General features: G+C 37.4%; 3 protein-coding genes and 2 pseudogenes across 4 annotated transcripts in view; 2 read left to right on the top strand and 3 right to left on the bottom strand.

Annotated features, from left to right (window-relative positions):
• Nucleotides 1-9,185: 9,185 nt before the first annotated feature.
• LOC138146590 (large ribosomal subunit protein uL13m pseudogene) lies at nt 9,186-9,913 on the bottom strand (annotated as a pseudogene).
• A 17,007-nt stretch (nt 9,914-26,920) lies between these two features.
• Nucleotides 26,921-28,112, bottom strand: LOC138146589 (U6 snRNA-associated Sm-like protein LSm4 pseudogene; annotated as a pseudogene).
• A 4,058-nt stretch (nt 28,113-32,170) lies between these two features.
• GPR155 (G protein-coupled receptor 155) lies at nt 32,171-92,954 on the top strand. The gene is made up of 17 exons (XM_069068433.1): nt 32,171-32,372; nt 32,958-33,128; nt 39,617-40,114; nt 49,479-49,878; nt 52,578-52,743; nt 54,003-54,158; nt 56,656-56,739; nt 57,890-58,007; nt 60,087-60,171; nt 60,274-60,364; nt 61,408-61,621; nt 72,516-72,620; nt 80,833-80,966; nt 81,864-81,959; nt 84,309-84,373; nt 88,763-88,900; nt 90,866-92,954. The coding sequence occupies exons 3-17, from the start codon at nt 39,649-39,651 to the stop codon at nt 91,164-91,166; spliced, it is 2,619 nt and encodes an 872-aa protein (XP_068924534.1). The 5' UTR covers nt 32,171-32,372; nt 32,958-33,128; nt 39,617-39,648; the 3' UTR covers nt 91,167-92,954.
• A 6,516-nt stretch (nt 92,955-99,470) lies between these two features.
• On the bottom strand, nt 99,471-126,275 carry SCRN3 (secernin 3). Of its 2 annotated transcripts, XR_011164504.1 has the most exons (9): nt 126,137-126,275; nt 121,657-121,828; nt 117,136-117,317; nt 116,054-116,250; nt 113,921-114,133; nt 107,726-107,888; nt 107,043-107,223; nt 103,944-104,173; nt 99,471-102,970 (listed from the first exon to the last, which is right to left on the bottom strand). XR_011164504.1 is itself a non-coding variant. In XM_069068432.1 (8 exons), the coding sequence occupies exons 2-8, from the start codon at nt 121,810-121,812 to the stop codon at nt 104,000-104,002; spliced, it is 1,266 nt and encodes a 421-aa protein (XP_068924533.1). In that variant the 5' UTR covers nt 121,813-121,828; nt 126,137-126,275; the 3' UTR covers nt 103,041-103,999. The 2 variants fall into 2 exon arrangements, 1 of the variants encoding a protein (XP_068924533.1); XM_069068432.1 differs by lacking the exon at nt 99,471-102,970 and having other exon boundaries at nt 103,041-104,173.
• A 40-nt stretch (nt 126,276-126,315) lies between these two features.
• The window catches only part of CIR1 (corepressor interacting with RBPJ, CIR1), a 41,449-nt gene continuing 36,999 nt past the window's right edge, over nt 126,316-130,765 (top strand). Inside the window, exons 1-2 of the mRNA XM_069068431.1 lie at nt 126,316-126,451; nt 129,792-129,886. Coding sequence (XP_068924532.1) covers nt 126,380-126,451; nt 129,792-129,886 — 167 coding nt within the window. The 5' untranslated portion in view covers nt 126,316-126,379. The remainder of the gene's footprint in view (nt 126,452-129,791; nt 129,887-130,765) is intronic.

Here is a 130,765-nt window from a genome sequence, read left to right as displayed (position 1 = left end):
ATATATATATATATATATATATATATATATATATATATATATATATAAACAGAGTAGATGGAAGATTAAGAGAAGTGAATTAGTGGTTGAAGGGACTGGGGAAAGCCTCTAGTTGAAAGCAGGATTTTATCTGAGTCTCATAGGAAATAAGAGAAACTATGGGGCTGAGGTGAAGGGAGAGAGTGCTCCTAGCATGGGGCACAGCCAGTATAAAGACAGAAATTATAAGTAGGGACTAGCAAGGAGGACAGTTCCATGGATTGTAGAGTTCCTGGGGAGGAGTAAAGTGTAAGCAAACTGAAAAGCTAAGAAGGGGTCAGTTTATGAAGAGTTTTAAATGACGAACAGAAGAACTTCTATTTGATCCAAATCTTAAAACTTACTGAGAAGGAGGAGTGACATGATCAGACTTGTGCTTTAGAAAAATCATCTTGGAGGGGTGGGGGGACAGGGGAGGGCAGTTAGGTGGTGCAGTGGATAGAGCACCAGCCCTGGAGTCAGGAAGATTTGAGGTTCAAATCTGGCCTCAGACACTTATTAACTATGTCACCCTGGGCAAGTCTCTTAACCCAGACTGCTTTTTAAAAAAATCATCTTGGCAGCTGAATGGAGGATGGATCAGAGTGACACAAATCTTAGGGCAGGAAGGAAGACCAATCAGAAGGCTATTGCCATAGAGTAGGCATGAGATGATGCAGTCCTACCCAAAGGTAGTGGTTGTTGGAATGGAGACATAGAGGAGAGATGTTTTGAAGGTAAAATGACAAAATTTGACAATGCATTATTACATGACATACTATTTTTTAAAGGGTTTCATACAAATACTTCAAACTAACACACTTAACAGAGTATCGTAGAAATAACTCATAACCAGTGGTCACCCAACAAATGTTTGTTGAAGGAAGATTATGATGATGAAATGGGGAAGTTAGGAAGAGTAGTTATTTGGAGGTAGAAGATAATGTGTGTGGTTTTGTATGTGATGACTGAAATGATGGTAGGACACATGAGTAGTAATTTCCTATAGGCTGCTGCAAATAGAGAATTGAGGGTTGATGGAAAGATATTGATTAGAAATACAGAATCACTTCTCTAGAAGTAAAAAAAAAACTTTAAGGTATTGGTTTTATTTGTTCATTAAGTGAAATTGGTTATACCATTTCTCTCTTATTCTCCCCCCCTCTTTTTGAGAGCACTCTTTCATAATCCATGTATCATTAGGTAAACTCTTACATTCAGCCTCTATCCCAATACTCATTGACTATTAATATTGACTTAGCACCATATGAGATACAGATGCCATAAGAGATAAAATACTAGAGTCTTAAATTACAATTTTGTCCTTGGTTTGTCAAGGTCTTTATGACTAAATATGTACCGGATCCAATTTAGTATTTAGCCTGGCTTTCCCTAAATAATTCTGACATTTCTTTTTGGTCTTAAATTTCTCTAAAGGCAAAGATGCTATTTTCAAAGAAAGCACTAGGTGGCACCTGTGAATTATTAAAAGGATAAAAAAAAACCTTTACAGGGTAAAAGATTGCTATCTTAAAATATGTTTATGTAACTGTATGAATGGTACCTTTAGTCAATGTCTACTAACTGAAAAGACAAATATGTAGATATGTAAATAAAGAATAGGATATGAAAATCCTAAATTACTAAAGCAATAAATTAGAGGATATTTGATTTACAAAAATAAGACACCATAGGTTTCCTTTAAATTGCTAGCTCTAGAAGGTACATTTAAAACACGAATCAATTTATCATTATTTAATTCATATGCAGTTTTTAAGAGACACATTTATTGGCTAAAGAAGGAGAAAATTGGGGCGGCTAGGTGGTGCAGTGAATAAAGCACCGGCCTTGGAGTCAGGAGTTCAAATCCGACCTCGGACACTTAACACAAAACTAGCCCTTTCACCTTGATCAAGTTACCTAACCCCAATTGCCCTCCCCTCCCCCTTTGAAAAGCCAAAAAAACAAAAAAAAAAAAAGGAGAAAATTATTTTATTACTAAACATGGCCACTTTACTAAACAATTTTGCATATTTCTATTACCTGTTTTTTTTTGGGGGGGGTTGGGGGGAGGTGATGAACAGGAAAATTTACATCTGTAGTTTCTGCCTTTTTGATGGCAAAATAAAGAGTTGTAGATAAATGTTTGATTTTAAGAAATTTTTTCTCTTTTCTCTCATTGAATTAATGTGACTTTGGATATGTTACTTAACCCTTCCTCTCAGTTTTACCCTCTGGAAGAAGGAATGAAAGACTTTTTACATGAATATTTATTGAAAAGTACTGACAAAGAATGAAATTTTATTGTTAACCATAAATCCATGTATTCCTGGAGTTGGAAAGGGCCTTAGGGATCTTAAAGTGCAAATTGTCTCATCTTGCAGGTAAGGAAACTGAATCCAGAGAAGTTAAGGAATTTGCCCAAGGTCCCACAGCAAACAAATAGCCATCACAACCTAAACCTAGGCTTTCTGATGCCTAATCTGATGCCTAATTCCCACTCTGAGAAGATTTGAGGTTCAAATCTGGCCTCAGACACTTAACTGTGTCACCTATATACCAGTTACTACAACCTCAATTCTTCCATCCCTCCTTGGTGGACACGGTGAGAATGCAGCCCCTTTGAACAACACTATTTCCATCTCTGTTTACACAGCTAGACCATTGTTTCATTTTATTAGTCTTTATTGACCTATCTCTATTCAATAAATTGCTTCTAGTATATCTGAATTTCTATGGGGGTCTCATTTGTCATTCAAATATAAAGGAAAGCTCTTTCCACAGGAGGCTGGGTGATCTCAAACCTGCTCTTTACTGTTCATTATGGACCAATATTCTGATATGTAGACCATCATGGGTAGGGTTGTGGGGCTAAACATTCTACCCTGATCTTCATGGACATTGCATCATTGGTCTATAGTGTAGAGATGCTTCTTGATGCTAAATCTTTTATCATATCCTTCTTAACTCTACTTTTAAGTATTTATGAAAAACTGACATTTTGAAAGCAATTTTCCCACATGTTCATAAACTTAGCATATCACAACTTGAAGCTAAATATGCTAAACAACACAATTATTGGGAGATCACAAACGGAAAGGAAAAGAAAAAAGTATAGATTATAAATGACCATATTACATAATAAATTCCAAAAGGGCAGGGACTGTGTCTATAAAATTTACTTTGTGCAGAACCTGGCCAAATGAAACATATAAGCAGGTAAATGCTTTCTAAAAATTATTATTAACAAAATCACCATCAAAAAAGACAAACATACAGAATAATTTATGACACTTTACACTTAACAAAGTAGAAATGAATCAATTAACAAGAAACAAAAATATGTTGCTTTCTTTCTCTTTCCAAGTCCCACTGAAATTCCAGTACTTTCAACTATTTCAAAAATATAGCCAAAGTCAAAATGTAGAGCCTTTTGATTTTGTTGATCTCATATCACATCACTTCATGTGTCTTCCCATATTTTTTTCTGCTTCATATTTATCATTTTATTATACTATAGTCCATTAAAATAACATAATGTAATTTATTCAACTATTCTCCAATCATTGATCACACAGATTACTTCCAGCTTTGGGCTATTATTAAGTGACTGTGAATATTTTTGTACATATAGGTCCTTTCTTCCTTCTGATTTTTTCTTTAGACACAGTCCTAGTAACAAGTCAAGAGTTACAATTAGTTTACTCTTATTATGTTCTATCATATTGTTTTCCAAAATGTTTTCATCACTCAATAGTCTTACCAGTAATATAGAACGCCTGTTTCTACATTGCCCTGCTAACACAAGATTTAATCTTTTTTTTCCTGCTAATTTTTGTCTTACTAAAGGATACAAGATAGTTCATAAAATTATCTTGATTTTCATTTTGTTAGTGGGGAATTTTCAACATCTTTTAATGAGGTTATCAGCAGCATGTATTTCCTGCTTTCAAAATTATCCATGTTCTTTGACTGTTGTCCATTTGAGAAATATGTTTTATTCTTATTTTTTTTTTTTGTTTTGGTCTTTTTGAAGGGGGGAAGGCAGGGCAATTGGGGTTAAGTGACTTTTCCAAGGTCACACAGCTAGTAAGTGTTAAGTGTCTGAGGTTGGATTTGAACTCAGGTCCTCCTGACTCCAGGGCCAGTGCTCTACTCACTGCACCACCTACCTGCCCCAATATGTTTTATTCTTTAAGCCGGGGCTTTTTAAAATTTTTCCACTTTTCGCCCTTTTATCCCTTTTCACCCAAGAAAATTTTACACAACCCCAGGTATACAGGTATATATAGATTGGTATACAAATCAAACATTTATATATAATAGATCATAAAGAAACTTATTTTAAAATAATTCTTTAGTATACATATAATTTTGCCATTTATTAAAGATGAAAGTAATTTTGCATACTAATGAGATGGATTGCTTGTTTATTTTTATATAAAGAATTAAGTCTTGGCAGAATATTTGGTGCTGCAGGATGTAGAGCATCTTCAACATTTTTTAGAGTTGATTGAAATTTTGATTTTATAATTGTCAATGCTGAGAATGCCACACTTCACATAAATATATAGTACAAAATGGCAGTAGTATGGTTAGGGCCATTTCAGAAATTGTTGGAAATTCTGTCCTAATCCCAAACCAAAATTCATTTAACAATTTTTTCTTTTTTGCTTTTTGGAGGGCAATTGGGGTTGTGACTTGCCCAAGGTCACACAGCTAGTTTTTGTGTTAAGTGTCTGAGGCCAGATCTGAACCCAGGTCCTTCTGACTCCAGAGCCGGTGCTCCATTCACTGTGCCACCTAGCTGCCCCCAAGGGAGGTTATTTTCAATTGTAAAATCATCTGTAGCTATAAACATTGCTAAAGAATCATTTCCACCCTATTCTTTTACATGTTAACTTTTTTAGTCAAATTTTCACTTTTATCATTTAATGTAAATATGTTACAATTTTTTCCTTGAAGCAACATGTTTAAATTATTGAACTTTATGAAAATATCCAACAAATAAAATAGTTTTCAAGGCCATAAGTCATTATGAAAAAAATGAACAAAATTGGATTTCTGCTCAAAAATATAACTTCATCTTTTAATTTCAATAGTCTGTTTAAACTTTACCCTCTTTAGAGCCATCCTTACCTCTGCATGTAGTAATGAACTTTTATAATCAGAGTTCATATCTTTCCAAAGGTTTGAAAACAAGAAACTGTTAAGGGAATGGCTTTTTTAAAAGTTAATGATTTTCATAGTATCACAAAACACAGCATCTAACTCTGGTGATTTTTTTTTTGGCTATGAGTACCTCCCAATGGATCATGTAATAAGTAAAAGTGATATGTTCATTGCTGCTAAAAATCCAACATTCTCACCCATCATTGCTCCAGCACCATCTCTACAGACTCCAAACAGTTTTTCCACTGTAAACCTTCTTTTGTGAAAAAAAAAAATATATATATATATATATATCTTTAAGATATATATCTTCCCCTCATGTATACTTCCAAAGGGCGACAAACAATATTTACTTATGTATGCTTCCTTCATAAACATATTTCACATAAAGTAACAACTGTGTCATGTTAGAAATGTCAGTTATTTCATCTAACTCAATTGCAAACTTTGGGCTGCCCTTAAGCCTAGTAATAAGCTGCTGGAATTAGTCATTACTAATTTCAGAAAAAATTTTGGAAATAGAATCATTAGATAAAGGAATTTCATCTCCACACTTTTTCCCATAAAATATTTCTGACATTTTAATAGCAGCGGGTAACACAAGATCTTCTCCTACTTCATAGGGCTTTTTGGTTTTTGCAATTAAATAAGAAGTTTCATAAGATACAAGTAAATGCTTTTCATTAACAATAACAAATTTCTCAAAATATTGTTTTTCTTTATTTGAAGATGTTAAAAGATGTTCAAAATATTCCTTTGGTTTATTGCAGTACACTGTATGCTTAGTATTAAGATGTTGTTTTGGTTTGGCTGGTTTCGTGCTCTCTGCATCCAAAACTTCATTACAAATTAAGGAAAGAGGTTTTTTCACACTATCATAATTATTAGAAGTAAATCCGTATTGCAAAAATGATTCAACATATTTTCTTTTTCTTTTCAATTTAGGTGTACTACAACCTGGTAGCAAAGACTCTGCCACACTGTCATCAGTATTTTTACTTCTTCTGTCTAAATTTAGCCACTTATCCACAGTCAAAAATATTTTTGTCCTAAAATATAAATGAATATTGCTAATAATTTCTCAAATAAATGCTAGCTTAGTGTATGAAATTACATTTATTTGTGCTTAATTTTTAAAAACTGATGCTCACACTTACACACACATACAGTGGTGATGGTGGAGAAATATTATTAAAGGGTTTTTGTCTTGCTGCAGTTAAACACTTATGTTTCTGTAAAAGGAGGAGATAACAGCCATTTTAAAAATCAAACATTCTAACACAATACAACCCAAAGATATACTAATTTGATACATGCTGAAGAATGATGGTAGAAAAATATTAAAAAGTCTTTATTTTCCATAATTAAAGCACTAAATTTCTGTGAGAGCAGAAAACTTCGTATGTATAGTAAAAATACTGCAATTCATAACATAGAACAGTCTCAAATGAGCCAGCCAAGGTGTTTCTGGCAGCATTCATTGGCATTGCATGATGTGACAGTATGCACAGTGCAAAGAGTACATGTTGTGTGTTCAGAACCAAGGTTGCAGTGAAGTTGCAACACCGGCAAGCACTACCAGAAACACCTTGCATTCATTATGCATTTGATTTTTAATCAATTTTTGGTTAGTGTGTATTCAGAAATCTTTTACTGTTGCCAAATTTTTTGCAACCCCAACATTTAGTTGTGCATCCCCATATATGGCCTCAACCACAGTTTAAGAAGCAGTGCTTTAAGCATCAGTCCTGATAGATGTTGGATGTCAAATCTTTATCATATATGTATATATATAAATATACAAATATATATATATATACACTCCAGGTAGAGCATACCTGTTGGTTGGATTCAAAACTAGGTCAAGAACTCAGACCAGGAGGACAAAAATCAGAAACAACTTCCTCTTGGATCAGACTAGTTTGAGAGTTCTGAAAGTTTATAGGTCTCCAGCTCAAGCTATCTCTGACATCCTAGAATTTCTCAGCATTCAATATCACAAGAAATTGGCAGAAGAATTAGCTCAGACACTCCTTTCTGAAGTGTACTGAGCCTGATCAAAAAATAAAACCTGAAGTCAGGAAGTAGGCTAGAATAATGAAAAACAACAAAAAAAAGATCCCACAATAAAAAGCTATTACAGTGAAAGGGATACTTAAAACATAAGCCCAAAAGAAAAAAATTATTTCAAAACCTTTATAAGCAAAGTCTGAAAAGCAAAAACAAACAAATACCCCACCGCTTAGGTACAAACTCAATTAGAATTCCTGAAAAAGATAAACCCAATTTTTTAAGAGTTAAAAATGTTTTTTATATTTGAAGTGACAGTGTGAGAGGAAAAATTTTTTGGAAAAAAGACATTTGGAATTTTGAAAGAAAGAATTGGAAAGAGAATTACCAGCTTGGCACAAGAGGTACTAAGCTTTGTCCAAGCAACAAACTACCTGAAGATTAAAATGGATTGATTAGAAAACAAAGACTCTATAAGACAATAAGAAATATTAAAACAAAGTCAAAAGACTGAAAAAAAAATGGAAGAAAATGCAAGGTATCTCATAGAAAAACAAAAACAAAAAAGTGACCTGGAAAGGACATCAAGAAGAGTAAAGAATCACCAGACTGCCTGGATGCCATGACATTATATTTCAAGAAAGCATAAAAGAAAGCTGCACAAATCTCTTAGATCCAAAGGGCAAAGTGGAAACAAGCTCCAGTCACCTCCTGAAAGAAACTCCCAAATGAAAACTCCAATGAATATTATCCAAAGTCTCCAGATCAACGGGAAAAAGGGGCAGGGGGAGGTTGGAGAGAATGAACCTTTAATGAAACATAGGACTTCAGTTCATTCCTGATGAAAAGACCAGAATTACATAGAAACTTTAAAGTGGAAACACAAGAATCACAAGAAACACCAAAAGGTAAACATAAGCAACTAAACAAGAATAAACTTTATATCCTAATCTTTTTACACATGTCCCCTCAGAACTTTATAATTATGGGGGGGGGGGGGAGGGCATCGTGGACAGGGTGTGATTAGATAAAAGGCCTGGGAGTGATTTCATTAAGTCTTGACGGTTTTAAAAGTAGAATAAAAAGGAGCGACAAAAGAATACATTATGGGCGGAAAAGTGAAAGGAAGGAAGGGGGAAATTATCTTCCATTATCAGGAGATACAATAACAGTTTATACAAGCAAAGAGGAAGGGTTGGGGGGAAACAGTTAAAACTTTAACTTCACTTTTTTTTTTAACTTGCATTTTGTGTGTTTATTTGGAAAATAATGCAATCACTAAGATTTTAACTCTGTTACACAGGAGTTGAAAACATGTACAAATGTTTTTAAAATATCTTCTCTTCTTTCTTTATGCTTCCACTGCCCCCTTCATTTTTATTTTTATTATTTTTTATTTTTATTCAACACCCCATTGCTCCCCTTTCCCCCATACTCCAGCACCTCCCAGAAGTCGCTATCACCCACTCTGGGAACCTCTGCTGTAGAGAATATAAACATTATTTCATTTGAATGTGCAAATACTAAACTGTTCCATAGCTGGTGGGAATGTGAATGTCTGAGCACATACATGATACAGGTGACTATATCTAACAAACTCAGACCAGAATGTTAGAGTTAAAAATACGAAGTAGATCAGTGTGAAAAACCAGGCCTTCCAGCTTGGTATTCTATTCTGATGGCATGAACACTAGTGGAGATGAGAATCATGCTCTAGTGACAGAACTCTTAACTACTTGGGTTGTGGATGCTTACTGGCAGTGGTTTACACCTTTGTTGTGAAGTGTTGATGGATACCAGTTAAAATTGAGAACCCATGCTTCTTTCTTCATTAAAGGACAATCTTAGTAGCTGATTATAGGATTTTATTCTGATCATTTTACATGGTCACTGAACAATCTATACAATAAATTATTTTCTTGTACCTTCCTATTGATACTCTTCTGGTTTTTTCCCTTAATTTTCAGAATTTTCCCAGAATTTTCTGCACCCATATTTAATAGACTGCCTTCTCCACACAGCAGCTGGGTTCTCTTGAATTTTCAGGTTGGGAGAAAGGTATCAGGGAAAAATCAGAACTCTCAAAAGTCTCAGAAGTTTCTCTGTTGTTTCTTACAACTTTCCTCCAATTACATCCGAAAATCCTCAGGTGGAGTCCATAATCTTGGAAAAGTATCAATTTCTTCTTGGTTGTATTCATCTAACTTTCTAGGTATTTTTTGTGGCCTGAGGAAGCTCTTCTACTATATTCTCAAGTATGTCTTCTGGAATCTCTTCATCTGGAAAAAGATGTAGCCTTTGCATCATGGTTCTTCTGTGGAGGTTCTTTGGTAACATTCCATAAACAGCTGGTTTTACAATTGCTACTGGATCCCGCTGGTGAAGCTGAGCTGCTGTAACTTGTCTGAAACCACCTGGGTATCCAGTGTGAGAAGAGTATACTTTTTGTTCCCACTTTTTTCCAGAAAATGCAATATGCCTTGTGTTCTTTATGACAACATGATCCCCACACTCACTCAATTCATGGTATACAGGTTTATGGAGCCCTTGAAGTCTGACTGAAGCTATTGCTGCAAGTTTGCCTGGAGGTTGCATTTTTCCATCTAAGAGATACCATACTCGGCCAAAAGTAGCCCATTGCTGTTGCGCCCTGGAAAAACTTGGCATTGTGCACCCTCCTGAAACCTGCCCATTCTGGGCTACTAGAGGACAAGAAGGGTCCAGGTCCCACTGCCTTTAACTTCACTTTCATCTGAACTAGTCAAAGGAGGGGAAAATATACACACAATTGGGTTCAGAAATATAATTTTTTCAACAGGAAAATAGGAGACAAAGAGAAGAAAGAAGAGGAAAGGGGATAAGAAGGAATGCAAATTAAGGGAGGAATTAGTCCTAAGCAAAACTAACCATGTACAAAAATATTTGTAGCAATTCTTTTTACAGTGGCAAAGAATTAGAAACCGAAGCGGTACTCATCAATTGAGGAAGGGCTGAACTTATTTGGCTGAATTTATACGGTATATAAATGTGATGGAATACCATTGTGCTATAAGAAATAAGGAAGAAAATGGTTTCAGAGAAATCTGGGAAGAATATGAATTGATGCAAAATGAAATGGGCAGAACCAAGAGAACTGATTATACAATGACAACAATATTGTGTTATATAAGCAACTTTGAAAGACATAGGAACTCTGATCAATGCAATGCAAAAACCACAATTCAAGAGGACTCATAATAAAACATGCTACCTACTTCCTAATATGGAGGTGATGGACTCAGAATATAGATTGAGATATATTTTTTTGGACATGAGCAATACAGAAATTTGTTTTTCTTGAATATACATCCTTGTTATAGAAGTTTTGTTTTTCTTACTTTCTCAGTTGGGGGGAAATAGGGAAGTTGACCCCAAAAATTAACTAAAAAAGGAGAAACAAATTATGTTTCATGTTGCTGCCTATAAAGAATGGAATAGGAATATACACACTCTCCACCAGCCAAGTTCTTTATCCAATCATCTACTTGGAGGATGATGACTATGTTTTTCTTATTTATATGGTCCTATAACGGTACATTTTCATAAAATTAAAAATAAAATGAAAAGTACTTCCTACTGTGAACTTCACAATGCTGTGAAATCAACAAAATAGTCACAAAGGAGCTATTAGTCAACAAGTCAATACCAAAGGGACTCTAGAACACTTCAGAAAGCTGACATTTGAGACCTAATCATCTCTATCACACAATTCTGATCCTTTATGTCCTGATTTTTATATTAAGGCTATTTAAGGAAACACTGAGGAAGCTAAAGTCCTGGGATGATACAGATATTCCAAATCTGGTACACAATTATTAATCCCCTTTGCCAAAATTATTTTTTTCTGATAAAATAAGAAAGACTGTCAGCTACTAGAATAAATACATATGTTAAGCTGGGGGTGGAACTATTGAAATAGTGAATGTTTATGTTTATGGAATAAACACTTTTTTTTTGCTTTTTGGAGGGCAATTGGGGTTAAGTGACTTGCCCAAAGTCACACGACTAGTGAGTGTGTCAAGTATCTGAGGCTGGACTTGAACTCAGGTCCTTCTGACTCTAGGGCTGGTGCTCTATTCACTTGCACCACCTAGCCGCCCCTGGAATAAACTCTTTAATTCTATATTTAAGTTAACTTTATTTATTCACTCATATGAGCAACTGTATTCATGCTGTTGATAAAGTAGGTATTAAGGAATATGTACCTGGTCCTAAAGGAAGGGCTATAGAGCAGGAAGAAACAAAAGGAATATAAGATCAGGTCTATGATCCCAAGGGATGTTCTATCTAACAGAGTGAACAAGACTTATGTATATGAAACAATTAGAGAGCTTCATGATAGAGAATGAAGTCCCTTAATGCCTCAATGACAATAAGTACTATAGATCAGGAAGGGGAGAATCAGTAGAGAACAAAATAACTGGGGAGGGCTCCATGGAAAAGATGAGAACTGGGAGGAGTTTTATGTAACGAACGGGATATGGAAGGTTGGAGAAAAGTTGAGGAGAACTGAGTTACTCAAGAAAAAAAAAAGCATTGACATGGAAATGAACATGTCATAGGAGGAAAGGATTTAGGAGGATCAAAGGGTTTGTGTTTAGGAGGAGGGAGAGAAAAGGATCAGGAAGAAGTATTTAATCAATGCTTACTATGTACCAGGCATTGTGCTGAACACTACAAATATTAACTTCTTTGAGATAGTAATGAGAATTATGGTTGACTAAGGTGGAGCCTTTAGTAATGGCAGGATGAGGACTTTGAACTTGGTTGTTTAAATAATGGGAAGCCACTGTAGGTTCTTAAGTAGTTGTATAACATTTTGAGAATGACATTTTAGAAAGATTATGTGGTGGTGGAGTCTAGGGGCCAAATAGGAGCCTAGAGGCCAAGAGATTAGCTAGGAGGCTATATATAAAATAGTGTTGAATTCCAAAAAGAATGGGGAAGAGTCTGAGATACAAGAGTAAGAAAGAGGGGCGGCCAGGTAGCACAGCAAGTAAGAGCACCGGCTCCAGTGTTGAGAAGACCGGGAGATCAAATCCCGGGCTCAGACACTTAGCACCCACCCAAAAACACCTGGCCATGTAACCTTGAGCAAGTTATTTAACCCCAATTGCTTAGGGGCGGCCAAGTGGCTCAGTGAGTAAGAGCACCGGCTCCAGAGTCGGGATGACCTGGATCAAATCCGGGCTCGGATACTCAGCACCACACCCAGAAATAACTGGCCATGTAACCTTGAGCAAGTTACTTAACCCCAATTGCCTTAAAAAATAATAAAAAATAAAATAAAATAAAGAGTAAGAAAGAATTAGCATGTAAGGACATTAAATATCAATGTGATAGGTTTTCCCATGCTAAAAGGAGCTAGTGGTGGTTGTGCTGACATCTGGACAACAAAGTTCCTTCACAATTGTGTCCATCATGTTAGGAATAAAGTGAGAGGTGGCCTCTATCTCACATGTCCTTGTCAACCTGTCCCCCCCAGTCTAGCTTCATTTCCTGATCCTTCATTTGTCTTCTCAAGAACAGTGGCAGAAACCTTGCTGCTCAGATTGCTTCATCCAGTTCTCATACTCCTTGATATAACATCACTAGAGTTTCCCAGTCCAGCATTGGGCAACTCCCATACTTTGTCATCGGCTATTTGGGTGACAAGCTATTCATACTGCTTGTTCCTATACCACAGCAACAAGAGTCAAAGAGTAAAATCAGTGAGGCCATGGGCTCAGATGGAGATCCATGAGTGAAAAAACAACTAGAAGGAGATCTTATTTGGTATTATCCACCATGAGAGACTGATTACAAGGTATCACACTCTCCAGATCACACAAGGCTATGAGTTTCAGGATGCCAGAAACACCAGGAAAGACCATTTTTTATAGCTATTATAGACTTACTCACCTTCTACCTGGAGTTCCTTGTCTATACAGAAACTAAGTTCAAGGTCTAGAGAGTCAAGGAAACCAGGGAAAGGGGAAAGATCCAAAGCAAGATTCAAAAGGACTATGTACAAAGATATTGTACTAAACATTTCAAAAGTCATATGATACTGATAATGTATACCCTACCTGGAATTGTCATTCCAACCACTGAAACCATGTCTACTGGTGTCATGGCTAGAGTCATTAAAGGGGCCATTATTTTCATCTTCATTTCTGTTGATATATCTTGAAGTGATTAGTCACCTCTAGAGTAACCAGGACTTCTAAAAGCAGTGGGAAGGCTTCAGACAGTCCTCTGTTCTCAAACAATGGAGTGTATTGGAAAATTTTTGGGCATGGGAATAAGGAATCATTTAATATCAATGATGAGCTCATCTGCATAGACTTGTATATAGGGTGTGCCCAGGAACACACTAATGCCTCTAAAAAAATTGGTATTTTGTGTTTTGCTTTTAAAGTTTGTATTTTTAGGTGTTTTTTTTAATTCCACTTAGCTAAATTTTAGTTTCTTTAGATTGATGAATAAAAATTATATCCATTATGATTAAATATTCAATAAATTCAATAAATGTTTTTAAAATGCAATTCATTGGGTATATATCCTACTGAAATGTTCTGTGTATGCCTGTAATCACCAGATTGTTCCCTTTCCACTGGAAATTCTGATACTTCAGACTGAGAGAAATGTCACATTGACCTTGCTACACCAATATTCCAGATGAAATGAAAGATTAGTTAATTCCCCAAATTCCTCAAGGTTCTTTCCACCTAGCACTCCCATTCTTCTTTAGTAACATGTAACATGAGTCTAAGTCCTAACCAGAAGAAAGTTTCTACAGTAAAAAGGGGTAGGGATGGTTTCGTTTATTACTTTGTTATTGCCCCAGCACCAAACACAATGCTTCACACAGAGGAAGAATTTAACAAATGTTTGTTTAATTGAATTGATGGGAAAATAAATGAAAATTGCAATTCATCCAAAGAGTAATAGAAAGGTTTAGGGGAATAGGGGCTTAAATAAACTGCGGTATAATACCAGTGAAGAATTATATTGCAGAAGTGATTGAGAAGATACCATCAATAGAAGTATAATTGGAAGAAGAGGGCTAGTGAGATCAAGGGTTGACAGAATGACTTTCACGCTCCTCTGAAAGTCACACAAAGTCAAGCTGTCTAGAGTAAGGCTCTGTGCATTCTGGGTCACTTCCCTGATAGAGGATTGAGGGGATAATGGTTGCACAAGATGAGATAGTGTGCCTTCAGCATTACTATCTGCTGCTGCTGTTACAGCTGTTACTGCCTTGCCATCTTTAGAGATGTCCCCCAAATCAGTAAGGTCATTTAGAAGTCTCCATGTTTTATGTTCCTTTCTATTTTCTTCTAAATCACCCTCATTCTTCTAACAACTCCTAGTTGGTGGTTTCTGCCATATACCTTTTGACCATGGCATTCTGGGAAAGTGCTTTTTTTCTTCCAGTCATCTATCTGCAGCAATACCCATATGCATATAGGGACAGGAAGAAGGAAGAAAGTCTCTACTATACTCCAGCTTTTGTTCAGGCTTACTACAGACACCAGGGCAAAATCTGGCCTATCCATCTGTTATGCCTCCCTCATACGTGACATCACCTGACTTTCTCTTTTTTTTTTCTTTTTTTTGGTCTTGTACAGTTATTTGGTGATGTTGGTTATATCTCTTTTCGCCTGGAAGCCATTGTCAGTAAAAAGCTGTCACCAATTTGCACCTACCTCATATCTTTTCATAGTTTTCTGGGTTATCTCAAATTTGTAAATTCTTCTAACATTATTATATTCCATGAGCCATAGCCACATAGCATCATGGAGAGGTTATTGGTAGGAAAAAGCTGGGCTTTTATGGTAGAGAACAGATTGTTGTATAACAAACTGTTCATTACATAACAAACTATTGCTTAAAACTAACAGTAACCCTGGGTGCTAGAGGGAACACAACTGAATAAAGGGTAAGGGGAGCAACTGGTCTAGGAATGTGCCATAGTGATATGCTTTTGAATCCAACTGGCCAGGATTAGGGGAAGGAATGTACAAACCACAATTATGAAAAGTTTGCAGAGCTTTGCTAAGAGGAAGAACAAAGAATTGTTATCCTAGGAATAAAGACTCTTAAAGATAGCAAAAAGAATATAAATATGTGCAAGAATAAGAACAGACTCAGGATGGTAAAGCACACCAGAGAATAGAGGAGGGAGAAACAAAAGAGTAAAAATTTGAGGTTGTTGTCTGGATTTCCGTCCCTGTTTTGGGGTGACTGGGTCACAGAGAAGGGCAGAGCCCCTGCACTTTATACAGGCCCTTTGCCTTGAGAACCAGCTGGAAGAGTATTTCTCTTTAAAGTCAGTAGCACTTTGTTTGAATCCGGGTTCTGTCATTTACTACCTTCAGGACTTTGGGTAAGTAACTTAATCTCTCTGGACCTTATTTTTTTTTCACCTGTAAAATGAGGGAATTGGATTAGATTCAATTCAATTTAATTTGACAAACATTGAGCACCTAGTTGTGTAAAGCACTGACTTCAAAAGTCCTAAAAAAATATGATCTGGCAATCTTACAACCTTATCTGACCTGCTAATACAATCAACATGTTCTCAGACATAAACAATAAAGATGTTTGGCAGGGAAAGTGGGCTATTTCTTTTCCTAGGAGAATCAGAGAAGCCACATCCAACCCTGCTTCTTTAAAACCAGATAGTTCTACCCAGGGGAAGGGCAACTGGGTAACCCTAAACTGGCTAGGATATAAGGCCTCAGTCTACACACCCTCTTTATGGAACCATCCAATCTCCATGATTTTTATTGAGTGCATCAAGACTCTTCAATGAAGCTCTCCCTCCAGGCCTATCAGGCTGTTGACCCTGGATCCCTGCCCCATCCATAGCTTATCTCTTATAGATACAGCCCTCAAAAAGGCAGCATGAAGAAGTAAATGGCAAGAGTAATCTACCTGAAGTCAGAGAGCCTACGTCACTATCTCTGTGACCTTGGGCAGATTACTTTATTCTTCTATTTCAATTTCCTCAGTTGTAAAATAAGACAGTTTGACTAAATGACATATTGTTTTTCCCCTTCCCCCCCCCCCCCCCCCCCCAAATCCTTTCCTCTTCCTTACTTTCCTATTACTGCTGAGGGCAAGACCTGCCCAGTCATCTGGGCTCATAACCTAGGTGTCATGCTTGGCTCCTCATTCTCACCCAACTCCCCATTCAAAGTGTTGCCAAGAACTGTCATTTCTACCCTGGCAGCACCTCTCTCTCACACACACACACTCTTTTGTCCTCTGACTCTGCCTCCACCCTGGTAGGGGCCCTCATCACCTCATGCCCAGCATATTACAATATCTTCCTGGTTGGTTTCTCAGCCTCAGATCTCTCCCCACTCCAGCCCATCTTCCATCAGTCACCAAAGTGATCTTCCTAAAGCACAGGTATGATCATGTTACCTCCTCCCCCATTCAATAAGCTCCCTATTACCTATCAAATATAAAATTCTCTGTTGGGTTTTTAAAGACTTTTATGATCTGGCTCCTTCCTTTACAAGCTTCTTACACATTACTCTCCTACATGTATTTAGTATGATCCAATGATACTGGCCTCCTTTCTGTTCTTCATACAGGATACTGCATCTCTCAACTCTGGGTATTTTCACAACTGTCTCTCTTTCCTGACATTCTCTCCTTCCTTGTCTCTGTCTCCTGGCTTCTCTGGATTCTTTCAAGTCTCAGCTAAAATCCCAACTTCTGCAAGAAGTGTCATTTCTCTGAGATGACCTATCATTTATCCTGAATATAAATATATATGCATAGGTGTAAATATATATGCACATACAGATACATACATACATGTAACTATAGATACACACATAGATATATACAAACATATATGTGTATAGGCCTATGTGTTTATATAAGCATATATGTATGCATATATCTACATAGACATATAAATGTATGTATATAATCTATATTTCTATCTATATCTTGTTGGTTCATAGTTGTTTGCATACTGCCTCCTGAATTAGATGGTGAACCTCTTGAAGGCAGGAATTGTTCTTGCCTTTCTCTGCATCCCCTGAACTTATCACGGTGCTGGTATATAGTAGGTGGTTCATAAATGCTTATTGACTTGCACAAGGTTCCTATCAGGTCTGTAGCTGGTGATAGACCTTTGCTGCCTAACCCAGTGCTCCCTTGGTCTAGTCTATTAGCATGAGATAAGCCACCTCACCCCTGCTCCTAATTAGATATGTGAGTGCTGTAGGGGAATAAAAGGGTGATAAGGTGGAGGGTGGTTGAACTATCCTTTCTAATTGTAAGATTCTCTTATTATGATATAGGACTGTCATTTTTTAAAAAGTCAGATAGAGCAAAAAGAATCTTTATGATACAAAATAAGCAGGATATAGCATAATATGCTGTTCAGACCCTTTCTAGAATGGGGGTTCTTAACCTGGTGTCTGTGAAATTGTTTGTTTTATATTTTGATGACTATTCCAATATAGTTGGTTTCCTTTGTAATTCTATGTACTTTATTTTATGCTCTTAAAAACATTATTCTGGGAAAGGGACTATAGGCTTCACTGGCCTGCCAAAGGGGTCTATTACACCAAAAAAAAAAGTTAAGGTTCTAGAGAATTGAAATAATGATTATGATGACTAGAGCTCACATTTGGGTAGCTAGGTGGCACAGTGGACAGAGTACCAGGTCTAGAGTCAAGAAGACCTGAGTTCAAATCCAACCTCAGACACTTACTGGCTCTGTGAGCCTGGATGAGTAACTTAACCCTATCTGCTTCAATTTCCTTATCTGTAAAATGAGCTGAAGAAGGAAATGGCAAACAACTCTAGTATCTCTGTCAAGAAAACCCCAAATGGGGTCATGAAGAGTAGTATATTACTGAAATGACTCAACAACAACAAAGCTCACATTTATATTGCACTTTAGATTTAGAAAGTCATTTGTAACACTAATATCAACTGATAATGTATTGAGTACCTGCTCTGAACTAGGCACTATACTAATCACTGGGGATGCAAGTAAAAAGATAGTACAAGTATTATCATTCCCATTTAAAGAGGTGGAAACAGGTTCAGAGATATATAAATGACATGTCCAGTATTACATAAAACAACAAAAAACAAGTTACATTTTGGAAATATATATCTTTGATGTTAGTATTCTGTAGAATACTGTTAAGAAGTCAAAGGAATCTGGGTCCAAACCCTGACTCAAATGCTGATTACTCGTGTGACCTTAGACAAGTCATTTCTTATCTCTGGGCTTCAGTTTCCTTCTCTGTAAAATAAAGATTTGGACCAGATGGTTTCTGAGGCAGTAGTGTACTGAGGGCAAGGCAGTGGGAAAGGTCTGTCCCCAATGCAGGCAACAAGGGATTGAATTGAGGAGGTCATCCCAGAGGAAAGAAGAGAGTATTTGGATAAGGAATGGCTTTTCCATCTGCTCTCTGGTGTAAGCTGTAGGAAGGAATTGAGATTGGAGTAAGGGTAAACCCTGTGTGTCTCTATCCTAGAAAAAGATCTCAATATACAACGTGTCTCTGCAGCAGGAGCTATAGCAGGATTCCAGCAGTGGCTACAAAGCCAAAGCCTCTCCCCCGAAACTGGGAGGAGAGAGACTTGGGGCAGTCAGGACCAGTCACTACCTAAGATCCTGCCATAACAATATCTAAGATGGACAATGTTCCACAGCTAAGAAGGAGTTTCTTTGTTGAGGGAGAGGAAAAGAAACCTGAGACATTATTATGTAATTGAAGAGTTTTAATACATTACTTTTTTTTTCTGGTTTTGTTTTTGTTTTTCCTGTGACATTTACTTTTATTTATATTTCACTGACATTATTATATATGCAAAGTCCAATAAGACAAAAAAATTTCACTGCGTTTCTTTTCTGGTCAGTATTATTATTTGTTTCATTTCGTAGTATTTACTAAAAAGAATTTTATTGAATAGAGGAAGTGTTAGAAAAACAATTTGTTCCAGCAGTCAAATAAACTAGGCAAGACTTGGCCATAGACAAGTTTAAATTCCCCTGGGGCTGGTAGTGAGATCCGTGGTGGACCCTGAGGTAGACCCTGAGCTCCAAGAAGCTACTGAGAGGCTGGGGGCTAGGGAGTAAATCCCACTGTCCTGGGGGGTGGGGGGAGTGGGGGGGGGTGAAAGAGCAGGGGTTGTGTGGGTTGGTGAGTGGGTGGTTTTCCAAGTGGCCACCATGGGGGCAGGGGTGGTGCCCAATTCATGCTTCAGTCAGCTAAGATTGCAATGTCCTGGGGTCCTTTTCAGAGGAAAAATGGGATTTTAATGGTTCTGGATCTGGGTTCTGGTTTTGGGTTCCATTGAGTGGAAGAGTGGAGAGTAGTATTGTCTCAGCTAAATGGAGGGATGGGTGGTTCCCTGTTCTGTGTCATATAGGATCCAAGTCAAAGGGTAGACTGGGCTTCGAGTTGCTGTGACAGGATGGGGATGGTATATAACCGGGTAGAGTTCCCAGGGTGTAATGGGAATGCAGATTTGGAAGATCTTCCCTGCCCCTAGGCTAAAGTGCACCTGAAGCCTGGGGTGGGAGGTTTGTTTTTCAGTAGATACTTTTTGATTGGCCAGTGGGTCCAAAAGGTTATTACATTCTCTGAGCCAGGAGAAGGCTATATAAGCCCTGATGTGTAGCTTTGTTTTGGGGGCTCACTTTGAGAAGTGTTCTGTGATTTGATCTGTATTCTGTAAAGCCGTTGTCCAGAGCCCCCCCTGGCTTTGAAAAACCCAGATGGGTATGGATGTAATGGTTGGACAGTTTGGAAATCTGTCTACTTGATCTGTTTCTGTCTTGATAATTCTGCCTGTATATTCTGAAGTTCGGGGTGCTGACCTTTTCCCCTGAACAAGGTAAACGATATATGTCTGACTGATAAAAGTAAGCTTGTTGACCCATTTTGAGTTGCTTTCCTTTAACAAAGCAGATCCAAGAACCTGTATGGGCAGCAAACCCTGAGGACTCGCTTGGGGTGCTTGCTGCTACACAGGGGCTGAATGGAGTGGAGAGAACGGGGGACCTTGGAGGTCGTGGGGTCTGTTTAAGGGGTGTGTGTGGGGGGAGGGGGAGGTGACCAGAAGAATTCTTACTAATTTTATCTGCATCAGGTGTGTTTTTTTGGATTAGGCAGTGCTCCAAGGAAGAGGATGTGAATAGGGAGTGGGAGTGGGCAGAGGTGGGAGAGCCTCATGAAGTGCCAGGGGACCAGTGTAGTCTGGCAGGATTCTATATATAGTTAAATAAAATGATATTTTCATTGTCAGTATTTCTTATTAGCCATTATCATTATTCATTTAATTTCACGATTATTTCTAAAAATAATTTTGCTGTATAGAGGAGAGGAGGGTTGTTTAAAAGTGATATACTCCAGGTGTCAAATTTGCTAGGCAACCCACTACTCTGAAGTCCCTTCCCACTTTAGATCTAAAATATTATTTAGGATGAACAGCAAGATGAGTTAATAAGTGTTTCCCCTGAAGAAAATCTCAAGGAATTACTAATGACTGCACTAGAGCTCCCTAGTGACATGGCCTACTTACTATTCATTAAGTAGAGCATGAACCTTAACCAAAGTGGTTTACTTATCAGTTGTACTGGAAGGACCTCAGTTTCTCCCATTACATCCAGTCTAAGAATGAATTGACTTCTAAGAATAGAATTATGGTGAGGGTGTAGTGTATCTATGAGATGATAACCCACTATGCTCCATCTACACAATGGCAAAAAACAGAATTTCATCTTAGGAAAGATGCTGCTGAAATGAAATTCTGTTCAATTTAATCAACACATTTATTAAGTGTGTACTCCATGTTAAGTACCATGTAAGATACTGGGGATACAAAAACAAAAACTTTCAGGAAATTTACCTTCTAGAAGGGGGATACCCACATAAGCCAATAAAAGATAATAGAAGAGATAGAGAACACAAACAGCTACCCAAATCTGCAAAGGCTTAGGGAAAGGTGGTACCTCAGTTAGCCTTAAAGAGTGCTGAGCAACACAAGCAGTGCCAAGACAAGAGATGAGTGCATTCTAAGCACATGCTGAAGCCTATCTGAATGCACAGAGATGGAAAATGGAGTGTTAAGACTTAGTTAGCCGTCCAATTTGGCTAAAATACTTAGTTTGTGAAAGGAAGAATGATGAAATTTTTTCTTTCAAGTTAGTCATTCCTTATGATATTCTTCCCAAACTCTAAATGGCATTAGCCATAAATAAATAAATCTTTCTACTCCTAGGCCAGATTTTAAATCTGGGGACTTTCCTTACTTCCTCTTTCCATTGCTTCATGGGTGAGCTAATTACTAACAGTTTACCTCCTCAGGCAAATTATTCAAACAGGAAAATGGTCTGTGGATATGTTTCAAGTTTTCTTTAAGACTTAACTATTAAGTGGCTTGTTGAGGAGCGGATTTATTGACATCAATAAGCTATAGTTGGCCTCTATTGGAAGTAAAACCTCATCTTTTCCTTTTCGTGTTTACATTCTAGATCTCTTCCTCTTTTATAAATTTAAGTTGTGGTTAGAGCTAAACCACATGGCTCAAAATGGTAAATGTCTTTCATCACATTTGATTTCAATGTCATGTTGCTATTTCTTATCTAATTCACTGATTTAATTTTTAAGTTTTAAATTCTAATTTTAGCTTCATTGTTTTCTTGTCTCCCATCCTTAATAATGTACTTTTCTGTACTTGGAATAGAGTTAGCATATTAAGTAGTGAATTTACTGGGTATTTTATAGAACAGATGAAAAAAACCTCTGCCTACTGCATCTGTTTTATGCCTACATATGACTTAATTATTTGGCAAAGGTGAATATGTCTTAAAGTTAAGAAATTCATCCTCTTTTTTTTTTTGGTCATTTGTACCCTTTGCCATGTGAAGAGCCTGCCGTAGTAAATTCAAAATAACTACAAGGAACAAATTATCTTGACAATTCAGAAAATAAGTTGCTAAGATTACATGTATAATACAACATAAAGCCAGAAGCTGAAGGTGGGGGCAGTGGCGGGGCAGAGGGTTGTGGGAGGAAACAGAAGAATAAACCTAGACAAACTGAAAACAGCTAGAAAAATATGAAATACAAGTACTTTTAAAAGGCATAGTGGCCCATACCAAAGACCTCTCACATTACTGTGATAGTAATGGCAATTAAAGATTCCCCTGTATTGGCTTGGTTTTCAAATTGATTGTGTTAAAACCCAGAGTTTGTTAATCCCACCTGTGGGATGGGCTTGTTGATGTGAAAAGAAAGTCCTGAACTGGGAGGAGCTGGTGATGTAGATTTGGAGAGACATTAGAGAGAGGCGGAAGATCTTTTTGGAAGCAGCACCTCGTGGAGAGAGAGAGACTAAGAGAATTGCTGGTGGCCGCTTTGAATTGCCCTGGACTTTTGAGACCTGCCCCCTGAGCTGCCAAGGACTGAGGAGACATGGCTGTTTTGCTGGTACTTTGTCTGTCTGTTTTGATGTTATTTTGCCAGATTTGTCCACTGGTGAAAGACTGTCCTGTTGAAGAAGTCCTGGAACCTGGCATTTGGTTAAGAAGCCCTGAGACTGTCCTGCAGACAGAGAGTGAATACTGTCCACTGATGAGGGACAGTACTGTTGTTGCAGGGGTCTGGAGACTGTCCTGCAGACAGAGTGAATACTGTCCACTGGTGAAGGACAGTGCTGTTGTTGCAGGGGTCTGGGAACCTTTCTGTTGGTTCGGAAGCCCTGAAGAAGGATTTTCTTGTTGTATGTTTACAGAAATCCTGGGAGAGGGCTTTGCTAATGTGTTCAGGGGTTCTAGGACTGTTCTACAGACAGAGGATAAATTCATGAAGGGACTGGCAATGTATCTTATGGCCTTGCTAAGCCTTGTCTCCCCAGGAACTAAGATTGCTGAGAACTTGCCTCGTGTCAAGATGAAGAAAAGACCTCCATTTGGGTATTAAGTGCTGAGTTTAAACTTGATGTAACTCTGGGGTAGATTCAATTGTGATCCAGGGGTGGGGAACTTTTGACCTTTTTGTGTTCTGTGGTTGAACAAATGAATGTAGTTTACTTATGTTTGGAAACTAATCTCCATTTGAGAAGAGGGGCTTTGTGGTGGACTTAATTAAGGTATAGCCTGGGGTGGAGAAGTATTTGGAACAGGGACTTTGTAATTGATTGAATGATTGGAAGATCCTGGGGTGGGGTAGTACTTGGAGATTATTTAATCACGCTTAGTAAATGCTGTATTTTGAATGATGTCATGTTTTGATCTTCTCTGTTCTGGGTTTGTCACTGAATAAAATAGAGAGCACCTATGCTGGTATTTTGAACCTGGGAAGTTGCCTTTCCTTGGCATTACATTACAATTACAAATGCATATATTCCACAGCATCTCAAGGAACCTAAGTAACCATCTAGTCTCACTAAATGAAACCCCACTATAATTTACCTGACTAGTAGTGGTACAGTCTTTCCTTGGAGACCATCATTGAGATGGGACCCAAAGCACTTTTGGACAACTCCAAGTGTTTTTCTTGACATCGAGTCTAAATCTGCCTCTTTGAAACCTAGCTTCCTTTCACCCTTTGTTCCTGGTTCTGCCCTCTAGGGCTAAACAGAACATACTGAATATTTCTTCCATATATCAGTCCTTCAAATACTTGAACACAGCTATCATGCTTCTCCTGAGACTTCTCTCCTCCAGGTTAACTAAACACAGTCCTTAAATGTATTCTTATATGATGGTATTATTCATGGGTCTTCATTATCTTAGATGTCTTTCTAATTGCAGCAAGATAGCACAGTGAGTAGAGTGCTGGGCCTGGAGTCAGGAAGACTTGAGTTCAAATCCAGCCTCAGACACTTACTAGCTCTGACCCTTCTGTTTGCCTCAGCTTCAACAACTGTGAAAAGGGGATAATAATAGCTCCTACCTCCCAGCGTTGTTGTGAGGACCAAATGAGAGAATAATTGTAAACTGCTTAGCACAGTGTCTGGCACATAGTAAACACTATATACACATTAGCTATTATTATTATCACTTCTCTGAATACTCTCTATTTTGTCAATGTACCTCCTAAACTGTGGTGCCTAGAACTGAACACAGTATTCCAGAGGTGGGCTGATGAGGGGAGAGCACAGTAATGGGAAGCACAGAAGTAGTTCACGCCTTGTTTTAATTCAAGTTTCTTTTGAGTTGTATTAAGTCTGTTAAGAAACAGAACATGTGAACCCCGCAACTTGTGAACCCTAGAACTCATGAATTCCTGCAACAGGAAGGGGATAAGGAGAGGCCCAGGCTAGAGACAACAGAACTGAGAAGAGGACTCTTGTGTTGTCAGAGTCAAGAAGGAGAAAACTCGTGGTATCCTGGCACTCTGTTTGTCTTCCCTATTTGTGTTGGTGTTTGTTTGTGATACTTTGTACAGAAGCCCTGGGATCTTACTGGAAGCCCTGAAAGAGGATTTTCTGGTTGTATGTTTACAGAAGTCCTGGAGGAGGGTTTTGGATGTGCCGGGACTTTAATGATGATTTGTGCTGACCTTTTGGACCTTGTTGGTGGGTCTGTGTTATCTTCTATGTTGATGATTTGTGTTGAGTTCTCAGATCTTGGTGGGTCTGAGTTGATTTCACAGGCAGATCGTGAATTGATGATGGTGCCAGCAATGTTTATGAATATTATTGTGGCTCTGTAAAGCTTTGTCTTCCCAGAAACTGGAACTTTGAAGGACTTAAGGTGGACTGGACACTGTGAACTTCAATATGGAACAGGAACTTGATGAAGAACTGGACAAGGAGCTAGACAAGGAACTGGGAGCTGCCTGCCTTTGAACCCAGGTGACAGTTGGAGCTGGGACTATGGAAGAGGAACCATGGAAGCTGAGAGAAGCTGAGTCAAGCTGAAAGAAGACTTTACTTGGATACTGTGTACTGACTGAGAAGATTATGATTTACTGTGACCTAGGGGTGAGAACTTTGACTTTTGTCCTTTGTGATTGAATTAAGGATTTTGTGATTGACTAAATGAATGTACTTTGTTTCAAACTATGTGACCACTTTGGTGAAAACTATGTGGCTATTTTGTGATAAGTTGTTGAGTTGTGACATGGTGAATGCTGTATTTTGATTTTCTGTGATGAGTTGTAACATTCTGAATGCTGTACCTTGATTTTCTCTAAATGTTTTGCTCTGATTTGCTATTGAATAGAGAGTTCACTGTGTAAGCAGAACCTTGAAAGCTGTTCACAGCAGCAGTCCTCTGGAAAGCTGCTTGTGCATGGCTTTACAAGCACAGAAGCTATGCCTCTTTCAATGCTGCCAAAATTCAGATAAGGGGTTGGGGTTGGGGTTGTTGTTCTTTTTGACTTGTATAACCTAATGCAGAGTCAGATTTGAGCTACTACATCCAAATTTCCAGGTCTTTTTCAAACAAACTGTTATCTAACTATGTCTCCCCCAGACTTGTACTTGTGAAATTTTTTTTTTGAACCAGACGTGAGACTTATTTACTCTTACTGAATTTGATCTTATTAGATATAATACAATGTGCCTATTAAGAGCTTTTTGTTACCTACTGTTATCAGTCCTTCACAGCTTTGTGTAATCTACATGTTTGATAAGCACTCCATCTATGCTTTTAGCCAAGCCGCTGATAAAAATGTCAAATAAAACATGGCCAACCACACATCCCTGGTACCTCTCATTAGAGGCCACTTGCCATCAGTAGCTGCTTTTTGAGGCCAACTAGTTACCCTGTTCTGAATCCACCTAACACTCCAGCATTATGTATCAGTCCACAAACACTGAAGTAAGCCCTCACTATGTGCTAAGCACTTTGCCAAGTTATGGGGCTACAAAGAGGGGGAGGGAGGGAGAAAGAGTCCCTGCCTCCAGGGAGCTCACATTCTAATGGGAGAAAAAACGCAAACAACTCTGAACAAGCAAGATATACACAGGATAAGTTGCAGAAAATCAACAGAGGAAATGCACTAGCATTAAGAGGGATAAGAATTCTTATAAAAGGTGGAATTTTAGCAGCAGAGGAGCATTTAAATATTATCTTTCAAAAGGTAAACTACATTACTTATGTGCTCTTCAGTCTTATGTGATTACTCATGATTCATTTTTCTGTTTTATTTAGAGACTATTCCCAACCTACCTGATTGAGTAGTACATTTTTGTTCTTGTTCAGTGGTTCTAGTCATGTCCGAGTCTTCCTGACACCATTTTGGATTTTCTTGGCAGAGAAACTGGAGTGATTTGCCATTTCCTTCACTGGCTCATTTTACAGATGTGGAAATGGAGGTAAACAGGGTTAGGTTACTTGGCCAGGGTCACATAGTAAGTGTCTGATGCCACATTTGAACTCAGGTCTTCCTTGACTCCAGGCCCCAGGACATTATCACTATGTCAACTAGTAGTATTTTGGCAAGTATATTTATTGCTTACAGTACCTTTAGAACTAATGTGCCTTCAGTATTCTCTAAAGAGGCTTTCTGACAGTAATTTTTGTTATTCTAGGTGCCTGAAAACTTTTACTTTCGTTTTCCTTTTTACTGCTTTTGAAGAAAAAATATGTATATTGTACTCTGCATTTTATCACGTCTGACAGAAACAATTTGGTTTAACATTATTCCATATCAAGTGCTTTGTGAACCTTAAAGTTCTATCTAAATGCTAGTTATTTTTTTTATGGTTGTATTATTTTTATTTCAGTCACACAAACTAAAGTGGTTTCCTCAAAACAAACATTAGGAGAAGAAGGGAAAACAACTCTAATAATTATTCTCTGAAACAAGTTCCAACCTCTATTTTTAGTTAAAAAAAAAAAAAGAAGAAGAAGCAAGGTTGGGGAACAGACTTAAAAGGAAACACCTCCCTGACGGTTTCGGGGCTTGTAACTCTGAAGGAAAAAACCTGCCATGTGTCAGAAATGCCCAAATCTTAAAGCAAACATCACAATACAGACGGCAGCACAAGAAAACCACTCTGGAAATGCCTGAAATACCCTTAAAACAGGAACAAAGACCACCATGTTTGGCTACATTTTAAAAAAGGGTTCAGAATCTTTCAAATGAAATAGCATTGAACTTTTCCTAGGAATCAAGTCCCCAGGAACCAAGGATGTCAAAAAACTGAAAAGCCCCTGCATGTTTTTCAGTCTGGAATGGCAGATAAAACAAGTGAGCCAATGACTATTCTAACTTTACCTAAAGAAGAGGATTTCAAAGGATTACAAAAGACATGATTCATGGGATTCTTCCCCAACACCTGCCCAGCCCCCAACTTTCTTTTTTTAAAAACAGATTCATTAACTGAAAGTTAGAAGTAAGACACCAAATTTCGAGGCCAGTACAAGGCAGCAGCACAGGGGTCTTCCCAGCAAAGTCTCTGGCAAGGCCAGGCCAAGGCCAAGGCCATGCCTCCACTGCTTTCCGGCCTGTCGACCTGGCTTTTTCTCTTGTCCTCTTCCGCTGCCAGGAATCCCTCCTCCGCCTCGACCTCCAAACACACCTCGGCCAGCTCCGCCTGCACCACGCCCCTTCTGCTGCTTCTGCTGCTGCTGCACGCCACCTCGGCCCCTGCCCTGGGACACCACCTCTTCTTTCACCATGTCAATAATCTCATCAGGAATCCGCAAGTACTTAATGGTACTGCCTCGGATGTAACACTCAGGCATTCGCCAGAACTTGTCGCCATCCCTGGATGTACAGATGACTTCTCTCAAATTGATGTTCATCCAGTTATCACAGCTTACAAGGTGCCCATTGTAGGTTTCACCATTTTTTAGTTCTACCAACATGGGATGATTCTGGGCTGTCTTCAATAAGGATAAGGGCAGCATGGTGCCGGCCCGAGCCGGGGCAGGGACAGGACCACTAAATGCTAGTTATTATTATTATTTCTATATCAAAAACATTTCTTGCCTAGAGAAAGAAAGATATCCCAAATGGCAGAGTTTCTCTATGCTCTTGGAAATAAATCCATCCTTAGATAGTTTAAGGTAACAGGAATCTTGAAAAGACCATTATATCTTGAAATTCAGTTTTGGGTTAATATTCCTAAACAACAGTCTGAACTGAAGAGTCACAACTCAGTTCCCTCCACTTCTGCAAGGACCCAGAAAGATTTCCTCCATGCAAATTAATATCTTAACCTTGAATGCAAAGAGACTGCTTCCCTTAGATAGGTCATCACCCCAGTCACTTCACAGCAGGTAGGGAAGTAATGGTATTTATTATCTAGACTACAGCTAAATTTTGTTACCATCATTCATCCATTTCCCTAAAAAAGATCTTAGCTTATTTTCTATCCACTTTCCTAAAGGAAAAAGTCTGGAAAGGGTTTTAGACCAGAAAAAAATTTGTTTTACTAGAAAAGATGTTTAAAATATGTTTCCACTGTTTTTTTCTTTCTTTCTTAAATTATACGGATGCTGGAACTATTTTGTTCTAATAGCCAAACAATAGTATTTTATATAGTGCTTTAAAGGGTATAAAAAGCTTTACAAATATTATCTCATTTTATTCTCACAATAACCCTGGGGGGTAGGTGCTATTATGATCCCATTTTTTCAGATAAGGAAACTGAGGCAGACAGAGATTAGGTGACCTGTGAAGGATCAAAGAACTAATAAGTAGCTGAGGCAGGATTTGAACTTTAGGTCTTCTTGATTCCAGGTTCAAAGTTCTATCCACTCAAGGAAAATTGACACTAGGACTTCAGAAGGAATATGTATGTCAACTGTTTATGTCCCTTGCACATTGTTTTCATCAATGACTGACCTGTTACTTTTTGTTTTCCAGTAGGGTATTTTTGATTACATGAATTGAAAAGGCCCAAACTTCATGTTCCCCTATTTAAAAACTTTCAATGTGGGTTGGCTAGGTGGTGCAGTGAATAGAGCACCCACCCTAGAGTCAGGAGGACCTGAGTTCACATCTTGGCCTCAGACACTTAACACAAAAACTATCTGTGTGATCTTGGGCAAGTCACTTAACCCCAATTGCCCTACCTTTCCCCCTCCAAAAAGCAAAAAACCTTTCAATGCCCTTCATGTGGTCATTAGCTTTTTTTGCTGTTTGAAATTTAAAACCCTTCACAACCTGGCCAAAAAAAAAATCTTTCTAGGCTGGCTTCACATCACTCCCCATTAAGTTCTTTACTATTCAACTAAACTGGCCCACTTTCTGCTCCCCATATACACCCATTCTCTCATCCTCATGTCTTTGTATAGACTGTCCCTCTATACCTGTAATGTTCTCTCTTCCTCTGGTCTCTTAGCATCCCTAGCTCCATTCAAGGGTCCCCTCTTGCTATCTCTTACCTAACCCCTCCAAAGCCTTTCCTGATCTCCTTAGATGCTGGCCCTCATCCCAAAACCCCTCCAAAAATTAATTTAAATTTGCTTATCTGTGGCATGTTTTCCCCATTAGGAAAGGGAATAAGAGTAACACAAAGCTTATTACAAGAGAGGCATTGTGCCAAGCACTTTTAAAAATATTATCTCATTTGATCCTCACAACAATCCTAAGAGGTAGATGCTATTATTATTATCCCCATTCTACAATTGAAGAAACCAGAGATGAAGTGACTTGCCCAGGGGTCACACAGCTAGTGAGTGTTTGATTTGGACTCATGTCTTCTTGACTGCAGGCCTAGTGCCCTCTATCCACTATACCACTAGCTGCCTCTGATATGTGTATGTGTGTGTAGATGTATATATGTGTAAATTATGTGTGTTTATGTATCTATGTGCATGCTTCTCAGTTTTGTCGGAGTCTTCTTAACCCCATTTGGAGTTTTCTTGGCAAAGATTCCAGAGTAATTTGCCATTTCCTTCTCCAGCTCATTTTACAGATGAGGAAACTGAGAACTGGGTTTAAAAATACATGTGTGTATACACACATGTATACATACATATGTGTGTACACACATGTATACATACATATGTACAGATATTTATTTATTTACATCTCCAGTTGGATTTAAAACTGTAAGATGGTTTTCATTTTTGTCTTCAGTATCCTTAGCACATACTACAGTACTTGGCGCACAATAGGCTGTTAATATATGCTTTTCCCTTTGGGTCAAGTCCAAACCCAAGACACTAAACAACCTTACTGTAACTTAAAATTAGCTTAAACCTAGGGCCTTCCCTTCATTAATTATTTCTTATTTATCCTGTACATAGTTTGTTTGTACATATTTACTGAAATATTGTATCCCCCATTAGATTGTGAGTTCTTTGAAGGCAGGGACTGTCTTTGGCCTTTCATTAAATTTCCAGCATTTAGCACAGGGTGTGGCATCTAATAGGTACTTAAAAAATGCTTTCTGACAGACTAAACTTTCCAACTTTACTAATAACAGTAGAGACTTACTAAATATTCAGTTGAACTAAATTAACCAAATTATTTCAACTTTAGGACCTGGATTCTCCCCCTCCCCTCACCCCCCAACTTTCATAACCAGTCAGGAGAAAACTGAAAGGGAATAATGACCGTGCTCAAAGGGAAATAGGGAGGGCTGGCTAAAGTGGTGAGGAGAAAGGAAAAGAGAAGAATGATTGATTTGAATGGAAAAATGTCATAATTTTTGTGTTTTCAGTTTCATCACCACCCCCATTTTGGTTAGTTTCAGCTCCTCCTTAAGCCTCTGCAATCCATTTACAAAACCTCAGACTTCGGAGTGAATGGGGACTTGGAGGCAGGGTCAGGAAAGGCTGACTTGCCCAGGGTCACACAGCTAGCAAGTGTCTGAGACACTGAAAACTCAGATCCTTCCTAACTCCAGGGTCAGTGCTCTACCTCACCACCTAGCACCCTGAGGGGGGGGGGGGGGTTTACTGCTGCCAGCAGGGGTGGTGGAGTTTAAAAATGGAAGGCTAGGTAAGGCTTTGGGAATTACGGAAAAGTGAACTGGGTGTCTAAAGAGAATAACATTTTTACAGTAGTCAATTTGTTTTACAGGTATGAATTTTGTGCCTTTATGAATAGGCCCCCATATGGGTCTTTAGACAGTATCCCAAAAGTCTGACTGTAGTTTTAAGCTTGGGGCTTAAGTTAGTGCTCAGTTTTAAGCTGAAAACTGCACTAAGGCTTTGGGGACTCCCTGTATTTGAACTGTGTGCAATTGTCATTTAAAAAAAAAAGTACTTTCCTTACTTTAGCTGAAACTTGGAGAAAATTTTCAGAGGGCCATATTTAATTTACGGTTTAATTTTGGGGGACATGCCATAACGTTGAAAGTATATGTTTGTGGGGTTGCTTGAACACCATTCAAATTGTGTATTCATTGTTCAGAATCCGTTAGCACTTCTCTGCTTGAGGATGCTTAGTTACAATGCTTCCGGGGGTGACCTGCATTGCCACCCTCGTCATTGCATTAATAAACGAATTAAATCTTTTCGTAAAGGGAGAGGAGTGTGAAGGTCTTCACGCGCATGGAAGGTTGACATCGTTATTGTGTTGCCATTAGAAGAGACCCCAGGCTTTTAAAGCCTGTTCTGCGCGGCGGGTCATTCGTCCACATGGGCGGACGGGCAGCGGCGAACAGGACAGCTTGGCCCGCCCCGCAGCTGCATTTGCCCTGGCCAGCCCCAAGACCGTCGCGGGTCTTCCAGGCTGACCCTGGGCCTGGACGACTGCGCCGGGGGCGGGGCTCGCGCAGAGGAGGAGAGGTCCTTTCGGGCCGCCGGGAGCGTTACAGCGCCCCATCCCCTCCCCGCCGCCGCCGCCATCTTGAGGAAAAGGGTCCCGGCGGAAGTAGTCGTCGATCCCGTCCACCGTCCCCCCACCCCCACGCCCGCTGGGGCGCCTCCGCCTCCCGGGCTCTGAGTCCTCCGAGGCGGGGCCTGAGCCAGGCTGGGGCGGGGCGGCCCGCAGGGGGCGGAGTTGGCTGAGCTATCGGGAGCGCGCGCGGGGAGGTTGGGGGCAAGGGTGGGCAGGTTGCGCGCTCCCTCTCCGGGAACTTGGCTGAGGAGCCGCCGGCGCTCTGCGGGGAGGCTCCGGGGGTGCTGGGAGATGCCTCCGGCTTCCTCCCCGGCCGGTCCTCCCCAAACTCCGGCCCAGCCCGAGGCTCTGGCGGGCGGCCCGGCCCGGCCGGCGGCCCCGGGGCTGCGGCCCTGGCAGGTGAGAGGCTCCCTGGGCCCTCTTCTCCGCCTCCATTGGAGCCCTGGACTAACCGCGCCCCGGCCCGGAGCGTGTCTGAGTGTGGTGCCCACGCGCTCCCACGCACGTCGTGGTCACGCGGCTCTGACCCCAGGGGGACAGGGGTGCAGACCTTGGAGGGGGGAGGGAGAAGACATTCCTGACCCTGCCTCGACGTCCCCCGCTGCGCCCTGGCCCGCAGCCCGCGCGCTGCGGCTTCTCCGCCCGTGAGCAAGCGGACTCGTGGGCAGCGGAGAGCTGGGGGAGTTCTGGGCCGGGGTCTGAAATGGAAAGGTCAGCTCCTCATCCTCTCCCTGGGGAGGCTCGGGCACTGCCCTCTCCTGTTGAAAACAAACAAGCGCCAGCCCCCGGGAATTCCGTGTTCCCGGAGCTTTGGACAACCCCCCCCCCCCCCCCCCCCCAGCTGCGGTGACAGTGACTGTGCCTCCCACGTCCTTCCCTCCCCTTCTCCCACTGCCACCCTGGGACAGGAGACGGATCGTGCTGCACCCGAGCCCCAGCCCCCACAGGTCACTCCTGCCCTTCTCCTCCCCTTCCACCTTGCAGGCCAGTGGATGGAGTAGCATCTGGGCTCGGACTCCTGCGTCCCGCCACGGGCTCCCAACCCCCGACAGACCCACGGCCGCAGCGGCTTCTTGAACCCGATTAAGGAAAGGAGCCCCAGCCCAGCCTGACACTGTCCACCTGGAGACCCCGGGGGCCACGTTTCACCCTCAGGTTAGTAGCCAGGGGCTGGCTAAGAAAAGATCGGGAAGAGTTGGTGGGTAGTTGCCTCTGTAGGCGAATGTTATGGATTACAGGTGAGTGAAGATGTGGTGGTGTGTGTTTGGGTTTTTTCCCCCATACAGGCTGCAGACCTTTTTCTCGGGGTAATAACTGGTTGGAACCCCATAGTTTCATATGAACAACTATTCTTTTAAGCCTTAAATGGTTCACTTCTGCTAAACCAAATATGGATTTCTTAAAAAATTTATGATTTGTTGAATGTTTAGTGAGGATGCGACATTTCCCATTGCATCTCTTCTGCTGAGAGATTAAAGACTGGAAAGCCTTTTTTGACATCTGACTTTTTTTTTGGGGGGGGGGTTGCCAGAATCCAGACTTTAACTTTGACCAGTAGGTGAGAATACTCCATGTAATTTTTTTCAAACTTGTTTTGGTTCTTTTTTTAAAATTATTACTTTAAAACTTAAGACTTTTATTTCATTTTAGATCTTTTATAATGTTTTCTTCCACTTTGTACACTACTTGCCATGAGGCCATCAAAGTCAACTTGAAAATCATGGCTATAGTTTCACTCTCCATTGATTAACTTTTAAGTAGGTAAGAAGATGACTTCTAAAGGAAGTAGTTCCTATTTTACATCAAAATAAATTAAACAGTTGTTAGGGCATTATGACATATGCCTTCTTTTCATTTTAACTATCTTTATTGCTAAACATATCTTCAGTTTTGTGGGCAGTTGATTTAGCACATCTGATTTTGTCTAATGTTTGGATTAGTTAAAGCTATTCAATTAGGTTATTTAAGTGAATACCAAGGTAGTACAAGTGAATAGAAATAATTTTCTGCTTTGTGTCACTGGCTATGAATAAAACTTAAAATAAGTAATGGATATGTTTTACCACCTAATTCTCCTAACTTTTCTTAGTCTAGATAGATTTTTTAACTGATTAATTTGAGTGGCAGCATTATATAGTGGATAGATAGCTTGCCTGGGGAGTAGGAAAGACCTGTGTTCAAGTGTGACAGATTATGGATACTAGCCAGACAAGTCACTTAAATTCTCAGTGCCCCAGGCAACTCTCTCAGGACTATAAAGTTGAAGAATTGGTACTATCTGGGAATTCTCTATGCTGATGAAATCATGTATCTAATAAAAGAGACCCAAATTGCTTTGATTAGTTGTTTATTGGATTTTTTTTTCTGATAGCTGTTTACCTATTAACCAGTAACTTCTTAGAATGTAAATTGGCCCTGGTTTGTTTTTGTCTGTAAACCTATATATGCCATATGTTTATTCCTATAGAGAAAGTGATGTAGTGATTTTAAATACTTGTGCAAATCTAGATGATAATCCAGTATTGTGTAAAATAACCATTATTTATACCAGTGGTAGCATTAGACATGACTATTTAACACCCCCTCCTCAGAAATACCTGTTATTTTTGTTCTCTAGTATGTCATCAGACATCACAATTGCTTGTGCTGCTTGCTAAGAAAAACTTGTCATTTTCGTTTTTTTTTTTTTTTAAGCAGTCGGGGTAAAGTAACTTGCTCAAGGTTATACGCCAGTTATTTCTGGGTGTGGTGCTAAGTATCTCAGCCCAGATTTGATCCCCAGGTCATCCCAACACTGGGGCCGGTGCTCTTACTTGCTGAGCCACCTGGCGGCCCCATCATTGTAGCTTTTTTCAGGAAGTAACAACTTTATTTCTTGTTCAAAACAACTAGGTGGAACAGTGGATAGAGAACTGGGCCTGGAGTCAGAAAGTTCTGAGTTCTAATATTGCCTCAGATACTTACTGTCTCTGTGACCCTGGGCAAATCATTTCACTTTTATTTGCCTCAGTTTCTGAAACTGTAAAATGGGGATAATAGCACATACATCTTGGGTTGTCATGAGGATCAAATGAGATAATATTTATAAAGCACTTATCACAGTGCCTGGCACAGTGTAGGTACTTAATAAGGGCTATATTACTTACCCTGTGCTGTAAGTCCTATAGTGTTGATCAAGTATCTACTCTGTGCCTCAAATTCTGATAGGTGCTTTACAAATATCTCACTTGATCCTCACAATAGCCATGGAGGTAGGTGCCCCATTTTACAGTTGAAGGTACAGAGACAAACAGAAGTAACTTGCCCAAGGTTATATAACTAAGACATGTTTGAGGTGGTATTTGCACTGGTCTTCCTAACTCCCGGCCCAGCTCTCCATCCTCTTTGCCTTATAGTTGCCCCTTAGGTATTGGTAGTAGAACTGATCAAAGGAAAGGAGAAGCATGACAGTTCATTGCTGTGAAAGTCAAAGAAAGGGATAGTGCAGAGTGTTAAATGCTAGACAGTGCTGTAGGAGCAGGAGAAAGGAAGGCAGCCTTTGGATTTAGTGATAAGGAGATTATCAGTGACTTTGTTAAGATCTGTTTCTGTAGGGTGTATGATTTGAATCGAACTGAAGGGCTGGTGAGGTTATGGAGACAGAAGTGGGGCAGAGGAAGTCAAGGAGAGAAGGGGAGGGAGAAAGAACTATTAAAGGTGTTGTTAAAATGAACGAGCATTCACCTTCTGGAAGTGAATTAATACTCTCTGATGGCCTTAAAAAATTCTCTATTAATGGCACCTGATAAAAGAACATTGATCTCTTATGAAGAAAATAGCTTGAGAATTGGATACTTTTCAAAGGTACAGTTAATTATTTCTGTTCAGCTTTTTAAAAATGTAATATTTTTAAGTATCCACTTAGTAATTGGTTTCTTGGTCTGCTATAGTACTGATTAAAATTCTCATTTATCTATAATAATAATTGACAGAAGTATAACATGCCTATATGCACATAGGTAGGGAATCTTTTTCTCATTATCTACAGTATCTACAATATATACAGTATATACTTTTGTTGGTTTTGGTCAGTTCTTGAAACTTTCCCCCAAGATTAAGACTGCTCTATAGGTTATGTGTACCATACTGCATTTCTAATAAATGTAAGTTCTTACACATGGAATAGATGATAATACTGCCTGAATTTTGAAATTAAATTTAGGGGTTTTGTTTTGGTTTAGTTTTGTTTTAGTTTCCCAAAATTTGTGAATTTGGAAAAAGCTTATCTGTTTGGGGAAAGAAGTTGTTGATAACATAGTTATATTTGTTATTTTTTCCTTCCAGTAGTCAATAGATTATTGTTTGATTTTTTTTTTTTTTGCTTTTTAATACTTAGGACATTTTAAATTTGTGTGTGTGTGTTAGATTGCTATTGAATATACATTCTTCTCTTTATCCTTCTAAAGTATTTTGCATTTTGGGGCTGAGTAAATAACACTTCCATCATTCCATTTTTTTAATGTATTGAAACCGATACCTAATGAAGTGTTTAATTCTGTTGCCTTCTTTTTGAAAATGGCAAAGATTCTTACTGCTTCATCATTGCTACCCATTTTTATTTTCTACTTTTACCACTATTGTTATGTTAAGTCATTTCTAGTCCTGTCCAACCCTTGGTGATCCCATTTGGGGTTTTCTTGGCAAAGATGTTGGAATGGTTTGCCATTTCCTTCTCCATTTTACCACTATTACATTGTCAAAATAAATTGCCCACATAGAGGATTGTTAGTACTGATTATATTTAGTAACCATTCTTAACTATTATTGAATAACTTATCTGCCATGTTTTCTTATTATCGAAACAAGTTTAATATATTCTAGTATCAGTTATGACCTTTTGGAAGCTCTATGAAATTCTGTATACCAACTTTAGTTAGATTTATTCTCCATTTGAATAACTTAGAAAATTTTTTGTATTGCTAGCTAAAAGCATAGAAAATTCCATCTTAAATGTATATTTTATAAATTGTGTTCTGAGATATCAGTAATTACATAGAACATTTTCTCATGAAAACTTATTTCTGAGACCTTAAGATTTGGTCCTTTTGAGACTTAGAACAAACATAAAAGCTTAAAACTGAATTCTCTGACTTTCATCTGTTTAAATGAAAAGCAGATAAACAAAAACCAAGGGCAGCACAGTGCAGCTATACCAAACCCATTACAACTTTTTTTGCATTTGTGAAAATAAAATTTATTGTCCTGGTTCCTGATTGTATACATAATTAAGTTGTATCACAGTTCTCCTTAAAAAAATATTTGAGGGCTTTGATATACATAAGGTTGTATGTCGTAGGGACAACTCTCTTCCCTTACATATATTTGGGTCTGACCTACCAGACCTTTATAAACTTTGCTAGAATCTTTCTTCAGTCCTAATGAAAACATGTAATGAAGTTCTCCATTGTTGTTACTGATTATTGTGCTTAAACATGTTAAGTATCTTTGAGCATTCATCATAGCCTACTTCATTCTTTTACCAAATGCAAATGATAGACATGCTAGTGTGTATGTAGAAGAAGTGAGTGAGACCCCAGTCCCAAGAACTGTCTTGCTTAATATGCTTTTGTACCAATCTGAGTACCATAACACACAGAATAGGATAGGATGGGGATAGTGACTGGAGCTGAGATTTTATTGGTATGGATAACTTCAAGAAGAAACTCCCACTACCCATCCAATTTAGCACTGGTCTTGCAATTTTACAGTGATGCAGCTGCCTAGAATATGAGAGGTTAAGTGACTCCCTTAGGGTCACTCAGGATGTATCTTCTGGCTCTAAGCCAGCCTCTATCTACTGCCACAAGAAGTATGTAAGAATGCACAACAATAATAGCTCTCTGTAGATAATTCTTTAGCTATCTGTTTCTTCTTTAACTAAAGTCCTCTTCTGATACCTCCCCATGGTTTGGTGGTTACCTTGAAGTTTTGAGGATTGTGCCAGTAAAGTACACGTTCTAGGAAGTCCTGTCAAGACCCTTATGGGCTTTGATCAAGAGCTTAGTGGTAAAATATCTGTCTGAGCACCAGCCTAATTTCAGATAGGTACAATACCAGGTTGTCTTCAAGGTCATTTTTTCCCTTTGATCCCAGCAATTCTCTGAGATTATCATTGATTCATTTGAACAAATGTTGATTAAGTGGGTACTATGTGCAAGGCACTATGCTAGGTACTTAGTCTGAGTTCTTCTGGTATTGTTTATATCAGTGACGAGAGAGAGAGTGTCCACACTGGTGAAGTTATCGCTCTTTGGAATACTGAAATTTCTTTGGGCTTACAAACAGGTGTTTTGCTGAGCTCCAAGAGTCAAATGCATGAAAGTCTCATATTTTCTATTTAGCTTATGTTTTTACATAGCAAACCCATCTTTCTGTATTTTCTCCATTAAAACCGTACATGGTAGTTAATGAGATACAAGATAAGTCATGGGATAAGGCAGTAGGGTAGAAGGGAAAAGATGATTTAGCTCATGGTAAGGGTTTGTTGTGAAACTTGAAAAATTAATTTGCTCTTTTTCTTTCTCATAAGATAGTGATAGAGATGGCTAGGATCTGCTTCATTCCTATTTCTTTCCTTTTCCCCACAGGTACTTCACTGTTTTGTTTTTATCAATTTTTTCTCCTCTTAAACCTATTTGCTTTGGGCTTAAGTCTGAGACTTTCAGAGAAAAATAGAAAGGTGGGAAGTAGAAGCTCACCTTAGAAAAAATAGTGAAGCTTAGCATTAGACTATACCTATATCTCTTTGTTCTCAACTCCTTTTCTGAGCCCCTTTTTCTACTTGGAAATTTTCTCACTAGATGAAAAACAGCCATGTCACTGACTTGTATGCTAAGCATTTAGATTGAGAAATGCTTAGGTTACCTTGAGGATTTATTTTGGGCTTAATTGGGGATTAGGTTGGAAACCTATTAGGGCAGTCCTAAAAATCAGTCTGTTTCCAGACAATATCCATTGCCTGAGACCTCTTCTTCTACACCTCTAGGGTGGTCATATGCTAGAGTGGGACTTAGGATTCCAAAGTGGAGCTACACAATAGTACTAGTGATATTGGAAGCTGCTATTGGGAATGTATATGACTGTTGGGATATATATCTCAGTTTCCTGATCTGTAAAATTATGGGGTTGGACGAGATGACTTTTGATCCCTTCCAATTACAGATGTATGATCATGTTAACACCCTCTCCTATCGTCACTATAATTCTCAAACTGTTCTCAGCTAATTTATGGTTACTTCAAGGTGCCAAAGGGAGCAGCAAGAAAGTTCCTTTGTAGAGAAAGCACCTACTTAATTGGCACTATTTGGTATATACCTTATTTTATTCTAGTTGTTTTTTATCCAACTTGTCTGATATAGAACATAATAATTGCAAATAGGACTTTGTTCTAAATAAACTTATCTTTGAAAGACAAAGTTATTAGGAACCATTTTTTTCATTATATTTCTCTTTAATAACCCTTAAAAGGGAGTGTGTTTATTTACCTGTCCTGTTAACATTATTATTGGACCAGAGGAACAGGGGAAGGGATTAAAGAATGCATTGTTTGAACAGAAATACTGAGATTTATCAAATCACACTGAATCTTGTTTGCTTTTTTCCAGATTTTTAGTTGGAGTAATCTGGGGAGAGAAAAATGAATTTCTTTGCTGACCTGACTTCAAGTAATCTCACTTCATCAGACAACATGACCAGTTCTTTGCCTGCAACAGTAGCCTATCAATTCAATTCCACCAGTAGTCCTCCATCAATGTCAATAACTAGTCTTTTCCCAGCCTTGTTAGAATGCTTTGGTATAATCCTTTGTGGATACATAGCAGGAAGGGCCCACATTATAACGTCAACACAGGCCAAAGGACTAGGAAATTTTGTTTCCCATTTTGCACTTCCAGCCTTATTATTCAAAAATATGGTTATACTTAATTTTTCTAATGTAAATTGGTCCTTCCTTTATAGTATCTTAATTGCCAAAGCTGCTGTATTTTTTATTGTGTGTGTGTTAACATTATTAGTTGCCCGTCCTGACAGTCGATTTAGCAAAGCTGGATTGTTCCCTATATTTGCTACACAAAGCAATGACTTTGCATTGGGATATCCTATAGGTAAGTTTTTTTTCATATTTTTATTATTCAGATTGTTTTATCCAGATGTGTTAGAAAGAAAATTGAAGCCTTTAATACCAAAGAGATTTTTTAAAGTGTGATGAGTTTCTCTGGGATATTTAGGATCTTTTTTGTAATAATGTTTTGTCTTAAACTTTGATGTTAAAATGAGTTAAACCATATTTTTTTTCCAGATCTCAAAAGTATCCTCTAAATGTCCGGCTGTTTTAAAAAATTTATTTAATATTTAATTTTTTCCCCATTTACACATAAATAAATTTTTAACATTAATTTTTAAAGATGTTGAGTTCCAGATTCTCTTCCTCCTTCCTTTCCCCTCCCTCATTCAGAAAGCAAGCAATTTGGTGTAGGTTATACATGTGCAGTCATGCAAAACATATTTTTCCATATTAATCTGATTTTTTTCTTAAAAAGAGCATAACTGAGGGCGGCCAGGTGGCACAGAGAGTAAGAGCACCAACTCCAGTGTCAGGTTGACCTGGGGATCAAATCTGGGCTCAGATACTCAGCACACACACCACATAACTGGCCGTGTAAACTTGAGCAAGTTACTTAACCCTGATTGCTTAAAAAAAAAAAGAGCATAACTGACCTTTAGAATAATGTTGATTACTTCCAAATCTAATTTTTTTCCTTCTCCATTCACCCCATTTTAGAATAGGTTTAGTTTCAAAAAGTTAGTGCTTCTGCCATGTTTAGGAAAGCCAAATTTTCATTGCTGTTTTTTGTTTCTAATTGAATGTTTGGTAACTATCAAAGGAGGTCATAATGTTTTGAATGTAGATATATCATATTTCTGGCAAAAAGTGGAACTCAAGACCAGATTTTTGCTTAATGCATATTGCATTTTCAAATTAAAGTTTTCGATCCATGGTAATGGGGTGCATGGATAAATGAAACAATCCCCAAATCCCATTTTTCTGATGTTTTTAACTTTTTACCACCAGATTTTACCACATGTGCTAAAAGGAATCTGATAGACTAGAATGTTCAACTTTCTTCTTTTCCTCCCCCCTTTGTTAGTACTGAATGGTGAGGAACTAAAATATAGATTTTTTTTTTTTTAGATTTTTCTTTTTGCTTTTTGGAGGCGGGGGAACATAGGGCAATTGGAGTTAAGTGACTTGCCAAAGATCACAGGGCTAGTTTTGTGTTAAGTGTCTGAGGCTGGATTGGAACTCAAGTCCTCCTGACTCCAGGGGCCAGTGCTCTATTCACTGCATCACCTAGCCACCCCAGAACTAAAATACAGAGTCAAGACGAAAATACACACACTTTTTTGAAGTAATTTGATTTTAAAATACTTTTCATAATAATGCTTTTTTAAGTGAAAGCTTTGGAAATTAAACAAGACTTGATATTTGTCCCTACAAGAGCAACAGTGATGTAAACTGATCAAGATATTTGTAGGGATCTCAAATTATTAGTGACTCAGTTCTGTGGTATTAAATATTTAAAGAAAACTAATTGGAATTTAACAAAACTTAACCAAAATGTTAATAGATGTTGTTATAAAATATTACAAAAATCATCATAAAAGACATGACACTTTTTTCATATTTTAAAGTTTGCAAAGCACTTTGCCTAGATTATTTAATTTTAAGCTTACAACAACCTGTGAATTAGGTACTGCAGATATAATCTCTGTCTTACAGATGACTGGCTCAGAAAGGTTGTAAGTCATTTGTACATGGCTGTTTATTGACTAGCAGCAGAACTTGAACCTAGAACTTCTTTCAGATTCTTAAATTGTTTTGATATATGGGAGATATTGTATTGGAGAAGAGTCTGTAAGGTGGCATCATGCCTTTTTGAAGCAAATGCTTTTCTATAATCAACAAATAGTGAAAATAGTGTGTTTTGCACCTTTCAATCAGTTGTGTGATGGAAGAGATGTCTGCTGTTGAAGACTGTTTGTCTAACTATTCTCTTCTGAAACCCTCATCAAAGATGCTCTTACTGCAAGTGAAGATTTTTTACATTAAAAAATTGTCATACATAGGAAAGTAGGCACATGAGTCAGTAGCAGTTGGTATTTTCTTAGTTGCTTTTTATGGTTGATACCAAGACATAAACATTTTTTCCCCACTCTTTTAGTATCCTCTTTGTTTTTAATATGCCTCAAGGCATATATAAACTCTCATCACTCCATGCCCTCAAAATTGTGTCATCTCTAGCATGGACCTCCTCTTTGTATACTTGCCCTAATCCTGCTGTTTTTCCCATCTGTTTTCTTCAGTGTCATTTCTGCTTCATTTGGTAGCTATAATGTTAGCATCCAAATGTGGTAGCTTAGTTATCCTTGATAGTGAAAAATAGTTTCTTATAAAAATTATTAAAGGTCTTTTCCAGGTTTCTTCAGTTTTCCTATTTTTAGGTTACCTCTGAGATGACCTTGCTTTTGTTGGGTTGCTTGCCAAACTTTTTGAAAAACTTGTTTTTACTTCCACTGTTTCTTACTCTTATGCAGCAATATTGCTCATAATCTTAAACCAGTATTCTTTTTTTTATTAATTTGTTTCCTTTTAGTTTACAGGATTCAATTCCACAATTCCTTGAGTTTCACATTTTGTTCCCCTCCTTCCCCCCCCCACCCCATGGCAGCTTATAGTCAAGTATAGGATCTGTAAATACTTTCACATTATACATTACTCAGGTTATAAGGACGGATTGTACCAGCTGGAATGAAAAATGGTAAAGAGGACATAAAACCAAATAAGAGAAGGAAAAAGATCAGGTATTTTGCTTCCACCTGGATATAAACTTAGTTCTTTCTCTGGATGCACATATTTCTCTCCATCATGAGTCTTTTGGGATTGACTTATATCACTGCATTGCTGAGAAGAGTCCAGTCTATCAAAGTTGGTCATCACACATACATTGTGTCTGTAATTGTGTACAATTAAAAAATTGTGTACAAAAAAACTCCTGGTTCTACTCTTCTCACTCAGCATCAGTTCTTTTAAGCCTCTCCAGGTAACTATGAAGACCGTCTGCTCCTCATTTCTTATGGCACAATAGTATTCCATAACATGCATATACCACAACTTGTTCAGCCATTCCTCAATTGATGGGCACCCCCTTAATTTCCAATTCTTTGCTACCACAAAAAGAGCTGCTATAAACATTTTTGTACATATGGGTCTTTCTCTCATTTCTATGATCTCTTTGGATATAACCCTAGGAGTGGTATTGCTGTATCAAAGGGTATGAAAGTATAGCCCTTTGGGCATAATTCCAGATTTCTCTCCAGAAAGGCTGGATTAGTTCACAACTCCACCAGCAATGCATTAGTGTTCCAATTTGCCCACATCCTCTCCAGCATTTGTCATTTTCCTGTTTTGTCATCTTAGCCAATCTGACTGGTGAGATGTGGTACCTCAGAGTTGTTAAACCAGTATTCTTGTAAGGTGCTACAAATAAATTTATGTTGTCAGCTTGTGTTTCCCTTGGCTGCTGTATCTTTCCACGTGACAAGGATATCAAGTGTTTGTGACTGAGATAGTTTTTAAGCTCTTTTAGTCTCAGATCAACTGATTTATGTTGGTTAAAGTTCTATATATTTTATGTATTCATTTCTCGTTTTCCAGAATCAGTAACATTTAAATAATAGTTAAACATAACATTTAAATAAGTTGAATTGGAGTTATTTTAATTGCATGCCATGAACTTTTCTCATTTTTATTTCAAGTTTTATATTAATTTTGATTTTTGATTCTGCAGTGACTCCCACTTCAGTAACAAGTTATTTCTTAACTGTTAAATTATGATCAATTTCATTATTTTTCTGTTTGCTGCTTACTATATATGGTGGCTCTTGATTTGTAATTGCAAGTTTGTATAATATACATGCCTTTGGCATCCCATTCCCTACTCTGTCATATTTTACACCATCTTCCCCCAAATCTAACTTTGCATTAAATTAACTAAATAGCAATTGTCTCATAATCTGATTTAATTTGAAAGGTCTTGATGCACTCTTTGTAGAATTTCTTCCTCATCTTTTTTAACTGGTGTTAGTATATAAGCTATAATCATTTTCATGGGAGTCTTTCTGCAGATATTTATCTTCAGCACTGCAGTATAACTTGAACAGATGTTCCATGAAATGATCTATCTTATTGCCTTTGAATGCACAATAAAAGCCAGCTATGCTAACTACTTTATTTGCCTCTCTAAGGAGAACCTATGCACCATACTTCCTTTCATGTTATGGTTTCATTTTATCAAGATTAATACAATTTAGTTTGTTTCCATTAATGAACATATAGTTTGTTAGTTATGACATGTAAGATAACACTTTCAAAAAAACTAAAGATGTATATTTTCAAGTATTCCTTATTGGTTCTGCTGAGAATGTTCTAAGTTCCAACTGCCACTTGGTTATTGGGCAACAGCCTCACATTTAGAATACCAGCCGCTGAATTCGTGTTTGTTTATAGGTAGTCTGAAAACCCATTGTTAGCATCCTCTTTTCCACCACTGCTACCTTCACTGCAGAAATGGAATAAAACTGCAGAGGCCCGAGAGTCATATTATATTTTTCTTTCTTTTATGGGTTGTCATGGCCAAAGAATTCATTACCAAGTGGTCAACCTTTTGGTAATGAGCCCCTCCGTCTTTAGACGTGCTGATCCATAAAAAACATATGTCTGTTTGCTAGGACCATCTTTGAAGCCTTTTTTATGTGGTAGTTGTTTTTAGAACTTGTGCTCTACTGGCATAACCATCAAAAAACCACACCATAGGGGCGCCTAAGTGTTTCAGTGAGTAGAGCACCGGCCCTGGAGTCAGGAGGACCAGAGTTCAAATCTGACGTCAGACACTTAACACAAAACTAGCCATGTGACCTTGGGCAAGTCACTTAACCCCAATTGCCCTACCTTCCCACCTCCAAAAAGCAAAAAAAAAAAAAGGAACCACACCATGATGAGGCATCTTATGATAAGGACATTGTGAAGGGATATTGCACTGATAAAATCAGATGTTTCAAAATATCAAAAATATAGTTTATGGAAAGTGGTATGTTGCCTAAATTTTGATCTCAACTATTAAGCAAATTTCTTCCTCCATTGTTAGGAGGTATTAGGCTTCATGTATTTTGGCATTTCAAGTTGGAATTTTAAGATGTTTTCAGTAGAATGTAGAGTTGTTACATTGGGGGAGTTATAGAAAATAATGTACCTTCATGTTTTGTCCACATTTGAAAAGCATTGAATTTGGTTGGTTGGTTTTTTTTTTTTTCAAATTCAGAGCATCACAGTCATTGCCTCTTTCAATTTTAGAAATTGGATGGGGACAGGGATGATATATACTTAATGCTAGTGTGCTTCAAGAGAATAGTAATGCTTTAAAAAGAATTCTTACTAGACTTTAATTTCTAAAGCAATTAGCTATCTAAAATGTTGTCTTTGCAATTGTTACCTAAAAGATGAAACTCTTTATAAAAAATAGGGTGGTCATTTATATAGTAATTTATGGCTACACAATGCTTTACGTGATCTCATTTGTTTTTCATATTATCCCAATTAAATAGGTAGTAAAAGTATTATTATTACCCTTTTTTTGCCAAGCAAATAAACTTAGAGAAGTTAAGTGATTTATTTGCCCAAGGTAATATACAACTGTTAGAATTGTGGGTAGGACACAGGCCTTTTCTGATATTTAAGTCCATTGCTCTATACACAATAAAGCATTCTGCCTCTTATTGAAGAAATTATACATCCAGTTTAGTGTGTCTGAAGGAAGTATAAATAAGACATAGAGTTAGATTCACTTAAGTGGTTTTTCCTCCATGTGTAGTGTAGACCTTGCTAAATAAGTACCTATATGAAAAATGGAGAATCAGGGGTATAGTCTTCAAACATAATCTTAACTTGGAACAAGGTGAAATTGTAAAAGTTATGTAACTTGGTTATATAAGTTTTGGAATGTGCAGTATCTAATAATACCTAAGTGGGCTACTGATTAGGTAGATAAATATTTATTTACCTGTCTCAGTTCATGGTATCCTAATGTAAATTTAGAAACTTAATCTTTCATATTCTTTAAATATTTATCTTGATCCCTGTGACTTTTAACCTATACATCAAATAAACTATAAACCTATATTCCCATACACATTCATCTAATTTACATAGCACCTACTCACAAAACAGTCGAGTTCTTTACAGTTAGCATATGAAAGCAGTGTGCCTGTTGCACAAAATACACAACTGGTTGAGAAGCCTAGGTTTTGGTGGGTGGAGTAAGGGTTATTTTCAGAGCTCATTGAAACCTTTATCTGCCAGGGTAGTCTTGGAGGCTTGTGCAGAGGGGCAACCATTGCATCATTAAGTATAGCCTGAGACTTCCACAATTGATAATATGTAAATGCTGCTTCTGCTTCCAACTGTAGAAGCAATTTTGGGCATATCTTTCCATCCTCTTGTTCTTTAATTTATTCTTTTAAATAAATAGGGGATATCTTATTTTACTAAATCCTTTGAGAAATACAGTAAAATCTGATGATCTTATGTTGCTAGAATGTATGACAGTTAAGACAGGCTGGATTTAAGTGAGGACTATAGCTTACCATAAGACATATTGCCTGCAAATACATCCGTCATCCAATTGTCATTCATTATAAATGTAGTTCTATAAGAAAGTTTATTTTGGTGTTTTCCCCTGTTAAAATACAGTCATTTCTGGGAAAGATAAACACATTAAATTAATTCACATTAAATTTTTGGTGACCTTCGTGACGAGAAGGGGAGGCCACCAGAGGACAGTAGGTGCTTGGACATAGGGAAAGAAACTAGAACTGAGGAGCAACAGATTCTTAGTTATTTTTAGTTTTACTTGGGCTCTGACCTGAAATTTATAAGAAGCAAACCTGGGGCAGCGCTAGGTGGTGCAGTGAATAGAGCACTGGCTCTGGAGTCAGGAGGACCTGAGTTCAAATTCAGCCTCAGACACTTAACACAAAAACTAGCCATGTGACCTTGAGCAAGTCACTTAATAAAAAAAAAAATACTTTGCTTAAACTTCTCAAGATCCCATAAGCATTTTTGAAATAATTATTCATATACATACTTATCAAAGAGTATTCTGATCATGCATGAAAGGCTCATTGCTGCTCAGTTTAGTGTAGCTTATTTTATGTTCCTAATGTACAGTTTGAATCCTTTGCAAATATCTTTTCTTAAAATTACATCTAATGCTAACTCTTTGCTAATTGGGATTAGTCATAGAATCTAAAGCTTATTTATTGTATCCCCAGCTGTGTGCCTGAAACTCAATGGTTCATCCAACATCTACTTGAATATTTCTAGTGACAGGGATATGATAAAGTGTCTTGTTTCATTTTCAAGCAACTCTAATTCTTGGGAAATTCTTACACAAAATTGAATCTTATTTCCATGTATATTCTACCTGTTGGTCTTAGTTCTGCTATTAGGAGCCACGAAAAATGACTTTAATCCTTTTTGTTTGACAGCCTTTCAAATATTTGAAGAACTTAACAGCTCTTATCCTGTCTCTACAACATACTTACATAGGGACTTGCATACAGTCCCTCTTCTCCCCTCACATAAAACCACCTCATCAAAAAAAAAAAAAAGACCCTCATCACCTCTTACCTGGGCTGTTATATAGTCTCCTATTGGGTTTCTTTACCTCAAGTTTGTCCTCCCCACAGCCTTTCCTCCAGCTCAGTTCTGACCACATTATTCTTCTACTCAATAGTCATTAAGTTCTAGTGACTCCTAGTAGGTAAAACGATCAAATATAAGCTACTTTGTTGGGCATTTAAAGCTCTTCACGATCTCCTTCCTATTTTTCAATTCTTCTTACATGTTACTCTTTTCTGTTTTCTTTATGGTCCAGCTATCTTGGCCTACCTCCTCACCTCCACCTCTTTTGGAATCCTTGGTTTACTTTAAGACCCAGCTCAAACTCCTACATGAAACATTTTCTGAACCCTCCCATCTGCTAATGCACTTCTCCCAAATTGTCCAGTATTCATGTTGTGTAGTGATGTATATGATATATGTAGCTGTTATTTTCCTGATAGAATATAAGCTGCTTGAGATAAGGGGCTCCCTAGTATAGCTCCCTGGAACATGGTAAGCACTCAGTAAATGCTTGTTGAGTGATTGTGTTCCATCCTTTGTAATCTAAAGATCATTCTCTTTGACCGAGAAGAAGAAACCCAAATGAAACAATAAGTAATCCATTTTATCTCAGGTATCGGTTCGCCTATTCTGTCTATTCCAGAGAACAGGTCTTTCCCTTTCTCATGCTAATAGTTTGAAGCCATACTTTTTGTCTTGTTTTTGCAAGTCTCACATTGTTCTGGGCTTTAGTTTTCTTGACTCTATTTCTTTTTTTGTCTTTACCACTTTCATTTCCACTACACAACAATCTCTCCCCCCAGGCCTTTACCCTATGATCTCCTGTGCCTGAAATACTTGTCCTCCTCAACTTCTCTTGGAATCCACGTCTCCCTTCAGAGTTCATGTGCCACCTCATTCATGTAAGAGGCATTTTCTGATCCCCTCCAGTTGTTAGTGCTTTCCCACCCAATCCCAAAACTACTTTGAATATTTGTATTTATTTTTGTAGGTTTTGTAATCCCCCGATAGAATGTGAGTTCCTTGAGTGCAAATGCTTTTGGTTTTTGTTTCTATATGCACATTACTGTATATATTAGATGCCTAACATTTTTTTTTTGTTTAAACATTTTTTTCCATCTACTTTCAGTTTTAGGGTATCTTAAATTTTGAAATTTCTGTCCAAACATTAATCTCTAGCCTCAGGTGATGCATTACATTCCAAACCAAGAGCCTATCATTTCTGTGTCTTAAGCTGTGCTGCAGAAAACTAAAACCCATTCTTTCCCCTGCCAGTATTCTACCTGTTAATTAAAATTAATAGGGTTTTCCTTTAACTATTAAAAAAGAATTACTTTGGGGCAGCTGGGTGGCGCAGTGAGTAAACTGCCAGCCCCGAGTCGGGAGGACCTGAGTTCGGTTCCAGCCTAACACACACAAAAAAACCTAGCCGTGTAACCTTCAGCAAGTTACTTAACCCCAATTGCCCTCCAAAAGGCCAAAAAAAAAAAAAAAGAGAATTACTCAGCACAATAAAGTTGTATGCAATGTTTAATATTGTAAATGCTTGCATAACTTGAATAACTTACTTTTTAACCTTCATTCCCAGACACCCCAAAAGTATTTTGAGTAAAATAGGCCAATGTGATCAATTTGTATTTAGATTTACTTTGCACATGTAAGCATATTATGTAAACTGCATTTAAATAATGTCATCATTTTATAAATCAATTTTAACTCTTGTTTTCCAGTTGAAGCTTTATATCAAACTACTTATCCAGAATACCTTGAGTACATTTATTTGGTGGCTCCAATATCTCTTATGATGTTAAACCCTATAGGGTTTATCTTCTGTGAAATCCAAAAATGCAAAGAGAATCGTGATACGTCTCAAAACAAAGTGAAAATAATTGGACTTGGACTTCTGCGTGTGCTGCAGAACCCAATCGTGTTTATGGTCTTCATTGGAATTGCCTTCAATCTTATTCTTGGCCAGAAGGTGCCAGTTTACTTGGAAAAGTTTCTGGATGGGCTTGGGAGCTCTTTTTCTGGCTCAGCCCTATTTTATCTTGGTCTTACAATGGTGGGACAAATAAAGAAACTAAAGAAATCTGCATTTGTTGCAATAATTCTGCTCGTCACAGCTAAACTGTAAGTTTCTTTTGTTTAATGTGGGGTCTGTATCTTGTGGAAACTCCAGCACTTTAGAAGGGCACTGTGAGGACAGCCTTACCCATGGTTCTGGAGCAGGTTCTCATGCTGCTGGTTTCTTATTAGGAATATATTAGGAGTTAGTGTCCCTACTTTATGAGATTCTTAAAATGAAAGGAAAATGTTTTTCTGGAAAGGTACTTCCTCATTCTATTTGCATACCTTGCTGTTTTGCATTTCACTGAATAAGGATAAAAATAATCTGGGTTTCACTTCTTGGAGGCTTCTCATTTCCCTTTTCTTTTGCACTGTATAGTTTGCTTTTTTTCCCCCAGGTGTCCTGTGTGAATTTCGTGTTTTCAAATGTTTTGAAACTTTGAAATGCAGGAAACTTTCTGCTTTTGAGGGAGGTTTAGATCAGTAATTTCACTGGCATGGGGGAACTCCTGTTGTAGAAACTCCCAATACCAGTATTGATCAGAAACTCCTCTAAGTGACTTGCTCACAGTCATATATATATATATATATATATATATATATATATATATATATATATATATAATTTATGACAGTCAGGTCTTCCTTATTCCAAGATAGGCCCCCTATCCACCATGCCACAATGCTTCTCTAACTAGAAGGATTTAATTTAAATGGAATTTGTTTTGAGGATTTAGAAAAGAAAAAAATTATGTTGGAGGCTAATGAACACTCACTTGATCCCAGCATATCTAAGGGAAAAATGTGGGGCCAGCTAGGTGGCACAGTGAATAGAGCACCAGCCCTGGAGTCAGGAAGACCTGGGTTCAAATGTGGCCTCAGACACTTGACACACTTGCTAGCTGCGTGACCTTGGGAAAGTCACTTAACCCCAATCTCCTTGCCTTCCCCCTTCAGAAAGAAAATATGTAGCTCCTTAGTAAATTTTTAAAAGCTATGGATTTGTAATTCACTCCAGGTGATTTGCTGAAAGATTATACAGAGTAGCTTGGGAAACATGGATAACACATAATACTTTCATTTGGATATTTTAAACTCATTAGATGAATATAGCTGCAGTTTAATTTGACTTATACCATATTCCATGTAGTATCTTAATGTCTGTAATAGTAAAAATTTAGAAAGTTAGGTGATTCACGTACTCCCATTAAGGGAAATATATTTTAGCATTGCTGTTGTCTAATAATTCCTGTCCTGACAGTAGTAGCCACTCTTCACATATAAACTGTGACTGCTCTTCCCTTCAGTTTATGACTCAGACCTTCTTTTCTTTTGCTCCTTAATTTGGCTCATCATATTTTTCTTAGATTATTAAAATGCAGGAGTGTTATGTAATCTCTTGAACTTTCTAATGGAGTAGTTTGGGTTTTTTTTTTTTCTGGAAAAGGATAAATGCATTTCGGCTAACAAGCAAAAGATTTTTAAAAACTGCTTAAAATGTGGAGAAGTGTCATTGTTTAGTGGCATGTCTGTTGGACTGGAATTCAGGAGCCATGGGTTATGGTCTTGATGTGGTTACTTACTGGCTCTGTAACTTTAGGGAAGGTCATTTAATCTCTTCTAGTTTTCTTTCACACCCAGTACAAGTGAATGGTCAGACGAGATGAACTCGGTACTTCCTGCTAGCTGTTACATCCTGTGAATTTGTCCAGACCATGTCAACAAGTACCATATGTATTAGTGTTGTAGTGCCAGCTTTTTATATCAATCTTTATTGAATCTTTATTTAAACTTTGATGGAAGGATCACTTTGATTTGCTATTTTCTTATCTGGAAATCAGTGGGATCTAGAAATGTTTGTATATTAATTGATTCTTAGCTGTGCTGAATTTCATTAGTCCTACTCTCAATTGTATCTGAGAGATCTTGTTCTTAAAAATTCTCAAACAGAAAAAAGTGTGGGTTTTTTTTTTTGTTTTTGGTAAGGCAATTAGGGTTAAGTGACTTGCCTAGGGTCACACAGCTAATAAGTGTCAAATGTGAGGTCACATTTGAACTGAGGTCCTCCCAACTCCAAGGTCAGTGTTCTATCCACTGTGCCATCTAACTGCCCTTTTATGGTTGTTGTTTTTTTAATATAGAGTTAATTGTAAGGATTTTTTAAACTTCTTGGCTAAGTTATTATCAGGCTTTCTCTACAACTAATAATGTCTTAATAATCTATTTTCTAACAACATATCAAATTTTATTGAAGGGTTTGATTTTCCAAAAAAGGATTTTAATAATTTTCCCTGAAAATTTTTTGTCAACTTTCATACTGTAAACATTTCATACACATTCAAGTAGACCAGTAGAATAAGGAAATCAGGAAATAAAAAGTTGTTACTGGGATACTATCAAATCTTTTGCCCGTAATTCTTTACCAAGTTAATTAAATACATTAAGTCAAGTAAATACATCAACATAAAATGTAATGCATTTATCTGATACAATTGATGAGTTAAGTCACAAAAATAAAGTCAGAATCTTTTTAAAAAGTGACCTTAGGATACATGCTTTGTGCTTTCAACAGAATATACCTAAGATCCATCCATAAAATACATGCATTTCTCGATGCATAAAGGTACATTTGTTTGCAAGAGAGGTTAATAAACAGTGACTAGATTCATAGAAATTGCTACTCATAAGAAAATAGAGAAAACAAGGGTAAACCAGGAACTGGCACTTTTTATTCTAATATGAATGACTTATTTTCTTTTCAGCCTGGTGATGCCACTTTTGTGTAGAGAGATGGTGGAGCTCTTGGATAAGACCGGTGGTATAGTGAACCATACTAGCTTATCCAATTATGCATTTCTATATGGAGTCTTTCCAGTAGCACCAGGAGTGGCTATCTTTGCAACGCAGTTCAACATGGAAGTAGAGATTGTATGTTTATATTGCTTCAGAAATACTTCATTTTATAATAGTGGAATAGCTTTTACAATGTAGAAATCAACATTATTTTCATGACTGTAACACAGTGTCACACTTCAATAGAAATGACCCTGTGGGCCATATATTGACTTAGAAAACCACAAATTAACACCATCTATAATGTATTTTTATTTGTTTTGTTAAACATTTTCCAGTTACATTTTAATTTGGTTGGTGCAGCACTCAGGAGTGGGTTTTGAGTTTGATACCTCAGGTTTAACATGTATATACTGATGTGGCAAAAATTTAGTTATATATGTGAAATATATATGTATATATGTGCATTTTATATATATAGAAACAGGTTTTTTCCTATGTATGAAAAAAACATTGTTAAATAATTCATCTTTATTCAGATTCTGTCTTGAGCCATATTTAATTTTGTTTCTACCCTCTTAATTTTGAATTTTTGGTAATTAAACTTAAATATAGAAAAGAAAATTTTCAGTGTTTGAGGTATAAGTTCCATAAACATAAATAATGTATGTGAAAGTGTTTTATAATCACAAACTACTGTATAAATGTATATATTATGACCAATATGATTCAGCTTACTGGATATATAAAACTCCTAAATTCAGTATAATACAACAAATATGCCTAACACTCATGCTATTCTAATTTTAAATTATCAGTGATCTAGAGTAATATGTATAAACTTGTATAATGTATATATAAAAAAATAAAACCTTTGAAAACATTAGTCAGAAAAGTTTTGAATTACTATGAATGAATATGACTCTTTAAGGAAATATACCAGATAATGTTCTTGACAATTAAGTGTTGGAAATGGCCTTTTTTTCTTTAAACATTCTTAATCAAAGGTAATTTTCCTTTTAAAATCAAGATGTCTAAAGTGTATATTTCATTTACCATGTAAGTTCTGAAAACTACTTCTTTAAATATTTGGTTTATATAAAAAAACATAGGATATAGTAGCAATTAACAGTGAGATTTTATATTGTATGTTTAGTATAAATATAAAATTGAGTAATAAAGATTACAGAAATGAACTGTCAAAAACAAATTTATCTGGTATCTTTTCAAGAAAACTGAAGAAAAGATTATTGAATTAGTATCTGCATTCTGCATTTTTTAAAATTTGACATTTGTTTTAAATTACCTTTGGTATTCTCTGAAAACAAAGTTTGCTTTGATTTTTTTTTAAGCAGAATTGTGAATCTTTCCCCCTCTGCATCTCTAATTTGCAGGTAACCTCAGGGATGGTGATAAGTACTTTTGTGTCGGCTCCAATCATGTATGTTTCTGCATGGTTACTAACCATTCCCTCCATGGATCCAAAGCCTATGGCATATGCCATCCAGAATGTTAGTTTTGATATAAGTATTGTCAGCTTGGTCTCTTTGGTAAGTAACAAAGTAAAAATGAAATGACAACCAGAAAATAATGTCAGAGGCAACTTTATTATAGAAAAGAATCAGGAGTTTGAAAATAAAGTTGGCTTTGTTTGTTTGTTTGTTTTCCTGTCAAGGCAACAGATTTACACTCAAAGGCCTGGTTTTGAATATCAACTTCACTATTTGTCTGATCTTGCACATATCATGTCATCCTTTAGGTTTCACTTTTCTTCAATGTAAAAAGATGGGGTTGGACTAGATCAGGGGTGGGGAACCTGCCACATATGGCCTTATAGGTCCCTGGGTGTAGCCTTATGACTGAGTCCAAGTTTTACAGAACAAATCCTTTTGTTAAGGGGATTTGTTCTGTGAAGTTTGGACTCAGTCAAAGGACTTCACTTGAGGACCTAGAAGGCCACGTGTGGCCTCAAGGCCACAGGTTCCCCACCTGGAGTGGATGGTCTCCTTAGGTCTCTTCCAGTTCTAAAACCTGTGATCCTAGAGAGTTTAAAATCTGTAGTAGCTTAGAAAAGCCAACTCTTTTTTTGGGTATTGTAAACTTTTGAAGCTGCATTCAACCCTAAAAAATCTTTAGAGTTGAATACAGCTTCAAAAGTTAGTTTAACTTTTTCATCTTAATTTGTTGTGGGTTTTGAAATATACTTTTAAGTTGGATGACATTAGCTAAAGTAAGATGGTTGAATGTTGCAAGTTTTAGAAGTTTTTAAGATTGTTCATCAAATTGAAATTCAGAACATGTGACAAACATCTGTAGAAAAAAATTTTTCGTAAATCATCATGTCTTGATTTTAAATCCTGTTTTAAATACTTGGTAAAGAAGAAGAGAAGAATCTGTTGTTTTGTCAACAGAGAAATATAGTTGACAAAACGTTGAAATTTCTCTTTTTGTCATGTTGAGGTTCTTAGAATCTATGCTGAGTCTTATGGATAGTATTGCCATTTGCTTAGTAGTGAGGGAACAAAGAAAGCAGCCAGAAGGTTTAATTGTAGGCTGTGTAAAGAGATGGACTAGAGATTTCTTCATTCAGAGAATAAAGCATGGAGAAATGTTAAATTTAGGGATATGTTTTGATAGGCATGTACCGTGTTTCCCCGATAATAAGACCTATCCCAAAAATAAGCCCTCCCCTTACTGTGTAAGATTCCTCTAAAATAAACCCTCCCCCCAAAATAAGCCCTATTGAGATTGCTACTGTAGTGAAGGTGATCCCCTGCGCTACACGCTACATTACGGTACCCTCTGTATGCACCGTCCGCCCCCCCTCCTCCCCCAGTGAAACGCACGCCGCGCTCCAAGCTGCATCCAATCAGAGCTGCAGCAGTGAGCGCGTCATCCTGTTCTTCCCCAGTGATTTGCTTATTGAATAAAGGTACATTTTTTTGTTCACATTTACCTGTTTATTAAAATTGCTGTCAATGTTCATTAAAATAAGCCCTCCCCTGAAAATAAGCCCTCTGGTGTTTTTCTGTCCAAAAAATTAATAAGACAGTGTCTTATTATCGGGGAAACATGGTATATATGCCTTTAAAGGAAAAGCTATCCATAATTTAGGTACCTGGCAAGCATCTCAGAGGACAAGCACCTCTCATGTGAGGACTTGCTGAGCCCTTTTCAGGGCTGCTCATCAACCTTTAGTGTCCACCTGGCACTCAAGTCTTACCTGTAGCTCTAAGAAGCTGTAGCATTTGAAGTGGCCACACCTTGGTAAACCTTTTGAACAGACGGGCTAAACCAGGTTGAGGGTAACTGATGGGCCATAAACCAATCAGTGAGTTAGGGGGATGTCTATCCCAGGCATGTGAAGACTTCTCCCAGTGGAATGAATGGATGAGAAGAACTTGTTCTAACCACTGTGAAGACTGTTGAAGTAGACACTGTGCACTGCTTAGAGCTTGGTCAGACATTCAAGATCCCAAGGTCATCTATTGTATCTCAGGCCATCCGCAGTCATCCTGAGTCAAAGAGAGTGAAGTTGACAACTTTGTGTCATTCTGCCTCACTTAAATCCAGTTCACTTGTGAGTCAAAACATCACTCTGTGATGTCGTTGGTCCTCTTTGAAAACAAAGGATAAAATAACAACAAATAAAGCCTGGAAAGCCCAAAAAGCAATAATAGAAAATGAGACTTAACGATTTGTGTAGAAGTTCTTCTCTACCTACAGACATTTAACTAACATATGATTTTAATAGTACACAGCTATCCCTGCCTCCATTCTGTCTACAAAAAATTGGAGTGTAGGCATAATCTAGAAATTGCTCTGGGTCTCTGGTCTAGATGTTAGTTCTCAAAGGCTCTATTCAAGGGAGAATTTCAGGTAAAAACATTATATCATTTCTCTTTTTTTTCTTTAAAGGCTGATATTTTACTCTGAAATGGAATAAAGTAGATTAAGTAGGAATTTTTAAAAATAGCCAACTGATGAGTTACTAGATTAGCACTCAAATTGAAACCATGTTATAAGCTGTTAACTTTAATCTTTCAGATCTGGTCACTTGCTGTTCTACTTCTGAGTAAGAAATATAAACAGCTTCCTCATATGCTAACAACTAATTTACTCATTGCTCAGGTTAGTAAACTTACAGGTTTTTAGAGTTAAGAATTTCTTAAGGATTGCTCTAACTACTGTGAAAGATTATCATCCCCTTAGGAGGAAGAATATTTACTTAGTTGTATTTTCCTAGATCTTTCCTAGTAAAAAAAAAAAAATGTCACCAAATTACAAACCATTTGGAATTTGATGCTCCTGTTATTATCTGATATGAATTATTTCAGTATTTATGGAATATTTTGAAATGAGGTAGGAATTCCTTTAATGGTTCTGAGAATGTTTCCATATTAAGAAAGTCATTGCAGCTTAGCAGCCTGGGTAGTAAGCAGCAGCTGTTGTCCCTAGTGCTTTGCCTTCCCCTCTCCAAAAATGAAGCTTCCTGCGGGTAGCAAATAAAAGCCTGGACAGCTAGAGCCTTGTGGCTTATACTGTAGTTTCAGAGCTGGTCTTCTTGAAAGGAGAAAGTATGACAGAGAAGTATGGCTCTAGGGATCTAGTGTTCCTTGATAGCTTTCACTATATGACTGTTCCACCCTGATGTGTGTCCCTGAAAAAGTCTTGGTACCTGACTATGTTATGAGCTGCCTAAATTCTTGAGCAAGAGAACACTGAAGGATTTGGGAGAAATGAATTTGTATCACAAGGCTGGTGACTGCTGTGCCTTCATAATTCTCTTAGAAGTACTTGTGTTAAAGGTCATACATAGCACCTCAAGAGTGAGATAATTGTGGTCATATGTGAGATAATTGAATCGTTAAAAACAGAACTTTTAAGTTATCGTATTCCTACTTGAATGTTTGTTTTGTTATAAATGACAGCTTAAAGGAATATTTTAACACTTTATGTAAAGCTGCTTTTTTGGTGTTATTTGGAAGAAATTTGATAGAATTTGAACAGAATGTTGATAGTTAAAATCAGGATCGTTGTCAGTTTTTATTGAGTATACCATTGATTTAATAGATTTTTATCATGCTCTACAGCACCCTGAATATTTTAGTCATTATTCAATAGTAATTAAAAGTAAATGTATATAATATAACCTTTGCTGCTAATGAAACTTGCACAAGTATAACTGACTTCATAATGGAAAGCTTTTCTTTTGTATTGACATGTTATAATTTTCTTTACTGAAGACTAAATTTTTTTTTAAACAAATCTTTCCCTACAGTCTATTGTCTGTGCTGGAATGATGATGTGGAATTTTGTTAAAGAGAAAAATTTTGTTGGACAAATTCTGGTGTTTGTTCTGCTATATAGTTCTCTCTATAGCACCTACTTATGGACAGGTGAGTTGTACTTTTTGCTGAATGGAAGTTGTGTACTTTTTGAATCAATTAATGAATAAAAAGCTTTTATTAATAAGCACTTAATATGCCAAGTACTGTACTAAATGATGGGGATACAAAATGAGAACAGAGACAGTCCTTTCCCCTGGATTCAGGAGAGTGGTGGCCAAGGATGGATAGTTTGTTTTGGAAATTTACAAGGATGAGAAGTGGAGCTGTAGGAGAGCAACAGCATTGGCTGTATGGATTTGATTGTGGTTCCAGAACTAGAAAGCAGCTTGTGGAGGTCGAGGGTGGCTGGCAAGGCATGGGAGTGCCTTGTAGAAATGTATAGGCCACACGAGGCCTACTATAATCAGAGTTGGCAAGTAACTAGAAGAGAAGGGGGGGGGAAGATGGTAGTGAAACTAATAACATTAAGACTGATTTTTTTTTAAAACATGGCTAGTAAACTGGCTATTAAAGTATTTCCAAAGGAGGAATTCCAAAACAATTTGAACAAGGTGAATTATTTAGACTTGGAAAAGATGTGAGGTCATCTAGTCTAGACAAGTCATTTTACAAATGACAGTATACTTAGATCTAGATTAAGTGTCTTAATCTAGAAAAAAAGATTTTCTTCACTTCTTTAATATATTCAGAAGGAAAAATCTGCCAACTCGTCATTTAATTGGTCATTTCTTATATACAAAATACAACCTTGGGTAGACTTTCTGGGCCTAATCGTTTCTTCATTTGTAAAATGAAAGGATTGTACATAGTGATCTGTAAGGTCCCTTCCAACTCTTAATGCTAGTTCTGAGTTGACAACCTAAAGCATATATGCCAGTGATGATCTATGAAATGATTTGGGGCGGCAAAGCTGAAGTTCTCCTTAGACAAAATGATGACATAGTCAGAATTTCTATTTGGGCCTTTTCTCTTGGGTTCATTTGAGTTTTTAAAAGGAACTCTGAAGATATAAAATGGGAATGTGTTACTAGTATAGTGTAAATAGTGCAGGATTTGGGGTCAGAGGATTTTATTTCAAATAATTCCAGCCTTCATTTACTACCTGTGCAACTTTGGGCAAGCCATTGAACTTTTTTAGCCCTCAGTTTTCTCCTCTGTATAATGAGAGAGTTGGACTAAATGACCTCTAGGTCTCCTTCAGCTCAGATTTATACTCCTAATAATCTGAAGGAAGTGGACTACAAGGCCTTCTTTACTTCCTAGGAGATCATTCTGTGACCATGAAGCCATAGAATGGTTTATGCCAAGTAAGTGAGAGTATTCTGAGGATGTTCCCCTCCTTTTTACTTTCTCTCTTCATTCCATTGCTTGGAGCTTTGCTTCTGCTGGTAGACTTCCCAAGGGGTAAGGAGTAACATGTAAACAGCTAGTACCGCTCCCTTTCCCCCAACCCCACTCAGCAAATACTTGGTGTATTACTTCTGAAAGATTGCTGGCCCTTGATTAACTTCATCTCTGACACAAACTCTTGAGTTTTCCCAAAGTAATCTCTAATCTCTCTATAGAGGATGATGATAGGCTGCATGCTGAGGACAGGAAGACTGCCCATACGTGCTAAAAGTAGCGCTAGAAATTTTTTAAGAATTAGATTTACCAGCCTTGGACGGTGTGTGAAATGCACATCTTGAAGGCAGACGGTACCTCAAAGGTCATCTTATCCAAACCTACCTAAACTCAAAATCCCTTTTATACCATCTCTCACCAGTATTCCCCAAAGATGATGGTACACCACCTATCCTATTGACCTTGAATGACAGTTTCAAAATCAAGTTTATAGGAAAGCAACTGTAGTTCAAAACTTCTTACATTTTTTTTCACCATGGCATTTTTGGATTTTGAAACTTCACTACTTTTCTCACTAGTGTTATTTAATTTTTAGTTGGAGTGGTTTTGTGTACTGAAAGTTGTCAAAAAGCAGAATGCTAAAATGGAGGCTCATTTTACAGCTTACTACTTCTCTTGGTTTACCTGAAAAGTGGTTTTAATCAGTGTTCATATTTGCTTTATTTTTATAGTAATTGCCACATTGTTGACAAATTTTTATTTTTTGAAACATTTTGTTCATAGGGCTTCTATCAATTTCTTTGTTTCTGTTGAAGAAAAAAGAGACAATACAGATTCCTGTAGGAATTATAATTATATCTGGATGGGGGTGAGTTGGTAGCTTTCTTTCTGCTTAATACCTTTTCATATACACAATTGCTATTCAGATACCTCTTTTCTGTCTCTCTGCTCTTTCCCCTTGGTCTTGCAGCATTCCTGCCCTTCTCGTTGGTGTTCTTTTGATAGCTGGAAAACATAATGGTGACAGCATTGACTCTGCCTTTTTTTATGGGAAAGATCAGGTAAGAAGAGTATTTAAGAAAAATCTTTCCATCTTATGAACATCTTTCAATTTAAGGTTGAAAACCTCATACAACCTGAGGAGAGACCTTGGTTCAGATACCATCTGAAATGCATGCTGTGTAACCACAGGCAAGTTTTGTGTTGTAACAAACCTCTAGGCCTCAGTTTCTTCATCTGTAAAATGAGGGAATGCATATAGTGATCTCTAAGGTCCCCTTCAGCTCTCAATTTATGATCCTATAATCCTTAAAAATGCTGACAGCATTTAATATAAACAACTTTAAGTATCTCAGATGAATTAAGTAAATTACACTTTAATTAACATCTTTCACTTAGATTAATCATAACAAGTGTCATGAATACTTTGCATTTGTATAATTGTTTTTAGCTGAGTTCCCTGGTGCTTGAACAGTTATTTAACTCTCTCAAATGGGTATGACTTAAGTATGATCTGTGTAAAGCCATCTAGTGGGTCAATAGTTAAACAGCAATAAAACCCAAGTTCTTGACTCTTAAGTCATTTTTAGATGAGAAGTTAAATGGTAAAAATTTTTAGAAGAGAAAGGTGCTTGAAAGTTGAGAAATAGAAGACATATTAAAATAGGCTTGGTGAATCCTATTAGAGAAAGAAGGATATCTATTGAATTGAAGGACTGAAAGACTGATGAGGTTTGCCTTGTGAATGAATAGATGTCATCCTGAAAGAGGGAATAGGTTGGTTGCTAAATAACTTGTGTATTTTGTTTGGGGGTTTTTTGGTGTCACCGGAATCTTTATCAGTCAATATTTTTTAAGTACCTATTTGACAAAAGAGCATACCAATAAAACAGTTGGATTGCTACAGTGAAAAGCAGAATAGCGTAAATGTTATGCTTTGAACCAGTTAATCAAAAATCTTTTATTCATTCATAAAATAAAATTCTAAATTATTTTGAACCATCAGTAAGGGTTTAATTTTGAACTTGTTTTTGTGTTGTAACATACTAAGATTGCTAATATGATTGTGAAAAGACTTATAACTCCTTTTTTCTAACTCTGACAGATGATCACCACAGCAGTCACCCTGTTTTGTAGTATATTAATATCTGGCATATCACTGATGTGTATGAACCAGAGTACACAGGAAGGCAATTACGAGGGATTGGATCGTCGTTCTCAGAACAACAAAGCAGGGGAGGCTGAAAGGACCGCTGTTGAGGAGAGTCCAGTGCCAACAAATGAACCAGAACCTTTTACAAGTCCTACTCTAGAAAGAAGTATGTCCTTTAAACATAAATAAATGTTTATATTGTTATACTTTATAAATGCTTTGTTTTCAAGGGCCCTAACTGACTTGTCTTGAATATTCTAGGTATTCATTCACCATATATAGGAAACTTGGACCAATGTAATTAGGAAACAACTAATCAAAGTACGCTGCTTATAGTTCTGTGTGGAAAATCATTTGTTAAACTTTAAGAGTTAGAATTTACATTCTGAAAAATATATTGACTGAGAGTGGGTTCTAAATGAAATTCACATATACATAGAAAATTCAACTACATTATCTTTTGGGCAGCAGGAGTGATGAAAATAAGTCAAAGAGGTCTGGTATAAAAATTAGTTCAGTTGACAATAGAAGTGTAATTGATTATGAACCTAACTAGTAAGATAATATCTATTTATCAATATTAGTCCAGATTGAGCAATAGCTTTAATATATATATATATATATCAGGAATTCAGAATATTATTTTTTACATATTTATTAGAGGATGTAAAGATTCATAGTCATAAAACATCACTCCAGGAAATGGATTATATTTCATTACTGAGGGTTTGTGACTGAGTAATGCCAAATGGTAAAATTCTAATGTCAGTAAATAAAGAACAAAAAGATGTAAAAAGATAAGAGATAAGAAGGAAGGTGGTTTACCTTCTCCATCTTTTGAAAAAAAAGAAAAGGGGAAGAAAAAACAGCCACTAGCAACCTTGTCTAAAATGAGATTTTCATAGAGAAGAGGAAAGGAAAAGAAAGTGATTAAGTGAGATAAGACTTCACTTTGTTAGTTAAGTACTTTGGCAGAGTTGTAGGAAATGTTTAAGAAGTATTCCTTAAAGTAATATTTTTCATTTTGCATCTGTATTTTGGGTAACCCAATGAAGATTATTAAAAAGACGGGGGAAGGAGATGATCTTGTTGCTCAGAAAATCTCAATAACAGCTAGCAATGTTTTAAGGTTTGTAAAGTTATTTTACAGATATTATCTTTATCCTTACTACAATCCTGGGAGGTAGAGCCTATTATTATTCCCTTTTTACAATTGAGGAAACTGAGAAAAAGGATAAGTGACTTGTCCAGGGTGGGATTTGAATTCATATCTTCCTTGCTCCCAAGTCCAGCAGCTTTATGCACTGTACCACCTAGCTGTACAAGTAATTAATGTAATAGATCAGTGGTGTAAAACTCAAATCAAAACAGATTTATGCAGGCCTCTTGAGTTAGAAAGCAACAAATGACCATTATCTCTGTTGAATTATATGTTTATTTAGTTAAAACATTTCCCTATTCTGTTTTTTCTCATATATATGTATATATATATAATAAATTTTTACTTAATGATTAATGATAAAACAAAAGCAAGAATAATTGTAACATTATAGTAATTCAGTATAAGGCAAATAAAATAATAGTCAAAACATTGTAATCCTGGGTTATATTCTCCCACCAAATATATTCAGTGTTCATGTGAAGGAATGGGCACCAGCTTACAAAAACCGAGCAGGAAGTGCTAATGAGTAAAGAAAATCCATGTGTCTAAATAGCCACACATGACTCTTGACTATAGGATCTGATTTCCTAGGTCCCTTCTGGAACAATCTATATTATGACAACTTCCTTTTCCTTTTAAGTATGTAACTTAAACTTTCAAACTTGTTTTAAAAAACTTGTTTCAAACTTAACCCTGTTTGCCTTAGTTTCTTCATCTGTAAAATGATCTGGAGAAGGAAATGGCAAATCACTTAAGTGTCTTTTCCAAGAAGACTCCAATTGGCATCACAGAGACTCAGACACAACTGAAATTTCCCTCTTCTGTGAGTTTAAAAAATGCTTCAATGGCCCTGGAGTCAGGAGGACCTGAGTTCAAACTAGCCTCAGACACTTGACACACTTACTAGCCATGTGACCTTGGGCAAGTTACTTAACCCTATTGCCCTCCAAAAAAAAGCAAAAAAAAATGCTTCAATGAGAACCTCTTTTCCTTTTCATTAAACAACCCTATTGCCAATTCTCTTCTTTCTCCCATCTTTCTGCATGAAATCTTTTTTAAAAAAATAAAATAAAATATTTACAGCAAATAATGCATAGTGAAGCAAAATAAATTCTCCTGTTGACTATGTTTGAAAATATCTCATTGGATGTACCTCACATCCATCACTTCTCTGTCAGATGATAGGCAACATTTTTCTTCATCAATCCTTTAGAATTTTGCAATCAGAATTTTTAAATCATTTAATGTTGTTTGTGCAATATTGTTATTATTGTGTAAATTGTTACCTTGGTTTTGCTTGCTTTGCTCTGTACCAGTTCATACAGGTATTTTCAGGTTTCTCAGAAATAATTCCTGTCATCATTTCTCATAAAGCAACAATATTCATAAACCACAAACCATTCATGAACTATTTGTTCAGCCATCCCTCAACTGATAGATATCCCCTTTGTTTTCAGTTCTTTGCTATAACAAAAAAAGAGCTGGTATAAACATTTTTGCACATATTGGTCTTTTTCCCCTTTCTTTGATCTTTTCAGGCCTAAAAGTGATATTTTTGGGTCAAAGTTGAATGATTTGGATGGGGAGGGGAGGGACGGGACATAGTTCCAAATTGCTTTCTAGAATGCTTGTATCAGTTTAGAGCTCCCCAACAGTACTTGTTTTCCTGCAACCCATCTAGCATTTATCATTTCCCTTTTTGTCACTTTTTTTTAAAAGCAATTGGGGTTAAGTAACTTGCTCAAGGTTACACAGCCAGTTATATTTTGTGTGGGTGCCAAGTATCGGAGGCCGGAACCGATCCCAGGTCTCCCAACTCCAGGGCCGGCGCTCTTACTCACTGCACCACCTGGCCGCCCCCCTTTTTGTCACTTTTGTCAGTATGATGGTGAAATCTCAGAATTGGTTTAATTTGCTTTTCTTTTATTATTAGTGATTTGGAGCATTTTTTCCATGTCTCAATTACAGTTTAATCTGGTTCAGGCAACCCTGGCTAGGAGTTCAACATCTCTGCAATAGATCATGATAAAATCTATTCAGAAAGCTCAAACTATAAATTCCTGTAAATTGCTTCCATGTTTGGTTATGTTGTATTTAAGTATGTTATTTCTAACCCAAACAAGGGAATTTTCCCAGGAAAGGAGGCTAATTAAATTTTTGAAAATATAGCCTTAATAGAAAACTAAAGCCCTTGATTTACAATAAGGAACATACAGGTAAATCTTTACTAGCTACTTCCAGGAAAGCTTTGGTAACAATTATTGCAGGTAAAGGGGGCTTCTAGGTGGCACAGTAGATGAAAGTGCCAGATCTGAAGTCAGGGAGATTCATCCTCTTGAGTTCAAATTCAGTCTCAGACTATTAAGTACTAGCTGTGTGACCCTGGGCAAATCACTTAACCCTGTTTGCCTTAGTTTCTTCATCTGTAAAATGATCTGGAGAAGGAAATGGCAAATCACTTAAGTGTCTTTTCGAAGAAGACTCCAATTGGCATCACAGAGATTCAGACACAACTGGAATGACCAAATGTTGCTGATAAAATAAAACTCATCTAATTTTAGGAGCAAGATGTACCACCCTGGGTCCACTCAAAAAAATTTTAATATTGCATATGATGTATGCCATTATAACTAAATGTAAGTTTATTTATTTAAACATAGCATTGACCTGTATACAATCTTTTTACCTGCCAGGGACCTGAGGGATTGTCTAGACTTATTTTTCTACAGAAGCTGTTTTCTTTTTTTAGAATCTCTCTCAGGTGGTTGAGGTCCTGCTTGTTTATGTCTTTCTGGCAATGCGGAGCTCAGTCCTTTTTAGAGTCAGATAGTGAAGTGGAGGAAGAAGGCAGACTTCTTGTAAATGCTACTTGGTGGTGGTATTTATTCTTCCATCAAGAATTATGAGGAACAAGTTTCTTTATAGAATTTCACGATGGAAGAGATTGTCACAACAATTCCATCTAACCTTCCTCACTTTACAGAGCTGGAGATTGAAGCCCTGAGAAGTGATATGACTCACCGTGATCACACAAGCCCAGGATTCAGCCCCAAACCAGTAGTTCCTCTGACCCAGTCTCTTCATGACAACCTTTCACATCCGAAAGGCTGACAGGGTGTCTTTCCTGAAGTCATGCATTAGCTGTATGACCCTGGGCAAGTCAGCATCAGCCTCAGTTTCTTCATCTGTAAAGTAGGCTTTTAATATCTACCTTCCAGGATCATCTTAGGGATCAAATGAAATAATGTATAGTTTTGAAAATTTGCAAATTATATAAATGATATAATATTTGTAAAGTGCTTAGTTTAGTGCCTGACACGGAGTAGTCACTTAATAAATGCTTGTTTCCTTCCTTCCTTTTTTTAGGAGGCAACTAGGTAGTGTAGTGGATAGAGCACGAGACCTAGAGTCAGGAAGACCTGAGTTCAGATCTGTCATCAGATACTGTGTGACCATGAAAAAGTCACTTAACCTCTGCCTTGTTTTCCTCAGCTATAAAATGGGGATAATAATAGTACCTACCTCCCAGGATTGTGAGGATCACATGAAATAATATTTGCAGACTTACAGATTATACAAATGTGATAATATTTGTAAAGTTCATAGCAAGTGCCTGGTTCATAGTAGGCTCTATGTAAATGCATTCCTTTCTCTCCTTTCCCAAAAAAAGGCAGCTGCGTTGGCCTGTGATTTCTCTCTCTGCTGATTCTGAGAGTCTCTGATTTCTTTCCTCCTTACCTCTAGTCTAGGCTGATCAGATAAGTATTAGTAACTAGCATGAATTTGTATCACTCAGGTATCCAATATTCCTTGATTGAACACCTGCAAGAGGTATTCCCATTTCATTCACTGTTTTCTAGTCCCTTTACCGTAAGTAAGCCAACAGGATCGTCTCATTTCTGTGTTGATGTTCATTGTTAAATTGAGAGTTCTGACAAAAACTAAATTCAGTTCAGCACCCTTTGTTATGTCTGCTGAATACAAAAGGCAGCATGCTAGGCCCTGGAGTACAAAGGTGCAAAATAACTGCCCTGTCCCTCTAAGAGCCCACCTTCTAAGAGGGGCAAATGGATGAGTGAAAAGGCATTTATTAAATGCTTTCTGTTTGCCAGGTACTAAACTAAGCTAGGAATGTGAATATAAAAGTAGAAAGTCTCTACCTCAAGCTATTTGTGTCTAAGGGGGAAAGGGTTAGAGACAGCACTTGTAGGTAAACGGTAACTAGAGTGTTTTGGTGAGTAGAACAATGGGGAAGTAGTGTGGGCCTGAAAATAACTGAGGTAAAAGCATGGATCTGGTGTCTGCTAAATTTTAGGATCTCTTAATTAGGCTAGCCTGGTATAGGATCTATTAGTGTGGATCAGGAGGTCTAAAATCCCTCTTAGGATTGATCAGGCAGAATGTGATAGAAGTAGAGGAGAGATCAGATGGAGAGCTCTGTGAAGATTTGAGGAGTGAAAAATCCCTTTTGGCTGAGGGGAGGACCTTAAGGTGGGGTTTCAGTAAGTAGAAATGAAGAAAAGGTGCATTGTAAGTATGAGCAGAGGCAGAAGAGTTTGGGATGACATTGGGAAACAGCTAATACTCTACTTTGGCAGGAAATGTGTAACAAAGGAAGGAGCAGTATGAAATAATGCTGGAAAAGCCTAAGGAGAGCCTTAAAGACAGCTTAAAGCTAAGGAGACCTGTAAATTCCAGGCTGAAGTCAAAGAAGAGGCAGTTAATGTGTGATTTGATTACTATCTTAAGCATAAGAAGAATTTTGTTATTGGAAAAGTGCTGACAAGTTGGCTTGTGAGCCAGGGCTGAAGCAGAGAGCTGCTTTCAGCAGGTGTTTATTGAGCATGCACAATAAAGGCTGAGGAAGGTTTACAGGTGAATAAGATGAGATTTTCCCTCAGAGAGTTTATAGTCTAGTAGAGGAAGCAAATATTAGTTATTATACCTTTGGAGATAATTTCAAAATTATTTACTTTTAGTTATTTATGACTTTGCATACATTTGAGGCAGAGGACAGGATTACCTTTTCCATGGTGTTTATTTAACTTTTTTTTTCTATTAGATTTAGACATTAAACGAAACAATACTCCAGAATCTTTTTTCACCTTAGGGTTATAGTATTTATGAACATTATAGTAGACATTAAACATATTGTCAAAAGCTTCTTTGGATGCCATGGACCCTGGATTTTAGGATACAGTCTATTTGGTATTTGAACATTGACATTTATTTCATTTGTTGTTAAGGTAATGCTGTCATTAAATTTTTTTTTTTGCCTTTTTTGGAGGGCAGTTGGGGTTAAGTAACTTGCCCAAGATTACATGACTAGTTTTTTTTTTGTGTGGTGTTAAGTGTCTGAGGCCGGAACCTCAGGAGGAACTGAACTCGGGTCCTCCTGACTCCAGGGCTGGTGCTTTACTCACTGCACCACCTAGCCACCCCTGTCATTAAATTTTTAATGCCACTACGAACCGCATCTGTAAATGTGCAGATTCTTACAAAGGGGATACATAGCCTGCTGCTCAGTAGACCATTTGGAGGAATAAAAGTTGCTATGCATTATCTATTTCAGTGTTGACTTCTTTATGCCACCTTCAGGATGATTTTTAAAATTGTATAATTTTTCTGTAAAACCTAATTTAAAGGAGATCATTTAACATTGGTTACCACCCATAGATTTTATCGTTCTTATTTTAGACATGGAAAGCAAATGAATAAGTGGTTACCAAAGACTATCACTGGCAAGTGGTGTGGAAGATACAAGAGAAATGTCGACTAAATCCCTTTCTGGTTAGAGAGACAAAACTTAAGTTTAAGAAATAATTAGGGAGGCGGAGTCAAGATGGCGGAGTAGAAGCACAACCTCTGAGTGGCTCCAGCTCCCACCTTCCCCAATCCATGTGAAAAGGGGACTCCAAACAAACTTTGGAGCTGCAGAACCCACAAAATGACACAGAGAAGCTAACCCCCCACTGAGGATAGTCCGGCAGACCGGCAGGAATCAGCCAGCGCAGTGCTCTGGGAGCCAAGCCCAGCCCCATGCTGAGGCTTTAGCCCCAGGGTGGGCCTGACCAGCCGGCCAGAGGGACTCTAGATCAGCAGCAGCTGTGGCCGTTTCCAGATTTATCAACACACAGATGCGAAGGACAAAGTGAGAGGTCAGTGCAGTCTGGACTTTGGGACCAGTAAGTGGGAGTGCGTGGCTTTTGCCCCACCCCCACCCCCAGGGCGAGAAGCCGCTGAGACACCAGTATAGCCAGCCAGCCCCACGTGGCAGCTTCAGCTCCTGGCCTGCAGAGTGCAGGGGGACCACGCATCAGTTTGAGGGGTAATCACTCTTGCTTTAACCTTCTTGGATCTGGATTGCAGTCTAGGGTGGAGGTTCTGGGGTGTGTGTCCAGCTTGCCAGAGCATGTGGAAGTCTCAGAGAGGGTACCTCCAACAACTGAGAAAACCCCAGCGTTTGGGACGAAAGCTCCCCTGTCTGGTGGCAGAGTCCTACTATGTGTGGCAAAAAGCCCAGGGGTCAAGTGACTGAGGGGCAACATGACCAGGCAAAGGAAACAAAGCAGACAGAAGATTCCAACATTAGACTCCTATTTTGGGGACAAAAAGGAGCAAAGCATGGAACAGGAGGAAGACAGTGAAGTCAGAGCTCCTGCACCAAAAGCTTCAAAGGAAAATACGAGCTGGTTACAGGCCATAGAGGACCTTAAGAAGCAGATAAGAGAAGTGGAGGAAAAATTGGGAAGAGAAATGAGAATGATGCAAGAAAATTATGAAATGACAGTCAACAGCCTGACTGAGGAAAATCACACCTTAAAAAATAGACAAACTCAAATGGCAAAAGAGGCTCAAAAAGGCAACGAGGAGAAGAATGCCTTAAAAAGCCAGATTTGCCAGATGGAAAAAGAATCTCAAAAGCTCACTGAGGAGAATCATTGCTTCAGAATTAGATTGGAGCAAATGGAAGCTAATGACTTTATGAGAAATCAAGATGCTATTAAACAGATCCAAACAAATGAAAGAATAGAAGGCAATGTGAAATATCTCACTGGAAAAACCACTGACCTAGAAAACAGATCCAGGAGAAAAAAAAATTATTTAAAATTATTTAAAAATTATTGGACTACCTGAAAGCCACGATCAAAGTAAGAACCTAGAAATCATCCTCTAGGAAGTTCTCAAAGAAAACCGCCCTGATGTTTTAGAACCAGAGGGCAAAATAGAGGTTGAAAGAATCCACCAATCACCTCCTGAAAAAGATCCCAAAAAGAAAACTCCTAGGAATATTATAGCCAGGTTCTGGAATTCCCAGATCAAGGAGAGAATATTACAAGCAGCCAGGAATAAACAATTTGAATATTGTGGAAACACAATCAGCATAACCCAGGATCTGGCAGCTTCTACACTGAGGGATTGAAGGGCTTGGAATATGATATTCAGGAGGTCAAAGGAGCTGGGATTAAAACCAAGAATCACCTACCTAGCAAAACTGAGTATCATGTTTCAGGGGAAAATATGGTCATTCAGTGGAATACAGGACTTTCAAGCATTCTTGCTGAAAAAAAACAGAGTTGAATAGAAAATTTGATATTCAGATACAAGAAGCAAGAGAAGCATGAGAAGGTAAACAGAGAAAAGAAATCATAAGGAACTTATCAAAGTTGAACTATTAACACTCCTACGTGGAAAAACAATAATTGTAACTTATAAACTTTTCTCAGTATGAAAATAGTTGAAGGGAATAGAAATATATATATATGTATATGTCTATATATGAGGGTATATGGGCATATGAATACATATGTGAATGTGTGTATATATGTTTACAGGTATACATAGATAGAGAGCACAGGACCAATTTAATAGGAAGGGATGATACTTAAAAGGTGAAATTAAGAGGTGAGAGAGGAATATAATGAGAGGAGATGGGGAGAGACGGAATGGGGTAAACTATCTCATATAGAAGAGGCAAGAGAAAATGGTTATAATGGAGGGGAAGAATAGGAAGGCAAAAGGGAATGGGTCAACCTTATTCTCATTCAATTTGGCTTGGGGAAGGAATGAAATACACACTAAATAGGGTATCTCATCCTACAGGAGAGTAGGGGGAGAAGGGGATGAGAGGGGGGATGGTGGAAGGAAGGGCAGGCTGGGGGCGGGGAGGGAAGTTGGAAGCACCCACTTTTGAAAAGGGTCGGGATCAAAGTAGAGAATAGAACAAGTTGGGAGGTGGGATAGGAGGGAGGGAAATATAATCAGTCTTTTACAGTGTATCCACTATGTTATTGTTTTGCATTAGCTACACATGTACAACCTATACTGAACTGCTTATCTCCCCAGTAAGGGTGGTTGACAAGGGAGGAAGGGAATGAATCTGGAATTCGAAGTTTTAAAATCAAATGTTTATATAAAAAATATATATATGTATTTATATAAAATCAAATATATATATATATATATATATACTATTATTAATACTATTTTACATGTAATTGGGAAATAAGATATACAGGCACTGGGGCATAGAGATCCACCATGCCCTACTGGAAAAGTCTAAAGGGGTAGGGGAGAGAGCAGATTGGAGGAAGGGATATCCTGTGGGACTGCTATTTTGGGGTGGTGGGTGGGGGAAAAACGGGGAGAAAATTTGTAACTCAAAATCTGGCGGAAATGAATGATGTAAATCAGAAGTTAATAAAGCATTTGAAAAATGAAAAAAAAGAAGTAGAGAATAGTTAAGTACAAAATTATATAGTCCATACTATATGTGTTCTGAAAATGTGGAAATAAATGCATCTTGGAGTAGTGAGGCAAAGTGTCAGGTATTTTACTCAAGGGAGAAAACAAAAAACCCACAAACTCATATTTATACAGAACTCAGTTTTCCGAGTTTCTGCCTCACAATGACTCTGAAGTAAGCATTGCAGAAATGGTCTCTGCACATGAGAAACTGAGGCCCAGACAAGTTGAATGATTTGCTCACAGTCACACAGGTGTTGGAGTCAGGTTCTTCAGACTCCCAGATTTGGTATTTTTCCTACTACACCATGCTGATTTTTTAATAACTGATATTTATATCATGGAATATTTTATAAAGCTCTTTTCTCACAAAAACCATGAGAGGCATGGGTAGTACAAATTTTCTTAGTCTCAGGTGAGAAAACTCAGGGTTCAGAAACTTCATGATTGTTTTTGGGCACACAGTTAATATATGAGGTACAACATGAACTCAAATTTGACTTCAAACTGAGTCTTTTATATGACACTATACTGAACATGCCATGTAGAGGGACAAATAAGAGACAACCCTTCCTGGAATGAAGAGTTTATGTTGAAGAGTGAGAAATAAGGGTGGGCAGATAGGAATCGGCCTGGTTTTAAGAGTCTTGAGAACCAAATGGGGCTTCTTAATCTAGAGTAAGCAAATTTTAGGGGGTTTGTGAACTTGGATGGGGGGAAAATGGCTTCATTTTTTTTCTAACTGTCTAATTTCATTTATTTAAAAATGCTATCCTAAGCAATCTCTAGGCTTCACCATTCTACAAAAGGGATCCATGACAAAACACTTAAGACACCCTGGTTTTAAATATTAAGGAAAGAGAACACTGTTGTAGATTTCTGAGAAGAGTGGTAGAATGAACATTGTATTTGAGAGAGATTTTCAGCAAATTCTGAAATTTCCATACTAGTTAATTTCACAAAATTAAAATGCAGTGGGACAGCCCTTTGAAAACATAAAATTTATTTACACATCCTTATCTGTGTCTGGATACTTTTTAGAGAAGATGGTTCAAGACAATTTTGACACAACATAGACAAATTTAAATCACCTCTTGATCTTTGGACAGTTTTGTAAGTATTCTACCTCTGACCTGACTTTTTTTTTTTTCAGGTTCCTGTTCATGTTCAGTAGGCAATGGTGAATTGTGCCATTCTGCAGTAGACCCAATAGCAAACACCAGTCCGGATGAAACCATAACTCCTTCCTTGGGGACAGGTAAATTAGACTAAGAGTTTCAAGAGGAGCTAGTTTGATATTGTTATGATTCAAAGTAATTATATAAAATTTCTGTTGGTATTAGAAAATGTAAATTTCTAAGTTTGGTTTTTTAAATATGTATGAGGAAAAAATGCTACTAGAATAATCAGAAGGCATTATGAAAAAACCCAAATGTATGAGGTTCTCGGGTTTATTGTTTTTATCAGTGATAGGAACCTTCTTTATATGGCTGCTCTCTTTACTAATTCACATCAGCATCTCTTCCGCAATCTTAAAGAGTGGTTTGGGGTTCTTCAAGCTTAAATTAATTTCCCATGGTCAGACAGTCAGCACAGTGGCGATACCACTGGTCTTGGGATCAGGAAGACTCATCTTCATGAGTTTAAATCCAGCCTTATTCCCCAGTTGATATGAACAGGATGTTTTCTAGTTCAGAAATGAAAACAATTTATAGCCATATTAAAAATGTTCTAAATCATTATTGATTAGAGAAATGCAAATTAAAACAACCTTGGGATATCATTTTACACTTATCAGATTGGCTAAACTGATAGAAGAAAAAAGCGATAAATGTGAAGGGGATGTGGAAAAACTGGGAACAGCTCATTGTTGGTAGATTTATGAGCTAATCCAGCTATTTTGGAGAGCAATCTTGAATTAGGCCAAAAGAATTATTAAACTGCCTTATACCCTTTGACCCAGAAATATCTCTATTAGCTCTATTTCCCAAGATGATTAGGGGAAAAGGAAAAGAACTCTTTTTGGTGGCAAAGAACTGGAAATTATGGAGATGCCATTCATTTGGGGAATGGCTAAACAAGTTGTGGTATGTGTTCGTGATAGAATGCTACTCAGCTATAAGAAATGATGAACTCAGTGATTTTAGAAAAACAGGGAAAGACTTGCATGAAATAATGAAGAGTGAAATGAGTGGAACCAAGAAAAGATTGTATATGATAATAGCGATATTGTTTTAAGAACACCTTTGAGAGACCAAGTCATTCTGGCTATTATAAATAGCCAAATTAACTACAAAGATCCTATGAAGAAAGATGCTATCAGTATCTAGAGAAAGAACTGACATATACCTACATATTTGCATGTAAGGGTCCATATCTAGGGTGGAGGGGAAACATTTACATGATAAGTTGTAAATTTAAAAGGAGTAGCAAGTTGTGCATAATAGATCTGCAGTTTCAAATGCAATCCTTTTTTGTTCTATTCCACTTTGTTATGGAAATACTAGTTTTATTTCTTAAGTTCAGAATTTAAAAAAAATTAAAATTAAAAACAGCTCTGGCCTCAGACACTAGCTATGTGATGCTAAGCAAGTCATGTAACCATGTTTGCCTCAGTTTTCTCATCTGGAAAATGAGCTGGAGAAGGAAATGGCTAATCACTCCAGTATTTTTGCCAAGAAAACTCCAAAATGGGGTCGTGGAAGAGTCAGACATGACTGAAACAGATAAACAATTTCCTGACTCCAAGGCTGGCTCTCTATCCGTTATGCTGCAATGGAGCATGTACAGAATTTTTATAAGATCATTAATCATACATTTTATATTTTTTCTTAAAAAGATAAATTGTTAATATCTTTTTTTAACATCACCATGTGCTCAGTATCCATCCCACCCCCAACTGCAAGAGCCATCACTTATACAAATAATGTTTTTAAAAGGCAAAAGAGAGAGATGAGGGGGGAAAAAACCAGCATGACAGATCAATGTATGAAAAAAAATCTGAAAATATGTGCAATATACAATAATTGTGGACCTCCCACCCCTTCCAAGGGATTGTATTTTCTCATATCTCTTCTTTTAAGCTATGTTTGTCCTTTCTAATTTTGTAACGTTAACTTTTGAGGGTTTTGTGTGGTAACTCTCTATTTATATCACTGTAGTCATTGTCTATATTGTTTTCTTGGCTCAGCTTACTTCATTTTGCATCAGTTTATAAAAGATTTTTCTGTGCTTCTCTGTGTCAGTCATATTCATCATTTCTTACAACACAGTAATAATCCATTACATTAAAGTAACACAACTGTGAAAATAAAAATGTGGTGAAAGGATACAAATGAACAATTCTTTTTTTGCTTTTTGGAGGGCAATTGGGGTTAAGTGACTTGCCCAAAGTCACATGCCTAGTAATTATGTCAAGTGTCTGAGGCGGGATTTGAACTCAGGTCCTCCTGACTCCAGGGCTGGTGCTCTATTCACTGCACCACCTAGCCGCCCCTGAACAATTCTTCAAAAAACAAAAAAATTGAAAACTATTCCCTAAAAGCTTTTCCCTAATCAGTGGGCAACTGCTTTTCCAGTTCTTTGCTGCTACAAGAAGTATTGTTACAAATATTTTGGTGTATTGGGGACTTTCCTCTTTTTAATGACTTCCTTGAGGTTTAAGCCCAATAATGGAATCCTTGGGGCCAAAGAGTATGTACATTTTAGCATTTTATTTACATAATTCCAAAATGATTATACTGATTCCATAGCTCCACCAACAATGTATTAATGTGCCTATCTTTCCACAACCCTTCCAATATTTAACTATTGGCAACTTCTGCCGTCTTTGCTAATTTGCAGGGAATAAGATAAAACCTTAGGGTTTTGATTTGCATTTCTTTTATTAGTAATTTGGAGCATCTGTTCATACAATTATTAATAACTTTAAGTGCTTTTGAGAACTGTTTATAACTTTTGACTGCATTTTTATTTTTAAAGTTGTTCCTATTAGAAAAATCCTAGTACCAAATAGTTTTGATGTGTGTATTGGAAAGGAAGGGGTTATTTTTTAGGCATCTTATAGAATCGTAGATTTAAAACTTTGGAAGGAACCTTAGACATCAGTATCCAATTCCCTCATTTTACAGACGTGGGAAACAAGGCCCAGTGAAGTGAAGTCTCTTGCCCTTGACTCTTACTCTTCTGTTGTCAGACATTATTAAATGTGACACAGGGTTTGAACCTAGGTCTGTCTCCTATGTCATGTTACCTCTTGAGGACTAATCACTATTTACTGCCACACTTAATGACATGTTTCCCTTCTCACTCAAATGAAATCAAAATGTGGACCTTAATAACCTTCTAAATTGCTTTGAATTCATTAGTTTTTGAATGTCTGCCATATACTAAGTATTGCACAGAAGAAATATTCGCTTTCCTTTCACTTCAAACTAAAACCAAGGCATTTTTATTCCAAGAACCATTTGTAAAAATTGTTTTGCCTTACAAAGTAAATGGAGGCTATTTCACACTTTTATTATATGGATGTCTTTTAAAAAAATATTTTCATATAAACTAATAGTTGATAAAGGAACTGACTTTTTTGGCTTAAAGATTAAAACTCAGCCATGGATTTATTTTATATCCCTATTTCAGATTATTTAAAGCCACTGAAGTGGTAAGTATATATGTGTTTTGAGTGAGTTTTCTGCTCCATGTGTTGATTTAAACATGATTTGAGCAAAAGAACAAAAAAAAGTGTTCTGTACACATGAAACAGATGTATAGTTGTAAAAAAAAATTTATATGTAAAATATTCCATATGTTCTCAGGATAAGGTATGTTTTTCCTCTCTTTTCTGCTGCCACCTGCTGGTATAGACTGAAAACTTAATACTGTTCATCTTTCCAAAGGGCTCATGCGGGCAGGCATGCCCACACAGACAGACACACACACACACCCTTCCCTCTTTCTTTCTCTTTGGGGTTGTGTTCATTAACTTTTTAAGCCAAGGATCTCTTGCATCTGTCTAAATGAGGTACCCACCTTTTCTCCAACTGTTCTCTTTCCTTCCAATACCTAACTCTGTTTAATTTGGCATTCTTCCAGATAAACCAGTCCTTTATATGTATGAGGTAGACAACATCCTCAGAATGTCATCTGAGTTTCTTGGCTCTTTTTTGCCTCCAGGATCTGGTCTTTAATCATTTCTCCTTCACTGGTAACTTCCTCTCCTCCTAGAGTCCTGGTGATCTGCAGAGCTGTTATATGGAAACCCCTTTGCAACTTTTACATCATTACATAAGCATTAACTACTATTTTTGTCATATTCATCACTGACCTCTAGTCTGTGGGCTTTTGTCAGTGTGGTCCATTTTAAGGATAGATCCTAGCTCCCCTTGGCTGTAGTAAATGGTTACCACAAGTTGTGCTAGAAAATTCATTAACTGGTAGTCATTTCTCTCTAGACTCAGATGGCAGACATACTTTTATCAAATATTATTACTCTCACCATGTGAGCATTGATCTTTAGTGTCACACTGTGTTAGTATAAAAATATGTTTTATGAAAGTTTCTTCCTTTAACTACTAGAGTAGCAATTTAGACAGCAAAGTTGATGATTTACTGTTGAGGATAAGCTCTAGTGAACCCATGCTAGCAGAAATATGGTTGGCATCATCTTTTCATATGGTGCCTCAGAATTCTTCAGACAAATTTAAAAATCTTTAAAATTCCGTTTAAATTAAGTTTAAATTAGTTAAATTAAGTTTAAATTAAAATTTGTCAGTTGAATTTTGATTGAATAAACATTTATAAAGCACTTAATATATGCACTATTTTTAAAAATTGAATTTTATGTTTATTTTTTAGTTTACATCATTTATTTCCACAAGATTTTGAGTTACAAATTTTCTCCCTATCTTTCCCCTACCCACCACCCCAAAACAGTGATCCCACTGTATGCCCCCTCCCCCAAAATGCTCTCTCCTATATCCTCCTCCATCCCCCTTTCCAGTAGGACAAGATGGATCTCCATACCCCAGTACCTGTATATTGTATTTCCCAGTTGCATGTAAAAATAACAATAATAATTTTTTTAACATTTGATTTTACAACTTTGAATTCCAGATTCTTTCCCTTCCTCCCTCGTCACCCACCCTTACTGGGAAGATAAGCAATTCAATATAGATTGTACATGTGTAGCTATGCAAAACATTTCCATAGTGGATATATTGTGAAAGACTGGCTATATTTCCTTCCATCCTATCCTGCCTCCCACTTGTTCTGTTCTCTACTTTGACCCTGTCCCTTTTCAAAAGTACGTGCTTCTAACTGTCCTTCCCTCCATCATTCCCCCTCTCATCCCCTTCCCCCCTACTCTCCTGTAGGGTGAGATACCCTATTTAGTGTGTATGTCATTCCCTCCCTAAGCCAAATTCAATGAGAGTAAGGTTGACCCATTCCCTTTTGCCTTCCTGTTCTTCCCCTCCATTATAACAGTTTTCCCTTGCCTCTTCTATATGAGATAATTTACCCCATTCTGTCTCTCCCCATCTCTTCTCATTATATTCCTCTCTCACCTCTCAATTTCACCTTTTATATATCATCTCTTACTATTCAGTTGATCCTGTGCCCTCTATGTATACCTGTACACATATATACACACACTCACATGTGTTCATATGCACATATACCCTCCTATATAGACATATATTTGTATGTATACATATACATATATATATATACATTTATATTCCCTTCAACTATGCTCATACTGAGAAAAGTTTCATAAATTATAATGATCATTTTTCCATGTAGGCATGTAAATAATTAAACTTTAGTAAGTTCCTTATGATTTCTTTTCCCTCTTTACCTTCTCATGCTTCTCTTGCTTCTTGTATCTGAATGTCAGATTTTCTATTCAACTCTGGTTTTTTCATTAAGAATGCTTGAAAGTCCTCTATTTCTATTGAATGACTATATTGAATTCTATTCTATTGAATGATCATATTTTCCCCTGAAACATGATACTCAGCTTTGCAGGGTAGGTGATTCTTGGTTTTAATCCTAGCTCCTTTAACCTCCGGAATATCATATTCCAAGTCCTTCAATCCCTCAGTGTAGAAGCTGCTAGGTCTTGTGTTATCCTGGTTGTTCAGTATTCGAATTGTTTCCACAATATTCGAATTGTTTCTTCTTGGCTGCTTGTAATATTTTCTCCTTGATCTGGGAATTCTGGAACCTGGCTATAATATTCCTAGGAGTTTTCTTTTTGAGATCTTTTTTAAGAGGTGATTGGTGAATTCTTTCAATTTCTATTTTGCCCTCTGGTTCTAAAATATCAGGGCAATTTTCCTTGAGAATTTTTTGAAGGATGATTTCTAGGTTCTTTTTTTTTTTTAAAAGCAATTGGGGTTAAGTAACTTGCTCAGGGTTACACAGCCAGTTATTTCTGGGTGGGTGCTAAGTGTCTGAGCCCGGAATTCGATCTCCAGGTCGTCCCGACATTGGAGCCGGTGCTCTTACTTGCTGTGCTACCTGGCCGCCCCACTAGGTTCTTTTTTTAATCATGGCTTTCGGGTAATCCAATAATTTTTAAATGATCTCTCCTGGATCTATTTTCCAGGTCAGTGGTTTTTCCAGTGAGATATTTCACATTGCCTTTTATTTTTCATTTGTTTGGATCTATTTAATAAATAGTATCTTGATTTCTTATAAAGTCATTAGCTTCCATTTGCTCCAGTCTAATTCTGAAGGAATGATTCTCTTCAGTGAGGTTTTGAGATTCTTTTTCCATCTGGCAAATTCGGCTTTTTAAGGCATTGTCCTCATTGGCTTTTTGAGTCTCTTTTGCCATTTTAGTTAGTCTATTTTTCAAGGTGTTATTTTCTTCAGTCAGGTTGGTGACTTTTCATGATTTTCTTGTATCATTCTCATTTCTCTTCCCAATTTTTCCCCCACTTCTCTTACTTCATTTTCAGAATCCTTCTTGAGTTCCTCCATGGCGTCTAATCAATTCATATTTTTCTTGGAAGCTTTTGGTACCAGAGTTCTGACTTCATTATCTTCCTCCTGTTCCATCCTTTGATTCTTTTTGTCCTCGAAAAAGGAATCTAAAGTTGGATTGTTGTGCTTGCTTTACTTCCTTTGCTTGCTCATGTTACCACTCAATTACTTGACTTTTGAGCTCTTTGCCACAGTAGAACTCTGCTTCCAGAAGGGAGAGCTTTGCTCCAAATTGCTGGGGTTTTTGCAGCTGCTGGAGCTATTAGGAGGGTGCTGTCTCTACAGCCCCCACAAGCTCTGGCTCACTGGTCATGCACCTCAGGACCACCACCCAAGGCCGCAAGATCGCAGCAGGTTAAAGCCAGAGCGATTATCCTCTGAATGGTCTCTTGGCCCTGCTACAATCTGCAGGCCAGGAGCTCTGAAGCAGCTACATGGAGGCAGCTGAAAGGTGGCTGCGCCTCCACCAGACCACGCTCCCTCCATTCCTCCCAGTTCCAACAGAGTCATACACTGACCTTTTACTTTGTCTTTGGCATTTATCAGTTGATATTTCTGGAAATTGCCACAGCTGCTGGTGATCCACTCTCCCCAAGTCTGCTGTAGCCTCTGGTCGGGGCTGCCCTGGGGCCTGAAGCTGTGGGCTCACAGGGGGCCGGGTCTGCTCCCAGCACTCTGTGATGGACCCTTCCTACCGGCCTTCCAGGCTTCCTTCAGCGGGAAATTTGTTTCTCTCTGTCACTTTGTCAGTTCTGTAGCTCTAAAATTTGTTTAGTCATATTTTATAGGTATTTGAGGTGGTTATGGAGGGAGTGCATGGAGTTTTTCTGCTTCTGTGCCGCCATCTTGGCTCTGCCCTGCCATATATGCACTATTGATTATAATTTATATTAATTTTATAATAGCCAAATTTTATAACAGCCTTTCTTGAGAAAGGCTTCATACTTCTCACTTTGGCTGCTATAAAATTATGGTCTTGAGACCATACAACAAATATATACATTAGTTAAGAGTGAAATTAGGAATTCTCAATTTGAGGTTTCCTTTTGGGGTTTTTTTTTGGAGGTGGGAGGGCAGGGCAGTTGGGCTTAAGTGACTTGTCCAAGGTCACACAGCTAGCAAGTGTTAAGTGTCTGAGGGTGGATTCGAACTCAGGTCCTCCTGACTCTAGGGCCAGTGCTCTATTCACTGTGGCACCTAGCCACCCCTCCTTTTTTTTTTTTTACTGGTCTTAGAATTATAATATTTAGTAGCATAAGTAAGGCAGGTATTTTATAGTTTTTCAGATATGATTTGTGAGAGGAAGTTAGGGATCTGTTCTTGTTTTGCAGTGTGAAGGAAAGAGTCTTCTACAGAGCTCTTATAACAAAGTATTATGACTCTGGGTTATATTTGTACATGTGACAGTTTGCTTAGTTATTAAACAAATCTAAATTCCTTTAAAAAATCTCTGCTTACAAATTATTCTTAATGTTTTCTAGATGAACATTGTGTGAGTCATTGTAATTCTCAGAGCTGCATATTAGCTCAGGAAGAACAGCTTCTACAGATTGGAGATAAACAACTGGCTAGACATGTGCTGCTGTGTTTACTACTTATTGTCGGCTTACTTGCTGTAATTATTTCTTTTACTTTTATTTGAGGCCCTTTTCCTTAAGTGCTTTGTAAAACTTGCATTTGGACAGCTAAAAAAACTTAGTTACTTCTGTAAATGGTAAAAGGCACTATTGAATCCTAACTCTCTAATCTTCTTTAAAAGGGGGCGGGGGGAAGAATTAGTAGCTCATTTTACAGTGTTACTGTCCTATTTCTGAAAAAAAAAATTATCTTGCTTGGATAATTATCCATTTACCTTGAACTTGGAATTTGAGAAAAATCTGAATCTTTCTAATAATCACTTTTCATCATAGGTAAAATTTACCATTTTTTAGAGCTACTAATTTCTAATCATTAGCTGACCTTAACGGACAGGCTCCACTACTCCTTTTCAAGAGATCTTCCCAGGATAGCTACTTTTCTGAGATATCTACAGTCATGGTGATAAATAGAATGAAGGTAGAGCAGTCTTTCCAACACTTCTGATCCTCATTTTGTGTAGAATGACATCAGCTGGTACCATTCTGCTTGCCATTTAAGCATAATAATCAGAAAAGATCAAAGTGTACTGCTACAGATTTGATAATCTGATTTTTGCATCATGAAGTGCTAATTTTAAAAATCTGCCCTGTTTTACACTAGGCAGCAATACTGATGTCTTATATAAACCCCTATAATATAGATCATGTCTTTCCCCTTCAGAATTAATTAGAATAGAAATCTGTATAAATGACATCTCTCAGAAGGATGTGTCAACCTCTTTGTAGAAAGACAAAGGTTATGTATTCTCATAGTGTTTTGCCCTTTAGTTTTCCTTTTCAGGCATTAAGTAGATTTAGATTTAAGGCATTTGTTTAATTGTAACTATATTCTGGTAGGTAAGATTTAAAATTTTTTTTTTGTTATTTCTTTGTAGAATCTTTCCAGTTGTTTGTGGTGGCTGTTCAACCAGGAACCCGGAAGACTGTATGTTGAGTTACAGTTTTTTTGTGCTGTGTTCAATTTTGGACAGGTATTTACTAGGAATTTCAAAGGAACCTCTGTGTGTATATGGGTGTATACACATGTGTGTGTATGTTTGCGTGTGTGTGTGTTCTGCTTAATCAGCTGTGTTATATAAGCCAGTGAAAGATATGCCTGTCTTTGAATAGAAAAATATATTATTCTATTGATTGAGGTTACCAGGTTGTGTTCTGGATATTTCAGTCAGAAATATTGAATTCATCTTCTTTTTTAATTTTGAAAGCAATAATGGTCATGGAAACAGAGGCAAGGAATCTCATGATCTATTTGAACTTTAATATACATTTATTAGGTTAGCTTTGGCAGTAATTTTTCTGAGAATCTTTTACAGCTACAAATAAAATAAAGTAAGTTATTTAATAATTCTTAGGCAGAAAGTATTATTAAAGTTCTAAATAATATTTAGACTTTAACAGCTTAAAATCATACCAAGCCTTGGGGAGAACTTGTATATAGTATATACTTGTTAAATGATACTTTAAAATTATTGACAATTTAATATATCTTCATTGTTTCAAGGATCCATGATTTCATTTATGTAGGTATTCCCTGCTTAAATGCACATCCCAGCTCCTTTCTCTGCTTTAGCAGACAATTTCCACAAATTGTTATGTTAGAAAAATTAATCATCTTTGGCCAACTTGGTCATGAGCCTCTTTGAACTTAGCCAGGCTTGTCTTTATTTAATAGACATTAAGTCCATCACTATATTCATTCTTGAAGCTTAGGTAAACCTGCAAGAGCATGTATCCCATTACTATAGCCTTTAAGAACCATGGGTGACTTCTGTACCATGAGAGATAACAAAATAGAATTTTAATCAATCAGTAAGCATGTATTAGTACATAAATTAACATATACTCTGATGTAATACTTTTAATCATCATAATCTTTTATATTTATTTGATTTGATGTTATATACAACCTGTAGTCATTAGGAAAACCTTTTCTGGAATCCATATCTTCATGAAAAGTTTGAGAGGGAAGCTCTGTTTTCAGGCTGATGCTTTGAAAGAGGAACCTAATAAAGAGTGAAGTTCAAGGAGAAGTTGAACTTAGTCAACAAGCATTTATTATGCTCCTGTTACATGCCAGGCACTGAGAATAGTATAAAGACGAAATGAAATAACTCCTTGTAAGGACCTTAGATAAAAAATTTATTAGAGAGATGTACATAGGGGTGTGTGTGTGTGTGTGTGTGTGTGTGTGTACAGATATATACTATATAAAACTATATATACTATATACCTATATGAATACATGCATATATATGTATATTACACATACACACACACTCACTTTACAAAGTAAATATAGGGTAAAAAGAAGCTAGGGGATACCTTCCAGATACTATGCACGAAGAACAGCAAGAAGACCAGTTTGACTGGACTGTAGAATTAGTGAAGGTGAGTAATGTTTCATAAACATGCAAAAAGATTAGTTTGGATAAGTCAGAGATTCATGGTATTACCTTATTGTTTTATTTGAGATCATTTTAAGATGTAATACTATTAAAATATTAGTATAGCAATATACTTCAAGGAATATAAATTATTTTTTTGCTTTCCTTTTGTTTTGGATTATCTTATTTCTACTGTTTATTAGTCTGAATAAATAAGAGTTGTCTATAAAACAATTTCTACCCCATAAACTTTATATAATTTACAGTTTATACTACACAGAAATATTTACTATGTTTTAGTTGTTGCCAGCACCATTTTCTATGTATTTGCTTTTATGCCAGAATGCAAATAATTTTGAAAATGTGAAGGCATACATTATTTAGATGAAACATGAATTCCTGGATAATTGACCACTATTACATAGTAGAAGTGCAAGGTAGGGACCAGGTCCATGAAAAAGTCAAAATTTACATGATTCCAAAGGACATTAATTGGAAACAATTACTTCTACTACATGTTTTCCCTCCCAGTAGCACTGGCTCTAAGGTTGAGGTAAAAACTAATAAATATCTTCCTGGTTCTGTCTGACTCCACTTGTTCACCAGTCTCTGCTCCCCAGTCCAGAAAAGCATAACAGGAATGCTACATAGAGCATAAGTCTCTTCCTTTCCTCAGACTCTAGTTTCTTCTAGAGGAATGACATAAAGAACGTGAACAGAATTAGTAAGACCAGGTACCTAGAACAAGCAAGCAGCAAAAAGTTCTTGTTTTAGGGCCAAGAACTTTAAGACTGACCTTTTGATTACTTTTTTAAATGTTGATTTTTGATTATTAAAGTGAATGTCAGTGGCCTGCCTTAACTTTTTTTTTTTTGCTTGAAATTTTGTTTTTAGCTTCTAAATATGTAACATATGTCTGTATATTTTTTTCACCAGGGTTTTATTTCCTTTGGAATCTTTGGGTTAGACAAACATTTCATCATTCTGCCTTTCAAAAGAAGGTAAACTCAGTTTAAGTGTATCTTTTAATAAAGGTAATGATAAAGGTATGCTTTGAGATGCTGTTTTTAAGTCTCTAATACAAACTGGAAGAAACTGATTACAATGGTATCATCTGCTGCTTCATATATTTGTAGTAAATAACCACAGATAAGCTACTGAAGGAACCATGGTAAATCCAGTAGCATTATTTCCATTTTAAAAAGAACTGTTGGATATTGTTTTTTTTTAAAAAAAACTATTACTGAATTCAAAATGCAATTTTAAAATGTGTTTAGAGAGATGTTCTTAAGCTAGTAAACAGGTTTTATCTCACCTGTGATAGCTATTTCTACAGCATATCTCTTCCTCAAAAAGAGCAGTTTAGATTCTTGCACATTTGACTTTTTCCTCAGGAAAAACTCATTCTACTCTCTAAATTTTTGATTCTACCATTTTATACCAAGATTGCTAAAATAGCAATACTTTCGCTATGGACACTTTTCTACAAATATCATAGGCACTTAGTTTGGATCATGTTTTGGGAAGTAACATGGGACATTATTTGACTCATTAGTTTTCATGGTAAAATTAGTAAAAAGTCAAAATGTAAAGCATTCCCATTACCAAGACCCTAAGTGGTAAAGACTGGGCATGTTACTTTACAAATGCTTAAGAGTGACAACTTTAATTGGTCAACAAGCATTCATTAAGTGTTCATCTCTTGTCAAGCACTGTGCTAAGTGCTGAGGACACAAAGAAAGGCAAACTCTTGGTCTCTACCCTTGTGGAGCTCACATTGTAATGGAGGAGACAACATGCAAAAGAAATGTACGTACAAGATAATATATAGCATAAGTAGAAGGTAATCCAATCTCAGAAAGGGGGCACAAGCAGTGGGAAAGGAGGCTCTTTGCAGATGGTAAGATTTGAACCAAGTAATATAGGAAGCCAGAAAGTTGCAGGATATAAAATAAACCCACATAAATCCTCGGCATTCCTATATATTTCCAATGAAATTCAACAGCAAGAGATAGAAAGAGAAATCCCATTTAAAATTACTGTAGACATTATGAAGTATTTGGGAGTCTACCTGCCAAGACAAACCCAGGACCTGTATGATCATAACTACAAAACACTTTTCACACAAATAAAGTCAGATCTAACTAATTGGAAAAATATCAGTTGCTCATGGCTGGGTCGAGCTAATATAATAAAAATGACAATTTTACCTAAATTAAATTATATATTTAGTGCCATAACAATTAATTTACCAAAAAACTACTTTATACAGCTAGAAAAAATAGTAACAAAATTCATTTGGAAGAATAAACGGTCCAGAACATCAAGGGAATTAATGAAAAGAAATGCTAGGGAAGGTGGACTAGCTATACCAGATTTCAATCTGTATTATAAAGCAGCAGTCATAAAAACTACTTGGTACTGAGGAATAGAGGAGTGGATCAATGGAATAGATTAGGCACACGAGAGTCAGAAGTCAATGACTATAGTAATGTATTGTTTGATAAACTTCCAGATCCTGGTTTTTGGGATAAGAACTCACTATTTGACAAAAACTGCTGGGAAAACTGGAATATAGTATGGCAGAAACTGGGCATAGACCATTATCTAACACCATATACCAAAATCAAGTCTAAATGGGTGCATGATCTAGGTATAAAGGTTGATACTGTAAGCAGTCTCCTAAAACAAGGAATAGTTTACCTATCAGACTTGTGGAGAGGGAAAGACTTTATGACTAAACAAGAATTAGAGAACATTATAAAATGTAAAATGGATAATTTTGACTACATGAAATTGAAAAGTTTCTGTACAAACAAAGCCAATGTAACCAAGATTAAGAGGGAGGTGGGAAATTGGGAAAGAATCTTTACCACCTATGTCTCTGACAAAGGACTCATTTCTAAAATATACAGAGAATTGAGTCAAATTTATAAGAATACAAGTCATTCCCCAATGATAAATGGTCAAAGGATATTAACAGGCAGTTTTCAGAGAAAGAAATTAAAGCTATAAGCACATGAAGAAATGCTCTAATTCACTATTGATTAGAGAAATGCAAATCAAAACAACTCTGAGGTACCACATCTCACCAGTCAGATTGGCTAAGATGACAAAACAGGAAAATGACAAATGCTGGAGAGGATGTGGGCAAATTGGAACACTAATGCATTGCTGGTGGAGTTGTGAACTGATCCAGCCTTTCTGGAGAGCAATCTGGAACTATGCCCAAAGGGCTACAAATACTTTCATACCCTTTGATCCAGCAATACCACTCCTAGGGTTATATCCCAAAGAGATCATAGAAATGAAAGAAAGACCCATATGTACAAAAATGTTTATAGCAGCTCTTTCTGTGGTAGCAAAGAATTGGAAATTAAGGGGGTGCCCATCAATTGGGGAATGGCTGAACAAGTTTTGGTATATGCATGTTATGGAATACTATTGTGCTATAAGAAATGAGGAGCAGACAGTCTTCATATTTACCTGGAGAGGCTTAAAAGAACTGATGCTGAGTGAGAAGAGTAGAACCAGGAGAAATTTGTACACAATTACAGACACAACGTATGTGTGATGACCAACTTTGATAGACTGGACTCCTCTCAGCAATGCAGTGATATAAGTCAATCCCAAAAGACTCATGATGGAGAGAAATATGTGCATCTGGAGAAAGAACTAGAAAGAACTAAGTTTATATGAAGGTGGAAGCAAAATACCTGATCTTTTTCCTTCTCTTATTTGGTTTTATGTCCTCTTTACCATTTTTCATTCCAGCTGGTACAATACGTCCTTATAACCTGACTAATGTATGATGTGAAAGTATCTACAGATCCTATACTTGACTATAAGCCGCCATGGGGGGGGAGAGGGGAGGGAGGGGGACAAAATGTGAAACTCAAGGAATTGTGGAATTGAATCCTGTAAACTAAAAGGAAACAAACAAATTAATAAAAAAAAAATTATAGGAAGCCAGAAAAGCCAAGATCCCATTTTAAGATCTAGCATTAGGTTCTTAGTCCCAGTTTAGTCTTTTTTTTCCCCTCAGTTACATGTAAACAAAATTCTTTAACATTAATTTTTTTAAATTTTGAGTTCCAAATTCTCTTCCTTCTTTCCTTCCTCCCCACCTCCTTGAGAAGGCAAGCTGGCATGACTTGCACTGTGTAGTCTGTGCTGTGCTCCAGGCCCAACCACCACCCCATTTTCCTTCCTTCCTGTAGCAGCAAGCACCCCAAGCGTCCCCAGAGTGGCTGCCAACACAGGTTCTTAGATCTGCTTTGTTAAAGGAAAGCAACTCAAAATGGGTTAACAAGCTTACTTTAATCAGTAAATATGTATCGTTTACCTAGTTCAGGGGAAAAAGGTCAGCACCCCGAACTTCAGAGTATACAGACAGAATTATCACGACAGAGAAACAGATCAAGTAGACAGGTTTCCAAACTGTCGAACCATTACATCCATACCAAATCAACATCTGGGTTTTTCAAAGCCAGGGGGCTCTCAAAAATGGCTTCCCAGAGTCTCATCTGATCAAATCACAGAACACTTCTCAAAGTGAGCCCCAAAACAAAGCCTCACATCAGGGTTTATATAGCCTTCTCCTGGCTCAGAGAATGTAACAACCTTTTGGACCCACTGGCCAATCAAGAAGTATCTACTGAAAAACAAGCCTCCCACCCCAGGCTCCAGGTGCCCTTTAGCCTGGGGCAGGGAAGATCTTTAAATTTACATTCCCATTACACTGCCTAAGTTTTCTTGAATTGTAAAATTGTTTGGCCCAGCCTTTTGTTGGTTCTGCCACTCCAGAATTTGATTTGACATGTCATTTTAGACTCTTGGAAGAACTCAGCTGAGTGCTTCTTTACCATCTTACCATCTCCTACCACAGTGAGATCCCCATTTAATCTCAAATAAAGAGCAGTCAGGGTGGTCCCATGATGTAGAAAAGGAATAATAAACTAGTCATTGAACTTTAGTTGTTAACAGGAGATTTAGTCATCTGTTTCATTATCAATCAGATTAAAGAATAAATAGACCACAAGACTGGAATGACTTGCACATAGTAGTTCTACATTCAAGATATACAGGAAATCTGCCTATTGCACAAAAATGCTGAAGTAAAGTCTTTGATCTCTATAAAGACTTTAAAATATCCCAAGGAAAATGGAGTTTGGCAAATCACAAATACTCCAAATTTGTCTTATGAATTTAAGGAATAAAATGTCAATGAGGACAGATTGTCATTGCTTTTGATTTAAGAGTGACATGGATATGCCAGGTAGATGACAGCTGCTGTTGAACAAGCTTGGTTTTATGGAGGAATAGGTCCCCTGTGTGGTGTTGTCTGTCTTTTCATTACACATAGCCTCTTCTTCGATTTTGATTTTCAGATTGGAATTCTTGTGGAATAATAAAGAAACAGCAGAAAATGGATCATCACCTGTTCCTGAGGAGATCAGAATGACCTGTCAACAGTTTGTTCATTATCACCGTGATCTCTGTGTCCGAAGCATTGTCAAGGAAAGAAGGTGGGCAAATGCCTATACAGAGATTCCTGTTGACTAAAACATTATATGTTGGACACACCTTTCAGATTAAATATCACTGACTTGTGCATATTAACCAGAAATGTCATGGACCTGTGCACATGAGAGATGAATTTTCCCTTAAACAAAATCTCTGTAACATACCTAGACCATCTTTAGATAGTTTTGAAAAGTTGCTAACTTTGGTTCTCACATAAAGTATGGAAACATGATCTGAGAACCAAGATATTAGAATATTAGAATTGGGGGACATTAGTTATTATTGCTTTTCAGAAAAGTTTAAAGATTTTGAATTTAGAAACAGTTTTATTTTAGTATTCTCCTGTTGATGTTACTTTTTATTGAAAAAATATTTTCAAAACTATGACAGTCCTGATACCAGCTACTGTTTTTCACCTCAAATCTTAGTCTTTAGTCTTTGGTATCTAAATTATATTCGTGCAAACCAGTTAATTGATCTTAGCCTCTGATATTGAAATATGAAGGATAAATGTTGCCATGAACTTTTAAAAATTATATAATGGAAAAAGTGAAAAAGCAGATAATCAAAGACCATTATTACAGACTACATAACAGTTTTTCTTTGTGAGATGTAGACATCTGGACTGGCAAAATCATTTAAAAATAACACTTATGAAGTTTCCTTCAGCAGTTCAACAGGTTGAGAAAATTGGTTTTGTGAAATTTTTAGAAGAAAATTTCATTTGACATCTTTTCAAGTTATGAAGCAGAAAGGGAAGCATAATGCTGCTGCTTTTTAGGACTGCTGAGCTATATGGCTATTGGGTGATGGTAAAGCCTCTCTGTTCCACTCTACCCTTTCCAGGCTACATACATCATTATTTAGTAGTGACCTTTGTCCAGTTGTAAGGGTACCTGAGATGTCGTTACACAGTCATCAGCAGACATATATATGTTTTATCAAATGAGTGTCAGGAACCTTACTAGATTTTAATTGAGTATTTAAAATTAACAGTAAGAATGGATATTCAGTCACATATTGTTTGGGGCATTAGTCTCATGTTTGAGCTGCCTGAAATTTTGTTTACAAATTAAGGTGTATTACATCTTATGTGTACCTGAAATAATATTTTTGTGTTCATTGTGATGTTATTTGAGAATGTTTAAATGCATATTAGCCTTTTGTGATTTTTGTGTGACTTCTGAAATAGTCTACTCATGTAATTAAATGTATTCTTTTTCATTACCTGTTTTCCTCATCTCACCTTGATCTTTGATTGCTGCCTCCTTTTTGGCTCTGTAACAGTTCTTTTGCTTGACTGATGCTTTTATCAAGTGTACTTCATGTCCATTATGAGCTTTCTATTAAAATTTATGGGTTCATTTGGTTCTTTTTCCTCTTGTTGCCATAAACCTTATTTGCTTGCTGAGACATGAGGAACCATGCATTTGTATTAGGAATACATTTGATATAATCAAAAGTGTCATACCAAGTACATTTTTAAAATCTCATTGTTTTAGTTACACAAGTTTTAAGTCTCTGATTAAATATATTACCTGAGAAGCAATTCCTGATTTACTGTAGTTTACAGTATTAATGAAAACATTTGGTATTTTTATAATTGGACAAATTTTATTTAAACTTTATGTAGTATAGTAGTCTCTAACAAAGCTATTACAAAAGTTGATGTTATTGTATATTGATTTAAACACATAGTTATAGTATGTCACTTTTGTGTATAGCTTTCCATGTGTTAAGTTTTAACTATTTTCATAAATATACTTGTCATTTTAAAAAAATGATGTTTACAGTTTAACAAACCATTAATATCCAGAACGGTTTCTTTTCTACCATATTTTTTTTACATACCAACTATCATGCTGTCTTTCCTTGTTTTCCCATTTTTCCTTGCCTGTCCCCTGTTATGCAGTGCTATGATAGCAGATTTACAGAACATATGGGTCAATCATTCCTTTGACATACAGGTGTGGTGCAAAGACCTCTACTGGAACTTTCTGTGGCTGTGACCTGGTGAACTGGCTAATTGAAGTTGGCCTTGCCTCTGACCGTGGCGAAGCAGTGCTGTATGGAGACAGGCTGGTACAAGGAGGAGTTGTCCAGCACATTACCAATGAATACGAATTTCGGGATGAATATTTGTTTTACCGATTTCTTCAGGACAGTCCCACAGAAAGTCCTCTAGGCACTAATTCAGGTGCATCTTCACAGGACAGACAGGTAGAAATTGAGCACTCATCCCCTACCTCACTTTCCCCCCAACCCTAAAATATGTGGATACAAAACAAAGAAGGAAACTTCCTCAAACAAAATCCAAGAACGATTTTTCCCTACTGCATCATTATTATTAGAGAGCTCCTATTGAATATAATAATCATCAATTTGGACAAAAATTGTTAACTATTGATTTGCATGTAATTATTTGTTATAATTTTAATAACCAAATAAGCCACTACTCTGAATTGCTAAATTTTGCAGTTGGATATTGAGCAGTAAGTGAATCTCATGATTATGTATACTTTGCACTTACCAATTGCACTTCATGGAGTGACCTTGAAAATCATTTCATTAAGAGGCCTTCCTAATTCTTCATTTCTCCACCACCACGCAATTTCTTGACAAGTGGTGCTCATTCAAACTGGCAACACAATGAGTTTATGTTTTTAAAGTACACTTATTCTTGCTTTTCCATTAGAAGGTAGGGGATAATCTCCACAAATCTATAACAGAGATTAAAATATAGTCTCATCTCTAACTTTGGTTGTGCATGTTATATTTCAAAGAGTTTAACTTACATCACACCAACCAACAAAACTACTACCATAATTGTTGATATATATATGTGTATACATATATCTACACACACATTTATATACATACATATGTATGTATGTATATGTATATATATATATATATATATATATATATAATTTTGCACATCCCAACTCAGAAAATTTTTGCACATCTCATGTGAACCACTGTTTAGAGAAGTTAAGATAGGAAAGAAGTGGTTCATGTCAGCAATCATTTATTGTTTGTCTCTTATGTGCCATGTATTTTGCCAGGCACTGGGGGTACAAAGATAAAAATGAAAGCCTTTTACATATTTCAAACTATTTTTGAAGCCAAATCTAATATGCTGCTGTAAATTTTAGAACTTAATTTTTGGCATGCTGATTCCTAAGCATCTATAAATTTAAGTTATTCATGCTATGTGCAGTTATGAAATATTATTCCTGGTTTGAAATTGGTGGAAAAAAAGTTGGAGAGAAAAGGGTGATCATGTTATCTTTGAGTTACTTGATGTTCAGTGTGTTTTATTTATTTCATAATTTTTAACAGTCACTAAATATTTAGCCCTTCTGCTGATTAACTTAAAATGTTTAGTTTCTTTATATTTAATTGCATCTAACTTCCACATGAATGAGACAGTTCTATTTTCTACTTGGATCCTTTTTTTTTAAGTGAATAGGATTCATTTTACTACCTTTTAAGATCTGTATGCTTAAAAAAAAATTAGGAAAACCCTAATATATTTAATGAGTAAATCTAAACACTTTGCTATAATACTTGTTTTAAATTATGTTTCGGGGGTAGAGCAGTTTGTTTTGCCAATTAGAGTTACCTTGGTAAGGAAATCTTAGTTTTTTACATTCTAATTGTGACTGTCCTAATGCTTTGGAGTTTAGACGGATTTTAAGCTTAAATATAACTTATGCCAGGAAGAACTGATTTACAATTGCAGTATTTGAGATGCCAACTCACATGCATGGCAAGCATCTCAAATTTAAATTAAGAATCAATTGTTTTACCTTTGCACAAGTTACTGCATAAGGTCTCTTAAAGGGAAGCAGAAAACTGCATCTTTTAGCACAGAAAGTACTGACAGAAAACTGTTGATCATTGTGATTTGCAAGTTTGCTTAAAACAGTACTTTCATTATGTTAAAATATTTTTAGAATTAAGGATATGCCAGTTTTATCTAATGAAATATCTTTGTACTTGTGATCTCAATAATACAGCAAGTTTCTCAATAAAATAAAATAGCTCTTTTAATTTGTGTTGCAGAAAATGTTTTTCTTGTAATTCTTTGACTTATTTGAATAATGGAAAAAATGCATTAGGTCTTTTCTGTCATTCCTTAACACCAGTTTTATTTTAGTTCCTTTAAATTGGCCTTTTCTTAAATAGTACTTCATGATTTCTGGAAGTACTTTGTGATTTCTTTGGTGTTAAGTGCACTATAGTCACTGTATCAAAGTGCTGAATGAATGAATCTGGGAACCTTTAATTTTCTCTTGTCTGTGTACCCTTTTCTCCACTCAAGCAGCCATCACCTGAGTTCAGGCCCTCAGCACCTCTCACCTGGACTGTTACAGTAGCCTCCCAATTGCTGTGTGCCCCAAGTCTTTTCCTGATCCAATACGTCCTCCACAGAGCCTCCAAAATGGTGTTCCTCAATCTCACATCTGATTTGATGATCTGTGAGCATTTGTCTTGCACAGTAGGCATGTAACTATGCTCTAGCATAAAGAGAAGCAGAGAAAACAATTTCTTTGGGGTATTTATTTCAGCTTGTCTCACTGAAACATCTCATTATTAGTACTTCATACCTGAAATGTTTATTAATGTAGCAGCCATTTAGTTTGTCTACTTTCAAAATCAAATGCTGTATCAGGGTGCTAGGTGGCGTGTGATGCACGCACAGAGCAGTGGGCCTAGAGTGAGGAAAACCTGAGTTCAAATTCATCCTCAGACACTAAGCTATATGACCTTGGTCAAATCACTTAACCTCTGTTTACCTTAGTTTCCTTATCTATAAAATGGTGATAATAGCAGCTACCTCCCAAGGTAGGAGGGAAATCAAGAAAGAAAATATATCAATTACCTCAATTTTAATCCACTTTTTTAAAAGGTAAAATATTTCACTAAATAGAAGGGATTTAACTAGGGACAATTTAGTTAACTCCTTCCTTTCTTGTCCCTACCCTGGACCTTTTTATAGATGAGGAAACCAAGGCTATATAAGTCAAATGATTTGCATAATATTACCTAGTAATTGGCATAACTAGCGTTAAAACCAGCATTGGCCTGTGTTTTTTACAATCACATGTTGTGAACAATTTATTCAAAAATCCTACTTGTATTAGAACTTTTAGGAACTTGTATAAGAACTTGATAGAAATATAGAATATAGGGGCGGCTAGGTGGTGCAATGAATAGAGCACTGGCCCTGGAGTCAAGAGGACATGAGTTCAAATCCAGCCGCAGACACTTAACACTTACTAGTCATGTAACCTCGGGCAAGTCACTTAACCCCAATTGCCCCTCCCCCCCCAAAAGGCAAAAAATATATAGAATATGTTCTAAGTTTTATGTTTATTATAGATTACACTAGTAATTCAAAATAGTGTACTCAAACTAAAAAACAAATTAGTAAAGAATACAGACCTTGCACAACTATGACCAAAGAAAGAATTCTTAATTAAATAATGTATAGAGGTGATCAGAAAACATTAAAGCTGAAAAGCTTTTGCGCGGAAAAAAAAATGCAGTAAAATTAAAGGAGTTAATTGGAAAAAAAGTTTTGCAGCAAATTTGATAAAAATCTGATATACAAGATATGTAAGGAACACACACACACACATACATGCCTTGTCAAAGAATGTGAGCAGTTTTGAAAAAAAAAAAAGCACAAGCTATCAACGACCACATAAAAGGATGCTCCAGATCACTAATAAATGCAAATTGAAGCAATTCTTGAGATTTTACTTCATGTCAATCAGATTGCCAAAAAACGTCAAAAGACAAAAATGATAGCATTTGAGCTGTGGGAAGGCAGCGCATTAATGCACTGTTGGAGCTATGAAATAGTCCATCCATTCTGGAAAGCAATTTGAAATTAGACTGAGAAAGTCAATCAAATATACGCGTGCCATTTGATCTAGCAATACCGTTACTAGGCATACTACTCAAAGATGGGCATGCAGAGTAAAAAGGTTCCATATATACAGATATGTACTTTTTGGAACTAGAAGGAAAATGGCTAATCATTGACACCTGGAGAAATGAGTGAACATATGGTGTATGAATATAATGGAACATTTTTGTGTCTTAAGAATGAAGAATTCAGTAAAACTGGGTTAGATCTCTATGAACTAATATCGAAGTAAGCCGAATCAGATTAATTTTCACAATGACCACAGTAATGTAAAGAAAAATAATATTAGAAGTCTGAGAGGGGCGGAGCCAAGATGGCGGAGTAGAAGCACGACCTTCCCATGGCTCCGGCTTCCACTCTCCCCAATCCATGTAAAAAGGGGACTCTAAACAAACTTTGGAGCTGCAGAACCCACAAAATGACACAGAAAAGCTAACCTCCCGCTGAGAACAGCCCAGCAGGCCGGCAGGAATCGGCCAGCGTGGTGCTCCAGCACCACGCCGAGGCTTTAGCCCCAGGCGGGCCTGACCAGCCGCCAGCCAGAGGGACTCCAGATCAGCAGCAGCTGTGGCCGTTTCCAGATTTATCAATACATAGATGCAAAGGACAAGGTGAGAGGCCAGTGCAGTCTGGACTTTGGGACCCAGTAAGTGGGAGTGCGTGGCTTTTACCCCCGGGGCGAGAAACCGCTGAGACGCCAGCACAGCCTGCCAGCGCCACGTGGCGGCTTCAGCTCCTGGCCTGCAGAGTGTAGGGGGACCAAGCACCAGTCTGAGGGGTCATCGCTCTTGCTTTAACCTGCTTGGATCTGGATTGCAGTCTAGGGTGGAGGTCCTGGGGTGTGTGTCCAGCTTGCCAGAGCGTGTGGAGACCTCAGAGAGGGCAACCATCTAATACCTCCGGCAGCTGAGAAAACCCCAGCATTTGGGACGAAAACTCCCCTGTCTGGTGGCAGAGTCCTACTGTGGCAAAAAGCCCAAAAGTCAAATCATTGAGTGGCAAAATGAGCAGGCAAAGGAAACAAAGCAGACAGAAGATTCCAACAATACACTCCTACTTTGGGGACAAAAAGGAGCAAAACATGGAACAGGAGGAAAACAGTGAAGTCACAACTCCTGCACCAAAAGCTACAAAGGAAAATACAAGCTGGTTACAGGCCATAGAGGACCTTAAGAAGCAGATAAGAGAAGTGGAGGAAAAATTGGGAAGAGAAATGAGAACAATGCAAGAAAATTATGAAATGAGAGTCAACAGCCTGACTGAAGAAAATAATACCTTAAAAAACAGACTGACTCAAATGGCAAAGGAGGCTCAAAAAGGCAATGAGGAGAAGAATGCCTTAAAAAGTTGAATTTGCCAGATGGAAAAAAAATCTCAAAAGCTCACTGAGGAGAATCATTGCTTCAGAATTAGATTGGAGCAAATGGAAGCTAATGACTTTATGAGAAATCAAGATGCTGTTAAACAGATCCAAACAAATGAAAGAATGGAGGGCAATGTGAAATATCTCATGGGAAAAAAACCACTGACCTGGAAAATAGATCCAGGAGAGATAATTTAAAAATTATTGGACTGCCTGAGAGCCATGACCAAAGTAAGAGCCTGGAAAGCATCCTCCAGGAAGTTCTCAAAGAAAACTGCCCTGATGTTTTAGAACCAGAGGGCAAAATAGAGGTTTAAAGAATCCACCGATCACCTCCTGAAAAAGATCCCCAAAAGAAAACTCCTAGGAATATTATAGCCAGGTTCCAGAATTCCCAGATTAAGGAGAGAATATTACAAGCAGCCAGGAAGAAACAATTTGAATATTGTGGAAACACAATCAGGATAACCCAGGATCTGGCAACTTCTACACTGAGGGATCGAAGGGCCTGGAATGTGATATTCCGGAGGTCAAGGGAGCTGGGATTGAAACCAAGAGTCACCTACCCAGCAAAACTGAGTATCATGTTTCAGGGGAAAATATGGTCATTCAGTGGAATACAGGACTTTCAAGCATTCTTGCTGAAAAAACCAGAGTTGAATAGAAAATTTGACATTCAGATACAAGAAGCAAGAGAAGCATGAGAAGGTAAACAGGGAAAAGAAATCATAAGGAACTTATCAAAGTTGAACTTTTTTTTTTTAAAGCAATCGGGGTTGAGTGGCTTGCTCGGGGTTACATGGCCAGTTGTTGTTTCTGGGTGTGGTGCTGGGTGTCTGGGCCCGGATGTGATCCAGGTCGTCCTGGCACTGGGGCCGGTGCTCTTGTTTGCTGAGCCACCTGGCCAAAGTTGAACTATTAACATTCCTACATGGAAAAACAATAATTGTAACTTATGAAACGTTTCTCAGTAGTTGAAGGGATTAGATATATATATATATATATATATATATATATATATATATATGTCTTTATATGAGGGTATGCGGGCATATGAATACATATGTGAATGTGTGTATATACGTTTACAGGTATACATAGATAGAGGGCATGGGACCAATTTAACAGGAAGGGATTATACTTAAAAGGTGAAATTAAGAGGTTAGAGGAATATAATGAGAGGAGATGGGGAGAGACAGAGTGGGGCAACTATCTCATACAGAAGAGGCAGGGGAAAATGGTTACAATGGAGGGGAAGAATAGGAAGGCAAAAGGGAATGGGTCAACCTTATTCCTATTGAATCTGGCTTGAGGAGGGAGGGAAATACACACTAAATAGGGGATCTCACCCTCTAGGAGAATAGGGGGGGAAGGGGATGTGAGGGGGGATGATGGAAGGGAGGGCAGGCTGGGGGGGAGGGAAGTTGGAAGCACCCACTTTTGAAAAGGGACAGGATCAAAGTAGAGAATAGAACAAGTGGCAGGTGGGATAGGAGGGAGGGAAATATAGTCAGTCTTTTACAATACATCTACTATGTTATTGTTTTGCATTAGCCGCACATGTGCAACCTATACTGAACTGCTTGTCTCCCCAGTGGGGGTGGGTGGCAGGGGGGGAAGGGAATGAATCTGGAATTGAAAGTTTTAAAATCAAATATTCAAATATATGTATATATATATATATGTGTGTGTGTGTGTATATATATATATATACTATTATTAATACCATCTTACATGTTATTAAGGGAAAAAAAAGATACACAGGCACTGAGGCATAGAAATCCACTGGAAAAGTTGAAACAGGTGTGGGAGAGAATATGGGAGAGAGCAGATTGGAGGTGGGGATATCCTGTGGGACTGCTGTTTTGGGGGGATGGGTGGGGGAAAAACGGGGAGAAAATTTGTAACTCAAAATCTGGCGGAAACGAATGATGTAAATCAGAAGTTAATAAAGCATTAAAAAAAAAAGAAGTCTGAGAGATGCAGTGACCAATTCTTACTTCAGATGGTTTGGTGGAACACAGGTGTGGGATGTAGTCTGCGCTTTCAGATATGGCCAAGGTATTGTCTTACTTATTCTTCACAAAGTAAACTTGGAGGAGGAGAAGGGGATGAGTCTTTGGGAAATGCTAGTGATACTAAATGGAAAAGCATCAATGAAATACCTAAAAATGCATGTGTGACAGGACCACTTTCTACAGGAGTTGCCCCTCCCCTGGCAACATGGCTTAGGCTAGTTCTTCCCTGAAGGGTGACAAAATGTGTCCCCTAGATTTGAGTGAGTCAGAGGACTTAGGCTCAAGCTGTACCTTATGTGATACAGCTTTCTAGTAGCCTCTGACAGCACTGATGTGATTTCCTAGTCACAAAAAAGGCTCACCCATGTGGAGTTCACATTTGGCAGATATCCCAAGATAGGAGTGCTCACATGCTGCCTTTCCATGTGGAGATAAGGGGGCCTGGTCTACCCAAGCTCAGTGCCGAATTATCTGTGTTTAAGTATCCTTTTTTATGCTATGGCTAAGAAACCTTTTGTTAACTGCTAAATGACAGTGCCTCATTTTGTATTGACATTGAATCTGAATTAATAGGGTATCAGGCTGAGTCAGGCTTTCTTAGATTATAATATATAGTCTGGTGAGCAGTTTATCAAGCCCGTAAGTAAATATCACTTGGAAAAACACTGCAGATGGAAAATAAACTGGGCCCATTGGAGATCAGAGTGGATCACATTTGAAAAACCGTGTAATACTTTAGGTGATTACAATCTGCTCTGTGGCATAAAATCATCCAGGTAATAATACTAGGATAATACAGGAACACCATGCTCTTAAGACAATATAAAGAAACATCCATGGTAGATGATAAGTAGTTTTCAACAACTTGGCAACAATGATATGTGAAAAGTAGTATCAAAGTCTTCATTGAGAATACTGGTAACTAGAAAAGGAGGTGGGCCTGACATGTAGCAATTAATAAATGGCCATCCTGAATGCTATGCTGGTATGTGTAAATATTAAAGTAGGAAGGTCTTGAGTGCCTAGATCCTTTATAGAAGACCAGTAAAAATATAAAAATAACACTGGATGGAAAGGTATGGATAGAGTGCAATCAGCACCAGTGGAGAGAGTATTCACACATGTAAGATTAGGGTATTATACATTTACTATCATTATTACCAATAAAAATTACATATAGTGCTTTAGAGTTTGGAAGTGATTTTGTTGTATACATTATCTCATTTAAGCCCAACAATCCCATAGTAGTATTATTTTGGTTGATAGTAAAATTTATTATAAATAACTACTGTAATTCATAAAATGGGAGATAAGATTTAAGAAAATATTAAAGGGAAAGAGCTAAAGTCTGGAGGTTCAAGTATCAGCTACAGATAGGCTACATAAAAGGTGTTAGTTCTGGTACATGACAATAGTAGTGAATGATTTTGGAAATATAAAACGTATACCATAGCAAGGCCTTGTTTAACAAATACACCATAAAGAATTTAAGTTCCAACTAAGAAGTTTTGGGTAAAATAGGTATTAATGTTGTAAAAGTTATGAGAAAAATACATAATAATAGTACCCCTTGCTGGGGAAGATGTGTAACTGCAAAATTGTCTGGGAGGTATTTTGGGTATTTTTGCATTGATACATATTATAAAATCAGATCAGCAGCTATGTGGCACAGTGGATGGAACGAACACTGGTTTGGAATCAGGAAGACTCATCCCCCTGAGTTCAGATCTGGCCTCAGACACTAGCTCTGTGACCTTGGGGAAGACACAATCTGGTTTTCCTTGGTTCCTCATCTGTAAAATGAGCTGGAGAAAGAAAAAGCTCACTACTCTAGTATTTTTGCCAGGAACACCCCAAATGGCTCAAGAAGAGGTGGACACGACTAACAACTAAACAATGGCAAGATCAGATCTTTCCATAGAAAAAGGCCCCACTAGACACGTTTTGACAAGAAAGACCTTTGAGATTTATTTTAATCTCAGTTTCTACCACTTTTCAAATGTAAAATGAACTAAGTTTCTAGAACTTAAGAAGAAACCTTAAGAAATTTTCTAGTTCAAGGGTTCTTAACCTTTTTTGAGCCATGGTAAACTATTTGTACAATCTTGTGAAGCCTACACACCCCTTCTCAGAATTCTGTTTTTGTTTTTTTAAATATTTTATTTTCCCCCCAAATTACATGTAAAAACAATTTTTAATGTTCATGTTTTTTTTTAAGTTCTGAGTTCCAAATTCTAACCCTCTCTCTTCCTCCTCCCTGAGATAGTCAGCAATCTGATATAGGTTAAACATGTGCAATCATATAAAACATTTCCATATTAGTCATTTTGAAAAAGGAAAGAAAAGGAAAAGAAGACAAGCTTCAGTCTGTATTCAGACACCATCAGTATTTTCCTCTGGAGGTGAATAGCACTTTTCATCGTGAATCCTTTGGGATTGTCTTGGATCATCGTATTGCTGAGAAGAGCTAAGTTGTTCAGTCATCATACAATATTGCTGTGTACGATGTTCTCCTGGTTCTTTTCACTTCAGTCTGCATCAGTTCATGTTATTCCACAACTTACGACCATTCCCCAACTGAAGGGCATCCCCTCAATTTCCAATTCTTAGCCACCACAAAAAATGCTGTTATAAATATTTGTGTACAGATGGGTCCCTTTTCTTTTTTAAAAAAATCTCTTTGAGATACAGACCTACTAGTAGGATTGCTGGATCAAAAGGTTATGCTTACTTTGATTGCCCTTTGGGCATAGTTCCAAATTGTTCTCCAGAATGGTTGGATCAGTTCATAACTTCACCAACAGTGCATTAGTATCCCAGTTTTCCCACTTTCACTCCCACATTTATCGTTTACCTTTTTTGTCATATTAGCCAATCTTACAGGCATGAAATGGTACCTCAAAGTTGTTTTAATTTGAATTTCTCTAATCAATAGTGATTTAGAGTACTTTTTCATATGACTATATGATTGATTTCTTTGTCTGAAAATTGCCTGTTCATATCCTTTAACCATTTATCAATTGGGGAATGATTTGTATTCTTATAAATGTGACTTGGTTCTCTAGAATACTGCTTTTTAAATGCATAAAACACATAGAATTACAAAGGAAACCCAATTATATTGAAACATATTTACCAAAATATTTAAAGAAACAAGTTCCTGGATTTTAGGTTCTTAATTCCTGATCAGTGGGCCTTATACCTTAGCAAAGGAATCTGAACACTAGACAGGTAAAGTGACTTGCCTAAAGTCACCCAGGTAATAAAACAGAAAAGCCAGGCTTTAAATCCTGCTTCTACCACTGTGAAATTTTCAATACGTTACTAAAGTGATCCCTTAGGACGCCTCCTATCTCTAAATTCTCTAAGTGTTTTACAAGTATTTCAAGCTAGCTCCAAAAGTCACCCATTATATAGGCAGGCAAACTGCAATGCTCAAACTACAGACCCCAGTCCGAAGTATCTTCAGTCTTAAAAAGGTTTTGGTGCCCTACTTTATTATTTTCACACATCAACTTTAATATCTGGTTAATACTAGCATAAAAAAAATCAATTAATGGGGGTGGCTAGGTGGTGCAGTGAATAGAGCACTGGCCCTGGCGTCAGGAGGACCTGAGTTCAAATCCAGACTCAGACATTTCACACTTACTAGCCATGTGACCTTGGGCAAGTCACTTAACTCCAACTACCCTGCCTTCCCCCCTCCAAAAAAAAAAGGCAAAAAAAATTAATTACATAAATGCACAAGGGGAAGTAGTACACCTCATTTGGATTAATAGATTACACTGAGAAATTATACAAAGAAAGCATTATGATGAGATATTGAATGATGTAGTGAAAATAAAACTGAACCTAAGAATTGAGACCTAGGTTCAAATCCTGACTGCTACTAACCTAACTTTAACCCAGTCACTATCTCTTTAAGGCCATTTTCAGATGTCCTTTTTCTAGCACTGTGAACTTTTCTGTACATTACTAAGTGATCCCCTAGGATGCCTCCTAGCTCTAAATTCTCTAAGTTTTATAAGTATTTCCCCTATAAAATGAGGGGTTTGAGCCAGATGAATCTGAGGCCTTTTCCAACCACAAATACTAAGTACTGTGTGCATATAGGAAAAGGAGCATCAGGTTAGTACAAGAATGACAAATTTATCCTTTTTTCTAATATCAATAATCTACACTTTAGGGGAACCACACAATATACAGGGTATTTTTTTTATTAACACTTGAGCTACCTAGGCCAGACCTGGTAAAATCTGAATGTACTGTATCCTTACTTCTGTGGATCAGTTATTCCTTCAGTGTGGGGAATCCTTCTACCAGTGCAGAACAGAATCCCCTCCCAACCCCAGACCTTCTTGTTCTATATGACTTGTCAGTAGTCATCTGTAAAGGATCCCACTCAACATTCTTGGGACCTTCTTTCTTTTAATTTCTCAAGAATTGTGTGCATTAGATGTGCAAAGTCCTTTAAAACTTAATAGGGATAGAAATAGGGATCAGAAATGTAATTTCACTGATACAAAGAACTCCTAGGAGAAGAAATTCCTTGTACCAATGCAGGCTGGCACCTTCCCAGAAAGAGATTTAAACACTACCTGCTTGAAATATATGCCCAGACACTTAATTTTCTGCTTTTCCTAATCTTTTTCCCCTTGGCAGAATAAATACGAGAGTGAAAGGGCATCAGACAAAAAAACAGCTAAGGCCTAGTTATCTCCATCTTTATGCTCCCAGATAAGGTTTCCTCCTACAAAATGAAATAAAGAAAAGAACACAAGTTAAGAGAGGCAAGCACAGATGTACACAGATGCTGGGGATGCAGATACTCAGCTGAAATTAATTTAATAAGGCTAAAATACCTTCCCCCCCCAAAAAAAAAATACTGGAAAATCAATTGTTAGAATTCACTGGTTAGTCACAGTCTTACAAACAGCACATTTGTACCACATAAAGTGCTTTGGCAAAATAAATACACTGAAATCGAGCAGAAGAGAAATATGTAAATCTTTTTAAAGCTTCTTGTTATGGGGCATGGTGATGCATACTGTGATGGGGCACTTGATCTCCAGAGTTTTGAGCTATGGGAGGCTTAAAGCCAATCAGATGACTACACTGTCTGGCAACTGGGATGGGGGGCCCTGGGGAGGGCAGGTAAGGATGGGACAGGGTGCTGAAGGGAGGAGCAAACCTAGCCCAAGTCAGAAGGGGATGAGGCTCAATGTTTCCATGCCAAGCTACAATGGGATCAAGACCACAAGTGGCCAGCCTGGGAAAGAGAGAGACCTAGTTTAAAAAAAATGTCTCTTCTGGTAATTTCTAAGTCTCAGATGACACTGTTTTAAAAAACAGTCTGCATCCCTAAAGAACAGTCTGTTTTCTTACTGTAATTGAAAGACATTTTAGGATACTGCATAGTAATTGTATTGTATATGAATCTGTACTTCACTGTATACATTTTGTGCTTTCACACAGCATTAGAAAATCAGCATGAAATTTATAATTACTTTGACAATGACATAATATTCTAATCTGCTACCTTCAAGTAACATTTAAGTGTTCTATGAAATGAGTATATCAGTTAAAATTCATGTAAACCTTACTTTCTTCTTGAGTATCCCAGAAAAATAACGGCTTGATGGTTTTACTATAATAGTCAAGATTAAATTTCAGTCACCTGAAAACAACTAAAGAGTAATAAAGTCTACTGAAATCATATTTACCAGATTTAATGAGCTTAGGACTGCCTTTGAAGAAGACCTCTCTGAACATGGCATGTTCACTCAGAGCCAACATTTAACTGATAAATTTTCATTTCATTTTTCACACATTGAGAAAAAAGGTTGACAGCTCTGTTCACATCAAGACCCTTATTCTGAAGGACTGATTCCATCTCTTTGAGCATTTCTTTCTCCAGTATTCTCATCTTTTCCAGTATTATTCTGCCTGTTTCCTAAAAGAATAATTTTCAAATAAAATATTAATGCAGTATGAGATTTCAAAAGACCAACAAATACATTTATTCTAGCTTCTCACCTATCAACTTGTTCATGCAAGGCTTATTTTAATTTCTAAATGATTTTCATGGGTTTTTCCCACTCCAAAACCTTTTAAATTGCTGCCATTCAGACTTAGAAAAAAAACAAACAAAAACCCAGAAATAGCTCTAGAGGGAAATCTAGGACAGGTTTTTAAGTTTGTATTTCTTTACCAATACAGGGGATGGGGGAAAGGAAAGAAAATGTCTTAATTCAGCCTTGAAAATGTCTGTGGCTTCCCATTTCTGAAACCACTTAAGTAAAATTTTCTGAAATTAATACAAAATGTTTTTCTTAATGAGAAATTGGTTCTCAGACATTATAGAGCACTTAGAACTACTCTTATGCTGCACAACATCTAACTATATAATACCAAATATTTGGTTTTGTGTTATATTCTCCCCTTGCTAGTGATATCAAGGACATGTCTTAATTATCTTTGTATGTCACTAAGGGCCCAGCATTCTTACTGCCATGTCTAAGGTGCTTAAAAATAGTTGACAAATGCATAATGAAGGAATGAAAGAAAAATACAAGGAAGAAAATAATTTTCAAATTTTCCAACTGGAAATAACTTAATTAGGAATAAAGCCCAACACCATTACTGTATACAAAAGTGCAATTCAAAAAAGTTAATCAACCTGCCCCAAATCCCATAACCAGTAAGTGCCAAAGCCAAGATTAGGGCCCATACAGGCATCTTTCCCATATACCACATTGGTATTCTATAATTAACCCACATTACTTGTAGCCTGAAATATTAAGGTCTACAAAGACTACCCTTGGAATGGAATTCTTGTGCTCCTATACCTTTAAATACTTCTGATGAATGAATATAAATTATATACAAAATTGATCACTTACAAGTGATATAATTTCAGTTTTTACCTCATACCCTAAAATTGTTTCAATAAATTCCAATTCCAGTTCTACAATACTTCAGACTTCTTCTGGGGTACTGAATTCAGTACTGGGTGGCACATTTTTAAGAGGACATCAGTAAGCTAGAAAATATCCACAATGGGCCTTGAACTTGTGCCACATGAGAATCCCAGAAATGGGCTGTTTAGCCTGGAGAGGAGAAGACTTCAGTGGAAGATGACAGCTGTCATCAGTTATTCATGTGGAAGGGGAATCAACCTTGTGCTTGGTTCCAGAGAGTAGAACCTAAGGCAATGGATGGGAAAATTCTTAATAATTAGAGCTATCTAAAAGTAGTTGAAATGCCTTGGGAATGGTGGTTTTCTCCACAGACAAAGGCCGAGTGACCACTTGTTAGGTGTTTTATAGAATGAATTCTGGTTTGAGTATAGGTTAGTCTAAATGGATTCTGAGGTCCTGTCCAACTCTGAAATTACGTGATTCTATATTCAATTAAAATGGGAGAAAGGGGAACTAGTGATAAAGAAAAATAGGCAGAGTCAATACATAATTATGAATCAACTTTTCTGACGAAAAATGGTTTCTGAATTTTTTTTCTCCACTTAACTGACCAACCTGTTTTCACAGAATCCTAAGATTCTGAAGGGTATCCAAAAAACTATCTAGTTGAACCTGTACCTGAGTGAGAATCCTATCTACAATATACCTACCAAATGGTCATACGGTTTTTACTGAAAGACTCAGGAGGGACCTATCACCACATGTAGCATCTCATTCCCTTTAGGAGGGAGCTAATTATGGTAGGAAGTTTTTCCTAACGTCAAGCCCCAATCTGCTTCTCTGCAACTTCTCTATACAATAACCTTCATTATGCCTTATGGGACCAAGCAGAATAAGCTTAATCCCCCTTCAACATGAGTCTTTTATATGCTTAAGAAAACAATCATGACTCCATAAGTCTTCTTTTCCCTAGGCTAAACATTTTCAATTCCTTTCACCCATCCTCTATTAAGGCCCTCTACCATCTTGGTTGCCTTCCACTGGATACTTTAAAGTTTATTAATGTCCTTCTAAAATGTGCTACCCATAACTAAATGGAAAACTCCAGATGCCCTCTGGGCAGGGCACAGTACAGAGGAACTTTTACCTACCTACTCCTGGATACTATCTCTCTGATGAGACTTTGAGACTAATGAAGCCTTTTGGGTTGCCATATCATACTGTTAAAATCCTTTTTAACCCTATCTCTAAACCCCTAAAATCTCTTTCAGACAAACTGCTGTCCAGTTACACTTCCTGCAACTTATATTTGTGAAGCTGATTTCTGAACCCACATATGAGACACCATGCAGCCCAATTTTTATCACCAGTTTTCTAATTTAAAAATAAATTCTATGTCAGAAAGAAACATAAAGAACATGCTGGAATGTTCATATGTTCAGAGAAAGAAAATAAATGTCACATTGGAATGGCAATCCATCCTGTCCAATATTACCTTTTAATATGACCACCAGGGATACTAGATACTAGATTGAAGTATATGCCTTTCAATGACTTTTACATTGAGGTATGACTTAAAGTAAGAAGCATACCCTAATAAATGTTTACTGACTAAAAAGAATGTCACAAATATCCCATTTTCCTCAAAGATATATTAGAAAATGGACATCTGTGATTTCACTAAACTCTTTCTTTAAAGAAGATGAAACTCCAAGTGGTGACTATGGATGAAACACAGATTAACTGACTCTTGATGACCCTGAAATAGACTGTAAGCTCCATTAAGGCAGATCCTTTGCCTTATATAAACACTTTGTATCCCACCATAACCAGACATGAACTATCACAGGTTTTGTACATAGTAGATATTTAATAAATGTTTATTAAATTGAATTTTCATACCTCATCAGACTCTATTACTTCCATAGCCCATTCATGCTTGCGGTAAAGAGAATGTCTTCTGTCAGGTTTACTCTGAAAACGTGGTTTCTTTTTGACTGGATCTTCACGTCCAAATGTTGGTGAGTTAGTTTCTAGTATCTGAGTTACATTTGGTACAAAAATGAATGGCTTAAAAACAGATCTAGAAGCAAAAAAGAACAGAGTTTTTATAGGGGCAATCAACATGTAGAGAATATTTAATACATTCATTTTCTTCTATTACTGCTTCTGGGAAAGTTTCCATTGATAAAGCTATATTTAACTGAAATATATTAAAAGGTACTAACATCCTCTTCTTATAGAAACAAAGTATTCACTACTGGCATGTACATAGAGGTGAGACCCTAAATATTTTTTTTTTTTGGAGGAGAGAAGGCAGGGCAATTGGGGTTAAGTGACTTGCTCAAGGTCACACAGCTAGTAAGTGTGTCAAGTGTATGAGGCTGGATTTGAACTCAGGTCCTCCTAACTCCAAAGCCAGTGTTCTATTCACTGTGCCACCTAGCTGCCCCGAAACTAAATATTTAAAAGAAAATATATCCTGTATTTTAGACCTTTTAAAAAATCTCATTAAAATTAAAATGATATTAACTAAAGGTCAAGCTTCTTTTCCCTAACCACTAATCACCCATCTCTGACTTTACCTTTCAGGGTTAGGGGTTCCTGTAAAGAAATGAATACATGGAAGGCTGAAATCTCGAGGCAAAATAGAAACCATGCTGCCAGTGGTCTGAAATTCTCCTTCCATATTAATGCCACTTTCTTTATCTCGGAGAATTTCCATCATTGTTTCAGAAGTCATATTTCCTATTGAAAAATTTGAAAATCAAATTAGTTATGCAACTATGTTAACAAGTACTAACTCCAATTTCTGTGGTTTGTCACTAACAGCAATTTACTATCTAAGTAAGACTTATTTTCCCGAAGTCCTCCTATCAGAATAGAAGCTACAACAAACACCTGTTAGAATTAGATCTGTAATTAACTCAAGTCAAACACTCAAACACTTTTAAGAGAATGCCCTCTTACATATAAGATGCTTTCTCTGCTCACAATGAATAATATGAAATATTGGTCCTAGTATAAACACCTCCTAAGATACTAACAACATATAAGCCTTGTTATCAAATTAACTACATTAAACTCATAAGGCTTATCACCAACTAGGAATTTAAGAGAACGTTAGCTACATAAGTTATTATAGCTAAAACAGAACTCCCAAAGAAGTAAAAAGCAAAAAGGGAACAATGAAAGAAACATGCAACCAATCCTATTTCCCACATGGACTAGGAAGAAAGTTAAGTAACAATGATTTTAAGATTACTACTTAGTTATTTTCCAAATTTGTCTCCCTTGGGAGCCAAGTAGTAAGAGAAGGCTACATTTAAGCATCAAAACTGTTATATCACAAAATTCCCTTCCTTCCCCAAACTGGGAAACGTTAAGTCTATGTCTGTGATAACTGCAGCATGATTAGTATTATTATTATTATTATTTTTGCTTTTTGGAGGGCAGTTTGGGGTTAAGTGACTTGCCCAAAGTCACACGGCTAGTAAGTGTGTCAAGTGTCTGAGGCCACATTTGAACTCAGGTCCTTCTGACTTCAGGGCCAGTGTTCTATTCATTGCACCACCTAGCCACCCCTATGATTAATATTATTAAGAAAAAGAATAGCTGACATTTATACACCACTTTAAAATTCTGCAAAGTCCTTTGCAGAAAATCTCTCTTCCAATCCTCACCATAACCCTGAGAGGATAGGTGCTATTATTCTACTTTGCAGATGAGGAAACTGAGGTTGATACAGATGAAGTGACCTGGTAGGTGTTGTGTAGCTAAGAAGTGTCTGAGAAGGGCGGCTAGATGGTGCAGTGAACAAATTACTGGCCCTGGAGTCAGGAGGACCTGAGTTCAAATCCAGACTCAGATACTTCATACTTACTAGCTACGTGACCTTGGGCAAGTCACTTAACCCCAATTGCCCTGCCTTTCCCCCAGCAAAAAAAAAAGTGTCTGAGACAGGATTTGAACTCAGAGCTTGTCACTGGATCACAGAATACATGGTGGGGAAACTGAGGAAGTAAGATGCAGTAAGACTAGAAGGGTGGTTATGAAAGACTTTAAAACACAAATGGGATTTTTTATATTTAATCCTGAAGATAAGAAGGAGTCAATGGAGTTTATTGATTAGCGGGTGATGTGATAAGCTTTGTACTTTAGGAAGAACAATTCAATAATAACTTAGTCAAGGATGGATCAGAATGGGGAAGAGATTTGAGACAGGAGACCAAGCAACAGATTACTGCAATAGTCTTGAAGTGATTAAGATCTGCACCAAGGTGTTCTCCATGTGAGAGGAGAGAAGGGGGAGTATAGGAGGGATGTTGACAAGGTAAAGATGACAGTACTTGGCCACTGATTGGATATGGGGTGTGAGAGTCTGAGGAGTAAAGGATGACATGTAGGCTACAAGCCTGGGTGACTGGGAGGATGGTGGCACCTTCTACAATAATAGGGAAGATCATAAGAGTGGGATATTTTAGAGGAGAGAATGAGTTCAGTTTCGGGTATATTAAGTTTAGGATGTCTATGGGACATCAGACCTAATAAGTAGTCAGAAATTCAAGGAAGGAGAACTGGACAAGTCGATTGAGAATCATCTACATAAAGATGATAAATTAAACTGAGGGAGTTGATGAGACTACCAGGTGAAATAGTTTAGAGGGAGATGAGGGTCCAGGACAGCCTTGGGAGGCTCCCACAGCTAGTGACCATAACATGGATGAAGGAAATAGAAAAGTGATCAGATAGGAGGAGAACCAGCAGAAAGCAATGTCACAAAATTCTGGAGAGAAAAGAGAATCAATGAGAAGAGGATGATCAATAGTATCAAAGGCTGCAAAGAGGTCAAAAGGATGAGAATTGAGAAAAGGCCATTACATTTAACAATTAAGAAATAATCAATAACTTTGGAGAAAGCAGTTTGGGTTAAACAATGAGGTCAGAAGCCAGACTGCAGAGCAAAGGAGAGAAAAGGAAGTGGAGGTACCTACTGTAGACAGTTTTCTCAAGGAGTTTAGCCACAATGGGGAAGAAAGATGATAGTTAGCAGGGATGGATGGATCAAGGGAGGGTTTCTTGAGGACAGAAGAGAGAGACATGAGCTTATTTGCAGGCAGCAGAAATGCAGCCAGTAGATAGGAAGTGACTGAAAATTATTGAGACAGTAGGGATGATAGACGGGGCAACCTTCTGGAGGAGATGGGAGGAAATGGGCTCAATTATGCATGTAAATGGATTTGCCTTGGCAAAGAGAAGGGCAACGTCTTCATATGAAACAAGTGAGGGAGGAGATAGTGGCAGGGGGTATCTGGGGGATGTGAGGTGAGGAGGAGGGGAGAAGAGGGAGCTCCTATTGAATAGTCTCAATTTTTTCAGTAAGAAGGTGAGGGTAAGCAGAACCCTAGAAAGTTTAAAGAGGAAAATAAAGGCTTGGAAAAGCCACTGTGATGAGTGGGATTAGAGAGGAGTAAAAGGAACGCTTTGCCCCAGTGAGGGCCAGTTGGGATTATGTGACATAAACTTGTCGTGGCCCCAGTCAATGCGGTTTCATGATTTTCTTTCTTTTTTTTTTTTTGGAGGGCAATTGGGGTTAAGTAACTTGACCAAGATTACACGGCTAGCTTTTTTGTGTGGATGTTAAGTGTCTGAGGCCGGAACCGAACTCAGGTCCTCCTGACTCTGGTGCGCTTTACTCACTGCGCCACCTAGCTGCCCCAACGGTTTCATGATTTTCTCCAGTTCTGTTCAACATGTGTGTAGAAGCAAAGACAGAAAATGGTGGGAGTAATCCAAGGCTGAAGACTGGCAGGGCAAGATTTTCAACAGGATAAAGAGGCAAGGGCTTCCAGAGAAGAAGACAGTATAAAGTCCAACCAGTTCATCAAAAAGTCAAGATGGGGAAGGAAAGAAAGTATAGCCTGTACAGGGGTGATGGCCTGGAAAAGAAGGGAGTGGAGGGGTGGGATGTCAGGGAAAGAATGAAAAGCCAGATTTGGGATCATGAGGGAGGGGGCTATGACAAAAGGTTATGACCAGATAAAGGGATTTCAGAGTTCCACACTTGCTTGTGGTGGCAAGATCAAGGGTATGGAAGACCCCTGATGATGGAGTAACAACCAGCTAGCCTCACATGCTGAAGACATTTTCTGAATAACTCCATAAAGCAATGTTTCTGTCAGTGTTTTTTCCACCATAAAATCTCTATTTTTAAATCTACATATATAATCAAATAAGTAAATTTAGAGAATTTGAAGTTAAGTTCTTACAACCTCTTCCTTTCTGTGACACCATTATTTTTCTTAAATTTCAATAAACATCAATCAGTGGCTTTAAAGTGCAGAGAAAATACCTAATTGTCCTCCATAAATGACCATATTACAAGTGAAATGATCTTTCTATTCAGTTTTTCAATAAATTGAAAATAAAAAGCAAAAAAAGTAGGGCAGCTTCTAAAAGCAGCTCAATATTTTTTTTTTAAAGAAAACGACCAAACAACTACCAAAAACACCAAATAAAACCCATGAATCAGGCAAATAACAGGAACACCCAGTGTGATTTTAAAATGGTTGAGATCTAAATTTCTGAAAATAAGGATTTATAACAAAAACAATGACAGAAACATAACAGTGCTATAATACAGGTATTATGAAAATGTCTTCTCTATTCAAAACCTACAATTCTCGAAATGAAGGAAGGATTTACATGATCACAAGAGTAGGATAGATATGAGTAATCCACTAGCGACCATTGAATAAGTACTAAGACTGTGGTGGTAGGGCTCAGTAAAATGAATAAAAAACACAGGGGTGCAATTTCATTGTAATTTAAACTAGTTATTTCAAATGCATGAGTAAATGTATTTGCAATTTGGATATACATGCAGCACAGTTAATGGCTACCATGGAGGAACAGATGGAAGAGTAATGTTGGTCTACAGAAATCTAAAGAAAAGTTACAATGATTACAAGAAAATTGAATGCTAGTGTGAGAAAAAGGTCTTTCCTGTTTTGAGTATTCACAATGAGCTAAATGAATTGCCTTTTCTACATAGAAAAATAAAAAATTTAGGTTCCACTTTTTAAAAAATTGTAACTACCTATGAATTGAAAAGAAATTCAGTTCCCAATTAATTTCTAATTAAACAATTTGATTTTAACATGTTACAAAGTAAATGGTGAATTCAAAGCCCTTTTCTTTCCTCTTCCAATTGCCCTAATAACTTAAGATCCTTTACATTTCCTCTTCTTTCACACTTCAACAATAACCTTTTTATAATAGTATCTGATGGCTGTAATTCCTATGCCAAAGACTACTTTTATAAATAAGAATGCACAATCCCTTAACACAACAAGGACTCCAAATGATTACTCCATCCAAGTATCTAGAAATGTATTTAAACTCACAAAAACAAGCAATAAAGAAAAACAAACTTTGAAACCTTTCAAAATGTAATCTACAGGGGTGGCCAGGTAGCACAGCGAGTAAGAGCACTGGCTCCAGTGTCAAGTTGACCTGGAGATCGCGATAATCCTGGGCTCAGACACTCAGTACCCACCCAGAAACACCTGGCCATGTAACCTTGAGCAAGTTACTTAACCCCGATTGTTTAAAAAAAAAATGTAATCTATATCTAATAGGTTAAAAACTAGATAACCTGAGAGTTGATTTTCTAATTAAAGTTTTGACATTATTTGAAAGCATTTTCATTAACAAAAAATGAACAAATATTACTCCAGCAAAACTGAAAAGTAAATAGTCAATCTGTATTTTTTAGGCACCTGTTGACACAGTGGAAAAGTCTAAGTCATCAGTCCACCACTGAAGAGATCACTAACTTAATAAAGTGAAATAAAGGTGATCTCTGCTTATTTTCACATATTTACAGGGGTCACAGAAAAGGAAAAAAGGGAAGACTAATCATTTCCCCAATACAGGGTCCTTAACTATATTTTTTCTTGCTTAAGGTTACTAGATCAACACCTCTATCTCCTTTAGATGTGACCTTTTTTTTTTCTCAAAGAGATCAATAATAGATACAGTGAGATCGAAATGAAACAATACTCAGGTACCAGACGTAATAGCTGAGAAAATGCATTTTAAAATATTCTCTAAAAGCCCTACTCTTCAAATGGGAAAAAATTAATGAATTTCACTTAAGCAGCATATATATAAAATAATTTCTATAAAATAAGTTGTTCATAGAATGTTTCTGTGCCAAAGTGAAAAGCATTTATTGATAATATTAGCAAAGTTATAACATCTCTTTTCAAAACTGCAGAAAATATAAAATATTGTGGAACATTAAAATATTCCATCATGAGGTTTTTTCTTTCATAGTTAATACTAATTAACACAAATGCATTAGTGAAGAAAATTATAGCTCTGGGCTGTCTCACTTATGAAAAGATGCATTTTGACCAACTTTCAGAACCAATTTGTGCTTTAGCCAGTGAAGCAACATGTTGGTCACAGAAAGTATGATTTTTATTATCTAAACCAAACAGACTCCTTTTGGTGAAATTGGCTTTTTTTTTTCTTAGAAAATATCGGCCATTTAGCAATAAAGACAATATTTCTGGCATAATTTTGGAATTCAATACATCAGAAATTATTACTATGTCAAAAGCAGCAATTAGCCTAGAGCATAATAATGAATAATTAATAAAGTTGTTAATAAGTATAAGACCTAATAATGATAATTTTATTATTGCTACATAGGAATATATAAAAGCTCACAAAATTTCTTTCACATAGTATTATTTAAATAAAAAGATTACCTTTGTATTTGTTCAGAAGCTTGTAACCCTCACAGTACCTGCTTGATGAAGCAGTAATCATGGAAGGATCAAGATTGCCATACACAGCAGCAAAATTAAATTCCTTTTCACCATCCCACCAGCGTTTGTCCCTAGCATGTTCCCTCAACTTTGGATGCTCTCGGTCAATCTTGGTTGTTATAGAGAATTGATTGGAAATATTACGGACTCCTTCTGTTATCAAAGAGAAAGAACAAAAATTACACATAGCCAGATTGATCAATAATCTTTTGTTAAGCAGCTACCATGTGCACTTTGCTAGGCACTAGGGACACAAGGATATAAAAGGAATGGTTCCTGCACTCAGGGAGTTTACACTGTATGGAAACAACACATATATTTTAAAAATATACAAAGTAAATACAAGGGAATTTTCAGAGACACAGCAGCTAGGAACATCATGAAAGGCCTCATGGTAGAAGGTGGCACGAGCTAACCGATGAGGAGACATCGTGCATTCCAGACAGGAGGAGACAGTCTATGTAAAGACATGGAGAAGGAGGACAGAGGTCCCTGTGCAAGGACCAGCAGGCAGGCCAGTTCTACCGAACCAAAGAGTGAGTGAAGGGGAACAGTCAGGCTATAAAGAGCATTCAATGCCAAAAAGAACAGTCTGTATCTGAACCTAGAGAAAAGAGCTAAGAGAGCTTTTGGGGCAGGGGAGGAACACGGTCAAGCTTGCGCTTTAAGAATCTCGCACTGGCATCTGTGTAGAGGATAGACTGGAGGAATGAAATACTTTAGACCAGAAGACCAATTAGGAGGTTTTTGCAAGAGGTGATGAAAGCCTGAATAAATGTGCGCTAAACTAAAACGAATTTTGTGAATTTGTTTCTTAATTATGATTTACTTTTTTTTTTTGGCTTTTTGAAGGGCAATTGGGGTTAAGTGACTTGCCCAAGGTCACACAGCTAGTTTGTGCCACCAAGCCACCCCATAATTTACTTTTACTCACAGAAATGTAGAGCCTGAAAAAAAAATGTTCCAGTAGATAATTTAAAGAACAAAACTACTGAAATCTATTATTGGAAAGGACAGTTAAAATTTTATCTAAAGAGATAAAAATGATAATGGCCAGCATTTATACAGCACTTTAAGGTTTGTAAAATGCTTTATATACATTATCTCATTTGATTCTCTACCCTATGAGGTAGGTGTTATTATTGTCCCCATTTTCCTGATGAAGAAACTGAGACCCAGAGAGATTAAGTGATTTGCCCTGGGTCACAGAGATGATAAGCATTTGAGGCAAGCTTTGAACTCAAATTCATGTTTTAACTACTGAGTCACCTAGCTGCCTGACTCCCTAACTGTGTGACCCTGGGCAGGTCATTTTGGTCTCTTTGGCTTCATTTTCTTTATCTATAAAATAAGAGAGTCTGATGTGATCATCTCTAAGATCCTTTTAAAAATCTAAGCCCCTGACCCTACACTCTTAGGGTATAATGTTTCCATCGGTCATTGTGGAACAGTTACAGACAGCACTATACTCTTTTGTATTATTATTTAATTTTGTCCTTCCCAATAAGACTAGAAGCTCCTGGAGAGAAGCAACTGTGTCTTATAGTTCTTTTCCATCATCCAGAGCACCTTCTAAGCACACAACAGATGTGTATTTAACTCAACATCCATCTATCCAGCTAAAATGAATAAAACTAATGCAAAGCATTCTCAAACAACTGAATTGGACTTTTAAATAATGACTAGACTTTATATTTTAATGTACATATATAAAAGCCTTTCATCTAATCTGATTACCTAGGATGGTCAAATGTTCAAACAATTCCTCTCCAAGCCCACACCTCTGTATTTCAGCCCTGAGTGACAGAGGGGAAGAACAATAAAATATAATAAACAAATAAGGACACAGAGCTATTTACTAAAATACAGAGATATTTGACATTGGCCAAGTAAGGAAAAACAACCCGAGGATGTTCATTTCTCCATCTTCTCCAAATCGTCATCACATTAACATCAGATTTACATCTTGAACAAATGAATACCTTTTAGACCTGAGAAGTAATCTGGTAAAGTGTGAGAAACTGGGGGTATTTAATGTATCGTTAAATGAATTCAATAACATATTGTCCATACCTTCTACCTTTTCTGCAGCCCAATATTTTCCTGCGGTCTCGAGAATCCATGCTTCATGCCGATCAGCTATCAGAAAACTATTGTGATAGTAAAATACCATACTCTCTGAACAATTTCCACCCTGTCCATATTTTTCTAGTAAATCAACAATGGTATTGACTGCTTTTTCAGCTGTATCAGCTCTTTCAAGTCCAAGCCTAAAATAAAATTAAATAAGTTCTTATGAAATATTTGCATTTTATAAATTGTTTGTAAGATGTCATATGTTAATTTCTTTTCCTTTTTTTTTTTGCTTTTTGGAGGGCAATTGGGGTTAAGTGACTTGCCCAAGGTCACAAGGCTAGTTTTTGTGTTAAGTGTCTGAGACCGGATTTGAACTCAGGTCCTCCTGACTCAATGGCTGGTACTCTATTCACTGTGCCACCTAGCTACCCCTGTCATATGCTAATTTCAACATAAAATTCCTTTAAAAATAACAACCACGGGAGGTGGCTAGGTGGTGCAGTGAATAGAGCACTGGCCATTGAGTCAGGAGGACCTGAGTTCAAATCCGGTCTCAGACACTTAACACTTACTAGCCATGTGACATTGGGCAAGTCACTTAACCCCAATTGCCCTTCCAAAAAGAAAAAAGCAAAAAAAAATAACAACCAGGCTGACAAGTATTCTTAAACTTATCCTCTATGACAGTTAGAATTCTTAGCATTTCATCTTTCTGTTCTGTGGTATTTTAGCCAAAAAATTATGTTTTTACTCTCTAAGGGTAATATGACAAATATCAGAACATTTTCAAACAGTATGGCATTATAATTTAAAAAGTGAAATTAAGTTCTACAAGATGTGGTTTGTTTGTTTGTTTGTTTGTTTCCCTACAAAACCCACAAATAAGGGCAGCTAGGTGGCACAGTGAATAGAGCACTGGCCCTGAAGTCAGAAGGACCTGAGTTCAAATCCGGCCTCAGACAACTGACTAACACTTACTAGCTGCAAGACCTTGGGCAAGTCATTTACCCCAATTGCCTTGCCTTCTCCCCTACACCCAAAAAAAGAAAAATAAAAAACCCAAAAATATATCTGATAACCTGACAAGGTCCATGCCAAGTAATGCCTCTTGTTCACATACTGCTTCTCTTCCCCATACAGCTTCATTACCAATGCAAACTCCATGTTCATTGGCTCCCATTTCTGCACCCCATAACCAAGAGGGCCGACTCAGTATAACAGCATATGTTTCTGTAGCTTGTTCAATTTCTATGTAGGTGCACTATAAATTCATAGTTAAAAAAAAAAGAATGTTAATGATTCATTGAAAGTTGGAATTCAATAGTTTTACAATCAAAACATGACAAACTTATAAAAGTAACAAAAAAAATTGAACAGAGGTCAACAATAACTAAAATATTACAAAACATATTCAAAACTTCCCTAAAAAATCAACCAGTATACCAAGTAAAAACAATTGAAAATACAGTATTATTTTTAAATGAACCAATCAAAAAACAAAAAACAAGTTTGCAACATATAACCAAAAGGAAAAAACCACCCAAAAACCTACAATTAAACATAAGTCCCACATAAAAACATGTAGTATGAAATGTTGAAAGTTCCATTAATTACTCTACACATTACATCAAATAAGATCACGATACTTATATTTATTACATCTCAAAGGTTAGGAAATAACTGGTTACTGACATGGACATAATTTTTGAATCAGTTATATATATTGTCAAGGAATTGGCTTATTAGAGAAAAAATCAAAATCAATACCAAGAAAAAATTAAAATCAGGGTCAGCTAGGTGGTGCAGTGGTCCTGGAGTCAGGAAGACCTGAGTTCAAATCCAGCCTTAGACACTTGACACACTTACTAGCTGTGTGACCTTGGGCAAGTCACTTAACCCCAGTTGCCTTGCCTTCCCCCTCCAAAAAAAAAAAAGAAATTAAAATAAGAAGATGTACCAATTAAACTAAAGTGATTCAAACTTGTTCTATTTAAATAAAATATTGATTCAGGAAAAAAATTGTTTAAAAGGATAGATATCATTTCCTAAGGAAGTTTAACTTACATAGCCAATCACCAAAACAAGGAGACCAATAGTGCTTCATAGTATAAATATTTAATCTCCCTTCCAAAAAGAAGGAGGTGACAGTCAAAGCAATTGCAACTTCAGAATATTAACTCATTTGTAAAATCTTAATGAAAAGGAAGGTAGAAGATTATAAATCATATTGTCTCATAACACAGCAAGAAGCAGTAGAGATAAAAAACAATCTTATAGAAAGAGTGGTGAGAGACCCAATTAAGCCAGATCATGTCTTCAAGGATGAAAATGCAAGATAATAAACAAATTAACAGTAGAAAAGATCTGTTAAGATTACTAAAGCAATTTTTCCTATTAAGGGCAATACAGTCACAATATATGGACTCTAACATTACAATCCCTAATGTGTCCTGTGAAATATTAGAAATGGCACCACAGAAAAGAAAGATATGAAGGGGAATCAGGCTAGAAAAATATACACAGAGGATATCTACATGAAGCTATTACAACTATGAGTGCTGAAAGACAGAGTCTCAAAATATCTGAAAGAAGAGGACACCAAAATGTTGGGGGGTGGGGGAATCACAGACTTTACTACTGAAAAAAGGAAATCAAGAAAACACCAATAGAAAAAAAGAGAATAAAACATCAATAACTACCAATTCATATGCCTACATTCCCATTGCTATACATTTTTTTTACAAGAATAACCTACATAATTATCAAGGGCATACTTAACCAAGGAATTTGAAGAAAACATTAGAAAGGAAGAATTAGAAAGAAGGCTTTCACAAATTATTTTTTATAGTAGACCACATTTTATAGTCACTTGATTGACTTAAAGGTTCAGAGAATATAAAATGTTACTTTGCTTAACGTTTATTGACTACCAGTAAAACCATGTGATTCAGTTCCATAAAATAACATTTCCTTCAACAAAGTATCTCTCATGGGTAGATAAAAATTATATGAGATTTCCTAAAAGATGCAATGGAAGTAACTTTAGTTGATTACCCACTGATTGTAAGTAGCAAGGAAGGCATAAAAGTCATGGAGAACGTCCAGGGCAGAGCTGAAATGAAAGCAGGATTCTTTATTGGTGCAGAGCTCCTCCAGATGGGCCTGTCTGGGGCTGACATGATACTGCTCGTATCAAATCCTGTAATACTGTTGTGCCTCCTAAATTAAATCAATAATAATGAAGATTTTAGCCTAAATATCCACAGGAAAAGCCACGTGGAAAAAAGTATGCCTGTCATCCAGATTATGACAGACCGTATAGCTGTCCCATCAGCATCTTATGTATCTTCATCAGACAATGAACTGGGCCCAGAACTAAATGGGAGGTGAGCAGGTTAGACTGTATCTGAACAAATATATGGTGCTTTAATTATCTTAAGCTTCTCCCTGAAACAAAGGTATATCTTTTTAATATTTTTCTGGTGATGTCATATGAATATAAATCAATACTGGTTTCCTAAGCTTTCAAACTGTGGGTCACTCAAAGGTCAATGAAAAGACACATGGTGAGTATGAAACGGTTTTATCACATCCTATTACCAATAAAATACACAACAGAAGTAGCATGAAACAAGACTGCCGGAGAACTAGATAACCAGAAAAGAACAAGTCACTCAGAAAGTGTGAGGGAGAATCATTGAGTCCCTGTGGACACAGTGGTTCTAACGCATTGCCAAGAGATCTAGAGAAAGGCTACAAAAAATAGTGGGCAACCTTCTAGAGAAGATTCTCTAGATATGGACAATCTACACCTTTGGAGGGGGCACCCACATTGATGAGACAACAGAGTCATCAAAACACTAAAGTATTTTTCAACTAATTCCATATGCATAAATGCAATGAGAAGCACTGTGCATCGTAAAGACTCCCACACGTGGAAACAGAGAACCTGGGTTCAACTCTTGGCTTGGCCACTTACTATCTATGTGACAGGGAGGTCATATAACTTTTCTGGGTCTGTTTCCTCATCTGTAAAATGAGGGGATTGGGTTAGAATGTCTCTACTAGATGACTTCTAAGGTCCCTTCCAGATCTATGGTACTAAGATAGTACCAGTTCTTTGATGTCTGGGAAAAGCAAGATCATTTTATAAGATTTTTCAGTCTTTACCTTTCTTTAATCAATTCAATTTGACACAATTTACTATTTACTAAGCACCTACTAGCTACAGCTACAGAGCACTATGCAAGGTACTATAGGAGATTTTTTTTTTTTAATTTTTAAATGGTCCTTGCCCTCATGTAGCTTATAATCTATAAGGAGAAAAGCAACATATGAATAAAAGCTATAATCCAAACAGAACATAAATTAATTTTTTTAATTAAAAAATTTTGCCATTCTGAACTTGATAAACATCCCCAAATATAAACATTTCCATATACAAAAAACAACATATTGTATATAAAACTGTAAATCTCTGCTATAGCTTGTATTTTTAAAGGAACATAATAAATTCCACAAGGATAAATTAATTTTAAAGAAATATTTTGCAAGGGCAGAGACAGGAAAGGTCATATCCAGCTGGGAGAGCTCAAAGAATTCTTCATGGAGAATACAGCATTTGGGCTTAAAATATAGGAAAGATTTCAACAACTTGAGATGGAAGGGAGGATACTGTAGGCATATGGAACAATGGGGATGGAGGTAGAAAAATGCAAGACTTGTATAGGATAATGGGTATCCCAATTTGGCTAGAATATGAAGTTTACATAGTAATGAGTAATGTGAGATAAGGCCTGAAAGATAAGAAAAAACAGACCATGGCAGGTCTTGAATGCAAGAATAAAGAGCTTAGACTTTATATAGTAAGTTGCAGTGGATAGAGCACCAGGCCTAGATTCAAGATGACCTGAGTTCAAATATGACCTCAGACATGTACTAGCTGTGTGACCCTGGTCAAGTCACTTAACCTGTTTGCCTCAGTAAAACAAGCTGGAGAAGGAAGTGGCAGACAAAATGGGGTCAAGAAGAGTCAAACACAACCGAAAACAACTAAACAACAATAAGCACATAGGCACTGAAGGGTTTTAAGCAAAGACATTAAAGTGACAGCAGAATATAAGCCCCCCAAGGGCAGGAACTATCTCATTTTTTGTCTTTGTATCCTTAGTGTCTTTTACAGTACTTTGAAAAAGAAAGTAATTGATAAAGGCTTACTGAATTGATTTGAACAAAATATTACAAAAGAGTATTTATTTTTATAGGATTTTTTTCATACTCAAATTTCCTGAATTTTTAACTTACCTATCCCATGGAATACTATGTCACTCATAAAAAAAAAAAAAAGTAATCACAGTTCTTAAAAATGGTATATAGAAGGGGAAGGTAGGTGGCACAGTGAGTAGAGTGCCAGCCCCAGAGTCAGGAGGACCCAAGTTTGGATACAACCTCAGACACCACACACACACACACACACACACACACACACACACACACACACACACTCTAGCTGTGTGACCTGGGGCAAGTCACTTAACCCCAATTGCCCTCCAAAAAGCAAAAAAAAAAAAAGGTATATTGAACAAAATATTTTACTTTACCTCAAGTTTTCTTCCAGGGCCATGAGACAGAGCAGGAAAATAAATTATCTCTTGCACTTCATCAGAAACTCTATCTGAATTTTTTCCAAAAATAATCCTATCACCAATTGTTGCGGGAGGCAAGGCCACAAATGTATCACAAGAAGTAAGTTCCATGTTTCTTGAGCCAATCCTTTAAAAAAATTATTAAAGGAAGTTAAATAATTTGCAAAATAAATTAAACAAGGAGTTTTTTTGAGGATCAAGATTATGTAAAGTTCAAATTTTTTGCAATATTTGAAGGGCCTGTGATTATGTTAGTGTCACATGTGCAAATGTGACCCTTCTAGGACTTGAAAGAGTCTTTAAGAGTTTCTGTAGCCAAAAACCCCGTCAGCCTGGGGAAAAGCCACTCTACACTTCAGCTGGCCCTCAGGTGACAAATACGTAGTTTGCCCACACTTTAAATCTTTCCAGTTTGATAAGCCCTTCCAAAACTTGAGCTCCAATAACAGTCTTTGGGAATTTACTTCCACTCCATCCCACAATCAGGCAGTGGGGCAGAATTTTAGTGGAACATAAAAAGTTCCTAAGAACTTTTAAATTTCATATATGTATCACACTCTCCTGTTTGAATACTTCATTATGGAGACAGCTGTGGGTTCCCAAAGGCTATGCCAGTGGCATAAAAGCTCCAAGGGTCCCATTACAAGCTTGAAAGACTTCATGTACAAAGAATGATGATAGACTCCATAATGGTAGTCTAAAAACCACCCTGATTAAGTCTTGAAATGCCAACCCCAGAGAACTCACAGGACTCATGAAGGTCCTCTCCTATGGTGGGGAGCAAGTAATTATATACATTAGTGGAGGGATTACCTATACTAATGATAGATTCTTGAAGTATGAATTATGTGAATCAAAGAAAATGGTATAGGATAGGAACCATTTTTATTTGTAATAATACTTTAAAATATACATATATACATACTAAATATGTGCATCTATATAATTTACAAATCTTGTGTCTTTGGATTTAGAAAATAATTTTGAATAGTAATATAAGGCGGCCTAGATTTAAATTTTATACCAGACTCATTTGTACCAATCAAATGAGACATCTATAAAATGCAAAAAATGCTAGCTATTATTATTGTTGTTATTATACTAGCAAATCCAAAAAATTATGTCAAAGTTTACAAAAATTCTAAACTACTGAAATTCTCAGTTGTCCAAAACTGCCTATTGAGCATTTCAAACTGGATGTGCCATCAAATTCAACATATCCAAAAGAAAATTCATTATCTTTTCCCCAAAGAGTATGAATTTGGAAAATTTGTATCTCTTAATGTTCTTGTGGGTCTCAACTCCACATCCACAACCAGCAGTCTAAGAAGTGCTAAACAGGTCCTGAGTGAATAAAGTTTAAGAAGCCCTGATCTAAATAAACTCACAATGCTCTATTCTTTAATTTCTGATTTTCTTTCTAGTAGCTATGTTATTTTTATAATTCATCATTACTTTCAAATATCATGTATTTCCCTCATTTTGTAATCCTATAAATGCCGTAAAGGCAATGTACATTTGATAAATAATATTATACACATAATTATACACATATATTATAGCATTTATGCATTAGTATACTCCCTGTGAAGAGAAATCCAGGGAAGTTGCCAGCACATTGGTGGGACCTCCTGTAGCAAACTTATGAGAGGACATTGACAAGAGTCACACAGCAGCGAGGCAGACGAGGCAGACACAGATAGCTGGCAATCTGCAGATTACCAACACATTGGGAATATCACAGATCCATCTAAGTTGATCTTTTTTTTCTTTTTCTTTTTGGAGGGCTTTAGAGACTTGCCCAAGGTCATACCACTAGTTTTTGTGTTGTGTCTGAGGCTGGATTTGAACTCAGGTCCTCCTGACTCCAGAGCTGGTGCTCTATTTACTGTGCCACCTAGCTGCCCCTTTAGTGGATTTTAAAAAGCCTAAACAAGGCCCATGAGATTTGTGACTATGGCTGAGGAAAAAAGAACATGGGAAATTCCAGGCTCACCCCTGGCTATGTGACATTCAGGAAGCTCCTGCCCCTCTCTAAACCTTAGTTTGATCATTTGTAAGAGAGTGATATCTAAGGTCCCTTCTACCTCTAAATTCTGTGCATTTAATTTTTCTCTTTATTTTCCACCAACTGATGGTGGAAAGGGGGCACCAACACCCTTCTTTTAAACCTCATTTCTGTTCCTACCACCTTGACCCTAACCTGGTTCCTTTCTTACTCCTTCTACCTTCTGGCATTCAAGGATGACACTGCTTACTACCCAGACACCTTTCTTGTCCTAGCTGCCCTTTTTCTTATACCCCCAACTCACTGTCATGGAGCAAGAGTCAAATTACTCCTTACTTTCCATTGATACTTCCAGATTCTTCCTCTACCACTATCATTTAGCAACTCTACTCCTTTGAAAGTTCTATTATGCAAATTCATCACCCAATCAGATCCTGGTGGTCATGATAAACTGACTCCATCTTCCTCTTTTTCAATGAGTTCAGGGCCTGGCTTACTGTCTTTTTCCTCCATCCCAACTCATGCCTTCATACTAGAAGACTGTAACATACATTGTTTTTTGGTTTTTTTTTTGCTTTTTGGAGGGCAATTGGGGTTAAGTGACTTGCCCAAGGCCACATGCTAGTTTTTGTGTTGTGTCTGAGGCTGGATTTGATCTTAGGTCCTCCTGACTCCAGTGCCTGTGCTTTATTCACTGTGTCACCTAGCCACCCCTGTAACATGAATTTCAATGATAGTCCCTCAAATATTGTAATTATCCAGTCCCTCAAGCCACTCATTTTCGATGATCTTCTCTTTCTACTCTACCTCAACTACAAATAGTTGGTCACAATCTTGATCTTGTCTTCATCCACAAATGCTCTAATTCCATGTTCATAAACTCCAAAATGCCTTTATCTCATCATAATTTTTTATCATTTCATCTTTCCCTATACGTTATGACCCCTAACTCAGTTCCTTGTACCCCTCAGGACCTTCATCTCCCCTAATCCTCAATATTTTCCTTCGTGGACAGCCCTCCTATCTTTCCAATCCTGACTCTTTGGTGACCCTATTCAACTCTACTCTTGAATCCCTTGTCCTCTGTTTTATAGCCAATCAAACCTTGTAAAACCCTAACTCTAAATTATTTCCCAACATTCTTTTTTTTCACTCCTACTCAAGTGCTTGCAGGAAAACAAAACAAAACAACTCTAATTAGTCACAAAGCATGCTGATCAGGTCCACTATAAATTTATTTCATCTACTTTTAAATGGACCCTGACAGCAAGACAAGCCTACAACTTCCTAACTGATTTCTTATCCCATTCAGCACAGCAGCTGTTCTAAACTTCCTTATTTCTCCTCAAGTCTTTGGTGGCACCCTTCTTTCTATAGTCAGCTAGGGACCTTCCCATCACCAGTCAACAAACATCTATTAAGTGCCAACTATTGTGCCAAGCACAGTGCTAGTGGAGAGGATACAAAGAGAGGAAAAACTGGGGCAGCTACCTGGCACAGTGAATAGAGCACTGGTCCTGAAGGCAGGAGGAGCTGAGTTCAAATGTGACCTCAGACACTTGACACACTTACTAGCTGTGTGACCTTGGGCAAGTCACTTACCCCCAACTGCCTTGCCTTAAGCCAAAAGGGGGGGGGGGGCAAAAAAACAGTCCCTGCTGCCCTCAAGGAGCTCACACTCTAATGCAGCCTGCACATAAAAAGAGGCTGAAAAGGAGGGAAGAGGGGAGAGGGAGGCTGTATGGGGCAGAAGAGAAGTCCTGCGGCTGCTGGGAAATGAAGAGGGAACTGCTCTGGGTGCCCTCCTCATATGGAAGATCAGGAAGACCTCTTCAACGTCCACTTTCCACCTGTCCATCCGAAGGATGAAAGGGACCCAGGGGGAAGGGGGTACTGAGGAGGGGTGATTTTCAGAGCCGAGGAGATTTTTGCAGAATTATAAATTTCTGGAGACCATGATGAGAGTGAAGTGGGGTTGGGGAAAGAGACACAATCATTTATTAAGTACCTCCAGTACTAAGCACTTTACACTTACTATCTCAGCTAAGCCTCACAACGACCCTGGGAGGTGCATGCTATTATTATCCCCATTTTACGAATGAGGAAACTGAGGCAGAGGTGACTGGCCCAAGGTCACATTGCTAGAACGTGTCTGAAGCTAAATTGAACTCAGGTCTTCTTGACCAGAGGCCCACCACAGGATGCTGTCCTTAATGTCACCGTTTCCCTTCTCCAATCGTTGCAAGGAAGGCGCCCCAGGGACAGAGAAAAGGGGTCTCGACTGGGCTGGGCTCGCCTTGGGGGCGGGGAGGATCCCTCCCTCAGCCCCAGTCAGTGCGCCGGGATCGTTGCACACTCGCGTCCCCCTCTCCCCAACCTCCCCAGCCCCCGCATGCCCCCTGCCGGACCCTGCTGCCCTCCCCTCACCTGGTCCAGGGGCTCACTGGAGGTGCGACGAGAGGGGGCGCCACAAACTCTGAAAGGGGAAGGTGGCGGATGGAGAAAGAGCTTGGGGGTGTCAGTTACCGGGTCAGGTTAAGTGGGAAAAGTTCAGTGGGACGGGAGCCATGCCCTCTGACCCCGGAAGTTACCTCTGTGCGCCGGAGCAGTTCCGGTTCGGTAGTGGGAGGTTGTTGATGTTGGGAGCTGTTCGCTTCGTCCAGCTAAAACATGGGGAAATCATTCGCTAACTTCATGTGCAAGAAGGACTTCCATCCAGCGTCCAAGTCCAACATCAAGAAAGTAAGAAGGGCCGGCGCAGGGGAAGTGCGGGGGGTGGGCAGGGCACGGCGTTCGAGCCGGCCAGAGGCGAGGACGCTCCCCAGCCTCGGCTGACCAAGAGCGTCCCGCGATGCCGCCGCCACCGCCGGGGGAGCGGGTCTGGAGACGCGGCGGAGGCTGCGCGGCAGGTCGGGGTGGCCTCGGGGAGCTCTTGATAATTGTCCACTCCTCCCCCCGGGGAGTCCTGTAGATGCTGTTCTGTTTACTGAGTTGTTTCGGAACCTCTCTTAAGAGTACTTAGTGACAGTCCAGGTTTTCAGTAAAGATCCTGAGCCTGTGCATTAATTTACTCCGTCCCCAAGGAAGCTGATGGTGCATTTAATTGAGCCTCTTGTTATGGCTCGGTCTAGAATACAGATGCTTCAACGATTCATTATTGGTACCCCCTTGTCCTCCCTGTCCTTTGCCCCTTCCTCTTGTAGATTATCCTGCCTGGAGGGGGGGGGGGGGGAATCAGGAGCACTGTCTATGAATTCTCAGATATCCTCAGGGTATTGGGATTGCCAACATCCAGCATTCTGAGCCCACCTCCTAACCTAAGCCAAGGTGGTTGTTGGATTTTGTTTTGTCTTGTCCTTTATTCAGAGCAGACTTATTTGGAGCAATACAGATAGCAGAAACAGCATACAGAAATAATGCTGCTATTGCGCTTAACGCTTTTAGTAGAGGAATCAGTAATGTAGTGGAAAAATCATTTGGGTTTATATACCCCAAATTTGAGTGGGCATAGAAGGTTTTTCTCCCTGTCAATTCACAAATCTGGGTTTTAATTGACATTTCGAAGCCCCGCAGAAACCTGTTCTTTTAAGGTTTGGTTGTTTGTGTACCCTGAAATCCTTTCATCACCGGTTTTCCTCTTTAGAATTCTCCTTTCTCTTCCTCATCTACCTACCTTAGGAAATTTCTACTCTTCCTTCAAGGGCCATGCTACCTCCTCCATGAAGCCTTTGCTTCTCTTCATCAGAAGTAGTCTCTTTCCTCTAGGCTCTTTGTATGCCAGGATCTAGAATTTTTATTTTATTTAGTGAGCAGTGGAGAGCCATTAATAAAGTTTTGTGAATAGAGAAGAGATATTGGAATAGTGCTTTAGGAAGATTACTTAATTATGATGTGAAATATGGTCTGGAACAGAAGAGACTGGAAACAGGAAAACTGATGGGGAGGCTGAATAGATTAGGGCCTTAACTGGAGTGGTTGTGTTGTGAGTTCAGAGGAAGCTACTAATATGAAATGGAAGGGGTATGATCAACAGGACTTGGCAGGTGAGTAGACATGTAGAAAAAGGGAAGTCATAGATGCCCTACAGCCATATGAGCCTGGATGATTGGGAGAATTGTTAGGGCCTCCTAATCTTGGCTTAAAGGTGAGCAGTATTGAATGACTATAGGATTTAACAGGGCCTGTTGTGATCATTTTTTATTTTCTTTTATTACTAATTCTTGATACCTTTTTATTAAGTCTTTATTATTTAGGGTCCAGGGCTGCCTCTGTTGAGGAGTTTTCTTGGATGACAGAAACCTTTTTCCCTTGGAATGTTAAAATTCACTAAAGGATCCCAGACATTCCTGAAATTAGAAGCCTAGAGGGAGGCCTGAGAGATTTTAATTTGTTTATGGAAGGATCCCAATCTGCTCTGACACTGTAGCTACCTTTTTGTTGTAAACCCCTGTCTATTACCCATAAATATTGCCTTGTAAGAATAAATCTTATGAGGCATAGCTTTGATATGCAGTTCACCTTTGTTTATAGATACATTGAGGTTAGGGGTGCTGGGACCCTGAAATAGCAACATGCTGGTCCTGCCCAAATGAATTCAACCAGCTCCTGCTTTCAGCCAAAGAAAAACAAAGTTTATTACAACACCAATAAAAAGATGGGCGTGCTAAAAATCTGTCCTATTGACTAGACTCTTAAGGAATCTCAGCCTTGGTGAGGCTTGTATTGATGAATGGTCCAGATTGAATCTGAACGCTTTAATGGAAACCAGGTGAATCTTATATACAAAAAGACTATGGGAGGAATCTAGGTGTGGCCAAGTAGTCTGGGATGACTGGAGGTCAACCACCTGGACCAAGAGAATGGGGTCCAGATAGGATCAAGAGTGGGAAGTAGTTGGAGAAGATCTGGAGGTAACAATGAAGGGCTGGGATAGGTGAGGAGAAATAGAATTGGGAGATTGGGCATCTACAAGGAAAAGCCAGTTGAGAGGATTATAACCTCTGGCAAACACCAGAGACTTGATCAAATAGGAAATTTCAAGGAGAGTTCAAGGGAATTTCTAGAGCCTGTACCCTGTCAGGTAGACCCCTAACTTGTTGTGGTGGGGGGTGGAGGGGATTCCCAAGAGATTGCCTCCTCTTCATGGGTGTATGATCAAAAATTATTCCACTGTCTCTCTGATGTAATTGAAAATTACATAAATTTCCAAAAAAAAAAGCAAAAGAAAATTACATAAACTTTATTAGAATCCTAATCAGAGTTATTTTTCTGATCTCTGGCCCTATGTTTACACCTAATAAAGACCAAGATTTAACCTCTTGGACCTCTCAATGATGATAATGTCATTCTTCACCCATCACAAGAACTCAATGGAAATATTTTTCCTGGAATCTGGGCTTTGTGTGTACTAGATTTGTGATTTTATTACTAAAGGAAACTCCTGGTGAGGAAATTTCCTCTATTGAAGAACAGAATCTCCTTGGCAACTTAAAAAAATCTTAAGAGATCTGCCTGGGGCCACCAAGAGGTTAAGTGATTTGCCCTGGGTCGAAACCATAATGTATCTGTGACTTGTACTTGAACCCATGTCTTTGTGACCCCAGCCAGCCTTTTATCCATTATGAAAAGTTTCCTGTTAATGACTCACAAATCTGTTGTAGAGTAAGGCTTTTTTTTCCCCTAGTATTCCAAAAGATTGGTAATTTCATCCATGTGGATGCTCCCTCCAACAGTGGAGATCACAACCCTTCCCTGGCTTGGAATGAGTTGGCTGTGGCCGAAAAATATTTATTATTTGGTAGCCAGCTCTCAGGAAGACCCTCTCCGAACTTCACAAGGATCATTCTCAAACAAATAAATAATTCATTGCCAAGTACATGTTCTTTCTGCTGTTATAGGACCTGCCAGAGCCTGCACTCCCCTGGAATAATCTTCTGGGGCTGCAGTGGGAAGAAACATCTGCGTATGTCTTTATTTGAGGAAACTGATATAAATAATAGAATTTAATCATTTGTTTTTTTTTTTTTTGTAAAAGAGAAACTTAAATTTAAAACTAAGTTTAATGTTTTTCTTTATTAATAAGGTATGGATGGCTGAACAGAAAATATCATATGATAAGAAGAAACAAGAGGAATTAATGCAACAGTACCTTAAGGAACAAGAATCATATGATAATAGGTGAGAAATGGCATAATTGTCTCTTTTTTTAAGTTAGAAAAGAGCTAAAATGCTTAAGTGACAAAAATCACCTTCCAACATACTGTATCTATAGCTTGTGAGAGGTCTTTCTGAGTCAGGGAACTACTAACTCTATGCAAGCAGTGTTGGAAACTGCAATTCCAATACATATGTTCCTTCAAAATTAGTATCTTGGCTGATTCAGAACTTGGAGTTAGAAAAATATTCCTGTGTTCCAGAAAACATTTTCTGAATGGTCCAGTTATTCTTTTTGAACAAATCATTTTTAGACGATCTTTACACTAAAAATTAGCGGTTTTGATCACATGGAGTTATTACACAATAGCACTCAAATCATAATTTAGTCTTTAGAGCTGTGATTTTTAAATGTTTTACAATTGGATCTTTTCCTGTTATGACGTCTTAGTTTTACCTAATTATCCATTTTGGACAATGTGAAAGAAGAAGCATGGTGTAGTTAACTGAAGGCCATTTTCAAAATGTAGATAACCTGGATTTATCACATAACTTGCTGGGTTGGGGGGAGGTGGTGAGGAACCTGTGGCCTCTAGGCCATGACCCTCTAGGTCCTCAATTGCTACCCTTTGACTGCCACACCTAACAGAATAAATCCCTGGGGACCTAGAGAGCCACATATGCCCTCAAGACTGCAGGTTCCCCACCCCTGCTCCACACCTATGAAATCAATGCAAGCTCATACCCCAAAACAACAAAAAAATCCAGTCCTATAATAGGCATTGGTATATGTGGATATGTGTATATTTAAATCCTGAAAGTATAAATGAATGTTAATAGCTGAAATCTCTATAACACCTTAAAGTTAAGAAAGTATTCTTACAGCGGAGCCAAGATGGCTGA

This window comes from Petaurus breviceps, unplaced genomic scaffold, assembly GCF_028583685.1.
Source record: "Petaurus breviceps papuanus isolate PSGF00001 unplaced genomic scaffold, PetGlider_PUasm1.0 90763, whole genome shotgun sequence".
Taxonomy (NCBI): domain Eukaryota; kingdom Metazoa; phylum Chordata; class Mammalia; order Diprotodontia; family Petauridae; genus Petaurus; species Petaurus breviceps.
Note: the sequence above shows the minus strand (reverse complement) of the source record. Positions and strands in the feature narration are given on the sequence as shown.

What these genes read in the sequence shown, in the direction of transcription:
- GPR155 (XM_069068433.1), top strand. Translation starts at nt 39,649, where the DNA reads ATGAATTTCTTTGCTGACCTGACTTCAAGTAATCTCACTTCATCAGAC. An exon ending in TCAACATGGAAGTAGAGATT is followed by an intron (nt 52,744 to 54,002) that starts GTATGTTTATAT and finishes TCTAATTTGCAG; the next exon opens with GTAACCTCAGGGATGGTGAT. An exon ending in AACTCCTTCCTTGGGGACAG is followed by an intron (nt 72,621 to 80,832) that starts GTAAATTAGACT and finishes AATGTTTTCTAG; the next exon opens with ATGAACATTGTGTGAGTCAT.
- SCRN3 (XM_069068432.1), bottom strand. Translation starts at nt 121,812, where the DNA reads ATGGAACTTACTTCTTGTGATACATTTGTGGCCTTGCCTCCCGCAACA. An exon ending in GGCTGCAGAAAAGGTAGAAG is followed by an intron (nt 114,134 to 116,053) that starts GTATGGACAATA and finishes CTTTGATAACAG; the next exon opens with AAGGAGTCCGTAATATTTCC. An exon ending in GGAACCCCTAACCCTGAAAG is followed by an intron (nt 107,224 to 107,725) that starts GTAAAGTCAGAG and finishes TTTTGCTTCTAG; the next exon opens with ATCTGTTTTTAAGCCATTCA.